The 144,179-nt window shown below is 44.5% G+C and overlaps 6 protein-coding genes and 2 long non-coding RNA genes across 14 annotated transcripts; 5 read left to right on the top strand and 3 right to left on the bottom strand.

Moving 5' to 3' along the window:
• Positions 1-45,948: 45,948 nt before the first annotated feature.
• On the bottom strand, positions 45,949-49,036 carry LOC123081509 (uncharacterized oxidoreductase At4g09670). Its single transcript, XM_044504080.1, has 2 exons — positions 48,377-49,036; positions 45,949-46,805 (listed from the first exon to the last, which is right to left on the bottom strand). The coding sequence occupies exons 1-2, from the start codon at positions 49,034-49,036 to the stop codon at positions 46,185-46,187; spliced, it is 1,281 nt and encodes a 426-aa protein (XP_044360015.1). The 3' UTR covers positions 45,949-46,184.
• Positions 49,037-55,791: 6,755 nt separating this feature from the next.
• On the top strand, positions 55,792-59,572 carry LOC123145286 (uncharacterized). Of its 2 annotated transcripts, none has more exons than XM_044564669.1 (9): positions 55,792-56,168; positions 56,825-56,950; positions 57,273-57,507; positions 57,638-57,757; positions 57,870-57,998; positions 58,106-58,155; positions 58,239-58,336; positions 58,544-58,828; positions 58,916-59,572. In XM_044564669.1, exons 2-9 carry the CDS (start codon positions 56,881-56,883, stop codon positions 59,444-59,446), a joined length of 1,518 nt encoding a protein of 505 aa, XP_044420604.1. In that variant the 5' UTR covers positions 55,792-56,168; positions 56,825-56,880; the 3' UTR covers positions 59,447-59,572. The 2 variants fall into 2 exon arrangements, with proteins under 2 accessions (XP_044420604.1, XP_044420596.1); XM_044564661.1 differs by lacking the exon at positions 55,792-56,168 and adding an exon at positions 56,177-56,385.
• A 4,088-nt stretch (positions 59,573-63,660) lies between these two features.
• On the bottom strand, positions 63,661-70,220 carry LOC123145267 (serine carboxypeptidase-like 18). Of its 4 annotated transcripts, XM_044564641.1 has the most exons (14): positions 70,014-70,220; positions 69,776-69,921; positions 69,147-69,223; positions 68,913-69,035; positions 68,723-68,825; positions 66,121-66,158; positions 65,898-66,002; positions 65,735-65,815; positions 65,499-65,654; positions 65,303-65,374; positions 64,920-65,038; positions 64,682-64,795; positions 64,171-64,216; positions 63,661-64,044 (listed from the first exon to the last, which is right to left on the bottom strand). In XM_044564641.1, exons 1-12 carry the CDS (start codon positions 70,145-70,147, stop codon positions 64,792-64,794), a joined length of 1,158 nt encoding a protein of 385 aa, XP_044420576.1. In that variant the 5' UTR covers positions 70,148-70,220; the 3' UTR covers positions 63,661-64,044; positions 64,171-64,216; positions 64,682-64,791. The 4 variants fall into 4 exon arrangements, with proteins under 4 accessions (XP_044420576.1, XP_044420587.1, XP_044420579.1 ...); XM_044564652.1 differs by lacking the exon at positions 64,920-65,038; XM_044564644.1 differs by lacking the exon at positions 64,920-65,038 and having other exon boundaries at positions 64,171-64,795.
• Positions 70,221-75,032: 4,812 nt separating this feature from the next.
• On the top strand, positions 75,033-75,750 carry LOC123145258 (histone H2B.2-like). Its single transcript, XM_044564631.1, has one exon. It carries the CDS (start codon positions 75,103-75,105, stop codon positions 75,556-75,558), a length of 456 nt encoding a protein of 151 aa, XP_044420566.1. The 5' UTR covers positions 75,033-75,102; the 3' UTR covers positions 75,559-75,750.
• A 3,445-nt stretch (positions 75,751-79,195) lies between these two features.
• On the bottom strand, positions 79,196-81,845 carry LOC123098506 (uncharacterized). The gene is made up of 4 exons (XM_044520535.1): positions 81,536-81,845; positions 80,825-81,279; positions 80,632-80,724; positions 79,196-79,328 (listed from the first exon to the last, which is right to left on the bottom strand). The coding sequence occupies exons 2-4, from the start codon at positions 81,091-81,093 to the stop codon at positions 79,220-79,222; spliced, it is 471 nt and encodes a 156-aa protein (XP_044376470.1). The 5' UTR covers positions 81,094-81,279; positions 81,536-81,845; the 3' UTR covers positions 79,196-79,219.
• A 270-nt stretch (positions 81,846-82,115) lies between these two features.
• On the top strand, positions 82,116-102,252 carry LOC123145248 (uncharacterized). Of its 2 annotated transcripts, XR_006472205.1 has the most exons (5): positions 82,116-82,409; positions 82,475-82,559; positions 88,080-88,137; positions 88,427-88,508; positions 89,073-102,252. It is a non-coding gene; the product is annotated as an uncharacterized lncRNA (long non-coding RNA). The 2 variants fall into 2 exon arrangements; XR_006472207.1 differs by lacking the exon at positions 88,080-88,137.
• LOC123145233 (uncharacterized) lies at positions 82,974-84,900 on the top strand. The gene is made up of 2 exons (XM_044564609.1): positions 82,974-84,356; positions 84,683-84,900. The coding sequence occupies exons 1-2, from the start codon at positions 83,276-83,278 to the stop codon at positions 84,724-84,726; spliced, it is 1,125 nt and encodes a 374-aa protein (XP_044420544.1). The 5' UTR covers positions 82,974-83,275; the 3' UTR covers positions 84,727-84,900.
• A 1,094-nt stretch (positions 102,253-103,346) lies between the features above and the next one.
• LOC123145241 (uncharacterized) lies at positions 103,347-107,755 on the top strand. 2 transcript variants are annotated; one of them, XR_006472197.1, is made up of 5 exons: positions 103,347-103,416; positions 103,527-103,579; positions 103,719-104,243; positions 104,608-104,870; positions 105,332-107,755. It is a non-coding gene; the product is annotated as an uncharacterized lncRNA (long non-coding RNA). The 2 variants fall into 2 exon arrangements; XR_006472188.1 differs by having other exon boundaries at positions 104,335-104,870.
• The last annotated feature ends 36,424 nt before the right edge of the window (positions 107,756-144,179 follow it).

Genomic DNA, 144,179 nt, shown 5'->3' with positions numbered 1-144,179 from the left:
CTTGATCTGAAGTTTCATGATCATCATCATTAGCTTCCTCACTAATTTGTGTAGGAATCACTAGAACTGATTTCTGTGATGAACTACTTTCCAATTCGGGAGAAGGTACAAATTACCTTATCAAGCTCTACTTTCCTCCCACTCACTTCTTTCGAGAGAAACTCCTTCTCTAGAAAGGATCCATATTAGGCAACAAAGATCTTGCCTTCGGGTCTGTGGTAGAAGGTGTACCCAAAAGTCTCTTTTGGGTATTCTATGAAGACGCACTTCTCCGATTTGGGTTTGAGCTTATCATGTTGAAACTTTTTAACATAAGCATTGCGACCCCAAACTTTAAGAAACGACAGCTTAGGTTTATTGCACTAGTAGAAAAAGGACCTAATATGAGACACATTAGTGCCGGTTCGATTTTGAGCCGGCACTAATGTGTCCATTAGTGCCGGTTCGATTTTGAGCCGGCACTAATGTGTCCATTAGTGCCGGTTCCAACGGCTAGCCGGCCATTCTCATTAGTACTGGTTCGTGGCGAACCTTTAGTACCGGTTCGTGGCACGAACCGGTACTAAAGAGGGTGGTGGCAGGGTGTTGTCAGTCTGGGGCCCGTCCAGCACCTTTAGTACCGGTTCGTGGCACGAACCGGTACTAAAGGTCGACCTACATAAACCCTTCGTCCACCCGAGCTCGCTCTATTCTTCCCCTTTCCCCTCTCCTCCTCTGTTCTTCCCCTCTTCCTCTCGAGCTCGTCACACATTTTGCCCAAAATTTGTCAAGATTTGAAGGCTCCCATCCATTCAAATGATCACAAAGGTTAGCAACTTTGTCCTTTCAACTCTCATTGCTAGATTAGCTCTTGCAATGCTTTGTATAGTTATTAATTTTGGAGGAATTATATTTGCTAGTATTTGATTTATATGCAATTTGAGGTCAAAAATAATACTTAGTTTGCATATGTAGGTGTGGTTTACTTAGTGTCTTCTAAATCTCCGTCGTAACCACCGTCGATCGCCCGCACCGTCCCGTCGCCGGCACCACCTTGTGGTGAGGCTCTTATTTATGAATGTTTTACATTACCAAATTGATGTTTGTCTGATTTGGATATATAGTTAATCGTATGATTATCTTACGCGTACGTTGTTTGTTATACATAGTGCCATGGTTTTGATATCCGTCCCCGTCGGCCCTCGTCCTTGTTATGATTCGGATGTGGTATATTCTCTTTTAAAACTAGTTGTTACATTTCATGTTTATGACAAATTATGCCCATCAAGTTGACATAGATATTTTTATCTAGGAGGTATGTGACCGGAAATTCCAACCGACCCTATTGTCGAGAGGTTAAATTTAGTTGAAAGAGAAAACGAGTATTTGAAAGAAAAATTGAAAAGAATTGAGGGGGAGAAGATGGAATTGGAGTTGCATGTTGCCGATGTCGTCGATGATCACAAGATAAAGATGGATAAAATGAGGTTGAAGATTAGAAAGATTAGAAAATATGCCATTGATAGTGTGGCTTGGTATCATTATGCTGTCGGATCAATTGTTACCTTAGTTTGATCTTCATCACATTTGTTGTTGCATTTAAATTCTTTAGCTAGAGAGTTATTTGTATGTTGCATTTAATTAAGTGTTGTATATGAACTTTATGTATGAACTTGTATTAATTTAGTCTATTCGGTGTTGTGTAATGAAGATGAGCCGACAATGGATGTATGATGACCGATGCTCTCCCGAGTTCATTAATGGCGTGCATACTTTCTGCTTGCCGCTGAGGCAAACAAGCGGGCGGATGGTTTTATGCCTTGTCCATGTGCTGACTGTAAGAATGGTCACAGTTACTCTATGTCAAGAACCATTCACGTCCATCTATTTGAGTCTGGTTTCATGCCCCACTATAATGTTTGGACCAAGCACGGAGAAATAGGGGTTATGATGGAAGACAATGAAGAAGAAGAGGACAACGACGGCTATCCTGGCCATGGGTTCCCTGAATACGATGATACAACAATGGGGGAAGAAGCTAAGCCGGCAATGTGGGAAGAAGCTGAAGAAGAGGCATCAGATGAGCCCGCTGATGATCTAGGTCGGGCCATTGCCGATGCAAAGAGAAACTGCGCAATTGATCTGGAGAGGACGAAGTTGCAGCGCATGTTAGAGGATCACAAGAAATTGTTGTACCTGAATTGCGAAGCTGACAAAAAAAAGTTGGACACCACACCTGAATTGCTGCAATGGAAGGCAGAGAATGGTGTATCTGATAAGGGATTTGGAAAGTTGCTGGTAATGATAAAGAATATGCTTCCAAAGGACAACGAATTGTCCGAGAGTACGTATGAAGCAAAGAAGGTTGTCTGCCCTCTAGGGTTAGAGGTGCAAAAGATACATGCATGCCCTAATGACTGCATCCTCTACCGCGGTGAGTACGAGGATTTGAACGCTTGCCCGGTATGCGGTGCATTGCATTATAAGATCAGTCGCCATGACCCTGGTGATATCGAGGGCGAGCGCCCCAGGAAGAAGATTCTTGCCAAGGTGATGTGGCATGCTCATATAATACCACGGTTGAAACGTTTGTTCCAAAACAAAGAGCATGCGAAGGCGATGCGGTGGCACGCAGAAGACCATAAGAAAGACGGAAAGTTGAGAGTACCCGCTGACGGTTCGCAGTGGAGAAAAATCGAGAGAAAGTACTGGGAGGAGTTTGCGGGTGACCCAAGGAACGTATGGTTTGGTCTAAGCGCAGATGGCATTAATCCTTTTGGGGAGCAGAGCAGCAACCATAGCACGTGGCATGTGACTCTATGTTTGTATAACCTTCCTCCTTGGTTGTGCATGAAGCGGAAGTTCATTATGATGCCAGTGCTCATCCAAGGCCCTAAGCAACCCGGCAACGACATTGATGTGTACCTAAGGCCATTAGTTGAAGAACTATTACAGTTGTGGAATGGAACAGGTGTACGTGCGTGGGATGAGCACGGACAGGAAGAATTTGACCTAAAGGCGTTGCTGTTCGTGACCATCAATGATTGGCCTGCTCTCAGTAACCTTTTAGGACAGACAAACAAGGGATACCGCGGATGCACGCACTGTTTGGATGATACCGACAGTATATATTTGGATAGTTGTAGGAAGAATGTGTACCTGGGACATCGTCGATTTCTTCCGACAAGGCATCCCGTAAGAAAGAAAGGCAAGCATTTCAAAGGTGAGGCGGATCACCGGACGAAGCCTCGCCACCGTACTGGTGCTGATGTACATGATATGGTCAAGGATTTGGAGGTAATCTTTGGAAAGGGTCCTGGCGGAAAACCTGTTCCGAAGGACGCTGACGGACGTGCACCCATGTGGAAGAAGAAATCTATATTTTGGGAGCTGCCATATTGGAAAGACCTAGAGGTCCGCTCCGCAATCGACGTGATGCACGTGACCAAGAATCTTTGCGTGACTCTGCTTGGCTTTTTGGGCGTGTATGGGAAGAAAAAAGATACACCAGAGGCATGGGAGGACCAGCAACGTATGCATGGAAAAGACGGCATACATCAGGGTCAGGCCAGCTACGCTCTTACCAAAGAAGAGAAGGAAATCTTCTTCGAATGCCTGCTCAGCATGAAGGTACCGTCTGGCTTCTCGTCGAATATAAAGGGAATAATAAATATGGCAGAGAAAAAGTTCCAGAACCTAAAGTCTCATGACTGCCACGTGATTATGACGCAACTCCTTCCGGTTGCATTGAGGGGGCTTCTACCAGAAAACGTTCGATTAGCCATTGTGAAGCTATGTACATTCCTCAATGCAATCTCTCAGAAGGTAATCGATCCAGAAATCATACCAAGGTTATGAAAAGTTTCACACCCAAAGCATCTGGGATGTGATCGGCTTCACTATCATCACTTTCTTCTGTGTTTCACACCCAACAGGGAATGTCTGTAATAGTTAGGGTAGTTATGTGTTTTGGCATTTGAAACGCGAAGAAATTTTATGTGCAAACAAATTCTTCTCATGCATTTACTGATTTTTTCCAGCTAAATGACCCTGAAATTGAAAAGCATTTCAAATGAACTCAAAAGGTTGAAAGTTGGCATGGTATCATAATTTCATACAAATAGCATGTGCGAAAAAGTAGAGAGGGTTACGGCAAAAACTGGATACACTTCGTGCACAAAATGGACAATCTCTTTCGAAGTATCAGGGTTTCCGACGAAAACTGAACTGTTACAAAGGCATTTCATTTTTTAAATAACCTAAGCATTACCAAATTGAATATAATAATAAAACACATTAATATTAAACATAAGAAAAAAGAATCACTGGAAAAACTTTTTTCAAAGTTAAGTTATTCACAAACTAGTGATTCATACAAATTTCAAATAATTCAAAATTTAAACTATTCAAATTTGAAAACTACCGGCACTAACAGAAAGTTTGTAATTTTTTGTACCCATAGCAAAAATATTCACAAAGAAACTCTAAATACAGGAAAAAACAACTCAAAAATGAATAAAACAAAAATAAATAAAGCAAAAAAAATAAGAAATTAAAAAAGCCCGCCTACTGGGCCAAAGCGGCCTGCATACGACTAGGAACACAACCTTTAGTTGGGCCAGGATGCAGGCCCGCAAAGGCCCCGTAGGCCCACTGGGCAGAGGAGGACATGTAGGCCCAGTAGGCCTGCTTAGGAGAGGAGCTCGAGAGAGCTATCACACTAGGGATTATAAACCAGTGCGGTAGCCCCTCGGCTAGCGAGGTGGGACTAAATTTGCGCACCGCCTGCAGCCAGCGCACCCCCTTTAGTACCGGGTCGTGGCTCCAACTGGTACTAAAGACCCCCCCCCTTTAGTACCGGTTGGAGCCACAACCCGGTACTAAAGGGGGTGCGCTTTCCGCCGCTTGGCCTGGCCAAAACAGACATTTAGTACTGGTTGGAGCCACCAACCGGTACTAAAGGTCCATCATATATATACAACACTTGAAACAAAATTCAGTTTCCCTCTGTTTCTTCCCTCTGTTTCCTCCCTTCGTCGCACCGCCCTGCCCCGATCGACGCCGTCGCCGTCGATGTCGCCGCCCCCGCCCCTCGTCACCGACCCCGGCCGTCCCCGCCCCTCGTCGCCGCCCCCGTCGACGTTGCCGCCCCGACTGTCCCCGTCCCTGTCGTCCCCGTTGTCCCCGTCGTCCCCGTTGTCCCCGTCGCCGCGCCCCGGCCGCCCCGTCGCCGCGCCCGCCCCGCCCCGTCGTCGCCGCCCCGTCCTGTCGCCCCGGCCGCCCCGCCCCGTACCATCGCCCCGTCGTCGCCTCGCCGGTGAACTCGCCCCGGCCGCCATGTCCACACACACACACACTACACACACACACACACACACTACACACACACACACACACTACACACACACATTAGTTTGTTTGTTATAATTTTTTCTGTTTTTTAGTTATAGAAATGTTAGAAATTATTCTGTTTTTTAGTTATATAAATATTATAAATGTTAGTTATATAGAATTGTTATAAATGTTTTCTGTTTTTTAGTTATAGAAATATTTATAGAAATGTTAGCAATTTTCCTGTTTTTTAGTTATGTAAATATTAGAATTATTATGGAAATGTTAGTTATATAATCAAGAAATTTTAGAATTAGTTTTAGTTAGATGAATTAGATTAATGTCAAATTGTTAGAATTTGCATATATATAGAATTTTAGTTATCACAATCCAATCATTTAAAAAATGTTACTTTTTGCGGGCATATAGTATTTATTCTCGATGATATGCCCGGCCCGCATCCTTGCCGTCGACCCGTTCGCGATGACCTCCTGCTTCAGGGGACCCATGTCCGGGACTGGGCTCCGCCGGGCTGGCACTGGGAGGTGCTACCTGGAGGGGCGCGCCGCTTGGTGAGGAACCCGACCTCGGGTCCCGTCGTCGACCCTGATCTTCTTTGGTGGCGTTCGCATGGGCCACATTCGGTGCAGAGGCAGCCGGCCCCGCCGGAGGTGGTGCGTCACCGTGTCAGGGAGGAAGATGAGCACATCCATCGCTACATGGCTGCTATGGACAACGTCAGGTTCTCCACTACTTGGCGGGTTCTTTGGGCAGATGACAGGAGATATGATCCTGTGATGGTTCCTTCTCTTTGGGTGTGCACCGCCCGCGCCCCAGGAACCGCGAGTGGCGCCCTAGATTCTTCTGTAGTACTCGATCTTTATTAGGTACCTAGCCAGTGATGTATTCGATATATAATATTCGACACGATGTATTCGAGACTATATATATTAAGACGATGATGTATTCGAGATTATATATTCGAGACGATGTATTCGAGATTCAGTTTTTCCTTATTGATTAATTGCATCCATGCATTGTAATTTGAATACTAAATTGTTTTATATTTCTTCTGTATTAGTAAAGTAAAAGCTATGGCGGACAATACCGATAGAGAGAGAGAAGAGGAATTGTTCGACATCATACGCAGCCCTCATAGGCTAGATGATCTGAATGAAGCAGATGATGGCTCCCAATATCTGAACAATACCGGAGAGGGTGATGAAAAGATATTCGATCTCGATGACCGAGCTGATGAAGTCATGAACTATGATTATGATTATGATGACACAGACAATGTTTGTGATGACACAGACAATGTTTGTGATGACACAAACAATGCTGATCTTCAAATAACAGAGACTACCGGCGAGGTATATTTATATAAGCATGCATCATGGTGATCATCACATGTTTTTTTATTGAAGATATATTAACGAATCGATCTTTCTTCTTTCAGCCCTCCGGATCGAGCAAATCTGCTTCTACAGACAGCAAGACAAAGCGAGGCCCGGGCAGAATGTTGAAGGATGGTGTAAAGTACCACATCGAATCCATCAAACTTAGTGGCGAACCCCTCACGCCTAAGAACGTTGCGGACAAGTGGACTCGTCAGTGCGGAGTTCTTGTGAAGGACAAACTCCCGATCTCCATTCAAGAATGGAAAGAGCCAAAGACTAAACGTCCAGGTGTTACTTGGGTCGACCGCAGAGCCAAAGAAGACCTTTTGAAATCTCTGATGGAACATTTCACCCTACCAGATCATTTCACTGAAGCAGATGTGAAGAAAGTCAAGGCCGCTGCTCTTAAGAAGATGGCAATTGCATTCAACACCCACAAGAAAACTGTATGGGCCAACTACCTCGCTAATGAAAGGAAGACTCCAGATTTCAAGGGAACACTGGAGAAGCAAATAGAGCACTGGGACGATTTCGTGACCTTCAAGGATTCAGAATTATCTAAGGAACGGTCGATGAAAAACAAGGCAAATGCCGCAAGAAAGACGCAGTTCCATAGGCTGGGTCCAGGTGGCTACGCGGTGGGATTGCCTAAGTGGGATAAGTCTGAGCGAGAGATGGAGGATGCAGGGGTCACTCCGGTTACTAGGAACTGGCCCCCCAGGTGCAGAACTTGGTTCTATGCGCATGGGGGAGCGTTGGACCAGAAGACAGGCGAAGTTTCACGAAAGGCAAGTCTAAAAGGAGCCGAACAAAAGATAATTGACGCAATAGCAGAAGCTCGAAGGGGGGAGTTCACGCCCAACAGAGAGAACGACGAGCTTACGCGTGCCCTGGGAAATCCTGAACACCCGGGAAGAACACGAGGCAAGGGCGTTATTCCCTGGTATGAGGGCTTTTCGGACTGGAATGACGACTACAGGTCCCGTGCAAGAAAGAAGATGGAGGAGGAGAAGAAGAGGAAGTTGGAGGAGGAGCAGAGGAAGCAGGACGCAGAACGCCTTCAAGGCCTAGAAGCAAGGCACGCGGACCTGGCACTCAAATTCCAGCAGCAGCAGCAGCAGATCGACTCACTTAGCCAGGAAAGGGGGTCTCAGCAGCGGCAGCAGCAAGCGGATGATCGTCCAGCATTGGATAGCACCGTCCCATCCATGCCGAGAAGCAGCGTTGGTTCTGCCCCGGGCGACACACTGCTGGATGCATACCCTGTGGATGACATCATAGAGAACACTAACTGTGAGCTACACTCCAAAATAAAGAACATATCCATGAAGGTGGCGGACGGCGTTGCTTTTCCAGTTACCCCCAAAGCAACCTACCATTGCATCCCGATTCCAGAGGGCTATGCTCGTGTCATGGTTGATGAAGTGGTGGACCCATATTCGGGGCTAACGCTTGACATTCCTGGAGGTGAAGACGAGCGCACACTGGGAGAGGCCATACATCATATCATCCTATGGAGAAAGGATTACATCATCTTTCGAAGTCAACCGACACCGCATCGTCTGCCGACTCCTCCTCGAAGTCCTCCACCGAGTAAGCAGACTCCCACTCCTCCAAGTCCACAAACGCGTGAGACGACTCCTCCTCGAAGTCCGCCACCTCCTCCAAGTCCCCGAATGCGTGAGCTGACTCCTCCGGTTTCAAGTCCGGCACAGCATCATGCCACTTCTCCGGTTTCAAGTCCGGCACCGTGTCAGGCCACACCTCCTGCTTCAAGTCCGGCACATCGTCAGGCCACTTCTCCTGGTCCAACTCCACGTCAGCCGTCTCTTCCGTCTCAGCAATCGCAAAAGAGACATGCCGCAGCTTTGGTGCGTAGCAGTACGAGTCGAGGTAGTTCAGGAAGTACAGGCGGAGACAAGTGATATAAATATGGTCAAAGCCTCGCTCCTCTTCCTCAGAGGCCTTACGACATGACTAAGGAGCAAAACACAGCCATAGTGCAAGCCCAAGTGGACACTCATTTTGGACCGAAACCGGCATCGCCGCCAAAGGAAAAAGTGCCTGGGAAAGTAATTGACCACTTCATTCGTATGGCTAGAGAACCAGCTCCCAAGCCTGTTGACTCGGACTATGAGCGCCAAATCAGGAAGGCACATCGAGCACGAGTATAGAAGGAAGCGAGCTCAAGCTCAAGCCAACAAGCAGCTGGCAAAAAATGCGGTAGAACCGTTCCCCAGTTGGGAGAACAGGCGGCGCAAGCGATCCCCCCGCTTGTTGTGCCAACAACACATGAGAGGAGTAGTACGCGCGCCAAATATTATTGTGGGCAAACCGTTAGCGTTCCCCAGCATGGCGATGTGGTAATAACAGAGGATCATATAATGCAGGCTCAAATGCTCAATATCTCTGTTGGACAACTCCTCGAAATCGAGCCCATGCCTACGCTTAAAGAATCGGAAATAGCATGGCAATATGTCCGGGGCAAACCTTTGGTCCATCCAGACAAGGTCAAGGACCTCCCAACGAGAATGTATCAATTGCATCAATGGTACATGAACATTACCAAGATTTCCAATCGAGAGTCCCTCATGGTGAATGTCAAGCATGAGCATTATTACCATGAGAAAGCTCTGACCATTGAGTATCCAGAACTATTTCAGTTATACAATCAAGACGCACTCGACAAGTCTATCGTCAGTTGCTATTGTCTGTAAGTGATTTCTTTCTGTAATTTAAGTCTCAAGCTAGTTATGTAGTGATAATTTTGATCAATCATTACATGTAATTATCCTCACTATATTCTTTTTCTGTGGTATTATATGCAGGATGAAGATGTATGAAATGAAAAAAGCTGGACGCTATGGCGTTGGGTTCATTGACCCAAATACCATTAATCAGGACATATGGCAGATTGAACATTGTCAAGATGCTGTAGAGGAAAGCATGCTAGAGTTCTTGAAGCGCCTCAATAGCAATGAAGATATACTACTTCCTTACAACTTCCCGTGAGTCACACTGTCTTGTACTACAAATTCTGTTTTTGCTTACTAGCTAGCTAGATGTTAATAATTAAGTGTATACGGTTTACGGTAGTTGATTAATTTTATGCACATGCCCGCTTAATTAAGACATGCAAACGTGTGCGTATGCAGTTGGCACTGGGTCTTGTTAGACATTAAAGTTAAGGAAGGAAAAGTTGAATTACTGGACTCACTAACTAAAGAAGATAAAGACTACACCATGGTGAAGGGGATAGTCAACAGGTAATTTCAATCATTATTAACTATATCTCGGCCTATTAATTATTAGTTCATCATTTCCTGATATGAACTATTTAATAACCCCTTTATTATTTTTCTTTGCTGGCGGGCTGGGCATGGGCAAAGTTCATCAAGGTGACTCCAGGCACGTGGCCAAAAAAGTTGTTTTGGCATCGACCCAAGGTAAGTAATTAAGTACTACTAGCTAGCTACCATCTCTTTAATTCGTGTTTCAATATCATTAATTAATTATCATGCTTGATTAATTGTTATCTAATTCAATTCCATTCTCGTAAAGGCCCTGAGGCAGGCGTTGGGGAATAATCTGTGTGCATACTACGTTTGCGAGAACATTCGCATGATGACGTGCGAAAGGAGCAGATCTGATAGACAGGACTGGGTACGTTTGTCAGAACACTATTCACACCATTATCGATATCTAGTCACACAACTAACACACATGCATATATTGATCTCCTTCTTAACAGTTCAGATCGGTATGGGATAAGCTCCTACCATCGGACCGCATACTAGCACTTCAAGAGGAAATAGCCGGATTTTTGCTCGACCAGGTCATAGATCCCAAAGGAGAATACTATTACCCGCTACCGCCCCCATGAACCACTTGTCATCGTGCTCCGGAGGCACCAAAGGCAACATATATATGTAGGAGAAATTGTGTATATGTATATAGATGTGTATGTGTGAATAATTAATGGTGTTGGTTTGTGATGATATATATATATATATATATATATATATATATATATATATATACGGTTCTACGTACGAGAAAATATATTTATATATATGCATAACGTGTACAATTTGTAGTATCGTGAAATACCAGCAAACAAAAAAATTGAATGGAAAATAAATCAAAAACCACCCCAAATATTTAGTACCGGTTGGTCTCGTGACGAACCGGTACTAAAGGGGGGGGGGGCTTTAGTCCCCACTCTTTAGTGCCGGTTGGCAAACCGGCACTAAAGGCCGTTACGAATCGGTACTAAAGCCCGGTTCTGCACTAGTGTTGCTAAACCATAGTTCATACGGTGTCGTCTCAACGAATTTAGATGGTGCCCTATTTAACGTGAATGCAGCTGTCTCTAATGCATAACCCCAAAACGATAGTGGTAAACCGATAAGAGACATCATAGATCGCACCATATCCAATAAAGTGCGGTTACGACATTCGGACATACCATAATGTTGTGGTGTTCCAGGTGGCATGAGTTTGTGAAACTATTCCACATTGTTTTAATTGAAGACCAAACTCGTAACTCAAACATGATCAGATCGCAGAAACTTTATTTTCTTGTTATGATGATTTTCCACTTCACTCTAAAATTCTTTGAACTTTTCAAATGTTTCAGACTTGTGTTTCATTAAGTAGATATACCCATATCTGCTCAAATCATCTATGAAGGTCAGAAAATAACGATACTTGCCACTAGCATCAACACTCATTAGATCGCATACATCGGTATGTATTATTTCCAATAAGTCAGTAGCTCGTTCCATTGTTCCGGAGAATGGAGTTTTAGTCATCTTGCCGAAAAGGCACGGTTCGCAAGCATCAAATGATTCATAACCAAGTGATTCCGAAAATCCATCTTTATGGATTTTCTTCATGCGCTTTACACCGATATGACTCAAACGGCAGTGTCACATATAAGTTTGCACTATCATTATTAACTTTGCATCTTTTGGCATCAATATTATGAATATGTGTATCACTACGATTGATATCCAACAAACTATTTTCATTGGGTGTATGACCATTGAAGGTTTTATTCATGTAAACAGAACAACAATTATTCTCTGACTTTAAATGAATAACCGTATTGCAATAAACATGATCAAATCATATTTATGCTCAACGCAAACACCAAATAACAATTATTCAGGTTCAACACTAATGTAGAAAATATAGGGAGTGTACGATGATGATCATATCAATCTTGGAACCACTTCCAATACACATTGTCACTTCACCCTCAACTAGTCTCTGTTTATTCTGTAACTCCTGTTTCAAGTCACTAATTTTTAGCAACCGAACAAGTATCAAATAACCAGGGGCTACTATAAACACTAGTAAGGTACACATCAATAACCTGTATATCAAATATACCCTTTTTCACTCTGCCATCCTTCTTATCCACCAAATATTCAAGGTATTTCCGTTTCCAGTGATCATTTACTTTGCAGTGTAAGCACTCAGTTTCAGGCTTTTGTTAAGCTTTGGGATTCTTCGTGGGAGTGACAACTTGCTTGTCATTCTACTTGAAGTTCCCTTTCTTTCCATTTGCCCTTTTTCTTGAAACTAGTGATCTTGTCAACCATCAACACTTGATGCTCTTTCTTGATTTCTACTTCGTCGATTTCAACATCACGAAGAGCTCGGGAATCGTTTTCGTCATTCCTTGCATGCTATAGTTCATCACAAAGTTCTACTAACTTGGTGATGGTGACTAGAGAACTCTGTCAATCACTATCTTATCTGGAAGATTAACTCCCACTTGATTCAAGCGATTGTAGTACCCAGACAATCTGAGCACATGCTCACTAGTTGAGCGATTCTCCTCCATCTTTAGCCATAGAACTTGTTGGAGACTTCATATCTCTCAACTCGGGTATTTGCTTGAAATATTAACTTCAACTCCTGGAACATCTCATATGGTCCATGACGTTCAAAACGTCTTTGAAGTCCCGATTCTAAGCCGTTAAGCATGGTGCACTAAACTATCAAGCAGTCATCATATTAAGCTAGCCAAATGTTCATAACGTCTGCATCTGCTCCTGCAATAGGTCTGTCACCTAGCGGTGCATTAAGGACATAATTCTTCTGTGCAGCAATGAGGATAAACCTCAGATCACGGGTCCAATCCGCATCATTGCTACTAACATCTTTCAACACAATTTTCTCTAGGAACATATCAAAATAAACATATGAAAGCAACAAAGCAAGCTATTGATCTACAACATAATTTGCAAAATACTACCAGGACTAAGTTCATGATAAATTTAAGTTCAATTAATCATATTACTAAAGAACTCCCACTTAGACAGACATCTCCCTAGTCATCTAAGTGATCACGTGATCCAAGTCAACTAAACCATGTCCGATCATCACGTGAGATGGAGTAGTTTTCAATGGTGAACGTCACTATGTTGATCATATCTACTATATGATTCACGCTCGACCTTTCGGTCTCTGTGTTTCGAGGCCATATCCGTATATGCTAGGCTTGTCAAGTTTAACCTGAGTATTCCGCGTGTGCAACTGTTTTGCACCCGTTGTATTTGAACGTAGAGCCTATCACACTCGATCATCACGTGGTGTCTCGGCATGAAGAACTTTCGTAACGGTGCATACTCAGGGAGAACACTTCTTGATAATTAGTGACAGATCATCTTAAAATGCTACCATCAATCAAAGCAAGATAAGATGCATAAAGGATAAACATCACATGCAATCAATATAAGTGATATGATATGGCCATCATCATCTTGTGCTTGTGATCTCCATCTCCGAAGCACCGTCGTGATCACCATCATCACCGGCGCGACACCTTGATCTCCATTGTAGCATCGTTGTCGTTACGCCATCTATTGCTTCTACGACTATCGCTACCGCTTAGTGATAAAGTAAAGAAATTACCAGGCGTTTGCATTTCATACAATAAAGCGACAACCATATGGCTCCTGCCAGTTGCCGATAACTTCGGTTACAAAACATGATCATCTCATACAATAAAATATAGCATCACGTCTTGACCATATCACATCACAACATGCCCTGCAAAAACAAGTTAGACGTCCTCTACTTTGTTGTTGCAAATTTTACGTGGCTGCTACGGGCTTAGCAAGAACCGTTCTTACCTACGCATCAAAACCACAATGATAGTTTGTCAAGTTGGTGCTATTTTAACCTTCGCAATGACCGGGCGTAGCCACACTCGGTTCAACAAAAGTGAGAGAGACAGACACCCGTCGGTCACCTTTAAGCAACGAGTGCTCGTAGCGGTGAAACCAGTCTCGCGTAAGCGTACGCGTAATGTCGGTCCGGGCCGCTTCATCTCACAATGCCGCTGAACCAAAGTATGACATGCTGGTAAGCAGTATGACTTATATCGCCCACAACTCACTTGTGTTCTACTCGTGCATATAACATCTACGCATAAAACCTGGCTCTGATACCACTGTTGGGGAACGTAGTAATTCCAAAAAAATTCCAACGCACACGCAAGGATCATGGTGATGCATAGCAACGAGAGGGGAGAGTGTTGTCCACGTACCCTCGTAGACCGAAAGCGGAAGTGTTAGAACAACGCGGTTGATGTAGTCGTACGTCTTCATGATCCGACCGATCCAAGTACCGAACGTACGGGACCTCCGAGTTCAGCACACGTTCAGCTCGATGACGATCCCCGGACTCCGGTCCAGCAGGGTGTCGGGGAAGAGTTTCGTCAGCACGACGGAGTGGTGACAATGATGATGTTCTACCGATGCAGGGCTTCACCTAAGAACCGCTACGATATGACCGAGGTGGAATATGGTGGAGGGGGGCACCGCACACGGCTAAGGAACGATCACGAAGATCAACTTGTGTGTCATGGGGTGCCCCCTGCCCCCGTATATAAAGGAGGGAGGGGGAGGTGCGGCCGGCCTCTAGGGGTGCGCCTGGAGGAGTCCTACTCCCACCGGGAGTAGGACTCCCCCCTCTTGCCTTGTTGGAGAAGGAAGGGGGAAGGGGGAAAGAGGAAAGGGGGGCGCCGCCCCCCCCCTTCCTTGTCCTATTCGGACTAGGGGGGAGGAGGCGTGCGGCCTGCCCTGCCTGGCCCTCCTCTTCTCGCTTAGGGCCCATGTAGGCCCATTAACCTCCAACGGGGGGGGGGGTCCGGTAACCCCCCGGTACTCCGGTAAAATCCCGATTTCACCCGGAACAATTCCGATATCCAAATATAGGCTTCCAATATATCAATCTTTATGTCTCAACCATTTCGAGACTCCTCGTCATGTCCCTGGTCTCATCCGGGACTCCGAACTCCTTCGGTACATCAAAACTCATAAACTCATAATATAACTGTCATCGAAACCTTAAGCGTGCGGACCCTACGGGTTCGAGAACTATGTAGACATGACCGAGACACGTTTCTGGTCAATAACCAATAGCAAAACCTGGATGCTCATATTGGCTCCTACATATTCTACGAAGATCTTTATCGGTCAAACCGCATAACAACATACGTTGTTCCTTTTGTCATCGGTATGTTACTTGCCCGAGATTCGATCGTCGGTATCTCAATACCTAGTTCAATCTCGTTACCGGCAAGTCTCTTTACTCGTTACGTAATGCATCATCCCGCAACTAACTCATTAGTCACATTGCTTGCAAGGCTTATAGTGATTTGCATTACCGAGAGGGCCCAGAGATACCTCTCCGACAATCGGAGTGACAAATCCTAATCTCGAAATACGCCAACCCAACATGTACCTTCGGAGACACCTATAGAGCTCCTTTATAATCACCCAGTTGCGTTGTGACGTTTGGTAGCACAAAAAGTGTTCCTCCGGTAAACGGGAGCTGCATAATCTCATAGTCATAGGAACATCTATAAGTCATGAAGAAAGCAATAGCAACATACTAAATGATCAAGTGCTAAGATAACGGAATGGGTCGAGTCAATCACATCATTCTCCTAATGATGTGATCCTGTTAATCAAATGACAACTCATGTCTATGGTTAGGAAACTTAACCATCTTTGATTAATGAGCTAGTCAAGTAGAGGCATACTAGTGACACTATGTTTGTCTATGTATTCACACATGTATTATGTTTGCGGTTAATACAATTCTAGCATGAATAATAAACATTTATCATGAAATAAGGAAATAAATAATAACTTTATTATTGCCTCTAGGGCATATTTCCTTCACTTAGATAGACATCCCTCTAGTCATCTAAGTGATCACGTGATCCAAATCAACTAAACCATAACCGATCATCACGTGAGATGGAGTAGTTTTCAATGGTGAACATCACTATGTTGATCATATCTACTATATGATTCATGCTCGACCTTTCGTCTCTAGTGTTCCGAGGCCTTATCTGCATATGCTAGGCTCGTCAAGTTTAACCTGAGTATTCTGCGTGTGCAAAGCTGGCTTGCACCCGTTGTAGATGGACGTAGAGCTTATCACACCCGATCATCACATGGTGTCTAGGCACGACGAACTTTGGCAATTGTGCATACTCAGAGAGAACACTTTTATCTTGAAATTTAGTGAGAGATCATCTTATAATGCTACTGTCAAACAAAGCAAGATAAGATGCATAAAAGATAAACATCACATGCAATCAATATAAGTGATATGATATGGCTATCATCATCTTGTGCTTGTGATCTCCATCTCTGAAGCACCGTCATGATCACCATCGTCACCGGCGTGACACCTTGATCTCCATCGTAGCATCGTTGTCGTCTCGCCAACTATTGCTTCTACGACTATCGCTACCGCTTAGTGATAAAGTAAAGCAATTACAGGGCGATTGCATTTCATACAATAAAGCGACAACCATATGGCTCCTGCCAGTTGCCGATAATTCGGTTACAAAACATGATCATCTCATACAATAAAATATAGCATCACGTCTTGACCATATCACATCACAACATGCCCTGCAAAAACAAGTTAGAAGTCCTCTACTTTGTTGTTGCAAGTTTTACGTGGATGCTATGGGCTGAGCAAGAACCGTTTCTTACCTACGCATCAAAAACACAAGGATAGTTCGTCAAGTTAGTGTTGTTTTAACCTTCTCAAGGGTCGGGTGTAGCCACACTCGGTTCAACTAAAGTTGGAGAAACTGACACCCGCTAGCCACCTGTGTGCAAAACACGTCGGTAGAACCAGTCTTGCATAAGCGTACGCATAATGTCGGTCTGGGCCGCTTCATCCAACAATACCGCCAAACCAAAGTATGACATGCTGGTAAGCAGTATGACTTGTATCGCCCACAACTCACTTGTGTTCTACTCGTGCATATAGCATCAACGCATAAAACCTAGGCTCGGATGCCACTGTTGGGGAACGTAGTAATTTCAAAAAAAATCCTACGCACACACAATATCATGGTGATGCATAGCAATGAGAGGGGAGAGTGTGTCCATGTACCCTTGTAGACTGAAAGCGGAAGCGTTAGCACAACGCGGTTGATGTAGTCGTATATATTCACGGCCCGACCGATCAAGCACCGAAACTACGACACCTCCGAGTTCTTGCACACGTTGAGCTCGATGACATCCCTCGTACTCCGATCCAGCCGAGTGTCGAGGGAGAGTTACGTCAGCACAACGGCGTGGTGACGATGATGATGTTCTACCGTCGCAGGGCTTCGCCTAAGCACCGCTATAATATTATCGAGGAGGAATATGGTGGAGGAGGCACCGCACACAGCTAAGAGATCAATGATCAATTGTTGTGTCTCCGAGGGGTGCCCCCCTCCCCGTATATAAAGGAGTGGAGGAGGGGAGGGCCGGCCCTCTCTATGGCGCGCCCTAGGGGAGTCCTACTCCCACCGGGAGTAGGATTCCCCCTTTCCTAGTAGAACTAGGAGCCCTTCCAAGTAGTAGGAGTAGGAGATAAGGAAAGGGAAGGGAGAAGGAGAAGGAAGGAAGGGGGCGCCCCACTCCCAAGTCCAATTCGGACTAGTCCATGGGGAGGGGTGCGGCCACCCTTTGGGGCCTTTTTCTCCTTTCCCGTATGGCCCATTAAGGCCCAATACGAATTCCCGTAACTCTCCGGTACTCCGAAAAATACCTGAATCACTCGGAACATTTCCGATGTCCAAATATAGTCGTCCAATATATCGATCTTTACTTCTCGACCATTTCGAGACTCGTCATGTCCCCGATCTCATCCGGGACTCCGAACTCCTTCGGTACATCAAAACACATAAACTCATAATATAACCGTCATCGAACTTTAAGCGTGCGGACCCTACAAGTTCGAGAACTATGTAGACATGACCGAGACACGTCTCCGGTCAATAACCAGTAGCGAAACCTGGATGCTCATATTGGCTCCCACATATTTTACGAAGATCTTTATCGATCAAACCGCATAACAACATACGTTGTTCCCTTTGTCAGTGGTATGTTACTTGCCCAAGATTCGATCGTCGGTATCTCAATACCTAGTTCAATCTCGTTACCGGCAAGTCTATTTACTCGTTATGTAATGCATCATCCTGTAACTAACTCATTAGCTACATTGCTTGCAAGGCTTATAGTGATGTGCATTACCGAGAGGGCCTAGAGATACCTCTCCGACAATCGGAGTGACAAATCCTAATCTCGAAATACGTCAACTCAACAAGTACCTTCGGAGACACCTGTAGAGCACCTTTATAATCACCCAGTTACGTTGTGACTTTTGGTAGCACACAAAGTGTTCCTCCGGTAAACGGGAGTTACATAATCTCATAGTCATAGGAACATGTATAAGTCATGAAGAAAGCAATAGTAACATAGTAAACGATCAAGTGCTAAGCTAACGGAATGGGTCAAGTCAATCACATCATTCTCCTAATGATGTGATCCCGTTAATCAAATGACAACTCATGTCTATGGTTAGGAAACTTAACCATCTTTGATTCACGAGCTAGTCAAGTAGAGGCATACTAGTGACACTCTGTTTGTCTATGTATTCACACATGTATTATGTTTTCGGTTAATACAATTCTAGCATGAATAATAAACATTTATCATGATATAAGGAAATAAATAATAACTTTATTATTGCCTCTAGGGCATATTTCCTTCAGTTTTGCCAAGACAGATCGTATCGAGATCGAGGGGACGTGATTTGAGTGGGATTAGTTTTCGGGGGAAGAACGTGCGTGGTGCGTGCGTGCATTGGATTAGTGGCTATTTAGCGGGAGGCAGTGGTTTTGTTTTTTGTGTTTTCCTTTAAAAGAGGCAGTAGAGGATAGCGGCCACGCTAATGGCATGGTGGATAATTAAAGCATAAAATATGTTTAGTATGTTGGAGCAATGTAGACCGTCAGATCACACGATTTGATGGATATGATGAATTGGTTCTCCGTCCTTTCGTGCTTTTATAGGGGTAGTAGATGGCACAATCGAAGTCGCTCATCTGAAGAAAAAAAAGACATCTTGATTTATTTTATTTAAGACAAAATGTCATCAATAATTCATATTCTTCAGTACAAGTCATGTGTATGCGAGGGGGAAGGGTCAACACGGCAGCATCGATCTTCTGATGGGCCCAACTTCGTGTGCAATTTAAATCATAGAAATGCATTTACATACTTCTGGAACCACACTTTGTGTAGCCACCAATGTTTTTGCTGAAGAAAGAATCAGTGCTCATCATCACTGGCTAATAAATAAAAAATTATTAATAGATCCACATATAAATATAGTGTCTTCTGGTATAGAAAAAGAGATTTGCTAGCCCTACAACGATCCATATACAGTAGTTCCAAATTGCATGTCATCGTGTCTACGGTGGTACGCGATAATCATATACACTAGCTAAGTAAATATTTTTCATGGCTTTTAATGGAGATGGCATGTCCACCTCCAAGAGGACGGAGCAGGTATCCAGTGTTGCTTGCACATCTCCCTTGTTGCCAGTCAAGGACGACGAGCAGAGTACGAAGACCTGCCTTGATATGTAGACCACACCAGTAAGTTATAGAGCACTAGTAGAAGGCCCGTGCGTTGCTACGGGCTATAATGCATATAAATTGATCAAACAAATAATTAAAGTCGTCTTCAAGGTAGAAACTCATTTCCCCCTCATACGTTCAATTGTGTTTTGGACATCAAACGGGATCAAACAAATAATTAAGATCGTCTGCAACGAAGAAGCTTATTTCTCCCTCATACGTCCAAGCGTGTTTGGATGGGCGCCTAATAGGCTCCTCAAAATTTAACCGTCCAAATGGTCCGGGCACCCCCAAATCCAGACCATATGGGGGATGGGAATGTGGTTGTCCGAACTATCCTTCAAGTTATCAACAACACGGGGGCCAAACACCAAAATGCGGATTTGTTCAGATTTGTTTTTCATTGTGTGAGAAGTAAAGCAAAAAAAACAGCGGAAGAGGATGATGTGAAAAAATCCAGACGAAATAGATGGTGGTGGGAGTATGACGGAAAAAAACCAGACAAAGGTGGGAGGTGGGGCGAAAAAAATCAGAACGGAGACTACCAACTACTCCATTAGGAGTAGAGCAATGTCGTGCATTACCACATAACAAAAATATGATGTCCGTTGTTGGGCATGCAACTCATAGGCACTGTGTTCGTTATTAACTCTTGAAGCAACTAACCAATGCATTTACCATTCTATCATAACCAAAAAATTGTACAAGTTGATTTAAAAATATATATGAACCGCTCTCTTATACAATTTGTTGCAAAACCATCTCAAATGAAATGCAATTAGCCATATTTTCTAAAGTATGAAAATTATTTTGCTCACACAACCATAACTGAATTGGAAGAGAGCAACTCCAACCCCCATCCACATCCACATATGTTGCTTAATATAATTGGGAGGCCCACATGTGTTCACATAATTTTTAACGAAACAAGTGGACATCCCACATCTATGATAGGCTCAGCTCCGAGAAAGTGCAAATTAAGGAAGTCGAGTTTTAGAGATACCAAGAGAGTCCTTGAGTAACCGAGTAAGCTTTAAATTCCGGTAAGGAACGTGCACATTTTTTGACCAATTCGTTATATATTCTAATAGTTCAACCCCAATTTTTTAATTTTTTTCAGAGGCAACCGTTCCCTAGGCCAAGCTAGATGGTTTATATATTAAGCGGTCCATTATGTTTCTAACAGAATTTTAGATTTAACCAAAGCAGGTACATGACATATAGCTGCATTTCATCCAATTATCAATTCAGTTGTATCGTCGTACATATAAAGGATAAGCCCTCTGTTAGACACAACCGTTGCGTCCACGTCATCCGTGAACAATTCGAGAGAGAAAGCGGCACCGAGAGAAAAAATGACCACGGGATTGGGTGGACTGCAGCGACCCTGTGAAAATATTCCCCCTCTCCGTCCTCTTCTCTGTCCCGCGCCCCCTGCTTCCCGCTCCCACTCGGTCGCCTCGTCTCCTCCGCCTTCTCCCCTGCCTCTCCTCCCCCTGCCTCCCCACCCGGGTAGCACACGGCCACATCACGACCGCACCCTCGCCTTGCCGCATCCTCTGTGCCGCCATGCCGTCACACCACCTCAACTACCGCCCTTGGTTCCCGATGCAGCCTCCTGCCGGGCGTCCTGTTCTACGACGCTGGACAACGGCAGGCCCGCGCGCTCGAGAGGCGTCGGCGTCATTGCTGGCGGCGACTTCAGCCCTATCTCTCTCCCCAGCCCTATCTCTCTTCCCTGACCCTCTCGATGGTCAGAGGGGTGACAGGGTGGATCGGGTGGCGGAGATGGCGGAGCTCGGGCTGGAGCGCTCACAGGATGGAGGTCTCATCTCGCGCTACCTCGGCACCACCATGGGCTGCACCGATGACCGGCCCCAAGTGAGCACATCACCCCACCCAACCTCTTCACTACTCCCGATCAGTTGATTTAGCTTGCATATGTGTGGATCGTGCGACTTTCAGTTAGATTCGTCCCAACATTGTAGTCTCACAGCAAACTACATGTCATGCTGGTTTCTTCGTGTGATCCTGCTGCTTATGATGGTCACGAGTTTTGTTCGTTAGTGTCCCGCTTGGGCCATGATTTTAGCACACTTTTTCTCACATTTAGATGTTTGGTTTCTTCATGTGTGCAATCCTGATTATGGTGGTAATGAGTCACTATTGTTGTTAGTTTTCTGGTTGGGCAGTGGTTTTAGCATACCTTTCTCCGCGCCTCCAAGTGTTTGGTCAAATGCAATGCTATAACTTTACCATCAGTTACTATGGGCTTGTGGCATAGTATGGTCACCCGACTTTCTGTTAATTTTATTTCCACTTGTCACTTTTAGATCTGCCTGCTATTATACTTATTGTAGTTCTGTCTGTGGAATCCTCCAAATGAGAGATAGGGAGAGGGCTCTCACCGCCTCCACCTCCAGCTCAGGTGATAGGGTTAAAAGGTATCCAGGGTTTGACAAAGATACACCTGTATGTTGTTAATGCATTACAGGACTGTAGGGTGTTCAGATTTTAAATGTCGGCATTGGTCGAGGTGTTAACTGGGTTTTATTTCTGATTAGATGTGTATCAGGTTTTAGTACCGATGAGATGCAGAAACTATTGAGAGAGGGCATGAATGGTATATTTAGCCGTGCTTTTATTCCCTTTTGCTCTTTCCAAAGGGACTACTCTACTCTTGTGTTAGCCATTAGTATATATTTTTTCAAAACCAAATCCATTTATTTAATGAGGAGAGGTGCATCAGACAAATTAAAATGTATTGAACTATTGTTCATGACAAGTGGGCAAGTTATTTTACTGGGGCTAATAAACACATACCACAATTTGCAGACTACTTTGCTTTTCTGGTTATTTTGCTATGAGATTGTTAATGATAAATCAGATGTTTTCCTTTCTTTCGTATGCTTAACAATAATATTTTACGTTGGCTATTAAATTATACTTCTTTCTGGTTACATGATTCCTCTTAGAATTACAGATCTTCGTTTATTTACAATATTCTAAGGCTACTAAGGTTACATATTGTTCTACAGTTCGCAGTTAGATCAAGCTATTTCGGATGGCTTTGTCCTATTATTATCCCATGTTTGCTTCAGATATTTTGAGTGCTCATAACAAAAAAAACTATTGATTCTTGGCTATTGTGTCCGTCAGCAGGTGCACATGAACAGCAAGGTGTGTCTATCGTCGTACTTGACCGTGGTGCAGAACATCTTGTGGTTCTACCCAAGGGTTGACACCGAGCACCGGGGCGAACTGTAGAGGTAGCGTCCCGCGTCCTTTGTCAACGTCCATAGCATCAAGGACCTCCTCACTCCCCTGTGCAGATGACGCTCGCTCGTGATCACAGGAAACCGGATGACGCATGTGCCCATTGTCTATCATCGACGACAAGGTTGGTTCTGTGTTAAGGCCCTGCATCCTCAGGTAAGAGGCCATGATTCATAAGGCAGGTACTAATTGCATCTTCATCTCTATTTTTATTTGGTCTTGATTTCTTTCACTTGGTGCTGCACAAGATCAGGTCAGTTTGGAACCTCTGCCTCCCAAATTCCTACGACAGAAAAGATGCCCTTTCCAAGTACTACTTCAGATTTTCTATTGGATGGATAACAATAAAACCACAACAAATATCTATCAGGTAATTGGCCCCAAGCTTTCAATTTAAACTCTTGCTTTTAAATAACAGGGAAAATGTTATTTCCTGAAATTTTGCATTATAGGCCAGAATATTCATAGATCGTGATTGATAGCTTATCTGGTGTTCTTCCTTACAATATCCTAATTTAATTTTATGTGATGTAAGCTTGCTCTGTTAACCGTTCTCCGTGTTTATGAAGAAAATTTTGCGTTAAGTGCTACTTTCGGCATGAATTTTTTTTCTTTTTGATTTCTGATGTTCATGTCAAGTAGGTCATACTCTCCTTCTAGATATCTTAGGGTTCACACTTAAAATGAATAAATGTGACCATATCAAATGTGCAAAGTAGAGGAAGTCGTAGTGAACATTCATAAGCTTGATCTTGTGCTGGATAAGAAAGATTCAGAAAACTATTATGCAATGGTCGCTGGAGCTTTACTCTGCAAGAATTATTGTGCAAGGGTAGCCAGCTGCGCATTTGTTGTTTTCCCAATCATTTAATAATATTAGTTATAGTGGATGGTGAAGGAAATATGCCCTAGAGGCAATAATAAAGTTATTGTTTATTTCCTTATATCATGATAAATGTTTATTATTCATGCTAGAATTGTATTAACCGGAAACATAATACATGTGTGAATACATAGACAAACATAGTGTCACTAGTATGCCTCTACTTGACTAGCTCGTTTATCAAAGATGGTTATGTTTCCTAGCCATGGACAAAAGAGTTGTCATTTGATTAACGGGATTACATCATTAGGGGAATGATGTGATTGACTTGACCCATTCCGTTAGCCTAGCACTTGATCGTTTAGTATGTTGCTATTGCTTTCTTCATGACTTATACATGTTCCTGTAACTATGAGATTATGCAACTCCCGTTTACCGGAGGAACACTTTGGGTGCTACCAAACGTCACAACGTAACTGGGTGATTATAAAGGAGTACTACAGGTGTCTCCAAAGGTACATGTTGGGTTGGCGTATTTCGAGATTAGGTTTTGTCACTCCGATTGTCGGAGAGGTATCTCTGGGCCCTCTCGGTAATGCACATCACTATAAGCCTTGCAAGCAATGTAGCTAATGAGTTAGTTACGGAATGATGCATTACGTAACGAGTAAAGAGACTTGCCAGTAACGAGATTGAACTAGGTATTGGATACCGACGATCGAATCTCGGGCAAGTAACATACCGATGACAAAGGGAACAACGTATGTTGTTATGCGGTTTGACCGATAAAGATCTTCGTAGAATATGTAGGAGCCAATATGAGCATCCAGGTTCCGCTATTGGTTATTGACCGAGAATTGTTCTAGGTCATGTCTACATAGTTCTCGAACCCGTAGGGTCCGCACGCTTAAGGTTTCGATGACAGTTTTATTATGAGTTTATAAGTTTTGATGTACCGAAGGAGTTCGGAGTCCCGGATGAGATTGGGGACATGATGAGGAGTCTCGAAATGGTTGAGACGTAAAGATCGATATATTGGACGACTATATTCGGAGTTCGGAAAGGTTCCGAGTGATTCGGGTATTTTTCGGAGTACCGGAGAGTTACGAGAATTCGCCGGGGAGTATATGGGCCTTATTGGGCCATACGGGAATAGAGGAGAGAGGCCAAAAGGAAGGAGGCCTGCGCCCCCCCTCTGGTCCGAATTGGACAAGGGGCGCAGCCCCCTTTTCCTTCTTCCTCTCCCCCTCTTTCCCCTTCTCCTACTCCAACAAGGAAGGAGGGAGTCCTACTCCCGGTGGGAGTAGGACTCCCCTTGGCGCGCCTCCTCCTAGGCCGGCCGCCCCCTCCCCCCTTGCTCCTTTATATACGGGGGCAGGGGGCACCCCATAACACACAAGTTGATCTACGGATCGTTCCTTAGCCGTGTGCGGTGCCCCCCTCCACCATATTCCACCTCGGTCATATCGTCGCAGAGTTTAGGCGAAGCCCTGCGCTGGTAGAGCATCATCATCGTCACCACGCCGTCGTGCTGACGGAACTCATCCCCGAAGCTTTGCTGGATCGGAGCTCGGGGATCGTCATCGAGCTGAACGTGTGCTGAACTCGGAGGTGCCGTACGCTCGGTACTTGGATCGGTCGGATCGTGAAGACGTACGACTACATCAACCGCGTTGTCATAACGCTTCCGCTTACGGTCTACGAGGGTACGTGGACAACACTCTCCCCTCTCGTTGCTATGCCATCACCATGATCTTGCGTGTACGTAGGAATTTTTTTAAATTACTACGTTCCCCAACTGTGGCATCCGAGCCAGGTTTTATGCATAGATGTCAAATGCACGAGTAGAACACAAGTGAGTTGTGGGCGATACAAGTCATACTGCTTACCAGCATGTCATACTTTGGTTCGGCGGTATTGTAAGATGAAGCGGCCCGGACCGACATTACGCGTACGCTTACGCGAGACTGGTTTCACCGTTACGAGCACTCATGCTTAAAGATGGCTGGCGGGTGTCTGTCTCTCTCACTTTAGCTGAATCGAGTGTGGCTACGCCCGGTCCTTGTAAAGGTTAAAACAGCACTAACTTGACGAACTATCGTTGTGGTTTTGATGCGTAGATAAGAACGATTCTTGCTAAGCCCGTAGCAGCCACGTAAAATTTGCAACAACAAAGTAGAGGACGTCTAACTTGTTTTTGCAGGACATGTTGTGACGTGATATGGTCAAGACGTGATGCTATATTTTATTGTATGAGATGATCATGTTTTGTAACCGAAGTTATCGGCAACTGGCAGGAGCCATATGGTTGTCGCTTTATTCTATGAAATGCAAACGCCCTGTAATTGCTTTACTTTATCACTAAGCGGTAGCGATAGTCGTAGGAGCAATAGATGGCGTAACGACAACGATGCTACGATGGAGATCAAGGTGTCGCGCCGGTGACGATGGTGATCACGACGGTGCTTCGAAGATGGAGATCACAAGCACAAGATGATGATGGCCATATCATATCACTTATATTGATTGCATGTGATGTTTATCCTTTATGCATCTTATCTTGCTTTGATTGACGGTAGCATTTTAAGATGATCTCTCACTAATTATCAAGAAGTGTTCTCCCTGAGTATGCACCGTTGCGAAAGTTCTTCGTGCTGAGACACCACGTGATGATCGGGTGTGATAGGCTCTACGTTCAAATACAACGGGTGCAAAACAGTTGCACACGCGGAATACTCAGGTTAAACTTGACGAGCCTAGCATATACAGATATGGCCTCGGAACACGGAGACCGAAAGGTCGAGCGTGAATCATATAGTAGATATGATCAACATATTGATGTTCACCGTTGAAACTACTCCATCTCACGTGATGATCGGACATGGTTTAGTTGATATGGATCACGTGATCACTTAGAGGATTAGAGGGATGTCTATCTAAGTGGGAGTTCTTAAGTAATATGATTAATTGAACTTTAATTTATCATGAACTTAGTCCTGGTAGTATTTTGCAAATTATGTTATAGATCAATAGCTCGCGTTGTTGCTTTCATATGTTTATTTTGATATGTTCCTAGAGAAAACTATGTTGAAAGATGTTAGTAGCAATGATGCGGATTGGATCTGTGATCTGAGGTTTATCCTCATTGCTGCACAGAAGAATTATGTCCTTGATGCACCGCTAGGTGACAAACCTATTGCAGGAGCAGATGCAGATGTTATGAACGTTTGGCTAGCTCAATATGATGACTACTTGATAGTTTAGTGCACCATGCTTAACGGCTTAGAATCGGGACTTCAAAAGACGTTTTGAACGTCATGGGCCATATGAGATGTTCCACGAGTTGAAGTTAATATTTCAAGCAAATACCCGAGTTGAGAGATATGAAGTCTCCAACAAGTTCTATAGCTAAAAGATGGAGGAGAATCGCTCAACTAGTGAGCATGTGCTCAGATTGTCTGGGTACTTCGATCGCTTGAATCAAGTGGGAGTTAATCTTCCAGATAAGATAGTGATTGACAAAATTCTCTAGTCACCATCACTAAGTTACTAGAACTTCGTGATGAATTATAGTATGCAAGGGATGACAAAAACGATTCCCGAGCTCTTCGTGATGTTGAAATTGATGAAGGTAGAAATCAAGAGAGAGCATCAAGTGTTGATGATTGACAAGACCGCTAGTTTCAAGAGATGGGCAAAGGGAAAGAAAGGGAACTTCAAGTGGAAAGACAAGCAAGTTTTCACTCTTGCGAAGAAGCCCAAAGCTGGACCATAGCCTGAAACTGAGTGCTTACACTGCAAAGGAAATAGTCACTGGAAGCGGAAATGCCCTAAATATTTGGTGGATAAGAAGGATGGCAAAGTGAACAAGGGTATATTTGATATACAGGTTATTGATATGTGCCTTACTAGTGTTTATAGTAACCCCTGAGTATTTGATACTTGTTCGGTTGCTAAGATTAGTAACTCGAAACAGGAGTTACATAATAAACAGAGACTAGTTGAGGGGAAGTGACGATGAATGTTGGAAATAGTTCCAAGATTGATATGATCATCATCACACACTCCCTATATTTTCGAGATTAGTGTTAAACCTAAATAAATGTTATTTAGCATTTGCGTTGAGCATGACTATGATTTGATCATGTTTATTGCGATACAGTTATTCATTTGAAGTTAAAGAATAATTGTTATTCTGTTTACATGAATAAGACCTTCGATGGTTATACACCCAATGAAAATAGTTTGTTGGATCTCGATCGTAGTGATACACATATTCATAATATTGATGCCAAAAGATGCAAAGTTAATAATGATAGTGCAAATTATTTGTGGCACTGCCGTTTGGGTCATATCGGTGTAAAGCGCATGAAGAAACTCCATAAAGATGGATTTTTGGAATCACTTGGTTATGAATCATTTGATGCTTGCGAACCGTGCCTTTTGGGCAAGATGACTAAAACTCCGTTCTCCGGAACAATGGAACAAGCTATTGACTTATTGGAAATAATACATACCGATGTATGCGATCCAATGAGTGTTGATGCTCGTGGCAAGTATCGTTATTTTCTGACCTTCACAAGATGATTTGAGCAGATATGGGTATATCTACTTGATGAAACATAAGTCTGAAATAGTTGAAAGGTTCAAAGAATTTTAGAGTGAAGTGAAAAAGTCATCGGAACAAGAAAATAAAGTTTCTGCGATCTAATCGCGAAGACGAATATTTAAGTTATGAGTTTGGTCTTCAACTAAAACAATGTGGAATAGTTTCACAGCTCACGCCACCTGGAACACCACAATGGAATGGTGTGTTCGAACATCGTAATCGTACTTTACTTGATATGGTGCGATCTATGATGTCTCTTATCGGTTTACCACTATCGTTTTGGGGTTATGCATTAGAGGCAGCTACATTCACATTTAATAGGGCACCATCTAAATCCGTTGAGACGACACCGTATGAACTATGGTCTAGCAGTAAACCTAAGCTGTCGTTTCTTAAAGTTTGGGGCTGCGATGCTTATGTGAAGAAACTTCAACCTAATAAGCTCGAACCCAAATCGGAGAAATGTGTCTTCATAGGATACCCAAACGAGACTGTTGGGTAAACCTTCTATCACAGATCCGAAGGCAAGATTTTCGTTGCTAAAAATGGATCCTTTCTAGAGAAGGAGTTTCTCTCGAAAGAAGTGAGTGGGAGGAAAGTAGAACTTAATGAGGTAACTGTACCTTCTCCCGAATTGGAAAATAGTTCATCACTGAAATCAGTTCCAGTGATTCCTACACCAATTAGTGAGGAAGCTAATGATGATGATCATGAAACTTCATATCAAGTTACTACAGAACCTCGTAGGTCTTCCAGAGTACGGTCCGCACCAGAGTGGTATGGTAATCCTGTTCTGAAAGTCATGTTACTAGACCATGATAAACCTACAAACTATGAGGAAGCAATGATGAGCCCAGATTCCGCAAAGTGGCTGGAGGCCATGAAATCTGAGATAGGATCCATGTATGAGAACAAAGTGTGGACTTTGGTGGACTTGCCCGATGATCGGCAAACCATAAGAAATAAATGGATCTTCAAGAGGAAGATGGACGTTGATAGTAGTGTTACTATCTACAAAGCTCGACTTGTCGCAAAAAGGTTTTTTGACAAGTTCAAGATGTTGAATACAATGAGATTTTCTCACTCGTATTGTTGCTTAAGTTTGTTCGAATCATGTTACCAATTGCCGCATTTTATGAAATCTGGCAAATGGATGTCAAAACTGCATTTTTTAATGGATTTATTAAAGAAGAGTTGTATATGATACAACTAGAAGGTTTTGTCAATCCTAAAGATGCTAACAAAATGTGCAAGCTCCAGCAATCCATCAATGGACTGGTGCAAGCATCTCGGAGTTGGAATATACGCTTTGATGAGTTAATCAAAGCATATGGTTTTATACAGACTTTTGGAAAGGCCTGTATTTACAAGAAAGTGAGTGGGAGCACTACAACATTTCTGATAAGTATATGTGAATGACATATTGTTGATCAGAAATAATGTAAAATTATTCTGCAAAGCATAAAGGAGTGTTTGACAGGAATTTTTCAAAGAAAGACCTCGGTGAAGCTGCTTACACATTGAGCATCAAGATCTATATAGATAGATCAAGACGCTTGATAAGATTTTTCAATGAGTACATACCTTGATAAATTTTTGAAATAGTTCAAAATGGAACAGTCAAAGAAGGAGTTCTTGCCTGTGTTGCAAGGTGTGAAGTTGAGTAAGACTCAAGTACCGACCATGGCAGAAAATAGAAAGAGAATGAAAAGTCATTCCCTATGCCTCAGTCATAGGTTCTATAAAGTATGCTATGCTCTGAACTAGACATATTGTATACCTTGCTCTGAGTTTGGCAAAGGAATACAATTTTGATCTAATAGTAGAGCACTGGACAGCGGTCAAGAATATCCTTAGTGAGGACTAAGGAGATGTTTCTCGATTATGGAGGTGATAAAAGAGTTCGTTGGAAAAGTTACATCGGTGTAACTTTTACACTGATCCAGATGACTCTAAGTCTCAATCTGGATACATATTGAAAGTGGGAGCAATTAGCTAGAGTAGCTCCATGCAGAGCATTGAAGACATAGAATATTTGCAAAATACATACGACTTTGTATGTGACAGACCCGTTGACTAAATTTCTCTCACGAACAAAACATGATCATACCTTTGTACTCTTTGGGTGTTAATCACATAACGATGTTAGCTAGATTATTAACTCTAGTAAACCCTTTGGGTGTTGATGACATGATGATGTGAACTATGGGTATTAATCACATACAGATGTGAATTATTAGTGTTAAATCACATAGCAATGTGAACTAGATTATTGACTCTAGTGCAAGTGGGAGACTGAAGGAAATATGCCCTAGAGGCAATAATAAAGTTATTATTTATTTCCTTATATCATGATAAATGTTTATTATTCATGCTAGAATTGTATTAACCGGAAACATAATACATGTGTGAATACATAGACAAACATAGTGTCACTAGTATGCCTCTACTTGACTAGCTCGTTTATCAAAGATGGTTATGTTTCCTAGCCATGGACAAAAGAGTTGTCATTTGATTAACGGGATTACATCATTAGGAGAATGATGTGATTGACTTGACCCATTCCGTTAGCCTAGCACTTGATCGTTTAGTATGTTGCTATTGCTTTCTTCATGACTTATACATGTTCCTGTAACTATGAGATTATGCAACTCCCGTTTACCGGAGGAACACTTTGGGTGCTACCAAACGTCACAACGTAACTGGGTGATTATAAAGGAGTACTACAGGTGTCTCCAAAGGTACATGTTGGGTTGGCGTATTTCGAGATTAGGTTTTGTCACTCCGATTGTCGGAGAGGTATCTCTGGGCCCTCTCGGTAATGCACATCACTATAAGCCTTGCAAGCAATGTAGCTAATGAGTTAGTTACGGAATGATGCATTACGTAACGAGTAAAGAGACTTGCCAGTAACGAGATTGAACTAGGTATTGGATACCGACGATCGAATCTCGGGCAAGTAACATACCGATGACAAAGGGAACAACGTATGTTGTTATGCGGTTTGACCGATAAAGATCTTCGTAGAATATGTAGGAGCCAATATGAGCATCCAGGTTCCGCTATTGGTTATTGACCGAGAATAGTTCTAGGTCATGTCTACATAGTTCTCGAACCCGTAGGGTCCGCACGCTTAAGTTTCGATGACAGTTTTATTATGAGTTTATAAGTTTTGATGTACCGAAGGAGTTCGGAGTCCCGGATGAGATTGGGGACATGACGAGGAGTCTCGAAATGGTCGAGACGTAAAGATCGATATATTGGACGACTATATTCGGAGTTCGGAAAGGTTCCGAGTGATTCGGGTATTTTTCGGAGTACCGGAGAGTTACGGGAATTCGCCGGGGAGTATATGGGCCTTATTGGGCCATACGGGAATAGAGGAGAGAGGCCAAAAGGAAGGAGGCCTGCGCCCCCCCCTCTGGTCCGAATTGGACAAGGGGCGCAGCCCCCTTTTCCTTCTTCCTCTCCCCCTCTTTCCCTTTCTCCTACTCCAACAAGGAAGGAGGGAGTCCTACTCCCGGTGGGAGTAGGACTCCCCTTGGCGCGCCTCCTCCTAGGCCGGCCGCCCCCTCCCCCCTTGCTCCTTTATATACGGGGGCAGGGGGCACCCCATAACACACAAGTTGATCTACGGATCGTTCCTTAGCCGTGTGCGGTGCCCCCCTCCACCATATTCCACCTCGGTCATATCGTCGCAGAGTTTAGGCGAAGCCCAGCGCCGGTAGAGCATCATCATCGTCACCACGCCGTCGTGCTGACGGAACTCATCCCCGAAGCTTTGCTGGATCGGAGCCCGGGGATCGTCATCGAGCTGAACGTGTGCTGAACTCGGAGGTGCCGTACGTTCGGTACTTGGATCGGTCAGATCGTGAAGACGTACGACTACATCAACCGCGTTGTCATAACGCTTCCGCTTACGGTCTACGAGGGTACGTGGACAACACTCTCCCCTCTCGTTGCTATGCCATCACCATGATCTTGCGTGTACGTAGGAATTTTTTTGAAATTACTACGTTCCCCAACAGATGGTGATACGATGTTTATACAATTTGAGGTACCTATTCTTTTACAAAGCATCTGAAAATACTTAAGGTTCTTATAAAGAAGAGAGATATGGAGGGAGGGAGGAAAATTCAATTTGTGTCCTACTTTTGTATAATTCATCCAACTACATTTTCACTCCCTTAATAGAGCTTGGATAACTTCCAGACTGTTTATTAACTTAGCCACGCTTTCCGCTATTTTTTTGTGAAGCCACTGTTCTATTTATTGCTTGCTGTAATTGATTTGATTTCTTTGTAGAATTGATTATAATCAGGGATGGAAGCAACTCTGTTTCAGCATAGAAGCAACTGCCTTCACTCGAGAATAATCAGGTATAGACAATTGATACTTCCCACCTGTGCAAGTGTTCTGATGTACTGTGTGTTATGCCATCGGGAAGTAATATATGTTCCTTCCATCATTGCTTCCGCAGGGTAGGGCATTATAGTCTGGCATCTCCGTCCTCCCAGGTCACTAATAATAGCTATAGCTGATGCTAGGCCCATAAAAAGTTCATGTTATTACTTTATATGTATTATCGACCAATACATGTCTAGCATTACTCGGATAATAGATCAATAATAGGAAGTTGTTTAATGTGGATTTCCCTTTTTTGGCCTATAAACTTACTGGAACAGTCTCTAAATATTCCTATTTTCATGGTTTGAATGCTTGGTTCCCTATGGCCATTTGCGCCATTGGCGCAACGAGTCATCTAGTGTCCTAAAATATGAAGTGGCTGGTGATGACTTGAAAAAGTGTGAGCCCTTGAGGCAGCTGATAAATTATAGTATTGGTAGTCAACATTATGTTTCACAGTATCTACAGACTTTGTGGACTGGAACCATACATGTCACCTCCCGCATGTTCATCAGCTCAACGCGCAGGGGACGCTTGATGTACCTAAACCAGCTCTTCCCATTGAACTTCTCGCCACTGTCAATCGCCTGTCAGGCCTCCAGGAAAAGCAAGACATGCACGGACCATAGTTGGCTGGATCAAAATCATAAATCAGCAAGAATGATTAGTCTGAACCGAAATTTCAATTTTCAGAGTTTTACCAATTATAACCGGAGCTCGGATCTTGGCGGCACCCTTGCAGTTCATCGTGGCCGCCGCCGCCACTACCCGGACCTCCGGAAAGGATTGCACCAACGGAAGTTCGCCATGGCTGCAGGCGCCGCTAGCCACTTCCAGGTGCCACTAACTGAATTCCTTCACAATGAAGGGTACTAAAACACCCAATACACAAAGAAATAGAGAAGAACCAAGCGATGGAAGCCCACACCTCTCGACATGTAGGATCTGGACGAACGATGCATGCATGAAGCAGCTCGTGCGTGAAGCCGTGGACGTCCATCTTGGTAGAGGCCGCCTGCAGGGATGGAATCACGGTGATATTGCTGTGGACATGATTGAGGCAGATGACGCCTGAGTTGGCATCGTGCTGCCCGAGAGGTCGTCACTAGTAGAAAAAGAGGCTTCCGTCCAGCCTCATTAGTCGCGAAACTGTAGGAACCGCGACTAATGAAGTCTTCAGTCGCGGTTCGGCAGATGAACCGCGACCAAATGCCTGGGCCCAGGGCGCTCGCGGGCTTTAGTCGCGGTTGGCCAGGCCAACCGCGACTAAAGGTGCCCAAAGGCCTTTAGTCGCGGTTGGCCTGGCCAACCGCGACTAAAGCTCGCGGGCTTTAGTCGCGGTTTGCCAGGCCAACCGCGACTAAAGGTGCGCAAAGGCCTGTAGTCGCGGTTGGCCAGGCCAACCGCGACTAAAGCTCCTCCCCTATATATACCAGTTCAGCACGCTCACTTAGCCATTTGGTGCCACTTCTCTTCACAAGCTTCACAAGGGGGTGTAGGTTTGCTTTTGGTTCCTCTTATGCACACAAGGTGTTTGATGAAATGCCCTAAGAGGGTGAAACAAACATGATATGAAGTGTTGGAGCCACACTTGAGGTTCCTCATTTATTTTTTCCTCCTCGATCGCGGTTAGCAACTTGAACCTTTCATGCATGTGTGTCATTGATAAAATATGCATGTGTGCAGTTCATTGTTTAATTTATATTATTTGTAGCTAGTTAGTTTAACAAATGCATGATGGTTAATTATATATTTTATATTATAATAATGCAGATGAATCGGCAATGGATGTACGGTAACCGACTCTCCGGCGAGTTCACTACGGGTTTGAAAGATTTCCTCGTAGTGGCTAATGCGAACAAGCAGGGGGGTTTTGTTATCTGTCCATGTGTTATCTGTAAGAATCAGAAGGGTTACTCTTCCTCAAGAGATGTTCACATGCATCTGCTTCGGCACGGTTTCATGCCAAGCTATAATTGTTGGACCAAGCATGGAGAAAGAGGGGTTATAATGGAAGAAGATGAAGAAGGGGATGATTTCATCGATGAAAGCTATCTTGCTCATTTCGGTGATACTTTCATGGAGGATGCTGAAGGTGAAGGGGAAGGTGAAGAAGAGGCACGTGATGATCCCGTTGATGATCTTGGTCGGACCATTGCTGATGCACGGAGACGCTGCGAAACTGAAAAGGAGAGGGAGAATTTGGATCGCATGTTAGAGGATCACAGAAAGGCGCTGTACCCCGGATGCGATGATGGTCTGAAAAAGCTGGGCTGCACACTGGATTTGCTGAAATGGAAGGCAGAGGCAGGTGTAGCTGACTCGGCATTTGAAAACTTGCTGAAAATGTTGAAGAATATGTTTCCAAAGGATAACGAGTTGCCCGCCAGTACGTACGAAGCAAAGAAGGTTGTCTGCCCTCTAGGTTTAGAGGTTCTGAAGATACATGCATGCATCAACGACTGCATCCTCTACCGCGGTGAATACGAGAATTTGAATGAATGCCCGGTATGCACTGCATTGCGTTATAAGATCAGAGGCGATGACCCTGGTGACGATGTTGAGGGCCAGAAACCCAGGAAGAGGGTTCCCGCCAAGGTGATGTGGTATGCTCCTATAATACCACGGTTGAAACGTCTGTTCAGGAACAAAGAGCATGCCAAGTTGTTGCGATGGCACAAAGAGGACCGTAAGTCGGACGGGGAGTTGAGACACACCGCAGATGGAACGCAATGGAGAAAGATCGACAGATGGTTCAAAGATTTTGCAGCTGACGCAAGGAACATAAGATTTGCTCTAAGTACGGATGGCATGAATCCTTTTGGCGAGCAGAGCTCCAGCCATAGCACCTGGCCCGTGACTCTATGCATCTACAACCTTCCTCCTTGGTTGTGCATGAAGCGGAAGTTCATTATGATGCCAGTGCTCATCGAAGGTCCGAAGCAACCCGGCAACGACATCGATGTGTACCTAAGGCCATTAGTTGATGAACTTTTACAGCTGTGGGGTGGTGTCCGTGTGTGGGATGAGCACAAACAAGAGGAATTTGACCTACGAGCGTTGCTTTTCGTAACCATCAACGATTGGCCTGCTCTTAGTAACCTTTCGGGACTGTCAAATAAGGGATACAATGCATGCACGCACTGCTTACATGAGACTGAAAGTGTACATTTGCCAAATTGTAAGAAGAACGTGTACCTTGGGCATCGTCGATTTCTTCCGAAAATTCATCCAGTAAGAAAGAAAGGCAAGCATTACAACGGCAAGGCAGATCACCGGCCGAAGCCTGCGGAACGCACTGGTGCTGAGGTATTTGATATGGTCAAGGATTTGAAAGTCATCTTTGGAAAGGGTCCTGGCGGACAATCAGTTCCGAAGGGAGCTGACGGGCACGCAGCCATGTGGAAGAAGAAATCTATATTCTGGGAGCTAGAATATTGGAAAGTCCTAGATGTCCGCTCTGCAATCGACGTGATGCACGTTACGAAGAATATTTGCGTGAACCTCCTAAGCTTCTTGGGCGTGTATGGGAAGACAAATGATACAAAGGAAGCACGGCAGGACCAGCAACGTTTGAAAGACCCTGATGACCGGCATCCGGAATGGTTTCAAGGTCGTGCCAGCTACGCTCTGACCAAAGAAGAGAAGGTCATCTTTTTTGAATGCCTGAGCAGTATGAAGGTCCCGTCTGGATTCTCGTCCAATATAAAGGGAATAATAAACATGGCGGAGAAAAAGTTCCAAAACCTGAAGTCTCACGACTGCCACGTGATTATGACGCAATTGCTTCCGATTGCTTTGAGGGGGCTCCTGCCGGAAAATGTTCGAGTAGCCATTGTGAAGCTATGTGCATTCCTCAATGCAATCTCTCAGAAGGTAATCAATCCAGAAGTTCTACCACGGTTACAGAACGATGTGATCCAATGTCTTGTCAGTTTCGAGTTGGTGTTCCCGCCATCCTTCTTCAATATTATGACGCACCTCCTGGTTCACCTAGTCGAAGAGATTTTCGTTCTCGGTCCTGTATTTCTACACAATATGTTCCCCTTCGAGAGGTTCATGGGAGTATTAAAGAAATATGTTCGTAACCGTGCTAGGCCAGAAGGAAGCATCGCCAAGGGCTATGGAAATGAGGAGGTAATTGAGTTTTGTGTTGACTTTGTTCCTGACCTTAAGCCGATTGGTCTTCCTCGATCGCGGCACGAGGGGAGACTAAGTGGAAAAGGCACGATCGGAAGGAAATCAACGATATGTATGGACGGCCATTCTCTGACTGAAGCACACCACACTGTACTGACCAATTCCAGCTTGGTGGCTCCGTACTTTGAGAAACACAAGAATATTTTACGCTCGGACAACCCGGGGAAGCCTGAATCCTGGATTAGGAAGGCCCACATGGAGACTTTCGGCAGTTGGTTGAGAAAACATTTAATGAATAACAATGATGTTGTAGATCAGCTGTACATGTTGGCCAAGACACCATCTTCGACTATAACGACTTTCCAAGGGTACGAGATAAATGGGAATACATTTTACACGATCGCCCAAGATAAAAAGAGCACCAACCAAAACAGTGGTGTCCGCTTTGATGCAGCAACCGAGAATGGGCAAAAGGTCACATATTATGGTTACATAGAGGAGATATGGGAACTTGACTATGGACCCTCCTTTAAGGTCCCTTTGTTCCGGTGCAAATGGTTCAAGCTAACAGGAGGTGGGGTAAAGGTGGACCAGCAATACGGAATGACAATGGTGGATTTCAACAATCTTGGTTACCTTGACGAACCATTCGTCCTAGCGAAAGATGTCGCTCAGGTTTTCTATGTGAAGGACATGAGTAGCAAACCGAGGAAACGGAAAGATAAGAAAACGATCAGTGCATCATGCGATGATCCAAAGCGCCACATTGTTCTTTCAGGGAAAAGAAACATCGTGGGAGTGGAGGACAAGACAGACATGTCAGAAGATTATAATATGTTTGCTGAAATTCCGCCCTTCAAAGTGAACACCGACCCAAGCATTAAGTTAAATGATGAGGATGCTCCATGGATACGGCACAATCGTAAGCAAGCAGGGACACAAGGGAAGAAATGATGTGTAATAATTTATTGTATCAAACCTTTTGTCAAACCTTCAAGGGGTTTTAAAATGAATTAGTTTTATTTTTCTGATTTTTTTGATATATAATTGTATTTTTAAGATTTGAAAATGAAGAAAAAAACAGAAGAAAAAACAGAAGAAAAAAGGAAAAAGGAAAAGGAAGAAAAAACAGAAGAAAAAAAACAGAAGAAAAAGGAAGAAAAAAACAGAAGAAAAAGGAAAAACAGAAGAAAAAACAAACAGAAGAAAAACATAAGAAAAAACAGAAGAAAAAAGGAAAAAGGAAAAAGGAAGAAAAAAACAGAAGAAAAGGAAGAAAAAAACAGAAGAAAAAGAAAAAAAGAAAAGGAAAGAAAAAAACAGAAGAAAAAAAACAGAAGAAAAAAGGAAAAAGGAAAAAAGGAAGAAAAAAATAAAATATGCCACCTACTGGGCCACCACGGCCTGAATACGACTAGAAACCCATTAAAGGGCCAGGATTCAGGCCCGCAGAAGGCCCAGTAGGCCCACAGGCACACAGTGACAGAATAGGCCCGTAAGCCTGCATTTGAGAGGAGCTCGAAGTGGTAAGCGCAGCCGCGCTTATAAACCACTGTCGAGGCCTCTCGGCTAGCGAGGTGGGACTAAACATCCCACCGCACCGCGCCAGTTCTAGCACAGCCCTTTAGTCGCGGTTGGGGAGGCGGACCGCGACTAAAGGGTACCTTTAGTCGCGGTTGGGGTGGCGGGCCGCGACTAAAGGGTGCCTTTAGTCGCGGTCCGCCTCTCCAACCGCGACTAAAGGGTCTTTCTGCGCGGGAACGGAGGCGGCGCCAAAACCCTTTAGTCGCGGTTGGAGAGGCGGACCGCGACTAAAGGGCACCCTTTAGTCGCGGCTGGGGTGCGGGCCGCGACTAAAGGGTACCTTTAGTCGCGGTCCGCCTCGCCAACCGCGACTAAAGGGGGGGGCTATAAATACGTGCGCCCGACCCGTCGCCTCCATTTCTCCGCTCATTCTCTGCCGCGCCGAAGGCCTGCCGCGCCCTCGCCCTCGACGCCGCCCGCCGTCGACGCCGCCCGCCGTCGCCCGCGCCCTCGACGCCGCCCGCCGTCGCCCGCCGCCCCCTCTCGCCCACGTACGGCGTCCGCCGCCCCCTTTTGCCCTAGTACGCCGCCCGACGGCCTCCCTCGCCCACCACCGCGCCGCCTCGCTGCCCTCAACGCCGGCGGCCGGCCTCGCCGCCCTCGCCGGCGGCCGGCCTCGCCGCCCTCGCGAGAGAGAGAGAGAGCAGAGAGAGAGAGAGCAGAGAGAGAGAGAGAGAGAAAAAGAAAAAGAAAAAGAAAAAGAACAATAAACAAAAAAAAGAAAAGAAAAACGAAACAGAAAAGAAATGAAAAGAAATGAAAATAAACAAAAGAAAAAGAAAAAGAAAATAAACAAAGGAGAACATTTTTTAAAAAAGAAAAAGAAAAAGAAAAAGAACAATAAACAAAAAAAGAAAAGAAAAACGAAACAGAAAAAGAAATGAAAAGAAATGAAAATAAACAAAAGAAAAAGAAAAAGAAAATAAACAAAGGAGAACATTTTTTAAAAAGAAAAAGAAAAAGAAAAAGAACAATAAACAAAAAAAAGAAAAGAAAAACGAAACAGAAAAAGAAATAAAAAGAAATGAAAATAAACAAAAGAAAAAGAAAAAGAAAATAAACAAAGGAGAACATTTTTTAAAAAGAAAAAGAAAAGAAAAAGAACAATAAACAAAAAAAGAAAAGAAAAACGAAACAGAAAAAGAAAGGAAAAGAAATGAAAATAAAAAAAAGAAAAAGAAAAAGAAAATAAACAAAGGAGAACATTTTTTAAAAAGAAAAAGAAAAAGAAAAAGAACAATAAACAGGGGAAGATCCTCCCTCTCCGTGACGCCGTCGTCTGCCGCCCCGTCTCGCGCTCTACCGCGACACCCTCTCCCACCCCTTCCTCGCCCCCTCCTTTTGCCACCGCCCTTTCGCCACCGCCACCGCCACCGCCCCCCTTCTTCACTTAATTAATTTGTTTTTACTACATGTTTTCAGGACTGACATAATGGCGGACGATAGAGCTGACCCGATTATGGACAACTATGATCCGGACGGTGAAGCACATATGTTCGGCATCATAAACGGCGATATTCTATATGTGCCGACCGGAGAAGAAGAAGATGATATCTCTTCTTATCTGAACCTTGACGGTGAAGATGAAGGGCGCCGTCAGCAAGATGATGCCGAACAAACGTCGATAAACGACGATCTTCAAATGGAAGTAGCAACCACCTCCGGCGCCGAGGTATATATATACATTGAGCCTCTGGTGATACAAACTAACTGATTTGAATAAATATGTGTGTACTAACGCGCGCGACTCTTTGTTATTTTAGCCCTCGGCCGGATCGTCGAAACAATCGAGTACGTCGTTAAAGCGTGGCGCAACCAAGACGATGAAACAAGGAGAAACATGCACCATCGAGGTTGTCGACAGTGCAACCGGCAGGCCGCTGGAGCCCTGCAAGAACGCCACCAAGTTTGTCAGCCAATGCCGGAGCCATTGTTAGAGACAACGTCTCGATCACCGTCCAGGAGTGGAATGAGCCAAAGAAGGCACGAATTGATGGTTTCACTTTTGTCGATAAGAGAACAAAAAAAGATTGCTTCAAGAAGCTTATGGAACATTTCGTTCTACCTCCGGAATACAACAAATTCAATGAGGAGGGTAACAAGATTGAGGAAAACAAGGAGAGGAGGAGGCTAGTCAAACAGTTCGCTCTTCATAAGATGGCCGACGCATTCCGGAAATTCAAGCAAAATCTAGCCCATGACTTTGTCAAGCAGAACAAGACTCCGGATTTCAAAGGACAATATGAGAAACTGAAAGATGATTGGCCAGAATTTGTGAAGCAAAAGAAATCGGAGCAGTTCATTCAAATATCGAAAAAAAATAAGGAAAATGCGGCTAAGAAGGAGTACAATCATGTTATGGGGCCAGGAGGGTATCGCCTTTGGGAGCCTAGGTGGGAGAAGATGGAGAACGAGCTGAGGGCGCGAGGAATCCGTCCAGGTACGGAGGGATGGGACCCAAGGGCCAAAAGCTGGTGGTACGGGCATGGGGGAACGCTGAACCCGGAGACAGGGGAGTGTGTTTACCGGGGCAAATTAATTAAACCCACCCAAGCCCTTATTAACGCAATGAGGGATGCTCAACAGGGAAAGATCAAGTTCAACAGAGAGAACGACGCGCTGACAAAAGCCCTCGGGAATCCTGAACACGGAGGACGTGTACGAGGCATGGGGCACATTCCGTGGAAAATAGGGTTCCCCAGAACGATGACCCGTACGGTTACAGAAGCCGTAAGAGAAAGATGGATCAGGAAGCAGATGTTGTGGCGCGGTTGGCATCGGAAATGGAGGTGATGAAGAAAACCATGAGTGTACTAGTAGCCGAAAGAGATGCAGCTCGGGTGCAGCATGAAGATCATCCAGCGGATCTCGGAAGCCAGCAGCGGAAAAGCAGCGTGGCTTCCACGGAGGCCCCACCGGAGCCTCTGGTGGTCCAAATTACTGCACCGGAGCCTCTGGTGGTCGAAATTACTTCATCGGAGCCTCCTCGCTACCCCGTGGACGATATAAAGGAGATGAAAGAATGTCATCTGTATTATCCTATCGGGAACATGTCCATGAAGGTAGCCATCGGCAGTGCTTTACCATGTTTACCTGGAGCACTCCACCACAACAACCCCATTCAAGATGGCTATGCTCGTGTCACGGTGGAGGACATAGTCCAAGGGTTTGAGGACCTGGAGATTGACATTGCTACACCTGAAGGGGAGAAAAGACTTGGAGATGTCAAGCGCCATTTCATTCTATGGCAAAAGAAGTTTATCAAGTTTCCAGGCGAGGCGCCAAGGACAACAAGTCCACCCCCTACGGTGGTGGTGGTGGCGGTGGCGGCGGTGGTGGTGGTGGTGGTGGTGGCGGTTCACCTACACCTCCGTCACGTCAGCCGACGTCGCCCCCCAGTCCACAACGTCCGGCGGGTGATCAGCCGCCGCCCCCCAGTCCTCGTCCGGCGGGTGATCAGACGCCGCCCCCCCAATCCACCTCCGGCAAAGAAGCAGAAGCAGTCCTGGATTATTAACCCGGACCCTTATGTACCTAAGACCACAAAGGTACCGGAGCCATCACTGAAGCCTCTCCCCACAAGGCCTTGGGAACGTAGTGCCGAGGAAGTCGACGCGGCCGCGGCTGCTGATTTGGAGAAATGGAAGGCGGACTGCAAGAAGAAAACAGAGCCCGAGCCCAAGCCAGTATTTTCTGATGAGCAAAAGAAGTGGGCTAAGTCATTTTTGAGCACACCGTCCCAAGCCGCGAAGAATCTGCCTAACGACTATGCACGTGAACTTCGCAGGCAGGCACTCATGTTCAAGGAGAACAAAGAGCGGGAGAAGGCCGAAAGTAAAAAAAGCGGGAAACAAGTTGCCCAGCTCGGGGAACAAAGTAAACAATCGATTGCCCCGCTTATAGTGGAAGCCTTCTGTCCGGATGACCCCGAGATCATACAAGCTGCGGCAGCACAGGGATTGACTGTAACGAGTGCCAGAGAACAAGCGGCCAACTTAGGTATTACTCTTCGTGAACTGTTAGGCCTTGATGAGGCGCCAGTGAAGGAGGTAGTAATTACATATGTCAAGAATGGGCCTCTCGTCGAGCCTGCGGAGGAAAAGGATCTACCTCCACAAATGAAAGGTCTGCTGAAATGGTACAAGGGTTACATAAAAAATAAAAACGCCAAAGATTATATTTATGCGGAAGTTAGACATGAGCATCACTTCAAACATTACTATGTACAAATTGAACTGAGTGAATTGTTCCAGCTTTTCAATCTGCGCGAGCTCGATAAATCTATCATCAGTTGCTACGTTCTGTAAGTGATTTATTAATTTCTACCCCATCTCGTTCATATTGCCTGCACTATATATATGTCCTAACTATATTGTTGTGTCCGCTATTATACATGCAGAATGAAGATTAAGGAATGCAGAGTAAGGAACATCCATGATGTTGGGTTCATTGACCCACACATCGTTAATGGACATGTGTTGGAGCGTTACCCCGCCGACGTGGAGGCAGACCTGTGGCAGTTTCTTACAAAGCAGGAACTCAAAAGTGATATTCTATTTCCTTACCATTTTGAGTGAGTGTTTCTGTCTTGAGCACATTCTCTTTTGTTTACTCCATGCATGGTATGTGGCCGGCTAATCGATGAGTTATGCATGACGTACTGTGCATGTATCGTGTCCGCAGGTTCCACTGGATTCTGCTAGTAATTAAAGTTAACACCTCAGAATGTCTCGTCCACGACTCTGTGAATATGGATCCAAAGCTTTGGGGCGGCATGAGAAGAATGCTGCAGAAGTAATTATTTTCATTCATTTGCGCTCTATATCGATCGGCCTATTTCGTTCATTTCCTAATATCAAGTAACTAATTAATAACTCTCTTGTTCATTTAATTTTCTTTGCCTCGTAGGGTTTGGAGACGGTTCGTAGATACAAAGGTCGGTGAATTCAAAAAAGAGCTAGAATTCAAAATGTTAAAGGCTAAGAATGCTGGGGATATTCAGCCACCGGAGACCAATCTATGTGGATACTATGTCTGTGAGATGATCCGGAGATACACCTCTGAGCGGGTTCCGAGTGATACCAATGCTAAGAGGAATAACCTCCGGTGGATGCTTAGTCCAGAAGCTCGCTTCCGACCACTTCAAGAGGAACTAGCTGGATGGTTCAGCAGGGAAGTCCTCCATCCTAAAGGAGAACACTATTACGAGGACGTAGAACTTTATATGCATTAAATCATGTATGGAAACTTGTTCAAAATTGTATATGGTCATCCGATGATATTGAATATATATTGTATATTCCTCTTGAATTCTTTTCGGTTCTAATTTCAAATTTATTTGAAATTGTACATTCATATGCATGTATGTAGTACCGTAGAATATATGAAACTCCTTCAAAATTAAAATAAAGCACAAAAGAAATAAAACAATACAAATTAAACAGAAAACAGGTTTAAGGGGGGAGGTTTAGGGGGGGGGGGGCTAAAACCCTAAACCTGCGGCGGCCTTTAGTCGCGGTTGGCCAGAAGAACCGCGACTAAAGGTCCTCCGCCCCGACGGCCACCTGGCGCCCACGTGGACGGGCCTTTAGTCGCGGTTCTTAAGCAACCGCGACTAAAGGGGGGGGGCCTTTAGTCGCGCCCGGTCGGTCGCGGTTGCGCAACCGCGACTAATGGCAGTTGCGAACCGCGACCAAAGGCCTTTTTTCCACCAGTGCGTCCATGCTATCAACGACGACGGATATGCAGAGGCGGCGCAGCTAGGACGGTTTGAGGGAGAGGTGGCTGGCGGCAGGGGAGAAGCGGCAACGGCGGCGGCGGCATGCACAGACCAAAAATAAACTGGAGGAGATATGGTAGGAGAAGGGAACGGGGAGGGAATGCTTAGGTAAAGGAAACTTTTGATTTGATGGAGATTTGTGGATCGGCTGACGATTGAGGCGCCGTGGAAAAAATCGTGGAGAGGAAGCCTCTAGGAAGATTGAGCAACGTATGGAATGTTAATTAATTTAATTTTGATGACGTATGGAAAGATTAATTAATGTGACTAAGCGACTTATGGTAAGATTTTATTTAATTGATAATGTGCTATCGGTTTCTCCCTGTTTGTAACGCGTCTAGCTAGGAAAATTTGAAAAGGTTAGGAAAGTTTTTATTGTCAGGTGGTGGGATGTGAGACGAAAATAAACCGGACGGAAAAAACCCAGCGAAAGTGGTGGGACGAAATAAAACCAGCGAAAAATAACCGGCGGACTATTCACCAACTGCTCTATTAGGAGTAGAGATAATTGGTTTGCTACCAACATTTGGTATTTGGTAAGCCAACAATTGGCAAAAACAAAAGTTGCCAACATTTGGCAACTTTTTGTGAGATTGGTAACAAGAATTGGCAAGCAATCAATCTCTAGCCAATATTTGGCAGTTGCCAAAATTTGGCAATGCCAACTTTTGGCATCAAACCATTTATGCTCATACTCCCTCCGTTCCTAAATATTTGTCTTTCTAGAGATTTCAACAAGTGACTACATACAAAGCAAAATGAATGAATCTACACTCTAAAATATGTCTACATACGGATGTATGTGGTAGTCCATTTGAAATATCTAAAAAACAAATATTTAGGAACGGAGAGAGTATATAACAACACCATGTTAGGTTTAACTCATTAGGATTTACGTGATTGGATCTTAAGCCTATTCATTGGATCACCTAATTGCATGGATCAGAGAGATGGGTTAGGATATTACCACCAAAGGAAGCAGTCGACGCGAAGTCCCATGCATGCTTGATGCAGGCTTGGTGTAGACGGCCGCAACGGGTAGCAGCGCCCCTTCGGGCGCCACCGATACTGCCAATCATGCAGCGCTCCCCCAGATCGGTCATGGTTTTAGGGATATGGGGTGCAGGAGTAAACCGTATGTGAACTCGTCAGAAGGTAGGTGTCGGCTGCTCCCCCATCTAATATATGTGTGCGTGCGATAGGGGACCAATACCACTTGTTGGTTAGGGTGCCCCCGATCATGGGGTGTTAGTTGGGGTAAGGGTAACGTACATTGGTCATGACCACTCCCCTTAACGAAGGTTCGTTGAAGAGAAGGTTCACCTTCATACAAGCAGACGACGAACACAGTGGGACAGGTGTGGTACCTCGACACGGGAGTAAGCAACCACACGACCGATGACAAGGACTAGTATTCTGAGTTAAATCTCTCGGGTGGAGGCATGGTTCAGTTTGGTGAGGGCGAACCATTGACATCAGAGGGCGAGGCACGATCCTCTTTGGCCTGGAGTACTGCGGTCACAAGGTGCTCACGGATGTGTCCATTGTCAAATCAAAGAGGAACCCAAAATCCATTGTCAAATCCTGAGTTTAAGATGAACGGAAACATTTGTACGTGGACCTCGCAAGCATCCATATTGCCAAAATACCACACAATAAATCCGTAGCAATATATCATTGAACTTGATAACTGCAATGTTGTCCTTGGTATGGCAATAATAATTCGAGTTATTATTCCAATATATATAAGTAGTTTTGCGCTTGCGCACAAGTACGATTTGAGCAAACGCACAATCCATACGCCATGGCCTTGAAGATCACCGGAATGGCCAGGTATGCACCATGGCTTGGAAGACATATCACCAGAATGACCAGCTACGTGTTGCATTTTCTTAGCTCACAACATCGACAGACTCAAATCCCTTGTCAATGGAAGCCTTCACCGCGTCCATCACAACCTGCGTCTTCCTGGTGATGGCCGGCCACTTGCCCTCAGGCTTGGCGCCGGCGTCTCTGATGCCCTGCACCAGCCTGCAGAACTCCTGGACCATCAGGGCCTCCTGCGGCAGGTCAGTCGTGACGACGTGCCTGCTGGGCTGCGGAACCCACCCGGTGTGGAGCTCGGCGAAGTTCGACCTGGACGCCACGCTGAACGGGCCGGACTTCTCCTCGTACGGGATGATGAAGTCGGTGACGTGGAGCGTGCCGTCGGTGCCGACGACGGTCAGGTCCATGGTGAGGTTGGCGAGGAACGAGCAGTGGAAGGTGGCCGTCTTTCCGTCGGCCCAGTAGAGCGTCGCGCCGCAGGCGATGAGCACGCCGGCTTGGTTCTTGACAGGGTCGGGGAGCGCGATCACGTTCTTCGGGAGCTCGTAGTTGACGGCCCACAGGATCGCGCGGATGCAGTACCACCCGGCATCGCCGAGTACGCCCAGCGCGTCGAGGTCTGGCTTCACCCTGATGTCATTCTGGAGGAAATCTTCGTTTGCTCGGAAGCTGAACAGACTGTTTATCTGAAGCAACAAAAGAAAAGCCATGGATGTATCTTTAAACAGATAAACTATGAAAATGTAGAAATGTCCAGATTAAGTGAACGAAAACAATTCTGATGTTATATCAAGAAAGGAAACATCACAATGGTAATAGATCATTTCATAAGCATTTTAGAATCCATTATGTGCTATAGGGTCCTGTGACCTTACCAAAACTTCTCCCTGCCATAAACCAGGAATCACTTTGATGGTTTTGCTATATGTTTTGCCAGAGTTATAAAGTTACATCAACAAAGATAACATCACACTGCTACTGAATGCAAACAGTCATCTTGGAACCTGGTCACCGTAATACTTGTACTGGCCAATCGTAAAGCGATGATCATGATAAAGACTTCCAAGGAGTTCTAGAGGACAACACAGAATGAACAAAATCTGCAGCTCAATCAAGAGAGAAGTCCAAGAAACAGGAAACAAGACATCATTGTCCCTTCAAGTAAACTAAGCAAGGATAGATAGATGTCATATTAATTTTTTAATAATGCCTTCACCAAATTGGTTTGAGGTGCACAAAGACAGGCTAGTTCCAATTGCTAGCAACAAAATGACACTCGTCTTCACTGTGCTCAATAATTAGGCGCAACTGACGTATCGAAATCTAATGACGTGCCTTGCTTAATAACATCTTTATCAATTGTTTGATACATAGGATTCGGCGAGAAAAGAACCTACGCATAGTTTTGGGGGAAGGAGCAAATCAAACAGAGAATATATCTCAAGTAAGATTATGGTATCAAGTGCTAGAAACACAATATGATTCACTGCACGTCCACCATGGTCAATTTGGCAACTAGATGTAATCATGTAAAGGTAGCTGTTGTATCTTGCCTAATACTAATATTTTCATCTTCTTCTTTTGTAGTTCGTCTTTGGTTTCAGCGCACTGTCATTTTGTCCTTTTCCTTTTGTTATGTGAGCATCCTTCCAATTTTTTATCATGTGTTATATGTTGTCAGTGAAATGTTGATCCTTGTCAATAAACATTTGCTCCAGTAGTGAACAATGAATTGGCTCTCCGTACCAGACCACATATTTATATGGTTTTTAGTAAGAGTTGTTGCAGGGAAGCGTAAGAAAACATAATGTAGCTACAGACAAACGAGATTAGTGCTTTGCAATGTAATTTTGCTCACCAAGTGATAGTCCTTCGCACAGAGATTATGAAACTAAATCATTTTATCTTCCACCACTATGTCTGACAAAATTTCACATTGTTCAAAAGGCAAAATCATCTCATAAACCAAATTCAGTCTTTGTTACCAAGAGGCAATTAACTAGCCCTTGTTGGCTGGATACAACGACAAACTGCACTTAGTTCAGAGTTCACTAGAGAATCTTTTGAAGCTTAAGCAGATGCACTAGAATACTAAGGCAACCTGACAAGATCCACAAATTATTGGTAATGTATCTCCATCCAGGCCGGCTCGAACACAAATGCAATGGACCACATCAACAATCGGATAGTAGTATATTTCTCTAGATAATTGGACAGCAAAATTATTATAGCAAGAGATTCAGTTTGAAGAACTCACAACTCTGACGTCGCCGACGTCGGCGGGGAGGAGGTCGCGCATCTTGGCGGTGCGGGGGTGGTGCATCCACATGGTGGAGTCCATGAACTGGACGCCGCTGGCGTCGCAGGCGGCGAGGATGGCGTCGAGGTCGGCGGCGCAGAGCGCGGTGGGCTTCTCGAGGAGCACGTGCTTGCCCCGCGCGGCGGCGGCGGTGGCCCACTGCACGTGGAGGCTGGTGGGGAGCGGCAGGTAGACGGCGTCGACGGCCGGGTCGTCGAGGAGCGCCTCGTAGGAGCCGTGCAGGCGCGCGCCCGCGGGGAGGCCGTTGTCGGCGGCGAAGAGGCGCGCCTTGGCCTCGGAGCGGCTGCCGACGGCGGCCACGGCGGCCGCGGGCGCGGCCAGCAGCATCGCCCGCGCGAGCTTGCGCGCGATGGACGCGCAGCCCATGATGCCGAAGCGCACCGGGCGCGGCCGCTGCTCCTCCGGCGCCGGCGCCGGCGCGGCGGACGACATGGCGGGCGGGCGGGCGGCGGGTGCTGGTTGGGTGGTAGGGCGCTGGGTGGGCTTGTGTCCGGTGTGTGTGTGTGGAGTAGGAGCTAGCGCGAGTGGGCTAGCCGAGTGCTCACCACCAGTAGCAACGTGCGACCTGAATCCAGACTTGCAGAGTACCGACCACATTTTTTGTTTTATATTATTGTTTAGATTGCTTACCACATGTGTCACATAGTATAGGGTTAATTATCCTTTTGTTCTCAGTGATGTCCATCTGCTCAGTTTTGTCCTCAAATGCGAATTGCGTTCAGTTTTGCCCCTAGTCCGTGCGCACCGACTCGTTCCGTGAACTCTGGTGTCTCCGTCAGGTCAACGTTTTGACTCGGCCCTTACAGGTGGGACCAGGCGGCAGAGACGACCAATTTTATTCAGACAGTTGCACGCGTGGCTTGCGGGACCCAGCAGAGAGCCGTTGAGCATAGAGTCGTTGCGGGTGTGCTATATAAGCGGGCGACCGCAGCGGTGACCACGGCGACAGAGAGCACGGCGCTGACCACAGCGAGAGAGCCGGAGCACGGCGGTGGGAAGCTAGCTGTGGAGGGCGCGGCGGCGTTGAGATCTCGTTTGGCTCCGAGCTCCATGTCTTCCGCAAGCTCCCGCGCCACCTCGCAGATGCAAAGCCGGGCACGTGTGGAGATGCCTGTCTTCGTCTGTCTGCGGTGCCGAGCGAGCGTTGATCGGAGGGTTTCTCACCCACCGAGGAACCAGAATCGTCTGTTCTACGTGTGCAGCGAGAATGGGGTAAGAATCAGGGCAATTGCACCATTTTCGTGGTCGGGATCTTTGAGCAATGGGTTGATCTGTTTCGTGTTCATGCAGGTGACATGCTTCTTTCTTTGGGTCGATGCTCTGGCCAAGACTCTGATAAATGAACTGCAAGAAGAGCATGAAGAATGGTTGCGCATGCTGCCCCGAACCGCAGTGGCCGCAGCACGAGCTCCGGAAGAAGAGATGAAGGGCGAAGCACACACTGACAGAGAGCTAGCTGTTGAGCTTAGGGTGTTGAAGAAGAAGGTTAGGAAGCTTGAAGATCCAGCACTACCAATACCCATTTGCAAATACTTTTGGGCATTTGTAGGTATGGTAATCGCACTGGTTGTAATATTGAAAATGTATGGAAAGGCATGAATTATGGAGGAATTTGTAATCTTGAAATTGTATGAGAAATTCACCTAGTTTAAATGTTGGTCAAAGTTGTTTAAATGTTGAAAAAAAAGAAGAAGTGACCAGCATTTAAATATGTTGAAAAAAGAGAAGAAATGAGGAATTCAGAAACTTTTGATCAATGAAATGCAGCTCTCTGCTCTGCCTTTCTGTCAAAAAAGTTTGCTCTTGGGCCAAATTCAGAGCGTAGAGCCAAGTGCAGGCTAGACTAATGGGCCAACTGCATCCAATTCGACCCATTCGGGGGTTCGCTTGCATGTTTTTCTATTTTCTGTTCTGATTTAATTTAGACAGTAAATCATAACGCTGAAACTTTTTGTGGAAGCTAATTAATTATTCCAGAGCCAAACAATTAAGGTTAGAAATTTTTTGGAGCTGTTAAATATTTAATAACAATTTAAGTAATCCAATTTAAATACACCTTGATTTAAATCAAAGACCAAAATGACATGAAAAATGTGCCTCAGCTCTGGTAGAGGTTTACACCTGGTGCCAAAATAAATGAACATTTTTTAAGGGCATTACATTGAGAAAAAACTAATTTGTCTAAAAAATGAAGGGTGGAATGCACAAAAAATTGGTGCGTCTGGGGACTCAAACCCAGGACCGCGCGGGTTTGTGGTGTTTAGGGCTGCGCTGGTAACCGCTAGGACAGATGGCAAGACTCTGACATGGGTAGGGAAGGAAGGTATACATAGTGAGACTGTGAAATTTGTCAAAAAAATAGTGAGACCTTGAATGTTTGCACACGCGTGAGAGTGGTTTTTCTTTGTTTTGCACTGAAATTTTGGAGGGTTGGAAGGTTGGAAACGTATGTTTGCACTGCCACGTAATTTTGGTTAGAGTGACACTTGGTTTAGGGTTAGAGTGGCACTTGGTTTAGGATTTAAAGGGAATAAATTTGCATGTTAGTTCATGACTTAATTTTTTGAATGAAACGGAGGGCTTTTCACCCCCTCCGATTTTCATTAATGAAAACCACAACTTCTCGAACTTCATGACTTGGTTTAGGGAAGAAATTATATGTTTGGGCACGAACATTATTTAACACACATAATAAACCCTAATAAATAACTTAGATAAGATGCAACACAAGTACCATTACAATAATAAGTTCATGGACAGTTCACGGACACATGACGAAACATGACACGACACGACATAGAAAAGCAACAAATAAAAAATGAAACAGTCTTCATCTTGACCTCCTTCTTCCACTTTGGCCGCGCACGCCCCTTCAACATCATCTTCATCTTCACACCTCCTCCTCCTCGTCGTAGGGAAGGGAGTGCATCCCGGATAGAGTGGGGAAGATGCTCTCGTAGTTGGTGTAGATGTTGTAGACGGTGAAGAAGATGGCCTCGCAGCCGCACCAAAAGACTTGGCCGAGGAGCTCGCGCGTGTCAAACGGGTTGGTGGAGGTGACCGTGAGCAGTAGGAGGATGCTGCCACGGAACCTCGTTGAGGGTGAACATCCTCGACGAGCCCCGTGGGAGGTGGGCATAGCCGGCTCTGAGGAAGGCACGGGTGAGTTCGACGGAACCCCTCCACCTTGAAATAGCCCACACACGGAGCTCCCTCTCCACGAGCACGCATGGTGGGTAGCGCAGCTCCGACACGACAGGCGGACGGCTGAAGGTCCGCCCGTTGAACTGCATGGTCTCGCTTGGGGAGGGCTCGATCGATTGGGTGTTTGAAGTTGGAGAGAATGGATCGGATCTGGCTTATGGGTGGGAGAGGAAGATAGGCACCCCATTTATAGGCATGTGGGTGGGAGAGGAAGAGAGAAAGAATGAGAATGGTGCGTGTGTGAATCCGAACGCGTGTGTGTATCCGGACGCGTGTGTGTATCCGTTACATTTTGCACTCTTAAATTTTTGCACAAAAACGATGCATGGGGCGCGTGCGTGCATCTGAATCACTGCATAGCTCTTTGACCGGAAGGTGCATCTGACTCGCTGCCCTGAACCACCTAGCTGGCCTCGCTAGCCTAGCGCGCCTAGCGCGCCTCGCTTGCCTCGCTCGCATGCATGCATATTGCAGCCTCCCGTGCATGCAAACCCACGTCGCCGCCTCCCATACATGCACGGCTTGGAAAGGCTGAGACGGGCTATTTACTGCGGTCTCAGGCCCAGACAACGAGACGGCCCAACGGTCCATCCAGCGCGCCCGATATTTGTTTAAGAAAAAGAATCTCCCAGCCAATCAGATTGCATCTCGCGGATTGCCCCCCTCCTCCCCACAAATTCCTTCTAGAAGGGTTAGATCGACGACCCTTGATTGCCGGTAGGGTTAGATGAACGGTCCTTGTTCAGCGCTAGGGTTAACGGGGTTTGGGAGGGGTTTGGAGCAGTCAAAGCTATGTTTGACCAAATTTCAAATGAGCATAATAAATTAAATAAAAATCATAAAAATAAAAAACCTGCGCACATAGTCTTCTTATGTCATATACTAACGATTTAAGTTGATAAACAAGGTTTACATACATTTAAACGATAAGTTCATGTGTATTGTGTGATATCTCGAGTATCTCAAACTCTCTTGTATGAAGTGAAGAGAAGTGTTTTGGGGAAATGAACATGAAAAACTCAAAAAACTCACCACAACTTCATTTTAGAGTGACTAAGAAGGATCCAGGCTTAGTTTTTCATTTTGATGTTTTACACTTGTTTAAATCTTGGTCAAAGTTAAGTTTGACCAGAATTCAAATGAGCAAAACAAATTAAAAAAATCAAAAAATGGACATAGTATGTATATATAGAATATATGTTTAGGAAAGTTATTTGGCTGATTTAGACAAGGCCGAAAAAACCTTGCTTAGAAATGAGGCCGTTTACCCTACCTTTGGACCCCTCATTTTAGCACATTTTTAATGAAAATTTCAAAAACGTCACCACAACTTCATTTTGGATTGACTAAGAAGGATCCAGGCTTAGTTCTTCATTTTGATGTTTTAGACTTGTTTAAATCTTGGTCAAAGTTAGGTTTGACCAGAATTCAAATGAGCAAAACAAAATTCAAAAAAATCAAAAAAAAGAAAAACCATGTGCTCATTCAAACATCATCCAACAGATTTAAACATCATGTCAAACATAGTTCTAACATAGGTCCAACATCATCCAACAGAAATACAACATTATTCATAATGTTTCATAATTATTCATATATAGCGTTCGGGCTTTTGTCTGTTCCTTGAGCTTCTTGCCATCACTTTGCTCCTCGTGCACCTTGTGCTCATTGCTTCTTCTCTTCTTCTCTTGGTTGTCGGTTGTTGGAGATCGTTGCAGAAAATAAAAAAATTCTACGCATCACCAAGATCAATCTATGGAGTAACTAGCAACAAGAGAGAGAGGAGTGCATCTTCATACCCTTGAAGACCGCGAGACGGAAGCGTTACAAGAACGCGGATGAGGGAGTCGTACTCGACTCAGATCTTAACGCCGAACAACGACACCCCCGCGTTCAACACACGTGCAACCCGGTGACGTCTCCCGCGCCTTGATCCAGCAAGGAGGAGGGAGAGGTTGAGGAAGAGAGCTCCAACAGCAGCACGACGACGTGGTGGTGATGGAGAGGCAGTACTCCGGCAGGGCTTCGCCAAGCTCTTACGGAGGAGGAGAGGTGTTGGGGAGGGGAGGGCTGCGCCTTGGATGTGGTGTTGCAGCCCTCCCCTCGCCCCTCTATTTATAGGAGGAGGGGGAAGGGGGCCGACCCCCTTTAGATGAGATCTAGAGGGGGGGCGCCGGTCAAGGGGATGGGGCTTGCCCCCCAAGCAAGGAGGCGCCCCCTTTAGGGTCCCCCCCCCCAACCCTAGGCGCATGGGCCCAAGGGGGGAATGCGCCCAACCCTCCAAGGGCTGGTTCCCTTCTCACTACGGCCCATGAGGCCCTCCGAGAGAGGTGGCCCCTTCCGGTGGACCCCGGAATCCCTCCGGTGGCCCCGGTATAATACCGGTATGCCCCCGAACTTTTCCGGTGACCGTATTACAACTTCCCATATATAAATCTTCACCTCCGGACCATTCCGAAACTCCTCGTGACATCCGGGATCTCATCCGGGACTCCAAACAACATTCGGTAATCACATACAAGTCTTCCTAATAATCCTAGCACCATCGAACCTTAAGTGTGTAGACCCTACGGGTTCGGGAATCACGCAGACATGACCGAGACAGCTCTCCGGCCAATAACCAACAGCGGGATCTGGATACCCATGTTGGCTCCCACATGTTCCACGATAATCTCATCAGATGAACGACGATGTCGAGGATTCAAGTAATCTCGTATACAATTCCCTTTGTCAATCGGTACGTTACTTGCCCGAGATCCGATCGTCGGTATCCCAATCAAGGTTGGAAAAAGCGGTAGGCGTAAGTGAGGCGGTTGGCCTTCGCCTAGTGCCTAGGCAGTGCCTAAGCGCCCTAGGCGCGGCCTAGGCGGTAATACAGATTTGACTCGTAGTGTATTTGTGATTATTATATGGGTGTTGATATTAGTTTATGGCATATAAATAAGTTAATTGCCGTCTATTGCCACTGGAATATAACCAATTTCGCATATCAGTGCAGTATGTGACATGATTTCTTGCTTGGGTAGGCAATTCCTTGCTTGCCCTGCCTAGACCTCCATTTATGCCCTAGGCAAGGCGTTTGGCCATTGCTTAGCGCCTAGGCGTGCCTAAGCGCCTCCTAGGCACTGCCTTTTCCAACAGAGATCCCAATACCTCGTTCAATCTCGTTATCGGCAAGTCACTTTACTCGTTACATAATGCATGATCCCTTGACTAACCACTTAGTCACATTGAGCTCATTATGATGATGCATTACCGAGTGGGCCCAGAGATACCTTTCCGTTATACGAAGTGACAAATTCCAATCTCGATTCGTGCCAACCCAACAGACACTTTCGGAGATACCTGTAGTGTACCTTTATAGTCACCCAGTTACGTTATGACGTTTGACACACCCAAAGCACTCCTACGGTATCCGGAAGTTACACAATCTCATGGTCTAAGGAACCGATACTTGAAATTAGAAAAGCTTTAGTAAACGAATTACACAATTTTGTGCTATGCTTAGGATTGGATCTTATCCATCACATCATTCTCCTAATGATGTGATCTCGTCATCAATGACATCTAATGCCCATAGTCAGGAAACCATGACCATCTGTTGATCAACGAGCTAGTCAACTAGAGGCTCACTAGGGACATGTTGTGGTCTATGTATTCACACATGTATCACTGTTTCCGGTTAATACAATTATAGCATGAATAATAGACAATTATCATGAACAAGAAAATATAACAATAATTATTTTATTATTGCCTTTAGGGCATATTTCTAACAGCGGACAGACCCAAGGATCCTCCTCCCTCCCGCCGCCGGAGCGGCCTGCAGAGAGAGAGGGAACCGGCGGCGCGCAAGGGCACCGGCCTCGTCACCTCCTTTGATCGCCTGTGTGATCCTACTTTTTCGGGAGCGGTTGGGTTTTTTTATTGCATGGTATAAACATGAGCTAAATTAGAAAGTTCTACAAAATGATTAACCATGAGCTAAATATACAAAATCTACACCAATTCAAACGGGAGTAAGACAAAAAAAACTCCTTTCTGTACCTATAATCCTTTGGAAGGAAACACGCAGGGCCTGCCTAAAGTCTTCGAGAGCGGTGAACGGGATGGGCTGAGTGGATAGGGACTTGCCTTTGCGTGCGACCGGCCGGCCGGCCTCGGTGACCGCGCTCCAGAAATATTGGCGCGCCGCCCGCGCGCGTCCCCAGCCCATGCCGCCATGCGTGGCGCGCCGCGGCTGGCGAAGGCGCGAGTCCGCTGCCCACGCGGCGGCCATGCGCGCCCGCCCCGTCCGCCCGCCCCGCGTCACCGGATAAGGGAGCCCGGCCCACCCCTCCCCCGCTCCCGGATCGCCGCGAGTTCCCTTTTGACTTTGCCTCCCGCCCGCCCGCGCGCCCATCCCTCCGGCGCCAGCAAAAATGTGGACGAGGGCGTCGTGATCCGATCGCCCTGAACTCAACGGAAGGAGGGCGTCGTGATCCGCGCGGCCTTGCTAGCCTGACAAGAGCCTCTCCGCGGCAAGGTACGTGTTCTCGGTGCGCGGGCTATGGGGTGCACTCCATGTGCTCGACGAAATGGCCCCGAGAGAGACAGAGATCGTACTTCTGCCGTTGCCGTCTCCTCAGTTCAGAGTCTGTTGGTCCTGGGCAGTGGGCACAGTCCTGCTGAAATGGCGACGTTTTTCTTGCATAAAGAAAAACGCAAGGAATTCAGCTTCACTTGCATCAAGCTGTTTTGTGGTCTGGAATCTGATCCCTGACTTGTTTGCGCCTTCTTCGCGTAGGCGGTAGCTAGGTTCCGTACGTGTCAATAAACATCCAGCCCTCTTGGATTGAGTGTACCGATATTTATGTGATGTGCTCTCCGGCATATTACCTCGAGTATAAGCAGGGCCTAATGGTGTTGGGCTGCTGGCTCTAGTCCGTTTATCTCGTGCAGTTGTAAGTAGGCTTTTCGTATTCTTGCTTGTGTGCTACAAAACTGAGAGAGGTTTACATAGACAACACGCACTGGTGTTGGCACTGTAGTCAAGATTAGTTAGAATTCTTGTTGTTACAGTTGGGGATGCCTTGACTGATACCATGACCTTGATAAGGAGCAATGATATCTTGTTCGTGTCAATGACATGCCCCCTCCTCTGCTGGTCCGCTGACTTGCTGATATGATCCTGTTTTCTAGGCCTAAAACGAATCAGCAAGAGTGATGCTCGCCATTATTTACCATCTGGAACTCAAATGGAGGACTATTTTGAGCGCATCGTAAACCTTGCTTGGCAGTTACGACAACACTTGACACAATTCATAGGTACCAAGCTGAGCATACAATGTTTTGATCGATTTAAATCATCAGGGGGAAACAGACTTGCTGATAGTCCAGTACACATTGCTGCCTTGTTTCTTTGTTGATTCTGAATCACCGTTTTGTCAGTTATCTTTTCCTTCTCTGGAGCAAACTTATTCTGGCATATGATTTTGTTTCTTAGATACTTAGATACTAGATACTAGCAAGAATGTGTTTCATCCACTCTAGAAGAAATCTGATCAAGATGGGAGTTTTCTGTACATTGTTGTTTCTGTTGAGTTTTTTTCCTTTATTTTTATGTGCTGGTATTTTTTTTTCTTCATAGAAAATGTGTTTGGGTGCATTGATTGGATTCCTCAATGTCATGAAGTCCAATTCTCTGCTTACTATGGAGGATCATTGCCTGACACTGAAAGATATGTTCATGGACAGAGTTCTGCGTTGTCCATTAGCAATACTACAGAAGAGTTATCCATTAGTAGTACTACAGAAGAACAGACTGCACATAGGATATCTGAGATCACAATTTTCAGAAATGGCGTATCCGAAATTTGTCAAAGGTTAGTATTCCTGTGCCTTCTTTAATCAGATAAAGTTAATGCTTGCAGATAGTAATATTTCTTATCACACTAGCTAACCATGTGTTTTGATGTTGTTTCTCGCGTCCACTTTGTAACTTCGTGCTATCAGATCATATGCTAGCTGGTCATCCTATATTTTGCGTGGCTACAGATTGGGACAAAGATTGGCACTCCATTTGCGAGGGCTGTGCAGTCTTTTTGTAAATGAGATTAATACCAACCTAACCAGGTTGGTTACCGTCTTCTGACTTCCAACTTCTTTGTGTTGATCCAAGTGCTCAAGTCCATTCAGTGAAACTTCTGTTCGCAGATGGTTGCTAAGATCTGCTGCATGCTCACAGGTCCTTGCATCGTTTCTGGACAACATTACAGGGCTCTTCTGAAGATATAGGGTGGTTGCAAAGAACTCAAACGTCGCTTTATACAGTTGATGGCACATCTCGCTTTCAGGAGCTTTTGCATGATGTCAGGTGAACTGTTTTCCCTGCCTAGTGAAGTGTCAGTTAATAAGGAAATGGCATAGTATTTAGTAGGAGTATTACTCAGTTATTCTTTTGCATTGTGTTTATTTTTTCAGAAATGGCATGCATTCCCTGCCTGATACACTGGTTTACTTGCTCATCCCTGGTGAGTCATCTTTCTCAGTTTTCACAGATAACCTTATTATGTCGTCGTAGCTTGATGGTGACTCACAGCGTTCCTCTATGCAGGCCTTTTTAGCAACCACAGTCCACTTTACTTTCTCAACACTAAAAGATTCTTTTCAAAGATGGGGCTTACTTGCCATATTGCAAAGATTCATAGTGAGGTAATTCAGCTCAATAGGGTGGCATACAAGATCTTTCTAGTTTGTCGACCTATATTTGTTTCGTGTTGTGCATGTGCCGTAAACCAAGGAATGTCCGTCTCTTTGTTTCTCGTATCTTCCTCGTATTTTCTGCAGTGTATGCTTTACAAGTTCGTGTTTCTTTCTGCCGCCCCCTGTAGGTCTGTACTTACCTTCCATTTTGTTCAGGCATCAGTGGAGAAAAATGCACGGGAACTGAAACTATACATCGAGGAGCTCTACTGGGGATCTGGCAAACAGGTTTTGCTCCTGGGACATAGCAAGGGCGGAGTCGATGCGGCTGCCGCACTCTCATTGTACTGGTCCGAGCTTAAGGGCAAGGTCGCTGGTCTGGCACTGGTTCAGAGCCCGTATGGCGGCACCCCAGTGGCTTCCGACATCCTTCGAGAAGGCCAGATCGCTGACAGGGAGACGCGGAGGATCATGGAACTGATAGTGTGCAAACTAATCAAGGTCGTTCACTGTCTTTGTTCATACCTCAACTAAAAAACGGAGTTGCTTTCATATCATGCATGTTCTCTAACAAGTGGACTGCCGCAGGGCGACATGAGAGCTTTGGAGGACCTCACATACGACAGGAGGAAGGACTTCATTTCCAGGCACAGGCTCCCAGTGGACGAGCTGCCGATCGTCTCCTTCCACACCGAGGCCAGCACCGCCCCAACGGTGCTCGCGACGCTGACCCGCATCGCCCAGGCTGAGCTCCTCCCGCTACTCGCGGTGGCACCCCTGCCGCGATTCCTGTCCGAGTATGCAGAGTCATTGCTCGCTTCTCTGAAGCTGCCCGTGGTGATGCCGGTGTCGGCCGCAATGGCGGCCACCGCGCTCCACCTGCGGCTGCGGTATGGGGAGAGCAGCGACGGCCTGGTGACGCGGCGCGATGCCGAGGTGCCGGGGTCCGTGGTGGTCAGGCCTGAGCGGAGGCTGGACCACGCGTGGCTGGTGTTCTCGACGCTGAGCAGGCGCCGCGCCGAGGCCGACGCCACCCAGGTGTGCGAGGCCCTGCTGGCCATGCTCGTCGAGATCGGCGGCAAGAGACGTCGCTGCCTCATCGAGGAGATCGTTACATGAATTATCTTCTCTCTCTGCTTGTTTGTTGAGCTAGAACTTTCTATATGGAGTACAATTACAGTTTCTTTTTACAGCAATAAGACTTTATTTCTCAAATGATAGTGTCAGGAGCTGTGCAACTGTCTTCATCTTCAGTTAGCTGTAGCAGCACACCTTCAGTTAGGCAACGCCTGAGATGATCCGATACCGCTTCGCTAGGCACCTACGGCTGAGATGGCCCCGGTTCTTAATTTGATGGTAAACAGTCTTGCACTCTGTCGTGGCTCCTAGCTAGCTTGCAAAAACGTCTTATATTGTGAGACAAAGGGAGTAGTATATAAGCTGGAGAGTGGGTGGATGGGCGGCACGGCATCAGAAATAAACCCTAGTTCTATCTCTTCCTCCTTGCGCTGCCAGTCTAGCTTTACTCTTTTGCTCATGTTCTTCCTTCCAACTTGGCTACATTTTATCATTTCTTCCCCCTGTTTTTGCCAGAGTTGAGCTCGGTGATCACTGAATCTCTTCCGTGCCGGAGCCATCGATTAGCTACGTTTCTGATCATCTTGATTGGTTATAAAATCCCTGCGGCGACGAATTGGCGCTGCACGAGTTCATCTTCTCCAATTCTGGAGAGTTTGCAAGGTGATATCTCAAAACTTACCACCATGGTTGCTCAAATTGGGTTGGCTCTGAACAGAACAGATCGGCAGGGGGAGCAGCAGATCCATCTGGATCTAATCAATCGGATCGGGGCTAAGCTTTAACACTCCTCCGCACAATCATGTGCCTTTGAGTCTGATTATGGAGGTGCCACACCTGTATCTGTTCCTTTGGCAAATTCAGTGCCAAGGTCCATGCCTTTGCCTGCAAATCAGAGAGAGCAAATGGCAGTGAGTCGAGGAACATACCAACCAACACCCCTTGCAGTTTCCCACCCACCCCCTACACTACCCTTGACACAAATTCCACCAGTTCCTAGTCCACCACCCCAATATCAGGAACATATCAGGAACAACCTGAATAAGAGCCCTGAGGATGGTGCAACTATATATGTGACTGATCAGACTGAGGCCAGTCCCCTGTAAGTCAGTAGCTAGCACCATCCTGAGTAAGCTAAACATCAGTATCACCCATCAGGCTGCTAGGATCAGCATTATATTATACGAGTTCCATCGGACTGTCCAGCTCTTCTCCAATTTTAGTTATAACTAGAGAGTTACGAGGGCCGACCACTGCGGAGCTCAGAGTCACGGCTCAGGTGTCAAATCCTATTGGGGCGAAGCCAAAACCATGACTCTAGCGTCCATATCTCGGCGAGATGGCCAAGCACATACTGTATGACACTTGATTGGCAACATTTAGCCGTAAAGATGTTTCCTTGGACAGAAAAAGTTGCATGAATACCAGTGTTGACAAAACTAACAGTTACAGTCCTCGCTTTATTGAGAATCTCATGAGCTGCAGGGTTGGAAGCAATTGATGCATCAGCCCGTTGAGGAGCTAGCGAAGAAAGACGAGGGAGAACCAGGATTGTTGAAAATTCGCTCACAGGATTGATCACATAAAATCACGACGAACACACGCGCACAAAAAACTGATAGCCAAGGGGCCCTTGTCGTGTCCTCTTTTCTCTTTATTTCTTTTTTTCCTTTTTCTCTGTGATACAATCAACTCACGCGACTCCCTGCGTATATATATACACACCCAACCGGCACCAAAGGTTCCAAACCTACTCGTGCCAATCGTCGACACCTAAACCAAGCTAGACTCAAACTAGTACTGCCCGGGCAACACAATCCTAGCCGGACTCTTCCTACTCCAAATACTAGTACGTACTAAGTACTTTTCTAATCTAATTACCGGCAACGCTGACTAGTCCTAACCGGACATAACTAGCACACTTCTAGCCAAATTCAAATTTGTTTGGATTAACCTAACATTCACCCCTAATCCAAACATGGAACTCTTTACTCGATAAGACACACAGACGATCACCCGTTCATCTTGTCCTGGCTGCCTTCGATGGACCACAACTTCTCTCTTCTTCAACGATGGCCACCACTTCATCAAAATCTTTTTCATGCCGACTTGTAGACTAAAACCAACGATTACTCGGACTACCAGCCACGCTGACACATCTTAGCGTGCTACATGCCGACTAAACGCATAGCCTCATACAGGAACTCGACTTAACTGGTGTGCATCCTCTTCACGTTGATCTTCATCTTCTGGTCGACTACTTGCACATGGGGAGACACATCTATTCACCCGCCACATCTTCATTTTTCCATCATCGTTGGTGACACAACTTATCAAATGATGCTTCACGTCCGACGGCATCACAAGTCGCCATATATGCGCAACTCAACTTCACCGTATATGAACTCGCCGGAACTCCTTGATCACGAACGGAAACGCAAGGCACAAATTCCTTTTTTCGCCCGCTCTCGCTCGCAATTCTCCTCCGACAGTGACGCGTCTCAACTGTAGCAGAAGACCCACACACCTGAGCTTTTGGACGCACCTTACAAGAACTCATGTGCACACCTTGATGACAGCTCGCAACTTTGTCGCCTCTTCCTCGCTCCCACCAACGATGATCTCGATGATTTCCTTGGTGTCGCAACTTCGGCACCTCCATAACCATCAATGATCACCAACGCCTTGCCGCCGACAGCCCTGTCGCCCTCCTCCAGGTCGTTCCGCCAAACGACAATCACCCGTCGCCTCGCTTGCGACAACGCCCTCGTCGCCTTCTCGTTGCCGCTCCGCCGAACGACAACCGCCCGATCCTCCACGTCGTTGCACGCCCAACGACTAAATCGCCTGCTCTTCCTCTTCGTCGCTACACCAGCGACTCAATTGCCCGCTCCTCCTTGTCGTTGTACCACCCAACTACTAAATGGCCCGCCCCAAGGCGCTAGCAGGTCGCCACCCCGGGCAAGGCGCAGCTTCACCTCGACCTTGCTCTAATACCAATTGTTAGAAATTCGCCCACATGATCGATCACATAAAATCACGACGAACACACGCGCACAAAAATTGATAGCCAAAGGGCCCTTGTCGTGCCCTCTTTTCTCTTTATTTCTTTTTCTCCCTTTTCTCTATGATACGATCAACTCACGCGACTCCCTGTATATATATATATACACACCCAACCGGCACCAAAGGTTCCAAACCTACTCGTGCCAACCCTCGACACCTAAACCAAGCTAGACTCAAACTAGTACTGCCCGGGCAACACAATCCTAGCCGGACTCTTCCTACCCCAAATACTAGTACATACTAGGTACTTTCCTAATCTAATTACCGGCAACGCTGACTAGTCCTAACCGTACATAACTAGCACACTTCTAGCCAAATTCAAATTTGTTTGGATTAACCTAACAAGGATCACCTATTTCGGAGACAGCGAAGGAGCAGTCTGTTCGATGAGGAGAAGAGTGGCGGCAAGAAGAAGAAGAAGAAGAAGAGCAAGGAAGGCGGTGATGAAAGGAGTGAGAAGAACAAGGCGAAGGAAAGGAAGAAAAAAGATGCAGAGGCGCACAATAGGTAGAGATAGTAGTTTACATTAGCTTGTCCTGTTATTTGGTTGCAGTTATGTGGGAGTTTGAACTGGCTTTTCTATTTGCTCTGTGCCCCTTGCAACAAACCGGCCGGCTATGGTTTCGTAGGCCTAATATACTATCTTTGGGTTACTGCAATTCAACTGAAATGGAGTAAATTGCAAAAAACATCGACACTTCAGGCTAGGTTTGCAGGAACCACACATTTACGGAATTGTGCCAAAACGCATTATTTTTTTCATAATTTTTTGCAAAAAACACTAGTCGCCGGCTTGGGCCGTTTTGAGCATGATTATGACAGGTGGATCCCGCCAGAAGGGGTGACGTGGCAAAAAAAAAGTCAATTACATCCCGCTACAATCAGTTAGTAATTATTGGGTTGAGCAATTGATTCTTCCCTTTGCATGCTTGTGCTTCATGCAATGTTTTTAGATCCATTTGTGGCGACTTCATCAATCTCAAGATATGTTGGCTCAGTGTTTCATAGGTGCTCATATGGATAGGTTTGCATGCATGTGTTCATAGGAATGAGTGTGCCTGCGTGTTGTGAGCGTCTGCGTCTGTAATATGTTTCTAAAAAAAGAGTATATTAAGGAAACAAATTGTTCGTTGCAAGAGCATTTCTCGTGCACTTTACCTGTTTTACTAACTCTCACAGCAAAACAAACATACTCACCAACTGAATGGAATTAGAGAACAGAAGATCAAAATGATTATTACATAAGCTGTTGCATGCTCAACCCTAAATGACTAGTACGCCATAAGAGAAAAACACATGTAACAAAGTTATGGAAGCAAGCAGGATCAACTCAACTTACAAAAGTAAACTAGAGGACCCAACCCCCATTGGCCTAAATGAGTTGCAAGAACATACTTGTTCTATCGGGCCACAGAAGCGTAACTGTAAGAAGAAAGGAGAACTTGCAAGGACTGTAAGCACAAGAAAACAGTACAACCAAAGCAGGCACATCACAGCGGCTCATTGTCCAGCCACCGCTGACCCATGGCAAATCCTTGTTTAGGCCGGAAGCTGATTGCTGTATGACCACCACCCTACGTACGTAAGAAGCAAATTCATGGTTTTATACTGTCACATCTGCATCCTCTATACATTATAAGTAACATATGTAACGGGGTTTGTATTATGCATAAATATATGTAGAAAGGAGAACGATATACCTTTATTGTCGCAAATGTCATGTGATTGGCATAACCAATTGTAAATCTGCATAGAAAGAATGTATTCCTAATCAAATAACACAAAACTAACATAACTAAAATGTGAAAGCATGTACAATTCTTTTGCTGGCGGGGTGTTGTAATCCCTTGGCAGCATAACATACTGTTGCTAACATATTAATTGTAGACAGAAGGCGCCGACGCGCCTGGCTTTATAGAATAATAGAGCCCTAAACAAAACAACCTTTGTTAAATTATATGCAACATAACCTGTCTTTTGCAAAGTTCTATACGAGTACGAGTTATTCTACAGAAGACATGCCGCCCATCATTGGTGTAGCATTGAGACCTTTATATGCTTTGATGTAACTCCTGGTTTACTGAGTGAGGAGGTTCAGTCAGATTGTAATCACTGGAAAGGGTTAACAATTTTTATGCTTGGTCTAAGAACAAGAAAAGAAAGAGAGAGGAGGATGGCACAATTTAAAGGATAAGAGTCAGATGACTTGACCCTGCAGACTGGCCATCAACATGCCATGCTCTCCAGTCATCAACAATGGAGAAGTTGAAGGATCTTATCCAAGCCTGTGTTCCCAAATGTGGTACCACCATATCATGGTCTCAGCTGCACTCACAGGTCATGATTTTAAGTGGTGGAAAAAATATATATAAAAACACAAATAGGTCCTCTCGCAAGAGAAAAGATAGTTGTATGTTACAACTCGAGAATTCTCCTTTGGTCTTTTCACCTGAACACAAGCGCACGGTAACCCCTGGTGGTGAGGTTGAACTGATACTCTATGCTACTTGGAACGTCGTACGCATAGGGGAATCCTTTGATGCATCTTACCCACGTGCCAATGGTTCCCTATATGCCATACTTTTGTAGTCAATAATCATCACAACATCATTCCAAATAATTTGTAAGCGTATGATGGCAGCCAGTTTAACTTCAGAGCAACAGAAGCATGCATAACCTTACTATGTAGGCATTCTTTGAGGAAGATATTTTTTCCCTTTTTGATGAAATGGAGTTGAATGTCGATTTCATTGAGGAAATCAAGCGTTAAAAATAAAAAATCATAAAGGCCGCTAGCCATTTAGACAAACAGAAAAGATATCAATTGGTTACCTTCTTGATCCTAAGAGCATCTCTAGTCCTGTGATCATTTGCCCAAATGTTAGACAGGTAGTACCGGTAATTCTGCATTTCAGAAAGCAATGTAGACAAATTCACATTAGAGGAACGAGGAATTCATATAATTCAAAAATTCACACTCTATCAAATCTTCTAATGAAGTAACACTCCAGGGATAAGACTAACTTACGAAACAATTGATAGTAGGATGAGGAGATGATTTGCTTAGCTGAAATTGTTCTTCTGACAGAAACCTATTTCTTGAAGTATCATTCTTCACAGGTTTTGGTGCATCATGTACACATCTATCACCCAAGATATATTCTTCGTACAGTTCAGAAATGAGCTGAGAGACCAGTGCATTAATCAAATGGTAGCTACTATACGTGATTTCGGAGAAATAATTTTTCAGTAAAATAAACTTACATTTTCAATGGTATTTATAACCACAGCGCACATTTTATTCATTGGGCTTACATAGTTACCTTCACAATTCTCCATTGCAGCCTTTGAAAAGGAAAAGGAAAAGGAAAACAAGATCCATGATTTTGTCACTGCTCTTTGTTAAAACATATGAATATGGAATTACCTCATATAGTTGATCAGAAATGATTCCAACACCATGACCATATGGTATTCTGGAATTGAAATCATCAAACCTTAAGCCTGTAATAGGGTTGCCAACTAAATAGCCCTGTAAAAAATTGAATTGATAAAACAAAAAGGAAAACATATGATTTCACATTACTTGTGTATCTCTTTTGTTGTTACCATTAAATATATACTATCTAATACTAACGATCATTTGACACCTTGAGATTAATCTCATCTTGCCTTCTTTGTTCGTTTCCTGGAGTAAAGTAAGAACGAAAAGAATGTCATCACATTATGAAGGGATTACTAGGATAAGAGGATCAATGAGAAAAACTTGAAACATGAATTGGCCCATGTCGAAGCTAAATGGTGGAGACATTAGAAATCTAGCTAAGCCAAATAAAGGGAAAGAACAACATTTAACTTTAAGAAATTGTAATTTTTTTATTCCATCAAATTGTTGTCAAGTCTACATTTGGTCCATGAACTTAAAAACGAGGAAAACCTAGCCCCTCGCCGCTTTTAACCAAGACATGACACTGTGACAATGTTTGATTTATAGAAATTTTCTTGTAAAGGTACCACTTGTGTGGTACGCTACGTATAAGTCATAATTAAGTTACTACTCTCACGGTTAAAGAGAATGCGTCATTTTGAATCAGGGTCTAGTCCAAATATTTACTTGGCTACTATATTTATAAATTATCTTATATTGGACATTTGCATTTGCCTTGAAAAATATTTTGACAATATTACAATTTTCTATTTTACAAGGCTATACGGATAAGCAATTGATAGACAAAGTATTCAGATCCTATATATCTAATTAGTTGGTCCCTACAACTTCTATTTATTATTTCAACACGCGCACACCTCATGCATGCCACCTCATCAACCCTACTACATTTATTTCTCTCAACATGCATGCACACATCCCACCTCTCCATGCATGACACCTCATCAAATTCACTATTCTATTTCCCAACATTTCCCACCTCACCATGTATGTCACCTCATTATTCTAACTACTTCTATTTCTCTCAACATACACGCAAAATTCTAATTATATTGTATAAATATTTTATAACTATACAATAATCATATTTCAACCACTACTACTTCTAATTCTCATAACATGCACCCACATCACCGCATACCACCTCATCAACCCCACTACTTATATTTGTCTCAACATGCACGGAAATTGGTAATTATATTCTACAAATATTTTAAAATTATATACTAATCAGCTACAATAGATCATATGTGTTTTTAGTTTCCATTCTCATATTCAAATTCCATCTAGTCTCACCAAAATACATAGCAACTCATTCCCGCAGCAACACATGGGGTATCGTCTAGTTTTTTCAAATTTTGAACCAACACGGATAATTTAAGATACTCTATCATATTGTTGCCTTAAATATGGTTATGCTGTGGTAATCTCACCATAGTTTGCTTAAATGCAAAGAAAAGAGAAAAAATGTCGGGTGGTGAAACGGGAAAGTCTCTAGATCCCAATTTTCATGGAGGGATGATTCCTTCCCAAGAGAGGCTTTACGGATCCATTTCTCATTCGCTCCAGAGGGACGATGAGGCAAACGTTTGCGTCATTCGCTCTGGGAGGCTCAAATGAGCGAACGGAACACCCATGGGGATTGCCACGTGTCACTGTGTTGAGATTCACGCACGGGACAGGACACAACACCAAGCATTCGCAAAAAAACCTTCCCAAAGCATGTCGCTCTATAACATTTCCTATTCTTTTAAAAGAAAAATCGTGGGAGAAATTAAAGTATGGACGAGTCTAGAACAAACGAGAAGTGATTGTGATGTGAGATTTGTGCATATTGTGCACTTTTAAAATCAAAGGTAAAATTTCAATGGTAATTCATTTAGAAGAAAAAAATTGGATGATGAAAATCTGAAAGATTTTAGAACAAAATATAAGTGCTTGTGTTTTGAGGTTTGTGATTATTGTGCATTCTAAATCATAAAGTAAAATGGCAAGAGAAATTCATTTACAAGAACAAACTTTAGATAATTAAAGTAAGGAAGATCCTAGAACAAAGGAGAAGTGCTTGTTTTGAGATTTGTTACTTATGCTTAATCTCAATCATGAAATCTTCTAGATAGTGCATGTGGCAGAACTCAGTGACCAATTGTGCTCGAATTTGCCACCTTTGTATCATCGGGTTGACTTCATCCAATGGTCAACATTCAAAATTATTTGTACACTGTATAATGGTATAAATACAGATAGATTGTCCTGGAGTGTTGCGAGTGTGCAATGCTAACTGGACTGGCCTACTAGGCCTTTTCTTCATTTTCCTGATATATATACGTTGGGGGTTTGGCCAATTTCGTAGGGTGTGGCCCGCCCCTCCCTTACACCATGTTGGATCCGTCTCTGCATGGTAAGAACGGCGTGAGGGCGTATATCCCTTGTTTAAGGCGTTGTTGCGAAAAAGTCAAATTAGTCATAGGTGTTATGTTCATGTTTTGTAATGAGATATTTGGTTGTCTATGCTATGTACTCTAATTGTTGATATGTTTTGCGCCGTTGCATTGCATCAACTTTAATAAAGTAAAACTTTAATAAAGATGTTCTGCCAAAAAAACTTCCATAAAGATGGTGGCGAATGTCGCAATGATGCATGGGCCAGGGGTTCTAATATCATTTATTTATAAAAAGTAGGGAAAATGTTTTGCTTAAATGTGTCTGTGTGGACATGTGGTGATTATCAAAAGGGATCTTGTTTAAGACATGATTTATGTATATTTACATGAAAATGCATCGTGTTATCTAGAGTTACATACCTTGTGAAATGTATTGTGCAATAAGTGGAACAACCTTTCCAGCATATGAAGTTCCTCCAATGTAAAAAGGATTTGAAGCATAGCGTGGGTGATCGCTGAACCACTGCAAATATAGGCATATGACGTAATAAGAAGAGATAAATATTTCAATTATGAAGGGAGACCACAACATGTGTAGCCTTCTTTTCACCTTGTCCAGAAATGTGACAACTTGCCAAGAAGACGATATGTCTCCAACATCGTAACCTTTGGGATCATGAGCATACGAGAATCCAGCGCCAACGGGAGTATCCAAAAAGATGATGCTTGCAATCTGCACACTTGCAGACTAATTAATAACTACTCCCACCGTCCAGAAATAATTGTTGCTCAAACGGATGGATAATTGAAGGAACTGAAACATCTTGTGTGCCAGAGACCTCACCTTGGACCATGAATAGGGGTTATAGACAAGCTGCGGCAAGCTACCGTTATACGGTGCCACCACAAAGTTTATAGGACCTGTGAGAGGAGAAAGCATCAAACAGACAAATTAATTTAAACCGATGGTAAGAAAGACCATATGGAGGGCAACATCTATGCATAGTTAAAAAAACCAAACCGGTGATCGAACCGGCGAGGCCGTCGGTTCAGGTTTTTACTAGTCGGACCACTGTTAATTTGTTTTGTGTATTCGTGTCATAGAAAATAGAGTAAAATACAATCATTTACTTAAATCTAACAAAGAAAGTTGGCTAACCAGGGTGGTTATAGGGCCAAAGCTGCAACATACGCAGCTATATCCAGCATCCATCCTGGGTTTTAATCCCTTTGACCCAGGTTATTTTTTATTTTTGTGAGTGGCACTGGTTCAACTGCCGGTGTTTTGCCTCCGGTTCATGGAAAAAATACGGCCGATTTACACGGGTTTTTACCAGTCCAATTGCAGGTTGGTCTTTTTAGCTTAAAAGCCGGTAAGGTCGCCGGTTTCGATTTTTATCGATCCAGTTTTTTAAACTATGCGTCCATGTCGCCGGAGCTGACAAACTGTTTGACCGAGGGAGTGAGACGTACCGACTTGGAAGACCATGCCGCAGAAGCCCGAGCAGCGGGGGCCGCCGGTGAGCCACAGGATGACGGGGTCGGTGCCGGGGCTCCTCTCCGACTCCACGAAGTAGTAGAAGAGCTCCGTCCCGGTCTCCTCCTCCACGCCCACGTACCTGGATCATCACACCGGCCATGAGATTTCAAGGTCGGAGTCGGACCAGGAATTCACCAAGCTTAGCTGTGGCCTTTGGGGTAGCTAGCTTACCCTGTTTCGAGGTGGAAGGGCAGAGGGCCATCGAATCCTGGCAGGTGGGTAACCACCGCCGGCGCCGGCGTCGACGCCGGGAGACGGGCAACTAGATGCAGCAGCAGTAGCAACGGCAGGACGTGGAAGGACATTTTCTTCCTAGCTTTCTCACTTGTTCGTTTGTTAAAGGTACTGATTGCCTGATTTGGAGCAGATCTGGATCGATCTATGAACTAGCAAGGTAGGTAGTATAGTACGTACAGGTCCCGCTATAATGAAGTGAGAGGAGGGTCTGCTAGTGCCGTACGTTGGTTAGGGGGTCCGGCTCAGGTGCAGTGCATGCAGGGGTCACAGCACAGATGCCATTAGTCAAGCCACATGTGTCTTGGTGGGGCCAGCTAAATGGGTTTTCTATTTATTTATTTACTTTCTCCTACCAATTTTCCCCCATTCTCAATCTTCTCCTTTCTTCCTTCTAGACTAGGGGGCTTCAGATTGGGACAAAGATTGGCACTCCATGTGCAGTCTCTCTGTAAATGAGATTAATAGTAGTACCAAACTAACCATGTTGGTTACCGTCTTCTGGCTTCCAACTTGTATGTGTTGATCCAAGTGCTCAAGTCCATTCAGTAACAAGTTTGTGTTTCTTTCTGTCGACCCTTGTAGTCCAGGCATCGGTTGAAAAAACCGCACGCACGGGAACTGAAACTATACATCGAGGAGCTCTACTGGGGATCTGGCAAACAGGTGTTGCTCCTGGGGCATAGCAAGGGCGGAGTCGATGCGGCTGCTGCGCTCTCGTTGTACTGGTCCGAGCTCAAGGGCAAGGTCGCTGACCTGGCATTGGTTCAGAGTCCATACGGTGGCACCTTCCGACATCCTTCGAGAAGGCCAGATTGCTGACAGGGAGACGAGGAGGATCATGGAACTGATAGTGTGCAATGCAAACTAATCAAGGTCATTCACTGTCTTTGTTCATACCTTAACTAAACTTGAGTTGCTTTCATATCATGCATGTTCTCTGAACCAGTGACCCGCATCGCGCAGGCCGAGCTCCGATCCTCCCGCTACTACCGGTGGCACCCCTGCCGCGCTTCCTGGGACTCCGAGTACGCAGTGTCATTGCTCGCTTCTCTGAAGCTGCCCGTGGTTATATCGCCTTTCTCTTTTTTTTTTAAGACTAGGGTAACTACCAGAGGCATTGTCCTGAGTCTCTACGCTAAACGATAGGGGGCAGTGCTATATGTGGGTCATCTGAAAAGTTATATTGGGTAAGTCGATTTTTGGGCCATTAGATTATGATCCAACGACAGTCCTTCTTTCTTCTTTCTCCAGCTTTGTTTCTCCTCCAACTGTTCACTCTCACGCAAAATCGTTGTAAATTCTCACTTAGCACTGCCCCTACCATTTAGCCAAGATACTGGGGATGATGCCTCTGGTAATGTGTCACCCTAGTCTTAAAAAAGAGCAACACATTGTCATAGCAAACCGGGAAATGTAAAGAAGGCACTAGCAATAGTAGAAGTTACATGGACCCTTCCCTAAAGTCGAAGAGGCATGGGAGTCGCGGTATTAAACACAAATGGGGGCTGATGAGGGAAGGGATCCTGAGTGTGAAACACATGATGCCCAGAAAACATCTATCAATCATAAATTTACAAGTCACTCAATTGTTTTACTTGTATTGCAAAAAAAAATTTGATAGCTTACCAAGTTGACTGCTTGGTACTCCATTGTTTTCCTACTTTGAAAGGTTTGAGTTTGTCGTGAGTTCACTAACCTTTTTTACTCTCACATGTGGAATATTTTTTGCCAAAAAAGGAAAATAAAATAAAATACTAAGGCAACAACGATCAAAACTCAACACAGTATCAAAATGTATTTTTCCATTGAAATGTGAAGGATTGGTTCCTATCCTACATAAGAATAGAAATCCAATCCTACAAACCAAAGGGCTCCATAGAAATTTTTTTCCTTTGAAAATCCTATCCTATGAAATTCCTACAAACCAAAGGAGGCCTAAGGGTGTGTGTCCTTGGTTGAGGGTTCTTGTTTGTTTTATGCTTTATGTTTTTGTTATTCTATTTTCTTCTCTTTTTGATTTTAATTTACTTTTTATATATTTAAATTCATGAACATTTATTAAAAGTGCGAACATTTAAAAAAACCAGAACATGTTTTGAGATTCATCAATATTTTTCAATTTTTTTTAATATTCTTAAAGTTCATGAAAAAATTTAATTGTGATCTCTATTTCAATTTTGTGAATAGTTTTTGAAATCCATGATTTAAAAAAAAATTGTGGAATACTTTTTAAAATATAAGGTTTCTAAAGTTGCAGCAGTTTTACAAATCCAAGAGTTTCAAAATCCATCTACATCTTTTGGTTTAACAAACTTTTGCCAAATAAAATGATAGCCACCTTCTTATAAGATATCAGTGGAGCATGCCGGGAAAATATGCTAAGCGAGTCAGTGGACCAGGGAGCAGAGTTGAGTGAGCTCCCAAGGAGCTCCCATATGAGTATTATAGTAGATATTTATGCTTTTGGTGTGGAATAGGAGCTCCCAAGGAGCTCGCACAACAACCGATGTTTGACATCGAAGCCGAAATGTGAACATTTTCATATTTTAAATCATGAACTTCTTAAAAAGTTTTGAATATTTTTTAAATCCCATAACATATTTTGAAATCCATGAACATTTTTAAAATTTTGAATATTCTTAAAGCTCATGGATTAAAAAAGTTGAACTTTATTTCAAATTTGTGATTATTTTTAAAAATCCATGAATATTTATGAAATTTGAAACATTTTTAAAAATTGTGATCATTTTAAAAATCCAAGAGTTTTTTAAATCCATTAACATCTTTTGGTTTAACAAACTTTTCAAAATAAAATGATAGCTGCATTTTTATAAGATATCAATGGAGCATGTCAGAAAAAAAATGCTAAGCAAGTGAGTGGACCAGGGAGCCGAGCTGAGTCTTGAGCCACCCCATGCGAGTGTTATAGTAGCAATTCCATGGTTTCGGTGTGGAATAGGAGCACGCAAGAGGCTCACACAATGACCAGCGATTGACATCGACCTGAAATGTGAACATTTTCATTTCATTTATGAACATTTTAAAAAATTGTGATCATTTTTTAAAATCCCAGAACATATTTTGAACTTTTATGAACAATTTTTGAAAATCATGAATATTCTTTAAGTTCATGAAAATTATTAAAGTTTGTAAAATTAAATTAAACTTGTGAACTTTATTTCAATTTTGTGAATATTTTTTTGATCCCTGAATATTTTAAAAATATTTAAACTTTTAAAATTTTATTTTTTTTAATTTGCCATAGTTTTATAAATCGAATAGTTTTTAAAGTCCGTGAACATCTTTTGATCTAACAAAAAAGTTCAAAAGAAACGGTAGCCACCTTTCTATAAGATAGCAATGGAGTTGCCGGAAGAATAATGTTAAGCAAGCGAGTGGATCATGGAACCGAGCTGAGTTAGTGGGAGCTTCGTGGGCTGATCCATGTGAGCGTTCATGCCGCGATTTAATGGTTTTGGGTGTGGTATAGGAGCCCCGAAGGGGCCCACACAACGACCAGTGGTTGAAATTGAGGCTGAAATGTGGGACACCATGGCCAAAGGTTGACCATGCCACACATCGAGCAACTCGATTCTCCTCCCATAACATATAATATCTCTAGCAGCAGCCCAACACGATATACGAACGGAAAACACACCACTAGAACGTAATTAAAGGCCAAGCTAACGCAGATAATGAAACCAAAACGAGACAACCGACCATAGTAACCTGCTAGGGAAAAAAAGACAATTCCACAAGTAAAGACCAGTGGGGCCAAGTGCACTTAACCTCTAGTATGTACTAATGAATTGGTGTGTGGATCAAAAAAGACACACATAAACTTTGTAAAACATGTCTGAGTCTGAATTGAAAGCAGATACTTATCCAATTCGATGGCCAAAGAACACTTGTCCGTCACCCATGTGAAAACTTTTCTGCATAAATGGATGAACGACAAATACCATAAGCGTGGAAACAAAATTGCCGTGAGAAGCATACAATTACCAAATTCATTCTTACTAAACATGACTTGCAGAAGGCGCAGAACGACGTACAGAGTCAGTGGCGGTTCCAGGACCCAGGTGGTGGGGGGGGGGGGGGGGGGCTGGGCCTGGGGCGGGAAGATGAATTGCTTCGTTACTGTAGCATTTTTGCACACTGGAGTGGCACTGCAGCAGCCTGGGGCCCTGGGCTTGGCCCAATCATAGGTCCGCCCTTGTATAGAGTGTGCAGACACCATTGACCTTGTCAGTTGTGGAACTCCTTATGCTCACGAAACCCTAATCGTATCCTCCAATTGCACAAACTCCACCCCCACTAGGTGATTGATGTCCTAGTTGATGTCGGCGTTGGCACGTGCGAGTTTTCGGCTATGTTGGAATTGGACAAGTGGTTGCTCGAAGGCATATTCGAGGCCATTCTCCGACCAGTCTGACTTGATGCGTCGGATTTGGGAAGCATGAGGAAAATCCCCCGCAGACTCATCACAAAGACGAGGGCTATGTTGCTCATGCCGGCCCTGTTCACCGGCTCAGAAAAGCCCTATGCGACGGTGCATTCCAGATTCGATGGATCTTCGGTGCACGCCTTGGCGTTGCTGGTTTTCTGATGGTAAGCGGTTTCATCGGCATCTACAAGGGCCTCCATAGACCAAGCACTTTTTCCTTTACCCGGAGTGTCTTCTGCAAAATCTCAGCACATTTGTATTCTCTCGGGCTCTCTTACTGTATCAACATGGATCAATCGTAGCATTGTTGATTATGAATCAATTTAGTCGCTGCCAAACCGGACGGTGGTGCGGTACCCCGCGGAAAAATTCCAAAACTCCCGCCAGCCACGGCTGGTTTCCTGGTGCCTACCATTCCGCCCACGTCATCGATCCGCGGCAACGGCCTCTCCACCAATCAGCGCGCACCTCCTCCCCGCTATATACCCTCCCCACCCCCGCCTCTGTTCCCATCTGCAATTCCCCACCTCCCAGCGAAACACCTCTCCCTCTCCCACCTCCGAAGCAGCAGCAGCCATGGCCCCCAAGGCAGACAAGAAGCCGGCGGCGGAGAACAAGGTCGAGAAGGCGGCGGAGAAGGCCCCCGCGGGCAAGAAGCCCAAGGCCGAGAAGCGGCTGCCGGCGGGCAAGACGGCGGCCAAGGAGGGCGAGGCGAAGACGAGGGGCCGGAAGAAGGGCAGCAAGGCCAAGAAGAGCGTGGAGACGTACAAGATCTACATCTTCAAGGTGCTGAAGCAGGTGCACCCGGACATCGGCATCTCCTCCAAGGCCATGTCCATCATGAACTCCTTCATCAACGACATCTTCGAGAAGCTCGCCGGGGAGTCGGCCAAGCTCGCCCGCTACAACAAGAAGCCGACCATTACCTCCCGCGAGATCCAGACCTCCGTCCGCCTCGTCCTCCCCGGCGAGCTCGCCAAGCACGCCGTCTCCGAGGGCACCAAGGCCGTCACCAAGTTCACCTCCTCCTAGACTGATGCGTCCGTCGCCTCTAGTTGGTATCTGTATCTGTAGTGTCGACTCTGCTTGTCACTCTGCAAGTAGTGCTGGTAGTCTGTGTGCTGGGTGCTCGCCAACGCTTCGTTGGCTGATTGGCTGTAGGAACTGAAGTTGTTGCATTTGGCAGACTGATATCTATCTAGAACTGAACTTGTGGTGGTACTATATCTGTATCCGTGATGGTCTGACTGATGCTTGCTTGTCTACTCTTCTGAAATGTTTGGCCATTTGTATTTTAGTTGTTCAAACCGTGTTGCTATCTGTGAGCAGTACTGCATCACTGTTAATTTATGGGGCGGTGATCTGCGCTGGCGCACCGGCCCAACTGTTGGGCCGGTCGAACGCCAACCGTCCGATGTAGCGAGCCGGAACCGTCCGATCTGGCAACTCAACCCCCGACTCGTTCTTCCTTCGGTCAAAGCTTTCAGAAAAAAATCTCCCACCCATCCTCCTTCCACCGTTGTGTGTGCGCTCCCGGCGAGCTCGCCGCTCCCCCCCCCCCCCTCCCGCCCCCGCGATTGCAGCGTCTGGTCCCCGTCGTCGAGCTCGGCGCAGGCGTCGCCATCTCTGCTAGCCTCCATCGACATGCATCGTACCTACAGAACTCCGGTGGTCGGTTGAAGCAAAACGAACAACGCTTCCAGCAAAATCTAACAACGCTTCCAGCAAAATCGAACAACGGTTCCAACAAAACCAAACTTAGGCCCCAGCAAAAACAACATGAAACATTTGAGAGCTCTGCAGCCGATGAAGCAAAAAATTATATCTATTCCAGCAAAGAAATTCATCGGTTCCAGCAAAAAACAAAAATTTGGTTCACCAAAAAAAGACGCATCAGCAAAAACGGCCACTCCCTCTTGCAACACCCCCGGTCACCGGTTGTAGCTCCGGCGTACATGGTTGCAACTCCCGGCGTTTGAACGACATTGGATGCAGCCCTCCTCGCCGCTGGATGCAGCTTCCTCCTGTGAGCTGTCAACCTTGCAGCACGTCCACCAACTGCTTCCAGCAAATCGGGACACCGGTTCCAGCAAAAAACGAAAAGAGTTCATCAAATCGAATGGGGATGGTAGCAAAAAAGAAAGGGGTTGTAGCAAAAAAAGTGGGTGGATCCAGCAAAAAAATAACCTGGTTCCAGCAATCCCCGGCTCCAGCACAAACTCGTCGCCCCCGCGGCTGATTGCAGGTTGGTCATGGCGACTAGCGAAGCTCTGGCTGCGGTTGCCATGGAGAGGGCGTGCGTCCAGTTACCGCGGACAAGGCGACGAGCAAGCCCCTGGCCGTGGACGGCCATGGAGAGGGATGCATCCGGTGCGGGTGATCTGCACACGATTCAAAATGAGGCGCATCCAGTGGCCGGCAGTCATGGCGACGACCGCGCCCCCGGCTGTTGGTGGATGGGGAAGGAGATGCGAGTGGATATGGAAGCGAAGGGATAAGGTCGCGGGCGGTGCATGGGCCCCAACAGCCACGCGTTTGATCCCCTGTGTGGAAGACGTGGCTAAACAGCGGTTCGATCGCTAATCATCCAACGACCCGCGCGTGACCGGCCGAAGCTTCGGCCGGTCCGCCGGCTACAACCGTTTCCCTAATTTATGGGAGTTGCTGAACGCCCGTTGACGCTTCGGTTGGCTCGGAAGAACTGAATTCTGTGATGCAAACCAAGATTTGGAAATGATGGCGCATTTCTGTGTCAGCGATTTAATTTCTACGGAGGGAGTACTTGAACTAAAAGGCAAATGCAAGTTGTTTTTGAGGAAATTGAAATGTGAGTTGCTGCTGTCCAATTGTAACTAAACAAGATGTGGCTCTAGAGCGATGCTTCTTCGTGTTATCGCTTTGCTGTCAACTGAAGAATTACATGCTGACTTGTTGTAACCATGTTATCCCACTGTAAGAACTGTGCTGGAATTGGAGTGTTGATGTCAGAGAGATTTTGATTTCAGATTCCTTAGATACTACGTACCAAATTCTTGGGCAGTTGCAATTAGTGTGTTCTTGGATTCAAATCTAACCTTTTGCAGCACGAATCAAGCAAACGCCGCTGCGCCCATTCCCTCGTACATAAAACTTACCTATGCACATGAAAAAGAGGCTATTACAGTAGAAAATATTTTGCATTGAGTGGCAGACATCACATTGCACGGGAAGAACTCGTACAGATTAATAAAATTATCCGACGACAGGATTTGATAAAATCGACCACAACAACTCGAATGTGTGGCAGAGAGTTTCAGGGGTAGAAGCGGCGCATACACCTGTTATCAATACAACCGCCGAATAATATCCAGATCATATATATACAACCCAAAATCCATCAAATAGTGTGGTCTGCACCTCACTTATAAGCTACTCCAAACAGCTACTGTCCACTCTGCTACCTCTGTAAGCAGGACATGCTCATGTAGATCCTGCATTCTTCAACCTGTGTCAGATTGCCATGCTGGCCGAGATAGTTGTGGTGGTACTGTGTCTGTATCCGTGATGGTCTGGCTGATGTTTGCTTGTCTACTCTTCTGAAACGTTTGGCCATTTGAATTTTAGTTGTTCAACTCTGGTTATCTGGTTATTACTGAATTTATGGGAATAGCTGAATGCCTGCTTAAGCATCGGCATGCTCGCTGGCGCATAAGAACTGAATTCTGTGACGCAAACAGATATTCAGAAATAATGATTCATTTCTGTGCCACTCATTTGATTTTTACTAGGTAATTGAACTAAATAGTTTGGTTTCACAGGAATTCAGTTTGCTGCAGCATGCAAACAAGTCAGGTGCATCTATTGACGTAAAAACCTGAACTGAAATGCATGCTACCTGTTTTCTTTTTCAGAAAGGAAATGCATGATGCCTGTGGCTTCACCTGAATAAAATAGCAGAAGAAGCATTAGTAAGCCCCAGCCCAGGGACATTGCTTACCTTGTAACAAATCTGGGTGAGGAAATAAACATCTTCAGGTCGATCGATTTCACCGCTAAAATTTTGCAAGCCAAGATATATGTTAATTTACCGACCCAACATCGGCCACAGATACAAATTGCTACTATCGATGCCATAAGCATTAGTGAACCCCAGCCATTGGACAAGGCAGGCAAACAACAAAGACGTCAGGATGACCCGGCAAAAACAGCAGCAAAAATTATATGCAAAAACACATGAAGCTGCATTCTATGCCATCACAGATGTTCCTTATTCTGCCTTTGCTGGCATCTCCATGGGTTCTCCCTATCTTAATGAAACTGGACTAACGACGAAAGGACAATCGAGGCCCCTAATACAGGTCGCCCTCCTTGTGGGTGTGCATGACGCAGTCCGACTTGGGGTACGACACGCAGGTCGGCATGTAGCCTTCCTCCTGCTGCGCGTCGTCCAGGAACGAACCGTCCGACTGGTCCACCGTGCCGCAATCGATCTTGCCGGCGCAGGTGGAGCATGCCCCCAGGTGGCACGAGTTGGGCAGCTCCACGCTGGCGTCTCCGCGGCATCCAAGATGCAGGTGTCGTCCAGTGTCGAAATCGTGCTCCTGCCCTTCCAGGGTCACCAGCTTCACCTCGTAGACGGCCATAGCAGAGATATCCAGCTTCCTGGAGGAGGACTTCAGGCTCAGAACCTGCAGCACGCCTCGGCTGAAGATGCTTAGAGACCAAGGGCGGCTCTTGGCCGCTTTCTAGGAGGCATCGGTTTTCCGAACATTGCTGAAGAGTCCGCAGGGAGGTTGCAAACCTGCTGGTTGACATCTTGAAACCTACAGTTATAAGACCCAAAGAAGCAAGTCAGTGATCTGAATCAACACGTACCAACTTAAGCAAAGGTAAGGTAAAAATATATAACTGGAGTCCTCATTATCTAATGCAACTCCCAGCACAAGAAGGTATACATTCAGTCTGATGCTATTCTACCAATAGCAACGGAAAAGCACCCGTCGTTTTCGACATGAGTGTATCCTATACCCTATTACCCTATCTCTACTTTACTGCTCCTAGTAGGGAATCACTTGCAAAGAAGGTTTTAACTGGTCAAATGAGCACTCTCAGTACATCATAAATGGAGCACACACAAAAGAAGCATAGCCTAAACAGTAGGCCTGAATGTTTTATGGAGGTTATTTAGCTCTAGAATACACCTACGAGGAGAGGCTATTTCATAAACATGTCAGTTAATTTGATGGGATACACATGTAACACATTCACCACTATGAAAATCAATATTGTTGTAGGAACAGCCACATGCAAAAGCAAAACCGAGGAGATCAGGAAACCAATTCTTTTCGCAGGTCGGAAACAGTTAAAACATAATCATGGACAGAGAGTTAACTGTTGTGCTCCTCATGGTTTAACACTCAAAACAACGCTTGTTCTTGTGAAGATTTATAACCGGCTTTATCGCAAACCAGCCACATCATACCAACCAGTAAAAATGTTAAACTGAATATTCTCAGTTTGAGGGTTAATCAACAGATGGCGGCCTGACTCAATGCGGTGGGTATATGACTTAAAGACTCTTCGTTGGCAATACTCCCCACAAACTAGGCATGCATACACAATCAAATTTGTTAAAGAGATTGAGCAGAACTTCTCAAAGTCAAAATCGAGGACCACGAAGTTTTCGGAATCTCGGATGGATGCGTGAGTGCTCACTTGCTGCTCCAAAACGGGCAAGCTGAGTAGTGTGCGTCATTTGGAATGGTCGAGATACCACTACAACAACTACGCAGGAGATGGCGACGGGGCATGAGGCTGTCACCATTTCACCGTATGCGCAGTCCGTCCACCCTGTGTAGAATGGACGAAAAGACAAAATGATTGTCTCACGTATATGAATACCTAAATTAGTCGAAACCTATTCTTATTAATTGACGAACCATTATGACTTGCATAATGGAAGGGATAATAAAGTGTAATCCTTGGTTGTACATGATTTGTTCTAACCATGCATTGCATGGAATGGAGGGAATCATATTCCTATGTAGTCTTGCGTACTGAAATAAACATAAGGCACATGTCATGCGTTCATTCAATTTAAATAAATTTCAGAGATGCAATATTTACCTACAAACGTGACCAACAAGTGACCTATGCAGGAAGAAAGCACAAATAGCAATTGCAATCTGCCGCAAATCGTCAAGTAGCTTGCGGCCGAATCTGACAAAATGAGAAACCAATATACTTAAATTTCACCCAGTACAATAACTTAGCAGAAACAGGTTAATTTGCGAGATATAATCAGGGATGACATAGTTACCTGCTACTCATCACTGTCGAAGGAAACAAAGCAGGGGGGGACTTGTTCTTGATCCAGCGGGCATCGGCCAGAGATGGCACCGCAGCTTTGGCCGCAGCCCGCACAGCGCGTACACGACCTGGAGGCACAACGTCGTGTAGTGTTTCATCGGCGCTCGGGGAAGCTTCGGGTCGATGCTTCATCCGCATTTCATCGCCCTGTCCAAAACGATGGTGGTAATGACATGGGGCCGGTACGACGTGTGTCGACGGCAGGTGCTTCAAATTCATCCCTCCAGCAAACTGATTTTCCGAGGGCACCTAGAGCAGGGGCGCTGGTTACGGTGAAGACTACAGGAATGGAGCAGATCCGTTCCTTAAAAGGAAGATTAACTCCATCTTTTATTCTAGTGTTTGCTTAGTGGAGAAGATGAAGAGGATCTGGTGCAGAATAATAGCCAAGTCGTGAAAAGACCCCTGTTTCAAAAGAAAATAAAATCCCTTAGTATTTCCAATCTGCATTTCAAATTTCAATATAACTTACTTTTTTTTTTCTCTGAGAGGCATAGCTCCCCTCTCTGCCCTCGCCCCTGAACCCTAACCCTATCCTATACCTTATACTAAACCGTACACTCATTCTCTACTCTACTGCTACTCGCTGATGGCTGTCCCGAGGGAAATGCTTATAAATCGGACGGTGCGGGACAAAAAAGATAGGCGCATCTCATCTCACCCGTAGCAGCAGCAGCCGGTCGGCCGGCGTCCCTCCCGCTCGACCGCGCCCGCCGTCAATGCACTCGCCGCCGGCGTGGGGGTCTACGTAGACGCGCCGATGAGAAAGCCCAACGCTCCTCCTCCTCCCACGGTGGCCGGCCGTCGGCAGTCGCCTCCTCCCCATGCTCACTAACCTTGACCTGAACCTACGGTCCGCACGGGATGACGCGACGAGGTTGGACGGGAGGAGGAGAGAATATGCCTCGTCTTCATGGAGAGCCACGGCGGCGGAGGCGGCGGCACTCCGGCCGGCGACGGATTTGGGGAGGAGACGCAGGTCGATGCAAGAGAGGAGTACAGTGGCGCGTCTCCTATACATACAGCCGCGGACGTGGGCCCAAAGAGATGCCGGCCCATCAGGCCCTCTCGAATGCCGGCCCAGATTATAGATAGCGCAAACCAGAAGGCGGAAAGCCAATTTGCCCCACTTTACAAGGGGTTGAATGATTTGCCCTTTGATTGTCAGTGGCCCGGGCCCCACCTGGTAGCCTCTTAGAGGGGGCAAATTATCCAATAAAGAAGTAAAGTGGGGCAAAAGATCCAATTTCTCCCAACGGTCCAAAGCGGCACACGGCGGCCGCCGAGATCCGCGAGGCCGCGGCCGGAGAGGGTCTGGGCATGTCCCGGCTACAGGCTAGCGGCGCGTGGGGGTATCGGGTGGCGGGGCGGACGCGCACCTCGACGACGACGACCGCAGGCGCCCCTCCCTCGACGACGACGACGACCGCAGGCGCCCCTCCCTCGACGACGACGACGACCGCATGCGCTCCTCGACTCGGCGCCGACAGAATCGACGGGGTCAAGCGCTTCCATACAGCCCTCGTCGAGCGCAGGTTCGCTTCGGTTCCTCCCGTCCTCTCGCGCCGTGGAAACTCGAACTGATTCGCGTGCGGCGCAGGTGGTCAAGAAAGAACATTGCGGCACGGTCGCCGGAGGTGAAGAAGCTCGTCTGCCTACCTCCGCCTCCTCCACTACGCCGAGATGTAAGATGAAATAAGCCCTCCTCGTCTGCACCCTGCTGCTGCCTGTGTGCCCATCGGATGCTATTTCTTTCCGTGATTGGTATGTGCCATTGGAAGTGTTGCTGTTGCTGCAGGCACAAAATGAAGCTCTCCTTTCTATTTTGACATATTACAGAAGGATTTATCAGAGTTTGATGATTATGTTAAGAATTCTCTCATTAAAATGAGCAGCTAACTAGGATGCATAGTAAGAAAATACTCATTGAGGCTCTTCTGTAGTTAGTTATGGTTTATCCACTCCTAGTCAATCTGATGGAAATATATAATTGTTGGGCTGTGTCTTATCTGTATTTCAGTGTGTGTGTGCGCGCGCGCTTATGGCCCATGTGGCCCATGTGGCCCATGTGGCCCATGTAACCTTGCAGCCTATATATGTGCTGCCCCCTTGTACAGGAAACCCTAACTCCAATAGAATACAATACCAGGCCATCTTTCTATCCCAGCCGCCACCCCTCTCTCCCCTGATTCTACATGGTGTCAGAGCTTGGGTTCCCAATCCCAGCAGTGGTGATGGTGGTTGGCTGGTTGTGCTTGCTGGCGATTGTCTGAGAGGAGAAGGCTTGTGTGGAAGAAGGAGAGGTGGAATCCCAGATCTGAGGGGAGGAGGTAGTAGAGAGGTGAAAGTGGGGAGCAGTGGTTGCTGGAGGTTGCTAGTGGTGTGATTCAAGATTGGAAAGATGGGGGACAACCAGGGGTTGGTAAAGGCGTTGGAGAAGCTAGCTGAGCTCATCACTGTCAAGGCAGAGGGTGTGGCTTCCCCAGGTGCGCTTGTTCCTCAGCCTGAGGTGATACAGAAAATAGAACTGATGCCAAATGAAATCAAGATGGAAGGGGTCACAAACTACCTAAGCTGGTCCAGAAGGGCATTGCTAATATTGAGGACAAAGGGGCTGGAAGGCTATGTCAGAGGGGAAGTAGATGAACCGGCGAACAGGGCAAGTGAAGAGTGGAAGAAGTGGAGTGTCATTGACTCTCTGGTGGTGGCATGGCTGCTGAACTCCTTGACCCCATCCATTGCAGCAGCCGTGGAGACTCTTCCCCATGCAGCAGAGGTATGGAAAACCCTGGAAACATTGTACTCCGGGAAAGGGAACATAATGCTTATGGCGCAGATTGAGGATAGAGTAAATGAGCTAAAACAAGGGGATAAGTCGGTGATGGAGTATGTAGCAGAATTGCAGCATTTGTGGGCTGACTTAGACCACTATGATCCACTGGAGTTACCACATTCAGAATGTATAGTTGCTACTAAGAAGTGGGTAGAGCGTAGGAGAGTGATGAAATTCTTGAAGGGACTTAGCTCAGAATTTGAAGGAAGGCGTGCTGGGTTGTTTCATCAGCCAAAGCTCCCCTCGCTTGAGGAGGCAGTTGCAGCAATGGCACAGGAGGAGGTCAGGTTGAAGTTGACCAGGACTGGAGAAGCGAATGCATCTCGCTCAGCATTTACTGTGTCTGAATGGAAGGAGACAAGAGAGTGCTTCAACTGTGGAGAGAAAGGTCACATAAGCATCAATTGCACAGCACAACGCAGAGAAATACGTGGTAGGGGAAGAGGTTACAGCCGAGGTGGATACCGGGGAGTTAGAGGCAGAGGTAACTCGAGGGGTTCGAATTATTCCAGTGGCTTCAAAGCAAACTTGGCTAACTTGGCAACGCAAGAAGAAGGGACGTCAACAACCTCTCAAGGGGAGTCGAAGAGTAGAAGCCAGGAGGACAACACCTTCGGGAACTTTGCCCACTTTGTCTACACAGGGGAAGGTAACTTTGCAAATGCATCTATATCCACACATGATTTCCTTCCAGATTGGATATTAGATTCTGGAGCATCCAAGCATGTTGCGGGTACCTCAACTGAGTTTGAATCATATACTCAGTACCCAATTACACATTGTGAAACAATACAAACTGCTGATGGCACCTCACAACCGATTAAAGGAGTTGGATCAGTTCAATGTACACCCACTATTAAATTATCTGATGTATTACATGTTCCAGCTTTTCCTGTGAACTTGCTTTCTCTAAGTGCTTTGATTGATCAGATAGATTGCCGAATAACTCTTGATAAGAAAATATGTTTGATTCAGGAGAGGATGACTGGAAGGAAACTTGGGACAGGAACCAGGCGTAGTGGATTGTGGTATATGGATCGTGATGTGTCTAGGTCTGGTGCTAGTCCTATTTTGGCTGTACTAGTTGGAGTAAGTGAGACAATGGCGATGATCCATCACTGTCGCATGGGGCATATGGCTTTTGATAAGATGAGTAAGATGTTTCCTGATGTAATGCGTGGAGTAGACAAGAGTAAGCTTGTGTGTGATGCATGTGAATATGCAAAGCACACAAGAATCTCATATTTGAGTAAGGGGCTAAGGAGTATATCCCCGTTTATGCTGATTCACTCTGATGTGTGGACATGTCCTGTTGTTTCTGTTAGTGGAATGAAATATTTTGTGACATTTATAGACTGCCACACTCGCATGACTTGGGTGTACCTCATGCGACATAAAGATGAGGTATTCCAATGTTTTCAGGAGTTTTATGCCTATGTGCGAAACCAATTCAATGTGCAGGTGCAGGTGATCAGATCTGACAATGGAACTGAATATGTAAACAAGCAATTTGGAGGTTTCCTGTCAGCACAAGGCATAATGCACCAAACATCATGTCCAGATACCCCTGCTCAGAATGGTGTTGCAGAAAGGAAAAACCGACACATTTTAGAAGTGGCTCGATCACTTATGTTCACCATGAATGTGCCAAAATTCTTGTGGAGTGAAGCTGTCATGACTGCAACGTTCCTGATCAACCGGATGCCTTCAAAAATGCTTGGTATGAAGTCCCCATGTGAGATGCTATTTGGGAAGAATAAATTCTCAGTTCCTCCAAAGTTATTTGGGTGCACCTGCTTCGTTAGAGATCACAGATCAGCAGTGGGAAAGCTGGATCCACGAGCTGTAAAATGCATATTTGTTGGATATCCTGCAGGGCAGCGAGGCTATAAGTGTTGGAGTCCTGCTGAAAGGCACACATTTGTAAGTATGGATGTCACCTTTCGAGAATCTGAGCCTTTCTATGGTGAGAAGACAGATCTCAGCACTTTATTCGAAGAACTTGACCACTCACAATCTATGCAGGGTGGTCAAGAGGGGGAGTGCAACTTGAGTGGTGAGTGCAGCACCAATGGCGACAAGGAGCAGCCAATACCAACCCCGAAAATAGTGGGATCCTTCATTCCAATTGTAGTTGATGGGGCGGAACAGCAGAGGTGGCAGAGACCAAATGAGGAAAGGAATCCTCAGGTGTATACAAGAAGGAAGAGAGGTGTGGAGGAACAAGTGCATGAGGAGCAGTCAAAAGAAACTATGGAACAGGGGGAGCAGTCAGAAGAAACTCAAGCGACAGGAAGCTCATCTGAAGTGGAGTCATATGAAAATTCAAGTACTGAAGAAGCATCACCTAACCTGCCAATTGCTCTCAAGAAGGAAGTAGCAAGGAAAACTTTGAGCAAGGGCAATCTTGAGCATGACATCAGTAATTATGTCACCTATGAAGCCCTATCACCTTCATTTAGAGCATTTGTCGCATCACTTCAAGCCGTGATTGTTCCTAAAGACTGGAAAGAAGCAAGACAAGATCCAAAGTGGTGTGAAGCCATGAGGGAAGAGTTGGAGGCCCTGAGAAAGAACAAAACATGGGAGCTAGCAAATCTTCCATATGGGAAGAAGGCAGTCAGTTGTAAGTGGATCTTCACAGTGAAGCAGAATCCTGAGGGTAAGGTTGAGCGTTACAAGGCAAGACTGGTAGCCAGAGGGTACAGCCAAACGTATGGTATTGATTATGACGAAACATTCGCCCCAGTTGCAAAGATGAATACAGTGAGGATTCTAATCTCATGTGCAGCTAACTTTGGATGGCCACTACACCAACTTGATGTAAAAAATGCCTTTTTACATGGAGATCTACAAGAGGAAGTCTACATGGAAATTCCTCCTGGACTTTCTACACCTGGGACTGTTGGGAAGGTTTGTAGATTGAGAAAATCTCTCTATGGTTTGAAGCAATCGCCAAGGGCTTGGTTTGACCGGTTCAGGCAAGCAGTTTGCAGTATGGAGTATAAACAATGCAATGGAGATCACACTGTTTTCTATAAACATTCCAAGCAACAGATTACTATTCTTGCAGTATATGTGGATGACATCATAATAACGGGAGACAATGAAGAGGAGATTGGAAGACTAAAGAAATGCCTAGGCAAAGCATTTGAAGTTAAGGATCTTGGTCAGCTAAAATATTTCCTGGGTATCGAAGTTGCAAGATCAAAGAGGGGAATAGCCCTGTCTCAGCGGAAGTATACCTTAGAGCTCCTAAGTGATATGGGAATGCTTGGATGTAGAGCAGCCCCAACTCCCATTGAACAAAATCACAAATTGACAGCACAGATGGGTGAACAAGTTAACAAAGCAAAATATCAACAATTGGTTGGCAAACTTCTGTACTTGTGTCACACTAGACCAGATATTACATATGCAGTAAGTGTAGTAAGTAGATATATGCATGACCCCAGAAGTGGACACCTTGATGCAGTCTATAGAATCATGAGGTATCTAAAGGGCAGCCCTGGTATGGGACTCTGGTTCAAGAGTAATGGCCATTTGAATGTTGACGGTTATAGCGATGCTGATTGGGCTAGCTGTCTTGATGATAGACGATCAACCTCTGGCTATTGTGTGTTTGTTGGTGGAAATTTGGTATCATGGAGAAGCAAAAAACAACCGGTGGTGTCAAAATCAACTGCAGAAGCTGAGTATAGGGCAATGTCTCAAGGGCTGAGTGAGATGTTATGGGTAAGAGGCCTTCTGCTTGAGCTGAAAGTGCTCAGACAAGATCCTCTGAATGTGTGGTGTGACAACAAATCTGCAATCAGCATTGCTAATAATCCAGTGCAACATGACAGAACAAAACATGTGGAGATAGACAGATTCTTTATCAAAGAGAAACTGGATGCAGGAATCATCAAGATAACTCATGTGAGCTCTGGACAACAAGTCGCCGATTGTTTGACAAAAGGTTTGGGAACCAGGGAGAACAATCTTGCTTGTGACAAGATGGGCATGATAGATATCTATCATCCCTCTTGAGGGGGAGTGTTGGGCTGTGTCTTATCTGTATTTCAGTGTGTGTGTGTGCGCGCGCGCTTATGGCCCATGTGGCCCATGTGGCCCATGTGGCCCATGTGGCCCATGTAACCCTGCAGCCTATATATGTGCTGCCCCCTTGTACAGGAAACCCTAACTCCAATAGAATACAGTACCAGGCCATCTTTCTATCCCAGCCGCCACCCCTCTCTCCCCTGATTCTACAATAATGCATATGGAGATGTGCTGTTTCACATGGTGCATGCTTGTTTTATTTATTCATGCTTTTATGTGATCAGTTCTCTCAGATTAAACAAGCACAACTGACCATGTGCTTTTATTGCAGGTAATGAATCTGATTGGAGATGTTAGAATATAAGTGGTTGATATGATTGATACAGCAGGTAAGTTATCCCTTTCAAGTTGTAGGAAACATAATTCTAAGATTGACCATATCACAGAGGGGCAGTTGCGCCATGATTTAGTGCAGTGATTAAACGCAGAAATTAAATATTATATAGTTAGTTAAATTTATTTAATAAGGCGTGGAAACATGCTGAAGTGCTCCACATTCATGTTTGACAACCGAGAAAGTAAATTATAACATCTTGTTGCATACCAAAAGTAGCTACCATTTGACAGTCTTTGCTTCTAAATATGAATATACTAATAAGACTATCACAATTAAATTAGGAACTATTGCCAAAGGAGCTGAGCTGCTGCTGCATCAAGGAGCAAGAGAAGTCTATGCATGCTGTACACATGCTGTTTTTAGGTACGTTTTTTATGCCCATTCCATAATTTGTCTAGTAGGAAGTATGCTAGATGAACTATTGGACTTGCTTTGCTATGGGGAAGGCCCATCACCGCACTAAATGCGTAGTTACAGACTTGTTCCATGGAGCTGAGAGTTTGATGGAACCAAGAGTCTGCACCAATTTGTGCAAGCAATTCAGAAAGTGCGCACTGTGCTGTTATAATCAAACATTGTATGTCGGATCTAAACTACAAATCTGGATAGATACAATAACTTAGCAAAACAGCAGGGAAAAAGAATTCAGTGGTGACAATTACCAAATATTTGATGCTATGCGAAATTTGGTTTAAACTTATTTGTGGCGTTAGATTCATGTCATGGAAATGTGAACCCAAAGTGCAAACCTTCAATAAAGCTTGGAATAATTATGTTGTCTTGTTGCAATTTTTGTTCATTAGAAAAGGCTGAGATGCAATCATTGAACTTGGATTTGAGCAATATGTTTTATTGTGTTATTCCGTGGTAACATGCTTAGCGCTGATTTCTTACAAGTTACAAATATGTTTCACATCCTCTTTTCAGTCCACCAGCCATCGAGAGATTATAAGTTAGTTTGTTTCAAGAAATAATCATCACGAACACTATCCCCTCGAAGACGCATTGAAGACTTTGCTAAGCGAGGCAAGCAACCTACTTTGATCATGTTGAACCCATATTTGCATTACACACTTAGAATTATTTTGCATGAATAAAGTATTGTATACTAGTATTGCTATGCTAAGTTAATTAGCTAGGGTTTAGCTATGCCCTATGTGCTTGATATTGACACCCCCTTGACATTCTTAATACCCGTCATTTCTAAATGTAGGACTACATACCCACTGGTCACAAATAAATGTGGGTCATAGGTGCAAGTTTAATAGTATTGCTTAGCCATGCAAGTCACATAAATCCTAGGACTTGGGAAGAATCTTTGTTACTCATAAATGTATTACAAAAACCCAAGGGTGCCACTAATGCCTGTGGAATGAATCTAAAAAAATAAGGTCTTACAAAATGGAGATGAAGTGGAGATGTTTTCAAAAAGGTATAGTGTACAGTCACCAACCTTACATGTGCAAGCACATTACCACAATATGAGATGGGGCTAGATTTAGTACCTTGGTTGGTCTAGTGTAGAGCCCTCGCTGGATGGATACCCCATACACGTGACAAGAGTGGACAATATGAATCACGGGAACTCTACCGACATCATTCTTGAGATTAAAATGGTTTGATTGTTCAAATCGCATACACCTAGCGCCAAGAGACATTCAAGATGCAAAGGCCTGAAAGCATGGACTTGTATCGATGTGCATAACTTATGGAATTGCAAGAGCACCACTTAAGAACCAACAACTTTTGATTGGAATAAACCCCAACAAGAGAATGTTATTTTAGAGCTACTAGGTGAGCACGACAATTATTATATTGATGGATAATATGTCTTTAATTAATCTTGAAACAATTTTAGGGTGTTGTATGATCAACCTTGGATATATCAGATTTATATAGGTTAGATGAGAGTTTGCAGCACCAATCATGATTCTGATAATTGGTGGATTATTGGAGTATCTGGGATTGGATTAGTAGTAAGAAAAGAAGCATTTTGAAGTAACAAAACTTGTGTTTCCTTTAGGCTAGATGAGACTTAGCAACATCAATCATGATTATGAAAATGGTGGATTATTGGAGCATCTGGGATTGGATTAATAGTAAGGAAAAAAGAATCTTGGAATAGCACAACTTGTGTTTTCTTTAGGTTAAATGATATAGCTACTTGGATTCTAGGATGGAGATAATTTTGGCACTCGGATTTGTGATGTTTTTGATCTAAGCTTAGTAGCTTGCATGTGCCCCATATGGATATAATCATGAATGTGATACATGTGGATCAGAGTTATTAGACGTAGGTGATTTTGGTGTCCCTCCCCAAGAATGTTATGAGTACAAGATCATCATTTTGGTTTAATTTGAAGAGATGGCAATTTTGATGGTATGTGATAACCTTGTGGGAGTTGGGTCATGTGAGCCTCATAACAGTTGGCATTAGAGAAACGGTATTTAAGTATGTTATGGTGAACTTTCACCCTCACACCCAATCCTACCAACACCAAGCCATGACTTGGTCGAGCCGCGACAATAAAGTTGGATATTAAGCCTAAGGATGTGGCCGTTGGACTAACCCTTATACTCCACCATTTGATGAACATCATAACAACATGTTCATGAGTTCTTGGACATGTTTGTGGTTATCAAAATTGATGATCTCTTGGTCTATCCTCCCCCCGAAGATGATCGTAAGCAACACTTGAGAATGGTTTTGGACAAACTCCAAGAACCCCAATTATATGCCAAGTTCAAGAAGTATAGAATTTGACTAAAAAAAGTTGGGTTATGTGGACATGTTTTGTCCATAGAAAGTTTGCTAATAGACCTGTCAAGGATAGAATCCGTAACCAAGTGGAAGGCTAAACCAATGTGAAGTTAGAAGTTTCCTCGGACTTACCGGTTATTATCGCAAATTTGTGGAAGACTTTCGAGCACCATTGATGAATTAACTCCTGAAGAAAGATAATACATTTGAATGAACTCCCAAGTGTGAAGAGAGCTTTCGAGAGTTTAGAAAGGTCAACCAAGCCACCCCAGACATTTATAGGAGTTTTAAAAATTATTGTGATGCATCTAAGCGTGGACTTTGTTCTATATTTGATGCAAGAAGGAAGACTCGTAGCCTATCTATCAAGGCAACTACGTCCTCATGAAGAGAACTACCCTACCCATGATTTGGATCTAGCAGTAGTAGTGCATGCTTTAAGTATGTCTTTTTTCAGATGAACTTAAACATGAGAAAAAGAAGATTGGTATATTTAATCAACCACTATGACTTTGATATCCATTACCACCCAGATAAGTGTCACAGTGGATACTCTCAGCAGGAAGTCGTGTACCTGTCCTGCCTTGACCAAGCAGAGCAATTAGTGCTACCTAAAGGCTTCGATAAGTTTGGCGTAGAGCTAGTCAATAGTGGCTATCTCGCTAACTTCAATATTAGCCCCACTCCTAGGTTGAATCAAGAAGAATAGAAGAAATCAATGAAATGATCAAGCATGGAAAAGCCCTGCATTATCAAAAGACAAGCAATGTGTTCTTTGGTTTGGAGGTCGCATCTACATACCTAACCAAGAAGGTTTGAAGAAGTGGAATCTACAAGCAGCTCGTTGCACCCCTTTATTCCATCCACCTAGGGAGTACCAAGTTATACCAGGACAAAAGGAGTTCTTAGTGGAATGGAATGGATTTAGTTAGGTGATTGTGATCTTGAGGAGATAGTCAAATATGTTTGGTTGGTTATGAGATTTTAGATCTAGTTTGAGCATGATGATTATTATATTAGTGGATAAATCAAAATTTTAATTAATATTGGAACAATTTGGATTTTAGTTAGGTGATTTTGATCTTCAAAAGATGGTCAAATATGTTCGGTGGATTAAGGGATTTAAGTCTATTAGGCGAGTATGATGATTATTATATTAGTGGATAGACATATCCTTAATTAATCTCAAAACTATTTGTATTTAGTTAGGTATAATTGTGACCTTGAACCAAATTTTACGGTGGATTGTGAGACTTTAGGTGGATTTAGTTAGGTGATTATGATCTTGAGGAGATAGTCAAAGGTGTTCGGTTGATTATCAGATTTTAGGGCTAGTAAGTGAGCATGATGATTATTATATTGGTAGATAAATAGATCTTTAGTTAATCTTGAAAGTATTTGGATTTAGTTATGTGATTGTTATCTTGAACGAAATATCGTGGGGGATTATGATTAGGTGGATTTAGTTTTAGGTGATTGTGATCTTTAGGAGATAGTTAAAGATAGTTGATAAGAGATTTTAGGTCTAGTATGAGCATGTCTACTTTATATTGGTGGATAATATATTCTCAATTAGTCTTACAACAATTTGGATTTAGTTAGGTGGTTGTTATCATGAAGCAAATTTGACGATGGTCATGAGTTTTTGGTAGATTTAGTCAGGTGATTGTGATCTTGAGGGAATAGTCAAAGATGTTTGGTGGATTATGAGACATCTTTAATTAATCTTGGAACAAATTGGATTTAGTTAGGTGATTGTTATCTTGAAGCAAAGTTGACGATGGATTATGATTTTTGGGTGGATTTAGTTAGGTGATTGTGATCTTCAACTAAATTTTACAGTGGATTATAAGATTTTAGGTGGATTTAATTAGGTGATTGTGCTCTTGAGAAAATAGTTAGTGAGCATGATGATTATTCTACATGAGTGACCAAGACGATGATGCCACAAAGAGTCAGTAGGCGAGGAGAGGCGGAGAGACTGATGGCGGAGTCATCAGAGGGAAGGTGAAGCCATTCATGCTTCGAGAGGGCCTAAGAGTTATAGCTTCAAGGGCCAGCAACTAGTAGAGCATCCGTTTGAGGATTGTAATCAGAATAAGAGTTAAAGTCAAGAATGACCCTACAACTAGAGTTTACAATCTAACCACCTGAAATGAGTTGCATGGGTTGAGGAATGTGAGCAAAACTAGGATCATGAAAAGACGAAGTGCTAAGAGTGCCTTGACTATCCATTGGGAGGGAAATTCCTAAAAACATGAACATGAGAATTTGGAGGTCGAATGGCAGACAAATTGGAGGAATCAGACGAAGAAGCACCCGTCGGTGAAACTAGAGGAGGTGGGTGTTGAAGTCGTGCAATTTTTGTTCCTCGTCAATCTGGCTTGGTGTCCTTCCCTTGTATGCGGGTTATGTGTCACGGACTTGATGTCGCATCCTACGTTCCCTTGTTGGGGGCTCTTGGCCCCGGCGACAGGTAGCGTAGTGCACACATCCTGTGGGTTAGACATTGCGGTGCCGACTGCCCTTGCTCCTGCTTCGCCGATAGGTGGTGCTCGAGCGTTTGGTTATGGCGGCACCCAACAGGGGAACACGGGTTGTAGGATTGAGGCAGCACACAAACTAACCCGTAGCCAAGCAAAGGGTGCCCGAGCGGACTGGCATGGAGCGGAGAGAGCACGAGGGGTGTGAGGGAAGGGGTGTAAATGTCGTCGGGAGAGGATTGCCGCCCTCGTCTGATTTTGAACTTGAAGTCGAGCGATGAGGATGACGATAGGGGAAGCGAGGAAGGCAGGAAGAGGGCACTTAAAGGAGAAAGGCATCATCCACCCTATGCATGTGCGTCAGCCGTGATGGTGGTTGGTTGTGGGCAGATCTGATGTTTGCATGTGGATCTACTACTTGGGATGGCATGACATGATTGTTGTGGAGTGAGGTGCCGCACTATTATGTTGTGTGGGTGAGTTTGGAGAGATAGAAGTCGCGTTGCACTCTAGGGCTTCAATTGTACCAAGTTCCAACATGAGATTGTGATTGTGTTAGTTAATCATTTTACATCCTTAAGCCCTAACATGCGGAAAGTTGGGTGGTGCCATCCAGAAGTTGTTTGGATGAGTTATGATTGGAGTCTGATGGTGATGTAGAAGTGATATTCATGAGATAGTCAAAGAGTTTGGGTAGATTATGAGATTTTATGTCTAGTTGATCACGGTGATTATTATATTGGTGGATAAACAAATCTATTAATCTTGGAACAATTTGGATTTAGTTAGGTGATTGTGAACTTGAATCAAATTTCATGATGGATAAATAAATTTAATTGTACATATGAAGATCCATAGTCCGTTAATAGAACTTGTGGTTTATATTGGTTTTAGATAACCATGAATTTGGAGTTTATTTAAATCATGGTTACATGTTGGTGGATTGCTTTGTGTTAAATTCACACTTTTGGAGATTCAAGTTGGAGAACTTTTGGGTGTAGTATGATCAACCTACAGTGAGGAAGCATACCACTCAAAGCAAGACGTGAGAACCTTCTTCGTATCCAAAAGCCCCTTTTAGTCTGTCTGCCCTTAGTATTTATGATACATAATCGCATCTTCTCCCGTTTTCTTGTATCTCCACGAAAGTAAGTATTGGTATGATCGGAAGTAGTATTTAGATATATGTGACCCTCTAGCAGTTTGACTCCGTTGATAGTTTGACTCCGTTGATGGTATACGAAACTTCCTTCCTGCGAAAGGTTGAGTTCGTAAATCAAGCTTGTGGAAAAAGCGAGTGCCGGTATTTGATGGTGAGGATGACTAACCTCGCTCTTGCAACCATGAATATTTTCTAGATACTACGGGCATATACCTTCTTTCGAAGGCTTAGATTTGTATAGGTTAGATGAGAGTTTGCAGCACCAATCATGATTTTGATAATTGGTGGATTATTGGAGCATCTGGGATTGTATTAGTAGTAAGGAAAGATGAATTTTGAAGTAACAGAACTTGTGTTTCCATTAGGCTAGATGACACTTAGCAACATCAATGATGATTATGAAAATGGTGGATTATTGGAGCATCTGGGATTGGATTAATAGTAAGGAAAAAAGGATTTTGGAGTAACACAACTTGTGTTTTCTTTAGGTTAAATGATATAGCTACTTGGATTCTAGGATGGAGATAATTTTGGCACTCGGATTTGTGATGTTTTGATCTAAGCTTAGTAGCTTGCATGTGCCCCATATGGATATAATCATGAATATGATACATGTGGATCAGAGTTATTAGACGTAGGTGATTTTGGTGTCCCTCCCCAAGAATGTTATGAGTACAAGATCATCATTTTGGTTTAATTTGAAGAGATGGCAATTTTAATGGTATGTGATAACCTTGTGGGAGTTGGGCCATGTGAGCCTCATAACAGTTGGCATTAGAGAAACGATATTTAAGTATGTTATGGTGAACTTTCACCCTCACACCCAATCCTACCAACCCTTACGTCTCACCAAGCCATGGCCTAGTCGAGGCGTGACAATAAAGCTGGATATTAAGCCTAAGGATGTGGCCGTTGGACTAACCCTTATACTCCACCTATTTGATGAACGTCATAAGAACATGTTCATGAGTTCTTGGACATGTTTGTGGTTATCATCATTGATGACCTCTTGGTCTATCCTCCCCTCGAAGATGATCATAAGCAACTCTTGAGAATGGTTTCTGACAAATTCCAAGAACCCCAATTATATGCCAAGTTCAAGAAGTATAAAATTTGACTAAAAGAAGTTGGGTTATGTGGACATGTTTTGTCCATAGAAAGTTTGCTAATAGCCCCGTCAAGGATAGAATCCGTAACCAAGTGGAAGGCTAAACCAATGTGAAGTCAGAAGTTTCCTCGGACTTACCGGTTATTATCGCAAATTTGTGGAAGACTTTCGAGCACCATTGATGAATTAACTCCTGAAGAAAGATAATACGCTTGAATGAACTCCTAAGTGTGAAGAGAGCTTCCGAGAGTTTAGAAAAGGTTAACCACTGATCCGTCCTTAGCCACCCAGGACATTTATAAGAGTTTTAAAAATTATTGTGATGCATCTAAGCGTGTACTTTGTTCTATATTTGATGTAAGAAGGAAGACTCGTAGACTATCTATCAAGGCAACTACGTCCTCATGAAGAGAACTACCCTACCCATGATTTGGATCTAGTAGTAGTATTGCATGCTTTATGTATGTCTTCTTTCAAATGAACTTAAACATGAGAAAAATAAGATTGGTAGATTTAATCAACCACTATGACTTTGATATCCATTACCACCCAGATAAGTGTCACAGTGGATACTCTCAACAGGAAGTTGTGTACCTGTCATGCCTTGACCAAGCAGAGCAATTAGTGCTACCTGAAGGCTTCGATAAGTTTGGCGTAGAGCTAGTCAGTAGTGGCTATCTCGCTAACTTCAATATTAGGCCCACTCCTAGGTTGAATCAAGAAGAACAAAAGAAATCAATGAAATGATCAAGCATGGAAAAGCCCTGCATTATCAAAAGACGAGCAATGTGGTCTTTGGTTTGGAGGTCGCATCTACATACCTAACCAAGAAGGTTTGAAGAAGTGGAATCTACAAGCAGCTCGTTGCACCCCTTTATTCCATCCACCTAGGGAGTACCAAGTTATACCAGGACCACAGGAGTTCTTAGTGGAATAGAATGGACTCAGTTAGGTGATTGTGATCTCGAGGAGATAGTCAAATATGTTTGGCTGGTTATGAGATTTTAGGTCTAGTACGAGCATGATGATTACTGTATTAGTGGCTAAATCAAAATTTTAATTAATAATGGAATAATTTGGATTTTAGTTAGGTGATTTTGATCTTCAAAAGATGGTCAAATATGTTCGGTGGATTAAGGGATTTAAGTCTATTAGGTGAGTATGGTGATTATTTTATTGGTGGATAAACAGATCCTTAATTAATCTCGAAACTATTTGTATTTAGTTAGGTATAATTGTGACCTTGAAACAATTTTACGGTGGATTGTGAGATTTTAGGTGGATTTAGTTAGGTGATTATGATCTTGAGGAGATAGTCAAAGGTGTTTGGTTGATTATCAGATTTTAGGGCTAGTAAGTGAGCATGATGGTTATTATATTGGTAGATAAATAGATCTTTAGTTAATCTTGAAAGTATTTGGATTTAGTTACGTGATTGTTATCTTGAACCAAATATCGTGGGGGATTATGATTAGGTGGATTTGGTTTTAGGTGATTGTGATCTTCATGAGATAGTTAAAGATAGTTGATAAGAGATTTTAGGTCTAGTATGAGCATGTCTACTTTATATTGGTGGATAATATATTCTCAATTAGTCTTACAAGAATTTGGATTTAGTTAGGTGGTTGTTATCATGAAGCAAATTTGACGATGGTCATGAGTTTTTAGTGGATTTAGTCAGGTGATTGTGATCTTGAGGGAATAGTCAAAGATGTTTGGTGGATTATGAGACATCTTTAATTAATCTTGGAACAAATTGGATTTAGTTAGGTGATTGTTATCTTGAAGCAAAGTTGACGATGGATTATGATTTTTGGGTGGATTTAGTTAGGTGATTGTGATCTTCAACTAAATTTTACAGTGGATTATAAGATTTTAGGTGGATTTGGTTAGGTGATTGTGTTCTTGAGAAAATAGTTAGTGAGCATGATGATTATTCTACATGAGTGACCAAGACGATGATGCCACAAAGAGTCAGTAGACGAGGAGAGGCGGAGAGACTGGCGGCGGAGTCATCAGAGGGAAGGTGAAGCCATTCATGCTCCGAGAGGGCCTGAGAGTTATAGCTTCGAGGGCCAGCAACAAGTAGAGCATCCGTGTGAGGATTGTAATCAGAATAAGAGTTAGTCAAGAATGACCCTACAACTAGAGTTTACAATCTAACCACCTAAAATGAGTTGCATGGGTCGAGGAATATGAGCAAAAGTAGGATCATGAAAAGACGAAGTGCTAAGAGTGCCTTGACTATCGACTAGAGGAAGTGGGTGTCAAAGTCGTGCAATTTTTGTTCCTCGTCAATCTGGCTTGGTGTCCTTCCCTTGTATGCGGGTTATGTGTCACGGACTTGATGTCGCATCCTACGTTCCCTTGTTGGGGGCTCTTGGCCCCGGCGACAGGTAGCGTAGTGCACACATCCTGTGAGTTAGACATTGCGGTGCCGACTGCCCTTGCTCCTGCTTCGCCGATAGGTGGTGCTCGAGCGTTCGGCTATGGCGGCGTCCAGTAGGGGAACACGGGTTGTAGGATCGAGGCAGCACACAAACCTACCCGTAGCCAAGCAAAGGGTGCCCAAGCGAACTGGCGTGGAGCGGAGAGTGCACGAGGAGTGGGAAGGAAGGGGTGTAAATGTCATCGGGAGAGGATTGCCATCATCGTCTGATTTTGAACTTGAAGTCGAGCGGTGAGGGGATGACGATAGGGGAAGCGAGGAAGGCAGGAAGATGACACTTAAAGGGGAAAGGCATCATCCACCCTATGCATGTGTGCCACCCGTGATGGTGGATGGTTGTGGGCGGATCCGATGTTTGCACGTGGATCTACTACTTGGGATGGCATGACATGATTGTTGTGGAGTGAGGTGCCGCAACTATTGTGTTGTGTGGGTGAGTTTGGAGAGATAGAAGTCGTCTTGCACTCTAGTCTAGGGCTTCAATTGTACCAAGTTCAACTTATTCAGATTTTGTGCTCTCTCAAGCTCAAGCCTTTCTCTGAACCAAATCTAGCCCAAGAAACCGCCTAGCTATAAAAGTTCTGATAGCATGGACTTATATTGATGTGCTTAACTTATGGATTTGTAAGAGCACCGGTTAAGCATCAACAACTTTTGCCTGGAATAATTTTCAACATGAGATTGTGATTGTGTTAGTTAGTCATTTTACATCCTTAAGCCCTAACATGCGGAAAATTGGGTGGTGCCATCCAAAAGTTGTATGGGTGAGTTATGATTGGAGTCTGATGGTGATGTGGAAGTGATATTCAGGAGATAATCAAAGAGTTCAGTAGATTATGAGATTTTATGTCTAGTTGAGCATGGTGATTACTATATTGGTGGATAAACAAACCTATTAATCTTGGAGCAATTTGGATTTAGTTAGGTGATTGTGAACTTGAATCAAATTTCATGATGGATAAATAACTTTAATTGTACATATGAAGATGCATAGTTCGTTAATAGAACTTGTGGTTTATATTGGATTTAGATAACCATGAATTTGGAGTTTATTTAAATCATGGTTAGATGTTGGTGGATTGCTTTGTGTTAAATTCACACTTTTGGAGATTCAAGTTGGAGAACTTTAGGGTGTAGTATGATCAACCTACAGTGAGGAAGCATACCTATAGATCCTTAATTAATCTCAAAACTATTTGTATTTAGTTAGGTATAATTGTGATCTTGAACCAAATTTTATGGTGGATTGTGTGACTTTAGTTAGGTGATTGTGATCTTGAGGAGATGGTCAAAGGTGTTCAGTGGATTATCAGATTTTAGTGCTAGTAAGTTAACATGATGATTATTATATTTGTAGATAAATAGATCTTTAATTAATCTTGGAAATATTTGGATTTAGTTATGTGATTGTTATCTTGAACCAAATATCGCGGGCGACAATGATTAGGTGGATTTGGTTAGATAGTTAAAGATATGAGATTTTAGGTCTAGTATGATCATCTCTACTTTATATTAGTGGATAAATATGTTTTCAATTAATCTTGCAATTATTTGAATTTAGTTAGGTGATTGTTATCTTGAAGCAAATTTGTGGATCATGAGTTTTTGGTGGTTTCAGTGAGGTGATTGTGAGCTTGAGGGAATAGTCAAAGATGTTTGGTAGATTATAAGACATATCTTTAATTAATCTTGGAACAAATTGAATTTAGTTAGGTGATTCTTGAAGCAAATTTGACTATGGATTATGATTTTTTGTGTGGATTTAGTTAAGTGATTGTGGTCTTCAACTAAAGTTTACGATGGATTGTAAGATTTTTGGTGCATTTAGTTAGGTGATTGTGATCTTGAGAAAATAGTTAGTGAGTATGATGATTATTCTATTCATGGATAAATAGATCTTTAATTAAATTTGGAGTAATTTGAATTTAGTTAGGTGATATCTTGAACAAAGTTTTACGGTGGATTTTGAGTTTTTGTTGGATTTTGCTAGGTCATTGTGATCTTGAGGAGATTGTCAAAGATGTTTGGTGAATTTTGAGATTTTAGGTCTAGGATGAGCATGACTATTATTATATTGGTGGATAAACATATCTTTAGTTAATCTTGGAACACTTTGGATTTAGTTAGGTACTTAGGTGATTGTGATCTTGAAGCAAATTTGACCATGGATTATGAGTTTTTGGTGGATTTAGTTAGGTAATTATGATCTTCAGGAGATAGTCAAAGATGTTTGGTGGATTAAGAGATTTTAATTCTAGTACTTGGGCATGGTGATTATTACGTTGGTGGACAGACATATTTTAATCTTGGAACACTTTGAATTTAGTTAGGTGATTGTGATCTTTAAGCAAATTTGGATTATGAGATTTTAGGTGTTTGTGATCTTGAGGAGATGGTCAAAGATGTTCAGTGAATTATGAGATTTTAATCAAAGATGTTTGGTGGATTATGAGATTTTAGTTCTAGTACGTGAGCATGGTGATTATTATGTTGGTGGATAGTCATTTTTAATTAATCTTGCAACGCTTTGGATTTAGTTGGGTGATTGTAATCTTCAAGCAAATTTATTGATAGAGTATGAAATTTTAGGTGATTGTGATCTTGGGGAGATAGTCAAAGATATTCGGTGGATTGTGAGATTTTAGGTCTAGTATAAACGTGGCTACTATTATATTGGTAGATAAAGCCTTACATTAATCTTGAAATAATTTAAATTTAGTTAGGTGTTTGTGATCTTGAAGCAAATTTGACGATGGATTTTGAGTGGATTTAGTTAGATAATTGTGATCTTGAGGAAGTATGAATTTTTGGTGGATTTAGTTTGGTAATTGTGATCTTGAGGAAATAGTCAAAGATGTTTGGTGGATTATGACATTTTAGTTCTAGTAAGTGAGTATGGTGATTATTATGTTGGTGGGTGAACCGATTTTCAATTAATCTTCGAACACTTTAGATTTAATTAGGTCATTGTTAGCTTCAATCAAATTTACGGATGGATTATATGATTTCAGGTGGATATAGTTAGGTGATTGTGATCTTGAGGAGATAGTCCTATATTAAGTGGATTATGAGATTTTAGGTCTAGCCTATGCACGTCTACTATTATATTAACGGATAAACATGTCTTCAATTAATCTTGGAATAATTTGGATTTAGTTAGGTGATTATATTGTTAAAGCAAATTTGACAATCAATTATGAGATTTTGGTGGATTATGAGATTTTAGGTCTAGTATGAGTATGTTTACTATGTATTGGTGGATAAATATATTTTTAATTAATGGAACAATTTGGATTTAGTTGGGTAATTGTGATCTTGAAGCAACTTTGATGATGGGTTATGAGTTTTTGCGTGGATTTTCTTAGATGATTATGATCTTGAGGAGATAGTAAAAATCTTCAATAAATTATGACATTTTAGATCTAGTACGTGAGCATAATGATGGATAAAGTGATCTTCAATTAATCTTGGAACACTTTTGATTTAGTTAGGTGATGGTAACTTGAAGCAAATTTGTCTGTGGATTGAGTTAGGTGATTGATGTTGAGGAGATACACAAAGACGTTCGATGGATTATGAGCTTTTAGGTCTACTATGAGCATGACTACTATTATATTGGTGGATAAACATATCTTCAATTAATCTTGCGACAATTTGGATTTAGTTAGGTGATTATAATCTTGAACCAAAATTCACGGTGCATGATAAAATTTAAGGTGGATTTAGTTAGGGGATTGTGATCTTGAGGAGATAGTCAAAATGTTAGGTGGATTATGAGATTTTAGGTCTAATATGAGCATTTGGTGGACAAGCAGATCTTCAATCAATCTTGCAACAATATGGATTTAATTAGGTGATTATGATCTTGAATCGGTGGATTATGAGATTTTGGGTCTAGTATGAGCATGGCTACATATTGGTGGATAAATATATCTTTAGTCAATCTTGCAACCATTTGCATTTAGTTAGGTGATTATGATGTTGAACCAAAATTCATGCTGGATTATGAAATTTTAGGTGGATTTAGTTAGGTGATTGTGATCTTGAGGAGGTAGTAAAAACTGTTCGGTTGATTATGAGATTTTAGGTCTTGTTAGAGTACGTAATGGGCCTAATGGGCCCATTAGTCTTAGGGTTAATTAGAGATAAGGGTCGTTTGCTTAGGGGTCAAGTAAGTCTTGCTTGAGAGTCAAGTAAACCTCTCTATATAAAGAGAGGAGATGTATCAATCTAATCAAGCAAGAATTAAGAAGGAAATCCCTTCCCTCTTGCCTGGCCGTGGGCAAAAAGGCCCCCGGCCGGCCTTCTCGCGCCCTCCTTCTAGCAGCGCCATAACAGGTCTAGTGTGAGCATGGCTCCTATTATATTGGTGAATAAACATATGTTCAATTAATTTTGAAAGAATTTGGATTTAATTAGGTGATTGTGATCTTGAAGCAAATTTAACGATGAATATGATTTTTTCTTTGATTTAGTTAGGTGATTGTGATCTTGATGAGATTGTCAAACATGTAAGATGAATTATGAGATTTTAGGTCTAGTAAGTGAGCATTATGATTACTCTATTGGTGGATAAGTAGATCTTTAGAGATTGGCGCGTGGACAACAGGAAACAACGGACTCGTGGAAGATGTCATCCAAGAGACACCGGCGACGATGTACATAGCACCCCACAACAGCCACCATCACCCAACACCACGCCACCCCAAGCCTCGCGAGACCGCCAAGGCAACCAACACCAGCTTCCAGTCCAGTAGACACCACGAGCACTCAGGCAACAATTCCAAGGAAGGGACGATGTCGTGCCGCCACTCCCAGGTCCGGCGAAGCGGGCCTAGGGGATGGTCAAGGTCTCCAGGGAGGAGACGACGCCAGCCACGCAGGAATTTTGTCGGAGCACCTTGTAACAACCGCACCGCCGCGAAGCAAAGCACGTCTTCTATCAGAAAGCATATGTCCAAGCCAAGCTTAGTTTCTGAGTCAAAGGATGTCTTCAATCAGAAAGCCAGTAACAAGTATTGGATTGATGTGCAACTAAGATGGGGAGACTACGATTCACACGGCATAAAACGTTACACAAGAACAAAATTTATGGACTACACGACAGATAATATGTCCATCTACCCTTCTCTGACTGGTATGACTGCCATTTTCTTGCCTTGTCTGAGTCTTCTGTGCTTAATGTTCATTAATTTTTCTTTTGGGGGTGATGATCACTGATCTAGCTTGTAATTTGCACTCTTCTATTGATAACTGCTTCCCCGGGTCAAAGCCCCTCCTCTAGCAAGCAATGAACAAGATCATGAAGGTAATAACCATGCTAACTGTAACAAATCTAGCTCTATGCCAATATCTCTGCTGCAGTAAAAAATGTCTTATTTAATAAATGACATGCTTGTTTATTTTCTCTTTTGACAGTCAAATCCTGCTATGTATGTGCTGAGGGAGAGAATAAGAAAGGGTCTTCAATTGTATTCATCTTAACCCACTGAGCCATATCTGTAGTTTTCCCTTTATTCTGCTTTTAGCTCTAGTTTTCTTGCAATTATGGCGTAACTACGCAGCATCATGACTTTGAAGACTTGAATGAAAATGGATTATAATCTGCAGGTCATCCACACAAGTGTATGGGCAGGACAAAAGCGTCTAGGGCAGCTGGCCAAGTGGAAAACAGCCGAGGAGGTTGCTGCACTAGTTCGATCGCTTCCCGTTGAAGAGCAGCCAAAGCAAATTATTGTGACAAGGAAGTGTATGTTGGAGTCCATCTGCCATTCCAAGCTTGCTTGAAGATTGACAGGTTTGGTCTCAAGGCTACGGAACCGCAGATGGTTCTTTATAACATATACGATGACTGGTTGAAAAGTATCTCGTCCTACACTGCATTCTCTCATCTTGTGCTTATACTACGAGCATTACATGTTAATAATGAGAAGGCCAAGATGTTGCTGAAGCCTGACAAGACAATGATTATGGAACTGCATCATATCTGGCCATCAATCTTTGACTGATGAGTAGTGTCTGAAGGTGGAATGTGCGCTCAGAGATATCATTCTTTCAGATTATGCAAAGAAAAACAATGTTAATACTGCTCCACCGTCACAGCAGAGGCAACAGATAGCGGAGATTGAGAAACAGGTAAAACTTTTTATAACAGCCTTTCTGTCTAGTTTCTATGCATAGTAATCGCTCCAGTTTTCCTTATTCTTGGATTTACTTGAATTTGCAGTCCCGACAGCTAGGCAGCAGTTAATTTGATGAAAGAAAATGAGAGTATAAACTCATAGCATCGTCTGTTGTAAAATTTCACATCCAACCCACAAAGTTAGTCTTGCGCCAGCGACTGATGCAATGTAGTGATGCATGGTTGGAGCTCCTGAGAAATACAAACATACCACTCAGTTTATTGCAAGTATTTCTTAGTTCACCTTATTACCAGATGTGGTTATTTGAAAAAATGCAATATTCTTGAGTCGTTCACAATTTGCATTCGTGGGTGCAGTTTATTTCACGGCAAAGAAGATTGATTATATGAACTTATATCAGAGAACTGCACCTACGTAGAATCTACAGACACGGGATGCAGGTTTCCTGTATGGGCCGGATAATCCCCAAGTGGAGATGAGATGCATATCTATTCCGCCACAGCATGGAACTCACCGGCCAGATGGTGACTTTGCCGGCGAATCTCCCAGATCATGAGTTCCTTGCTGACTTGGAGCTGTTGGGACCCAGACAAATGAAGCTCCTAAGCTATCACCTCAGGTTTGTCTCCTACCATTTGTATCTTCAAATCCAACCTTGTGATTCTTATCCAGAATCAAAAGATTTATGTCTGATCAAGCAGATTTATGTCTTTCCATGAGCGGCTAATTGTCTCTCCTGGGACATTTGAATTCTGAATGTGAATATTAAAATGCATGTTATGCAAAATTCAGTCTTTCCAACTCACACTGAACTGTACATACAAATTTATTGCTGTTGGTTCTTTTGTTTCTTGTGCATTTTACAAGTGATTTTTGTTGTTGCCTGGAATAGTTTCAGTGCTGAATTTTTGTTCTGTTGTTTTTGGCACATTCTGGTAGTATAGTTCTTTTTTACCTGTGAGCCAGTGTCGCTACTGAACTGTATTCTGTAGTTTCTTGCACATTCTGTTACGGAGTGCTTTTTTTTTGTATGATCCAGAGTCTCATATACTGAACTGTTCGTTCTGTTGTTCGTTGCAGGATTTGACATCACATGCTAAAATTTTGGAGAGAAGAACAAACAGTGGGATGGTGACAAGTGCATCATTTTGACTTGTCGGTGAACATCTTTGGTCAGTGGTTATGTTTGCGAGAACAAAAAAACCTATCGTGGCCAGTGGCCATCGCTTGTCAAACTGATTCGTTATCGTCAAGCGGATGTTTTGCTTGGTGTTATCATCCTTGCCTCGTTGATGCTTTGTGATTGTTGAAGCATCTGGTTGCTCTTGTTCTTAAGATTGGAGTAGTTGCAGATTTCTGTTGCTAGATTGGATTACTTGCAGATTTCTGAGAGCAAATCAGTTGGTCTGGGCCTGGTCAATCCGCTATTGCTTCAGCCAGTTCTGGGATCAGTGGGATGGTGACGCCTCGAAGAATGTGGTCACGTAATCACCACCCCCACGCCCATCCTTTGATCATCAATAGAACACTCCAGCATCAACATTACTTTTAACCATCTTGGCACTGACGATGATGCCTCACACCTAGAGATAGACACATGGAAATAAGACCGCTATTGGATATGAGCCTCCTTCCTGATCTTATGCACAATCCTTCATGGTACAGGACCGCCTTTGCTATTCCGTTCTTCGTTGCATGCGTGCGTCCCATAGAAACCAACACCTGACAGCAATAGCAGTGGGTGTTTCTTCTTCTTTTTGACTATTTTGACAGTAACTTGGATTATGAGGCAATGAATGGTTTCAACTCACTATATATCTTGCAGATACTTTGAGCGCCTCAAAGCACTGGTTTGTCGATATACTATTACTGTTAGGCATTCAAATGTACCAGATTAAGCAAGGGAAAGAAAGGCAACTTACCTCGAAATCTGTGTTGCCCCCAAGCAAAGCGTTGTACAAAAATGCAGCAGCAGTTGCGGGCATGTCAAACAAGTGATTTGATTTGATTTGCAGCCAAAGACTGAAAGGAATTGCCCCTTGAGAACTTGGAATAAGTGATCATAACTAAGAATTATATATCAGCAAGTGTAACTGTCTTGAAGATGATAAGCGTTGCACTGCCCCTCAGCTATTGTTTCTGTTTCCGTGGAGCATCAGTCATATAATATTTGGAGAGCTGACATTGCCGGCACATCTCATATGATCGGATATTCTCATGGCAGTACATTTCTAATGCTGTTTTGGCTTGAATCATCAATTCTGTTGTACGTGCTTATAGTATTTGTGTGGGATTATAATATCTGAAGCTCTGGACATGTACAGAAAAAGGAGGCACCTGCTTGGCGAGAAGCCAGCGCCTATGGCGAAAGTCTAAATTCAGAATATATGCCTGGACTACTTTAGCCTTTTGCATAGTTTTTTACTGGGCAGTAGTTCGACAATTCACAGTAGCGTTTTAAGTAAGAGTATTTGCATGTGTGCATCTTCAGCTGGTGCCTTTATTTTCAGCCCTATTTATTTCCGTTTCATGTCAATGCAAGACCTTATACAATTGACGCATGCTTTCCGATTTCCTTAAGGAGGTTGAGGTATGCAGTATTTGTCATGTCTGAGTTGTAACAATGCCTTTCAGTTAGTATGCTACATGCTCATTCAGATTTTTGCTCATCAAATAATCATTCAGATCAAATGCTGAATCTTGATAATGCCTTTCAGTTGTACGATTACTTGTTCCAGGATTTGTTCATTTACTTGTCCCAGCCAACAACTCTCTAATATAATGTATCATGATCCGTTGATTACTTGTTTCAGGATTTATGCGTTACTGTTTTTTTTATCAACTAGCTAGCTGTTGCCTGTAGTGCAAAATTTATTTGGTGTTGGTGACTTGGAACGTTTCATCCAGTGAGTTTCTCAACCGTCATGAGCTCAAGTATCCTGTAGGTGACTTGCAACTCTGGGTTGGCCTAGCAGTTGGTAAACTAAATTCTTTATGAGTAACATGTATGCCTGTAGTTTCTCTTCTCCCTGGTTTTAATTTTCAGGGTTTTGTTCTCCATGCTGTAAGATGCTACTGAGCTCAAATTGCAGGCCCTTGGATTCACTCTGACGACTATATGACTACAGGAAAATCACACTTGCGTCATACTGGACATGAAGCTTTAGGTCATTTGGTGGAAGACGCATCAACAAGCAGTTTCATGATATAAGTCTACATACCACAGGCTCGATGAAACTGCAGTTCTCCAGCTTGTGGCAGCGAATCATCACGTGTGATCTTGATGGCTGATCAGGCATGTTCTTGCTCATTACTTCAACTTCAAAGTGCACATTTCTGTAGTTATTTTAGGTGTGTGTAGCCTGCTATGGTGCTCATCAGGTTCTTACTTTCAAAGTGGAAACCTGTCTTTAGATATTTCAGTCAAGCTCATAGGTGCAATTTAGCTGTTCTTCTTGCAACATTTGTTACTGCTTGATTGCCCAGGAGTTATAATCTTTGTTATATCATGTACTCCCTACGTCCCAAAATTCTTGTCTTAGATTTGTTTATATACGGATGTAGATATACATCCGTATCTAGACAAATCTAAGACGAAGAATTTTGGGACGGAGGGAGTACTTGAGTTTGATTTGAAATGAAATTGGCGCCTTGTGCTCCTCCTCCTTTTTTTGATAAAGAAACACTTAATGTACAAAAAGTTGTCTTTTTCAAATTTTGTAGCAGGATGTCTGTAAGAAGCTGACACATGTGGCACGACCGCACGGTGTGGGACACCCGCAGGCTGTCCCACCTACAAGCTGAGTCTGTGTGTGCAGTAGCTGCCCATGGTCGGCTATACTCTTGTGATGGTGAGCTGAGCTGAGGCCCCTCTCTTTGCTTCGACCGGTTCCTGCTTCCATCGGTCGCTCTCAGGTGTCAGCATCTCGCTTCCTGGATCTGGGAACGTGGTCGCCGGCCGGCATTGCTGGCTCCTCTGCTTCTCAAGGACGCTCCCCGCCAGCCCGTACCATGCCGACGACGGCGGCCACATCGCTTTCCCTTGGCCTCCAGCTGCGCTCGGCCTCACGGCAACTCGGCCGGCCGGCTTCGATGCGATGCTTCTTCATCTTCATCTTCAACCGGAAAGAAGGGAGAGCATTCAACTCCGTACGGGCTACACGGCGAGGTTGACGAAACGGAAGGACGCAGTGGTGCTCGTCAAATCACGTCACGTCAGGCGCGCCGCCCGGCTTTGCCTTCAGCAACGTCCGCCATCATGCTGCCACTAGAGCACCACGCAGCCTCCTGCTCCATGAAACGTGGCCAGCTGGTGGTCAGTTGACTGAAGATAAAATTTGGGCCTGTCACTTTTCTTTCTGCACGCACCAGAGTGTGTTGGGCCATGCGCCGTTTGCGTGCGGGATCATATGCTAAAAAGGAAATGAAGTACTACCTCACAAAAAAAGAGTTAAAAAACGGATTAATTAGTCGCATTGGCATTACCCAAAGCTTGAACATAATTTACATAGAAATTATGCTTTTTATAACATGCAACTATAAATATATAAACTGCGCTATGATATAATAATGTGATTTTTGTAAAAAAAAAATCCTAAGTAGGAATGAATTAGTGGCATCCGAATTACCCACAAAGAAGAAATTAAATAAAAAAACAAAATCAAAATAACGGAGTTAAAAAAAGAATCAATTAATGGTATTGGTATTACCCTCTAAGAAGAAAAATGCAATAAATCTGAAAGAAATAATGATTTTTTTGCACATAACTTACACAAATATTGCGCTTTTTTACTACATGCAAGAATAATATAATAGTGAAATTTGACAAGAATTAACTTTCCTAACAAGGAATCAATTAGTGGCATTAGAATTACCCATAATGTAGAAGTAAAACAAAATCAAAATAATCAAGTTTTGTAAGTAAGAATAAATTAGTGGCTTTGTTATTAAACTTTAAAAGAAGGAAAGTGAAAATAAACAACAACAAAATTTGCACACAATTTAGACATAAATTGCGTTTTTATAATATGCAAGAATAAGCATATAATAGTGAAATTTTCGCAAAAAATGGAAGTTTCACAAGAAGGAATAAACTAGTGGCATTGGTATGCACATGAAGGAAGAAAGAAAATGATACAGAAACTAAAATAAAATCAAAATAATAAAGTTTTCTAAGAGAAAAAGGAATCATCGACTTAGGTATGATCCTTTCAAATACATAAAATGAAATAAAAACTAAAACAAAATCTAAATAATAAGGGTTTCCAATGAAAAATGAATTAGTTGCATTGATATTTCAATTTAAGAAAAAAAAAATAAAAAAATCTAAAACAAAATAAAGGCAAAATTGCACATATAATATACAAAAAAGTTAGAATTTTTTAAAAATATGCAAGAATAAGCATATGATAGTGGATTTTTCACAAAAAGTGCTAAGAATGAACAAATTAGTGGTATTGCTATTACCCTTAAAGAAAAAGAAGATATTAACTAAATCAAAATCAACAATATAAAAAAGTTAAGGAATAATGAATTGGCGGCTAGAAAATATTGTATGCATGCTAGTGTCCAGCCAGCTTGTACTCTCAGGGAACGTATCTGGTGCACCGGGGCAGTTGGTGCTACCGGTGCACCGGTCCCGTTGCACATTAATTTTTTTTGAAAAAATCCGAAAAACATTTAGTGCATTGCCACAACATCAATGTATGTTGTCACAAAAATTCAAATCAAAATGTGAAACATTGATCGAGATACAAAAATAAGAAATTTGATATCAATGCGCTAATGGGCCAAAACTGAAGCCCAACATGCATTATTGTTGTGTCAATGCAATAAAAGTATTCCAATTTTTTTCGAACATTTTTGCATGTGCAATGGGGGACCGGTGGCACCGGTAGCACCAATTGCCCAAGTGCACCGGATACATCCCTATACTCTCATGTGTTGATTTCGTCGATCCCTCGGGCCTGCATTGTGGACCGCGCGTGTGTCCCGCTTGCAAAATTGGGATTTTTTTTTCCTTTTTAGGGATGGATGGACTGTGTATAGCCAAGTCTTTTTTCGGAGTCTCTTGGAGCTGGCATCCCGGAGCCGCGGCAGCTATATGTACCCCGTACCAAGACGTAATATGTCTCGCCTGTAAGCCTGATCTATTGGGTCGGCCCAATAGAGTAGTTGCAGGCACATTTTATCCTATAGTTTTTTATCTGTTGTCCACTCAATTATCTGTTTTCACCATTTTGCATGATATTCTTTGAGTTTTCTTTTTTTTCTTTATTCAGATTATATGTTTCTTTCTTCGGTTTTATTTGATTTTGATTTCTTTCCTTTTTTATCACATACGTACTTTATTTCACACAGAATCTACATTTTCGTAAAGCTTAACAGTTTTATACAAGTTTAATAATTTTATATACATGATTAGATCTTTTTAAAATACAATTTTTAATGTCTACTTTTTCCATACACACTATAAATTTTGTATGCATTTTAAAGATCTTTTTTATACATGTTTATCATTTTTAAAATACATTATTAAGATTTTTTTTCAAATACTTGCTTCGATGTCTACTTTTTGTACACATGTCAAACATAGTTTTCATACACGTACAATATTTTTCAAAAAACATGCTTTAATATCATTTTTTCCATGCACAATATATATATTTTATACATATGAAACATAATTTTATAGTTATGCAATTTTTTTTGTTGAATTACTAAAAAAAATTACATTGTATAATTTTTTTAAATGTCACATACAGTTTTTGAATCACGTGAAGATTTTTGAAATGTCATGACCACTTTTTTAGAGCTATCAAATAAAATTACAGTTACACTCACAAAAGATTTAGACTGTTTTTTCAAATTCGTGGTGGACATTTTTCTGGGGTACATGTATTTTAATTTTCGAAATATAAATAAAAAATGAAATGAAAAAAACGAAAATGAAATTGAAAGAGAGGAAAGATAACATGCACAAGTTTGTTTTTTAGGCAAAAAATAACATGTAGAGGTGATTTGCCCGTGGGGAGGAGAGTGGCGTGACTCCCTCATGCAATGGGCCGCTTGGCCCACAATGGGCCACTCGCGCTTCCTCATCAATTTGCTGCACAGAGCAACAAACATGAGCTCGCATCTTGGACGTTTTTGGTTCCTTGCATCCCCATGCAGGTTGTGCAGGGGCCAAATTGGCCTGTTTGGGGTTAGCTGGGCTCCATCAAAATCTAGGTCTGCACAAATGTCAATGCACCGCTCAGCCAGTCCCTTGAGGAACTCCCGACTCAGCAGTTTCCAGTGAGTCAGGCTCGTCTCGTGCAAGGAGGAGGAACACGATGCCAAGCATGTGCGAGCAAGGAGATGGACGAGCTCGCGCGCGCCCCCGAGATGTCGGCAGGAGTAATGTCGTGGTATTTCCTTGACATATGACAAGGGATGGCTTATCATGTGTGGGGGCAGGAGTGCGTTGCCGGGCTCTAGAAGCGGGAGTAGGCAAGACCTCAAACGACGTCGTGTCTTACCTAGGTTCGGGGCTCTCCGTGGGGATAACATGTTGGGGAATGCAGTAATTTCAAAAAATTTCCTACGATCACGCAAGATCTATCTATGTGATGCATAGCAAGTTAGCAATGAGAGGGGAGAGTGTGCCCACGTACCCTCGTAGACCGAAAGCGGAAGTGTTAGACGCGGTTGATGTAGTCGAACGTCTTCGCGATCCAACCGATCCAAGTACCGAACGTACGGCACCTCCGCGTTCAGCACACGTTCAGCTCGATGACGTCCCTTGTACTCTTGATCCAGTTGAGGCCGAGGGAGAGTTTCTTCAGCACGACGCGTGGCGATGGTGATGATGAAGTTACCGGCGCAGGGCTTTGCCTAAGCATTACGACGATATGACCGAGGTGTGTAACTGTGGAGGGGGGGGGGGGGGCACCGCACACGGTTAAAAGATCAACTTGTGTGTCTATGGGGTGCCCCTTGGCCACGTATATAAAGGAGGGGGAGGAGGAGGCCGACCAAGAGGGGAGGCGCGCCATGGGGGGGGGGGAGTCCTACTAGGACTCCAAACCTAGTAGGATTCGCCCCCCTTTCCTATTCCAAGTTGGGAGAAGGGGGGAAGGAGGAGGAGGAGAGAAGGAAGGAGGGGGCGCCGCCCCCTCCCCTTGTCCAATTCGGATTGGGGCAAGGAGGGCGGGCGCCACCTCCTTGCCGGCCCTCTCTCTTCTCCACTAAGGCCCATGAGGCCCAATAACTCCCCGGAGGGGGTTCCGGTAACCCCCCAGTACTCCGAAACTTATTCGAAATGACCCGAACCATTCCGGTGTTCGAATGTAGCCTTCCAATATATCAATCTTTATGTCTCGACTATTTTGAGACTCCTCGTCACGCCCGTGATCTCATCCGGGACTCCGAACAAACTTTGGTCATCAAAACACATAACTCATAATACAAATCGCCGTCGAACGTTAAGCGTGCGGACCCTACGGGTTCGAGAACTATGTAGACATGACCGAGACACATCTCCCGTCAATAACCAATAGCGGAACCTGGATGCTCATATTGGCTCCTAAATATTCTACGAAGATCTCTATCAGTCAAACCGCATAACAACATAAGTTGTTCCCTTTGTCATCGGTATGTTACTTGCCTGAGATTCAATCGTCGGTATCATCATACCTAGTTCAATCTCATTACCGGCAACTCTCTTTACTCGTTCCGTAATACTTCATCCTGCAACTAACTCATTAGTCACAATGCTTGCAAGGCTTATAGTGATGAGCATTACCGAGAGGGCCCAGAGATACCTCTCCGAAACACGGAGTGACAAATCCTAATCTCGATCTATGCCAACCCAACAAACACCTTCGGAGACACCTGTAGAGCATCTTTATAATCATCCATTTACGTTGTGATGTTTGATAGCACATAAAGTGTTCCTCCGGTATTCGGGAGTTGCATAATCTCATAGTCTGAGGAACTTGTATAAGTTATGAAGAAAGCAGTAGCAATGAAACTGTAACGATCATAATGCTAAGCTAACGGATGGGTCATGTCCATCACATCATTCTCCTAATGATGTGACCCCGTTCATCCAATGACAACACATGTCTATGGTTGGGAAACATAACCATCTTTGATTAACGAGCTAGTCAAGTAGAGGCATACTAAGGACAATATGTTTTGTCTATGTATTCACACATGTACTAAGTTTCTGGTTAATACAATTCTAACATGAATAACAAACATTTATTATGAAACAGGAAAATAAATAATAACTTTATTATTGCCTCTAGGGCATATTTCCTTTAGTCTCCCACTTGCACTAGAGTCAATAATCTAGATTACAAAGTAATGATTCTAACACCCATGGAGCTTTGGTGCTGATCATGTTTTGCTCGTGGAGGAGGCTTAGTCAATGGTTCCGCAACATTCAAATCCGTATGTATGTTGCAAATCTCTATGTGCCCTTCGGACACTTGATGACAGATGGAATTGAAGCATCTCTTGATGTGCTTGGTTCTCTTGTGAAATCTGGATTCCTTTGCCAAGGCAATATCACCAGTATTGTCACAACAGATTTTCATTGGACCCGATGCACTAGGTATGACACCTAGATCGGACATGAACTCCTTCATCCAGACTCCTTCATTTGCTGGTTCCGAAGCAGCAATGTACTCTGCTTCACACGTAGATCCGACCACGACACTCTGCTTGGAACTGCACCAACTGACAGCTCCTCCATTCAATAAAAATACATATCCGGTTTGTGACTTAGAGTCATCCGGATCAGTGTCAAAGCTTGTATCGATGCAACAGTTTACGACGAGTTCTTTTTCACCCCCATAAACGAGAAACATATCCGTAGTCCTTTCCAGGTATTTCAGGATATTCTTGACTTCTGTCCAGTGCTCCACTCCGGGATTACTTTGGTACCTCCCTGCTATGCTTATAGCAAGGCACACATCAGGTCTGGTACACAACATTGCACACATGATAGAACCTATTGCTAAAGCATAGGGAATGACTGTCATTTTCTCTCTATCTTATGCAGTGGTCGGGCATTGAGTCTGACTCAATTTCACACCTTATAACACAGGCAAGAACCCTTTCTTTGACTGATCCATTTTGAACCTCTTCAAAACTTTATCAAGGTATGTGCTTTGTGAAAGTCCAATTAAGCGTCTTGATCTACCTCTATAGATCTTGATGCCCAATATGTAAGCAGCTTCACCGAGGTCTTTCATGGAAAAACTCTTATTCAGGTATCCCTTTATGCTAACCATAAATTCTATATCATTTCCAATCAACAATATGTCATCTACATATAATATTAGAAATGCTACAGAGCTCCCACTTACTTTCTTGTAAAAAGGCTTCTCCAAAAGTCTGTATAAAACCATATGCTTTGATCACACTATCAAAGCGTTTATTCTAACTCCGAGAGGTTTGCACCAGTCCATAATGGATCGCTGGAGCTTGCACACTTTGTTAGCACCCTTTGAATCAACAAAACCTTCTGATTGCATCATATACAACACTTCTTACAAAAATCCATTCAGGAATGCAATTTTGACATCCATCTGCCAAATTTCATAATCATAAAATGCGGCAATTGCTAACATGATTCAGACAGACTTAAGCATCGCTACGGGTGAGAAAGTCTCATCGTAGTCAACTCCTTGAACTTGTCGAAAACCTTTCGCAACAAGTCGAGCTTTGTAGACAGTAACATTACCGTCTGTCGTGGAATTGTCACGTCAGATGTCCTCGTGAAAGGACTTAGTTGTGGAGCCATCGCAACTAGGAAGCTTGAAGGGGTTAATCGGGACAAAGGACACGAGAGGGTTTATACTAGTTCGGCCCCTTACGGTGAAGGTAAGGCCTATGTCTAGTTGGGTTGGTATTGATGTTTCGATGACTAGGGAGCGAGATACGCTATGCCCGGTTCTCGATGAGTTATTTCTTGTCCTAAGCCGCCAGCAGGTCATCCCCTTATATACACGGGTTGACACCCTGTGGCCTATAGAGTCCCGGCCGGCTTATAACAGTGTCCGGCTCGGTGACTAGTAAAACTACCTTATGATACAAGTCATACCATTATGGCGGTTTACTACAACGGGCCTTAAGTCGCCTGTGGGCTTTTAAGCCCTCTATGAACCGCCATCTTCATGCTTTGGTCTTGGGCCTTCTCTCTGGTAGTCTTCTTCACGTAACCCGGCCCATCCTGGGCGGCTTACTCAAATAGTTATATCCCCAACATTAGGCCCCAGATTGATATGAACCTGTTCATGTCAATCTTAAAATACCTCATGGAACTATCCTTAGTCCTTTGTCTTGCATGAAGATTTTAACCCGCCGTGACGTCATCACTGGATCCGGGTTAAGTCTTCATGACGTCATCTTTAATAAAACTTATTTTTACTCTGTCATATCCTCCAACAGATCTTTGCCTTTACTGACCATCCCGAGAATCGAGGTGTCGGGGCCTCTGGATAATGATGTTTTGGTCTCCTCGTTTCTCGCGCCATCTCGGCCAGTCTTCCTTTATAAATAGAGCGACCTAGGTCTTTCACTCCTCCTTCTCTCAGTCGTCCTCTTTCTCTTCTTCCTCTTGAGCTCCGCCGCTGCTGCCGTTGAACCCCTCGTCTTCACCGACTCGGGCCGCTGCATCAACCTGACTCTGACCAGAGATCGACGGCGAACCTCCGCAGCTCATCCGCCTCCGTGAGTTCTTCTCCTTCCCTTTCTTAGATCTGCATTGAGACTTTGTCGAGTTCGTCGGCGTTCATCACCGCCCGATGCAAACCCTCACTAGTTCTTACCCCCAATGCCCTGTTTAGATCGTAAAAATCACGTAGAACTGCTGCGGTACTTGTTTGTGTTAATCTTGCATAGAAATAGATCTCATTTCCCTTGTTTGGAAACCCTCTTCGAGTGTATGAACTTCTCTGCTCTGCTTTTAGGTCTAGAAATTTTTCCTTTCAGAGCAATATTTTGATCCTGATGAATAACTGTCATCTGTGAAACTTGTTTTTATCACCCGGAAAACTTCTTTCTGGTAAATGCCCTTAAACACAACTGTCGAGGTGCCCGGTTTAAATAAATGACACAGAACCTTAGTTGCTCCTCATGACCAGAGGATGTGGTGGAGGCTACGACTCAGTCACTGCTGAAGGAGGGCACTGTGACGAGTAACACCTTCGGCTTACTTCCCTTTTGCAAGAAGAACCCAGCCCCTGCAGTAAGTTATCAATCTTAACAAATACTCTTCTATTTTTACCTTCTTTGGTACTCATAACTCCTTATCTTTTCCCACAGGCCGATGATAACTTCTGGAAGGCCAAATATGATCATGAAGCTGCAAAACAAGCCAGGGCAACCAAGAAAGCCGAAAGGAAAGCCGCCAAGATGGGAACCTCGAAGAAAAAGAGACCCAGCACCTCCGACTTACTCAGATTGGAGGATAGTTCTTCGGATGATGAAGAGGTAATCTTTAAATTCTCTTAATTCCCTTGTTATTACTTGTCTGACATTCTATCCCTTCAGGAGGATACGGGGAACAGTCAAGCAGCCAATGAAGAGGTAACTATAATCTCCTCCAACTCAGAGCCTTTGCCAAAGCAAAAGATCTGAAGGGTGACCCGGAAAGTAAGATTTTCACATGCTCTTGCTTATCAAGATCCTCAATTTCTTTTGAAGCAACAACAGCTTGAGAACCGGAGGCAGACCCGGAACAACAAGGATGCAGAACTCTCATCCAGCTTACCTGACGTAACCAGGAAGCGTCGGACTGAGGTTATCTCCGATTTATGTTCCGTTTTACCTTTAGCGGGCTTAATTCGTCATCCTCTTAATTCGTCTGACTCCAATTATCAGGATACCTCTCCTTCTTCCGGTGAATCCATGCAATCAAACATGCCGCCTTTCAAAACTGCTCCTGGGTAATGTAACCTTATGTACCTTGAATTTTACTTTACCCATGCTTCCGTATTCATCCTTCTGCCTTTGTTAACAGCATGCAAGTAAAACCCAGCAAGAGGGCGAAGAAGAATAAGCCGTCCCAAGACCCGATTATAACTGAACCGGTGATTAATGCATCTGCTCCAGATAGCTCTGCCCACCAGCCGCCACCTGATCCGGCTTCTGACATTCCAGTGCCAACTTCTGATCCGCCTGCTGAAGATACTCTCGACACAAATGACCCGAAGATTCCTAGCCCGGTCAAGACAAATGAACCGGAAGTGGAGATTGTGAGGTCTCAGTTTGTTGAACCAGGGCGGCCTACCGTCCTTGTCAAATGCTCCGCGAAGGAAGAACTTGCCGAACGCCGAAAAGCCAAGTAGGACATTACTGATTACACTCACTTAAGCATTGGTGATATAGTCTCGGGCTATCTGAATCGAGTGCATAATATCCGTGAACTGGAAATTGACATGGTAAAACAAATACAGCACAAATCTGAGGTATAACTTATACTTTTTTACCTGAGTATTACATACTGTACCAGCCCCCAAGTCTATCAGTTATTAATAAATATGCTATAGACTTAGAAATCTGCTTTACTTATTAATTAAACCGGTTCAAAGAGAACATATTTAACCCGGTTATAACATGATAGTTGTAAATTTGCAATATACATTAGTCCCCAAGTGTCAAGTATCTTTACTTGTAAAGTGCTTGAGACTTAATATGTGTGACCCGGTAGGATAGGTTTAAAATTCTTCAGCATACATTAGCCCCCAAGTGCCAAATATCTTTACTTGTAAGGTGCTTGGGACTTGAATGTTACCTTATTATAATCCTTACCATAACCTGGTGTCAATGCAGGCTGCCATAAGCCAGTTTGAATCGGAGATCGCTGTCCTAAAGAGTCGTCTGAAAACTCAAGAACTTGAGACGCAGAAGGCTAACTCCAAATTTGAATTCAGCGTCTCTGAAAATGAGAAGCTGAAGAAGAATTTTGAGTCGGAGAAGAAAACTTGGGCTGATGAGAAGGCTTCCCTGGTGACTCGGGCCGAAACAGCAGAAGCATCCCTTGCAGAAGCAACAACCGAGCTGTCCGACTTAAAACAGCAGATATCTCAAATGGTCTCGGCTATCTTCGGTAAGTTATCATGCAAAAACTTCCAACCTTGTAACCTTACAATGACTATGGCAATAATTACTTCCGTCTGACTGTTATACTTGTGCACATACAGGCCCCAGGAGTATCAACCTAAAGCAAAACATGCTGATCAAGCTTAAAGCAGTTTACACCTTAGTGGAACAGCTATACTCCGGGTCACAACATGCCTTGGCCGTTGTAGCTTTATCAACTCCACATCCCCGCCTTCTGCAAGACGTATTGAAGAGCCTCGCTTTTCTTCCCCAGCGGATCCAAGACTTAAGGCGGGCGTCCTCAAGAGCCGGAGCTGTAGCCGCATTGAGCCGGGCTAAAGCATGGCTCCCAGAACTAGACCCGGCTGACCTTGCCCTTGGATACCCAAGTCTGAAGGAGGACGGCACTGCATTTGACGACCATGACTTCACCGCCTGCATCAAAGCCATACGTCCCGTGGCAACCCTTATTGGAAATGATACTGACCTTAGCAAGTATGCGCCAGCTTACGACAGTGAGAACTGGAGAATTCCAAACACTCCATATGATCAAATCAGCCTGATCCCTCCGATTCGTAAGCATACTTTTGCCCCCGAAGTGGATCCAACTGGTTTAATAGATGATGAAGCTGATTTTGAAGCCTTGAGCGGCATTGACTGGGCCTCATCAACTTTCCAGGACAAAACAGCGGACGGAGAAGCGGTGAAGGATAACCCGGAGGCTTTAAGCCCGCAGAAGGAGTAAATCGCCAGATGCTTTGCAAAAAACAATGCTTCATTTATTCAGACTCGGGGAGTCCTGTAATAGGGTAGAAAAACCTCTCAACTTTGTCATGGCTTCGCGCATGTTTATGGTGCTTAATACTTTCATAAGCCGCCATTGCTATATACCTCTAGCTTATGTTGACCGTTTGCCTCCCTGATGTTAAATTTGCTTGTCTTATCCTGCACATAAAACAAACAAAACTCCCTTGGTGGTTTATCACACCGGGTGTCACATAAGGTATTTGTAACTCGGAAACGAACCAAAGGCACCCTACACAGGCTAGTTTACAACTATATTGTTGCTAAGCATAAACATAATAGCATGCCTGCAATCCCTTGATAAGCTTTCCTACTTATTTGATGCTCACCTGGTACTTAACAACCTGGTGTGACCAATATTAAACCAGAAAGACAAAAAACATCTCATAATGTTTTCCCAAAGTCTCAAGATAGTCAAAATAATTGTCAGGCTTCTGATTCGAATGCGATCAGTAAACCGTTCCAAAGGGGGTTAAGCTAAGATTTGGATACGATCATATAGCCCCCAGTGGCTTGGCGATGCCGATCAAGTGGGTATCGACAACTATGTTCTCTTTGGTTCGAATACGACCTATGTTTGAACAGGAAGCCCCCAAGTGACCATAAGATTTGTTTAATGACGCTGATTCGTATACGATCCATGTCAGACCCAAAGGGGTTAAGCTATGATTCAAATATGATCAAGAAGCCCCCAAGTGGGTTTGGCAGTATGCCGATCAAGCGGGTTTCGACAGCTATGTTCTCTTTGGTTCGAATACGACCTATGTTTGAACAGGAAGCCCCCAAGTGACCATGGCTAGATTCAGATATGATCATAAGCCGGACCTAAGGTAAATCCGGATTCAGATATGATCCGCTCCCTGTTGGTTGTTTCCACCATCTGACAAAAAGACATGAACTTTTGAGGGTGAAAAAAGGACAGAGGTCCTGCTTTATTACTTTATATAATATATACATTATCAAAAAATATATATCTCAAGAGCCGGTGGCTTAAATATAGCAAAGTCGAAGATGGGTTATACCCCATGGCTGGCGGGGCGAATCGTGCTGGATATCACTTAGCAAAGCTGCCTCTACTCCATAAACCATGAAGAAAGGTGTATAACCCGCTGGATCGAGGCCACTCACCCTTATGTCTCTGATTGTTACCCTGTGTAATAACGTTGGCCACAAGCTCCGGGTTGTCGTCCGCCTTATGCTTTTTGCCACTTTGATTCACCGGTGTTATGCTGTCGGTCCTTTCTACTGTCGTTTTGTTTTCCCTTCTCTGTCTTTTCATTGCCAGACTCGGGATCTTTGGTACTATCAGAATTGGCATACTTGACCAGAGCCGCCATTAATGTACCCATATCCTTGCAGCCACGTTTAAGGCGCCCCAGTTTCTGCCTCAGTGGCTTGAAGCTGCAATTCTTTTCCAATATAAGGATTGCAGATCCGGCATCCATCTTATCAGATGAATGAATTATCTCCTTGACCCGGCGTACCCAATGGGTGGTAGATTCAACTTCCCCCTGCTTACAATTCGTCAAGTCCACGATCGTCATAGGCTGCTTACAAGTGTCTTTGAAGTTCCGGATGAAACGGGCTTTTAGCTCTTCCCACGAACCAATGGAATCTGGTGGTAAGCCTTTAAACCAAGACCAGGCCGTTCCATCTAACATCATGGTAAAATATTTAGCCATTGCCGCGTCACTAACCTCCAACAGTTCCATGGCCATCTCATAACTCTCGATCCATGCTTCAGGCTGTAAGTCGGCCGTGTAATTCGGCACCTTTCGAGGTCCCTTGAAGTCCTTGGGCAGGCGCACGTTACGCAAAGTCGGTATCAAACAAGGAACACCACCGGTTCTGGTGGCTACTCCCATCTCAGTGGAAGTCGTTGGATACTCTGTAACATTCTATCGTGCCGCCTGTTGAGCCGCCAGCTGAGCCGCCAGCTGAGCCGCCCGCTCGTTCTCCTGACGTACTCGGTCCGGCACCGGGTTATAGCCACCATGTTGGTCGCGGCGCTGGGCGTTGCTTGATAAAGCTTCAGACTCCATGTGCCTGCTGTAACTCGGACTCCGGTTCTGACAAGGCGGTGCTAACCAAGGCGGAGGAGTTGAATGAATCCTATCCCGGCTGTAGGAATAGTTCTCTTGCTGAGCCAGGGCCGTCTGGAAAAGTTCCATGATTCTCCGCGTCTCCACCGCTGTTGGATCATCACCATTCACTGGGAGAGCCGCCAGACGTGCTGATGCTGCGATTAAGTTCTCCATGGGGTTGGAAAAGTGACCCGGCGGTATCAGTACATAACGTGGCGGCGCCATGCTCACATGAGGAGGTGGCATCTCTCGATGCTGAGCCGGTCCTCCTGCTCCGGATGTCATAAGCTGATTGGCATCTGGCGGGTTACTTGGGCCGGCTCCGGGTGTAGCGAACAGAACCCGAGGGTCATAATTCGGAGGCAATCGGGATTGGGTCTTCTGGTGTCTCCTCCTCATTACCTCATTGGATGCATTTAAGCTCATCGTGAGCTGGTAAGCCTCTGACTGCAACCGCTGTGCCCGGGCGTCGAGAGCCGCCCGCTCTGTAGCTAGTCTAGTATCCTCAGCTGCCAAGGCCTCCTTGGCTTGAGCTATCTCCTCACGTACCCGTGCCACCTCCGCGTCATGCTCATCTTTGTTCGCAGGGATAACCGTGGCAGTTAACAGGGTCATAAGTTTGTCCATGAGGTCTATCAGCACATGAGCCGGCGGGCGCACAGGGCCTCCTGCCCTGGCCGCTCCTATCCCGGACGTAACTGCAGTAGCGGCTGTAGAGTTTTGACAGGGTTGAGTCCCAGCCATGAAGACTCCTGCCCAATTCGGCGACTCACAGGGGTCCGGAATACTGAAGCCATCGGAATAGCCCCCGAGCACACCATCTTGAACTTGATACAGAGAATCTGTTGAACCGGCGAACGAATCACCGTCCGAGTGGACGGCCGTCTCACCACCATCTTCAGGACTTTCGGAAAGCTCTTCTCCATGGACACAACCCACAAAGACGCGCTTCATGCCGGGTTGAGCCCGGGCGGGTTTCACACGCTGAGCCATCTCGACGAGGTCGGTGTAGTTGTCCAGCTCAGGCCCCGGCTCGCCAATCCGGCCGATGAAGACGTGGATCCCTCCGAAGGGGACCCGGTACCCGTACTCAATTGAGCCGGCGTCGGGGCCCCAGCCTTCGTCGTTGATGTAGATCTTGCCGCGATGACTCTTGGTCATCCGGCCCACTACGTATCCCTTGAGCCCTTCGAAGTTACCCTTCAAGAACTCAAATCCACCATGCGCTGGCCCCACGGTGGGCGCCAACTGTCGTGGAATTGTCACGTCAGATGTCCTCGTGAAAGGACTTAGTTGTGGAGCCATCGCAACTAGGAAGCTTGAAGGGGTTAATCAGGACAAAGGACACGAGATGGTTTATACTAGTTCGGCCCCTTACGGTGAAGGTAAGGCCTACGTCTAGTTGGGTTGGTATTGATGTTTCGATGACCAGGGAGCAAGATACGCTATGCCCGATTCTCGATGAGTTGTTTCTTGCCCTAAGCCGCCAGCAAGTCGTCCCCTTATATACACGGGTTGACGCCCTGTGGCCTATAGAGTCCTGGCCGGCTTATAACAGTGTCCGGCTCGGTGACTAGTAAAACTACCTTATGATACAAGTCATACCATTATGGCGGTTTACTACAACATGCCTTAAGTCGCCTGTGGGCTTTTAAGCCCTCTATGAACCGCCATCTTCATGCTTTGGTCTTGGGCCTTCTCTCTGGTAGTCTTCTTCACGTAACCCGACCCATCCCGGGCGGCTTACTCAAATAGTTATATCCCCAACATCTGTGTCGGTCTTCTTCTTGAAGATCCATTTATTTTCTATGGCTTGCCGATCATAGGGCAAGTCCACCAAAGTCCAGACTCTGTTCTCATACATGGATCCCATCTCAGATTTCATGGCCTCAAGCCATTTCGTGGAATCTGGGCTCATCATCGCTTCCTCATAGTTCATAGGTTCACCATGGTCTAGTAACATGACTTCCAGAACAGGATTACCGTATCACTCTGGTGCGGATCTCACTCTGGAAAACCTATGAGGTTCGGTAATAACTTGATCTGAAGTTTCATGATCATTATCATTAACTTCCTCACTACACTACAAGAAATATGTCAACTTGCGTCCATCACTATTGGTCGCTGAAAGGTCATTGTTTTTCATTTGCGACCTTTCTGTGACCAAAAACAGATGGTCAAAATCTAACGGTCGTAAACTGAAATTAACGACCTTCTTCGGGATAAGGTCGTAGACATTTACGACCAAAACAAAAGGCCGTTGAACCCATGACCTTTTGTTTTGGTCACTGGCTTTCTGCCCAGGCCACGTCGGATCTGACGTGGCAAAATTGCGACCAATTGAAAAGGTCGTTGATAAGATTCAGCCAAGTCCAATTCAATGCTTTACATGGGCCGAGCCCATTAATTCAACCCATCTAATGTATTTTTTCCCCATGCTTTCATTAGTTACATGGGCCTAGCCCAACAATTCGGCCTTCTATTTTCCAGGTTACATCCTTTTACAATAAATTTTGTTTTTTTGTTTCGCAATCCATTTGTGGCCTCAGCCCTTTTACAGTCCAATTCTAGCCCAATTCTTTTTTGGGCCTCGGCCATTTTACAGTCCATTTACTTTTGGGGACTTGGACTTTTCATTAAGTTGGTCTAACTTGCCAACTTTCTACTTCTCACATTTCATAGAAGAAAATACAAATATTTCAAATGGAACAGAACTAAATTCTTCAAACGATAGGCAAAATTAGCCTATTACAGTCTTTACATAGTATTCATAGAAACATATATGCTGACTACTACCGATTACAATATAACTAGCTACGAAGTACAACAAGAGGCATGCTTCATCGTCTTCCTCTTGCAACTTCTGAAAATCAAATCACCTAGCATTGAAAGGATCAAGCATCAGAAGCATATAAAACATCAAACTAATAAATGAATGGTTGTAGTATGAAAATCACGATAGCACTAGTATGTTTTAACTTACTTTGCTTATAAGAAAACATATGGCCTGATACTTATGTGTGCCTAGATTACTAGACAAATTGCATACTATGCACTTATTTGACACTTGCAACAGTTTCAATGTAAACCAAAGTTAAATCTGAGAAGATGTGAAGCTGAAACGTAACTCATGGCTGTAGCAAGAGTGCTCCCAGCACAACATCACAGTTCTGCATTTCTAACCTCTACTTACAACATTCAATGCTGGAAAGAACATATGGAGGCAGATATAGTTCCCGGTGAAATTTACATGACCAATGTATTTCTTACTACAAAGGTACATACAGATCTAGTTGAGGATGAGGGCACACAGGAGTTTGAAACATTTCAAACTTAAGAAATGAGAACAGACAACAAATCATCAGGTTTGCAAGCTAAAGCAGGACATAAAGCAACTTCTGTGAGACACCGGAATTCTAGAATACCAAGATATACTAGATTCACTTTATTTTTTTCCTACTGAAAAAACAAACAGTTTACTGAGATAGGACAATGGCATTAATACTAATCAAGTTACTCAATCATAAGGCATGTGCGCAGGATTGATGAATATGGCATGAAACACCAGCAATGTGAAATTGGACATACATGAAGAACACAAAACAAAGTAAAATTGTTTAAGAAAGGGCAAATGGGCACCTTTGACACATCAGGATCAGTATATTTCCTTGGAAATATACTTGTTGGGGATATAACTACTGAGTGTAAACCACCCAGAAGGGGCCGGTTCACCTTCAACTATATTGAAGCCCACAAAGACTCAGAAGATGGCGCTTTACTAATGAAGCTTAGAGGCCCGGAGCCCAAAGGCGGATTAGGGCCCATAGTGGTAAACCGCCATGGTTATGTAACTTGTATTGTAAGATAGGAAAGGAGAGACTGAGCTGGACACTTGTATGAGCCGGCCTCGGGACTCTGTAAACCGGTCGGGCGTCAACCCGTGTATATAAGGGGACGACCTGGCGGCGGTTCACGGACAAGAAACAACAACTCGAGAGCCAGGCATAGCGTGTTTAGCTCCCTGGTTATCGAGACCCCAATAATCCCAACACAACTAGACGTAGACTTTCACCTTCATCGAAGGGGCCGAACTAGTATAAAATCCTCATGTCTGATATGTCTCCATCATATCTATAATTTTTGATTGTTCCATGCCAATATTCTTCAACTTTCATATACTTTTGGCAACTTTTTATACTATTTTTGGGACTAACATATTGATCCAGTGCCCAAGGCCAGTTCCTGTCTGTTGCATGTTTTATGTTTCGCAGAAAACCAATATCAAACGGAATCCAAACGGGATAAAAATGGACGGAGAATTATTTTGGAATATTTGGGATTTTCCGAAGGAAGAATCAACGTGAAACGGTGTCCGGGGTGGCCACGAGACAGGGGGCGCGCCCCCTACCCCTGGGCGCGCCTTGGGCTCTCGTGGGCCACCCGTAAGGCAGTTTATGCTCTTCTTTTGCCGCAAGAAAGCTAATTTTATGAGAAAAATCTGGGCAAAAGATTCACCCCAATCGGAGTTACGGATCTCCAGATATAAAGGAAACGGTGAAGGGGCAGAATCAGAGAACGCAGAAACAGAGAGATAGATCCATCTCGGAGGGGCTCTCGCCCCTCCCACGCCACAGGAGCCAAGGACCAGAGGGGAAACCCTTCTCCCATCTAGGTAGAAGGTCAAGGAAGAAGAAGAAGAAGGGATGCTCTCTCCCCCTTGCTTCCGGTGGCGCCGGAGCGCTGCCGGGGGCCATCATCATCACCGCGATCTTCACCAACACCGCCGTCATCTTCACCAACATCTCCATCACCTTCCCCCATCTATATCCAGCGGTCCACTCTCCCGCATCCCGCTGTACCCTCTACTTGAACATGGTGCTTTATGCTTCATATTATTATCCAATGATGTGTTGCCATCCTATGATGTCTGAGTAGATTTTCGTTGTCCTATTGGTGGTTGATGAATTGCTATGATTGATTTAATTTGCTTGTAGTTATGTTGCTGTCCTATTGTACCCTCCGTGTCGCACAAGCATGAGGGATTCCTGCCATAGGGTGTTTCAATACGTTCATGATTTGCTTATAGTGGGTTGCGTGAGTGACTGAAACACAACCTGAGTAAGGGGATTGTTGCGTATGGGGTAAAAGGGGACTTGATGCTTTAATTCTATGGTTGGGTTTTACCTTAATGAATCTTTAGTAGTTGCAGATGCTTGCTAGAGTTCCAATCATAAGTGCATATGATCCAAGAAGAGAAAGTATGTTAGCTTATGCCTCTCCCACATAAAACTTTCTATCGGTCTAGTAACGTAGTCAATTGTTTAGGGACACTTTCATAACTCCTACTACCACTTTTCCACACTCGCTTTATTTACTTTTTTGCATCTTTATCTAAACAGCCCCTAGCTTTTATTTACGTGCTCTTTATTATCTTGCAAAGCTATCCAACAACTCCTACAAAGTACTTCTAGTTTCATACTTGTTCTAGGTAAAGCGAACGTCAAGCGTGCGTAGAGTCGTATCAGTGGCCGATAGGACTTGAGAGAGTATTTGTTCTACCTTTAGCTCCTCGTTGGGTTCGACACTCTTACTTATTGAAAGAGGCTACAACTATCCCGTATACTTGCGGGTATTCAAGACCTTTTTCTGGCGCCGTTGCCGGGGAGCCAAAAGACCAAAAAAATTAGATGTACTTGCTACTCATGTAGATGGGGTAACTCCTAAAACCCCCGACTCTCATTATGCGATAGATATTATGTACTACTTTGATAATCCCGAGAAAACCCCATTCAACTTTATAATGGGAGACACGTTGGATCAACGTGAATACTTTAGGGATTATCGCTCGACACAAAAAGGGAAACTATTATGGAATCAATTTATTATGTTGTGTTGGTATGCCTGTAATCTATGCTTGAGATATGATATTACTTGTTGCTCTAGGATGGAGGCTCCACACCTTCCCTTTTCATGCAAATTTAATGATAATGAAACCTTAGCTTCTTGTGCTAATGGTATATATGATTACTATGATGTGGAACAAATAGAAGAATTTGTTGCTTTTAAGGCTGCTTATGAAATTGAAGCTTTGTTTGAAAAGTATGAAGCTTTTGATGATGATGGTTATAGGCCTGAAAATCTTGCTATGCTTAGATATTGCTATGAAAATTATGAATACAATTACTATATTAATGCTTTTATGAAGAAAGTCTCCGCTGTCCAAGAAGAGACTAATATTTTGCAGGAAGCTATGGAAGAAGAAATTGATGAAACTGTGAGCTCATTGGATGAAAAAGATGATGAGGAGAGCGAAGAACAAAAGGAGGAAGAGCGGATTAGCTACCCGTGCCCACCTTCTAATGATAGTAACCCTCCAACTCATACATTATTTAATTCCCCTTCGTGCTTACCGAAGGATGATTTCTATGATCCCTTGAATTTGTTTGAAATATCCCTTTTTGATGATGCTTGCTATGCTTGTGGCCAAGATGCCAATATGAATTATGCTTATGGAGATGAACTTGCTATAGTTCCTTATGTTAAACATGAAGTTGTTGCTATTTCACCCACACATAGTCCTATTATCTTTTTGAATTCTCCCTACTACACTATATCGGAGAAGTTTGTGCTTATTAAGGATTATATTAATGGGTTGCCTTTTACCATTGCACATGATGATTTTGATGAATGTAATATGCATGTGCTTGCTGCTCCTACTTGCAATTATTATGAGAGAGGAACTTTATCTCCACCTCTCTATGTTTCCAATACGATAGAATTGCAAGAAACTGTTTATACTATGCATTGGCCTTTACTTTGTGTGCATGAATTGTTCTTTTATGACATGCCGATGCATAGGAAGAGAGTTAGACTTTGTTGTTGCATGATATATGTTACTTTGTTCTCACTACTAAATCACAAATCATTGTTAATTAAAATTGGCTTTGATATACCTTGGGATCCGGGTGGATTCATTACTTGAGCACTAAATGCCTAGCTTAATGGCTTTAAAGAAAGCGCTGCCAGGGAGGCAACCCGGAAGTTTTAGAGAGTCATTTATTTCTGTTGAGTGCTTTCATGTAGTTTAAAAACCAAAAAAATGAAGAGAGGAACCTAAAAACTTTTCAAAAAGGAAAGTGAAAGTGAGAAAGACAAGCATTGTTTAAGTGGGAGCTAGCCTTGAACTTTGTTCATGCTCACGAAAACTTTGTGGATCTTGATTACAGAAACTTTTCATCAAAAATAATTATCCCCTTGTATAATTCCATTGTATTATAAAAATAATGTGCCAAGGTTTGCCTTTAGGATGTTTACAATGCTTGTTGGTTTGTACGGTGCAGGACAGAAACTTTGGCTGTAGTGCGCGATTTTACATTTTTAACTGGAACGTCAAATGGTTCGGACTCATTTTGCGCTGTATTTCTATTCAACTTTTTTTATTTTTCCTAATTTTGGTAGAATTGTTGGGGTACCATAAGTATGGTGGATGTTCAGATTTCTACAGACTGTTCTGTTTTTGACAGATTCTGTTTTTGATGCATAGTTTACTTGTTTTGATGAATCTATCAATTTATATCAGTGGATTAAGCCATGGAAAAGTTATATTACAGTAGACACAATGAAAAAACAAAATATGAATTGGTTTTCAATAGTACTTAGAGTGGTGATTTGCTTTATTATACTAACGGATCTTACCGAGTTTTCTGTTAAAGTTTTGTGTGGATGAAGTGTCTAAACGAGGAGGTCTCGATATGAGGAAAAGGAAGAGAGGCAAGAGCTCACGCTTGGGGATGCCCAAGGCACCCCAAGTAAATATTCAAGGAGACTCAATCATCTAAGCTTGGGGATGCCCCGGAAGGCATCCCCTCTTTCTTCAACAAGTATCGGTATGTTTTCGTATTCGTTTCGTTTATGCATTATGTGCAAGTCTTGGACCGTCTTTTGCATTTAGTTTTCATTTTTCTTTTATGCACCATGCTGGTATGAGATAGTCCTTGGTGGATTTATAGAATGCTCATTGCACTTCACTTAAATCTTTTGAGTATGGCTTTATAGAATGCTTCATGTGCTTCACTTATATCATTTGAAGTTGGATTGCCTGTTTCTCTTCATATAGACAATCGCCATTTGTAGAATGCTCTTTTGCTTCACTTATATTTATTAGAGCATGGGCGTATCTTTTGTAGAAAGAATTAAACTCTCTTGCTTCACTTATATCTATTTAGAGACATGACAGGAATTGGTCATTCACATGGTTAGTCATAAAATCCTACATAAACTTGTAGATCACTGAATATGATATGTTTGATTCCTTGCAATAGTTTTGCGATATAAAGGTGGTGATATTAGAGTTGTGCTAGTTGACTAACTGTGAAATTGAGAAATACTTGTGTTGAGGTTTGCAAGTCCCGTAACATGCATGTATGGTGAACCGTTATGTAACGAAGTTGGAGCATGAGGTGCTCTTTGATTGCTTTCCTTATGAATGGCAGTCGGGGACGAGCGATGGTCTTTTCCTACCAATCTATCCCTCTTGGGGCATGCGTAGTAGTACTTTGCTTCGAGGACTAAGTAGACTTTTGCAATAAGTATATGAGTTCTTTATGACTAACATGAGTCCATGGATATACGCACACTCATCCTTCCACTTTGCTAGTTTCTATTTTACCGCGCAACTTTTGCCGGTAGCATAAACCTATTATTTACCCTCCTCAAAACAGCCACCATACCTACCTATATGGCATTTCCATAGCCATTGTGAGATATATTGCCATGCAACTTTCCATCGTTCCGTTTATTATGACACGTTTCATCATTGTCATATTGCTCTTTGCATGATCATGTAGTTGACATCGTATTTGTGGCAAGGCCACCTTCATAATTTTCATACATGTCACTCTTGATTCATTGCATATCCCGGTACACAGCCGGAGGCATTCATATAGAGTCATATTTTGTTCTAGCTTTGAGTTGTAATATTGAGTTGTAAGTAAATAAAAGTGTGATGATCATCATTATTAGAGCATTGCCCCAGTGAGGAAAGGATGAAGGAGACTATGATTCCCCCACAAGTCGGGATGAGACTCCGGACTTTATGAAAAATAAAAGAGGCTAAAGAAGCCCAAATAAAAAAAGAGGCCAAAGAAGCCCACCAAAAAAATAAAAATAAAAAAAGAGAAAAAAAGAAAATAAAAAAATGAGAGAAAAAGAGAGAAGGGGCAATGTTACTATCCTTTTACCACACTTGTGCTTCAGAGTAGCACCATGTTCTTCATAGAGAGAGCCTCCTATGTTTTCACTTTCATATACTAGTGGGAATTTTCATTATAGAACTTGGCCTGTATATTCCGATGATGGGCTTCCTCAAACGCCCGAGGTCTTCATGAGCAAGCAAGTTGGATGCACATCCACTTAGCTTCCAGTTTGAGCTTTCATACACTTATAGCTCTTAGTGCATCCATTGCATGGTAGTCCCTACTCACTCACATTGATATCTATTGATGAGCATCTCCATAGCATGTTGATACGCCTAGTTGATGTGAGACTATCTTCTCCCTCCTTTTGTTCTCACAACCACCACCTTATACCACCATAGTGCTATGTCCATGGCTTGCGCTCATGTATTGCCTAAGAGTTAAAAAAGCTGAAGCGCGTTAAAAAGTATGAACCAATTGCTCGTCTCGTCATCGGGGTTGTGCATGATGGGAGTATTTTGTGTGACGAAGATGGAGCATAGCCAGACTATATGATTTTGTACGAATGAGCTTTCTTTGGCTATGTTATTTCGATAAGACATAATTGTTTGGTTGGTATGCTTGAAGTATTATTGTTTTTATGTCAAATGATAGACTATTGCTTTGAATCACTCGTGTCTTAATATTCATGCCATGATTAGACATATGACCAAGATTATGCTAGGTAGCATTCCACATCAAAAATTATCTTTTTTATCATTTACCTACTGGAGGACGAGCAGGAATTAAGCTTGGGGATGCTGATACGTCTCCGTCGTATCTATAATTTTTGATTGTTCCATGCTAATATTCTTCAACTTTCATATACTTTTGGCAACTTTTTATACTATTTTTGGGACTAACATATTGATCCAGTGCCCAGTGCCAGTTCCTGTCTGTTGCATGATTTATGTTTCGCAGAAAACCAATATCAAACGGAATCCAAACAGGATAAAAACGGACGGAGAATTATTTTGGAAATTGGGATTTTCTGGAGGAAGAATCAACATGAAACGGTGTCCGGGGTGGCCACGAGACAGGGGGGCGCGCCCCCTACCCCTGGGCGCGCCCTGGGCTCTCGTGGGCCACCCGTAAGGCGGTTGACGCTCGTCTTTTGCCGCAAGAAAGCTAATTTTATGAGAAAAATCTGAGCGAAAGATTCACCCCAATCGGAGTTATGGATCTCCAGATATAAAGGAAACAGTGAAGGGGAAGAATCAGAGAACGCAGAAACAGAGAGATAGATCCAATCTCGGAGGGGCTCTTGCCCCTCCCACGCCATGGGAGCCAAGGACCAGAGGGGAAACCCTTCTCCCATCTAGGGAGAAGGTCAAGGAAGAATAAGAAGAAGGGGGGCTCTCTCTCCCTTGCTTCCGATGGCGCCGGAGCGCTGCCGGGGGCCATCATCATCACCACGATCTTCACCAACACCGCCGTCATCTTCACCAACATCTCCATCATCTTCCCCCATCTATATCCAGCGGTCCACTCTCCCGCATCCCGCTGTACCCTCTACTTGAACTTGGTGCTTTATGCTTCATATTATTATCCAATGATGCGTTGCCATCCTATGATGTCTGAGTACATTTTCGTTGTCCTATTGGTGGTTGATGAATTGCTATGATTGATTTAATTTGCTTGTGGTTATGTTGCTGTCCTATTGTGCCCTCCGTGTCGCGCAAGCATGAGGGATTCCTGCTGTAGGGTGTTGCAATACGTTCATGATTCGCTTATAGTGGGTTGTGTGAGTGACTGAAACACAAACCTGAGTAAGGGGATTGTTGCGTATGGGGTAAAGGGGGCTTGATGCTTTAATGCTATGGTTGGGTTTTACTTTAATGAATCTTTAGTAGTTGCGGATGCTTGCTAGAGTTCCAATCATAAGTGCATATGATCCAAGAAGAGAAAGTATGTTAGCTTATGCCTCTCCCACATAAAACTTGCTATCGATCAAGTAACGTAGTCAATTGCTTAGGGACACTTTCAGAACTCCTACCACCACTTTTCCACACTCGCTTTATTTACCTTTTTTGCATCTTTATCTAAACAGCCCCTAGCTTTTATTTACGTGCTCTTTATTATCTTGCAAAGCTATCCAACAACTCCTACAAAGTACTTCTAGTTTCATACTTGTTCTAGGTAAAGCGAACGTCAAGCGTGCGTAGAGTCGTATCAATGGACGATGGGACTTGAGAGAGTATTTGTTCTACCTTTAGCTCCTCGTTGGGTTCGACACTCTTACTTATCAAAAGGGGCTACAACTATCCTGTATACTTGCGGGTTATTAGTGTCCTTTGTCCGGTTTAACCCCTTTAAGCTAACCCGTCGCGATGGCTCCACGACTAAGTCCTTTCACGAGGACATCTGACGTGATATTTCCATGACAGTTGGCGCCCACCATGGGGCTATCGCATGATGGTTTCGAGTTCTTAAAGGGAAACTTTGAAGGACTAAAAGGGTACGCGGTCGGCCGGATGACCAAGAGTCGTCGCGGCAAGCTCTACATCAACGATGAAGGATGGGCCCCCAAGGCCGACTCAATCAAGTATGGGTACCGGGTCCCCTTTGGCGGAATTCATGTCTTCATCGGCAAGATCGGCGAACCGGGCCCTGAGCCGGACATCTGCACCGACCTCGCCGAGATGGCTCAGCGTGCAAGCCCCGCTCGGATTCAGCCTGCCATGAAGCGTGCGTTCGTAGGATGTGTCCATGGGGTCGGATTTGAACCGGTGTCCGAAGGTGAGACGATCGCTTATTCCGACGGTGAATCATCCGCTAGTGAAACTGAGTCCTTATATCAAGTTCGTGACGGTGTGTATGAAGGGTATTCCGATGGCACCAGTATTCCGGAATTTCTTGAACCGCCGAACTGAGTTGGAATCTTTATGGCCGAAACACAGCCCACTTTGCAATCTTCATCTACAGCAGCAATGAATTCCGGATTAGCGGCCCCGGCAGGAGGCCTGGTGCGCCGACCGGCTCAAGTTCTCTTCGGTTTGATGGATGCCTGGGCGACCTTGTTGACCACGGCAGTTACCCCGGTGACGCAGGATCAGCACAATGCAGACGTTGCGAAGCTAAAGGATCAGATAATACAGGCTAAGGAGGACCTGGCAGCTGAGGACGCTAGGATGGCTGAAGAAAGGGCCGCTTTAGATGCCCAGGCGCAGAGGATTCAAGCCAAGAATTATCGACTTTTGATGGATCAGAAAGCTTCGAATCAAGTATTCAGGAGGAGACATCAATCTCGCTTGCCGGCGGATTACAATGCGATGAATCTCTTTGATACCCCAGGAGCAGGGACTAGCAATCCGGCAGCAGTGAACCGGACTATTGTGCCAAGGACCGGAGCGCCGGATCAACCTCAGGTGATGGGTCCACCTCGATGAATGGACAACCCGCCATGGTATACCACACCCCCGCCGGGTCACTTCTCTACCCCTTTGGACAATATGATAGCAGCATCATCCCGGCTGGCAGCTATTCCGATAGAGGGTGAATCGCCAGCGGCGGTTGAGACACGGCGGGACAAGGATCTTCTTCAAACGACTATGACACAGCAGCAAGCTTACTTGTATACCGAGATAGGATTCACATGACCCCACATCCGAGCAAAAGCTATAACAGGCATATAGATGAACCGGAGGTGTCCAGCAATGCGCGGTGCCGTATTGTCCCTCAAGGACCCAATCCGGCGCGTGGTGAGGTGAACGCTCAGGACGTGGTGGATAATGGCAGAGCATGAAGGGAGGCCGCTTTAGCAACACAATATGCAGGTCGTTATCAACCCGCCCCGGTTCAGCTAGCGGCATCGGTAAACCGAGGCACCGGGCTTGCTTTCAGTTCCTGGGGAGTGTCGTGTCTTATTCTGGCTCTCCGTAATGTGCAACTGCCTAAGGATTTCAAGGGACCATGTAAGGTACCTAATTACACCGCTGATCAGCCACCTGAGGCGTGGGTTGAAAGTTATGAGATGGCAATGGAGATGCTGGACGTGGATGAAGCGGCTTGTGCAAATTACTTCACGATGATGTTAGAGGGAACATCCCGTACATGGTTGAAGAACTTACCAGCTAACTCCGTCGAGTCATGGGACCAGTTGAAGGCCTGATTTATAGCCAATTTCAAGGACACATGTAAACAACCTATGTCCATTGTGGATCTAGATGCCCGTTTTCAAGGGGAGAACGAGTCAACAACTCATTGGGTGCGCGTTGCATTCATTAGACCGGATTAATGCTGGCCAAGCAATCATCACACTGGAACGTAATTGCCGGTTTAAGTCACTAAAGATGAAGTTGGGACGACTCAAGCGCCAGTGCAATGATATGGGCACCCTTATGGCCGCCTTGGTCAAATATGTCGATTCTGATAATACCAAGGATCCCGATTCTGATGAGGAGAAACCGGAGAAGGGAAAGAAGAACGGCGGTGCAAAGGGACAGCAGCACAACCAAGGAGGCCATGGGAATAATGGTAAGCGCAAAGCAGATAATTCAGATTTTGTGGCTAACGCTAATGTGCAGCGTCGTAAGGGTAAACCGCCCCATCGTGGTGGCGGAATGAATCTGGAGCGTTTGTTAAACCAGCCCTGCCCAAAGCATGGGACCAAGGAGGTTCCAGCAACACATCTTTGGAAAGATTGTCACATTATGAAGGAGTTCAAAAACTCTGATCTTTTCCGGTATGATCAAGGTCCATCGAGCGGTTCAGGTCCAGGTTTTCATGGCGGCGGTTCAAACTCTGGATTTCAGAATAATCAGGGCAACCAGAACAACCAAGGTGGTAATAGCCAACAAAATAATCAAGGAAATCAGCAGCAGTCAGGTTATCAGAGTCACCCAAAGCACTTGAATGGTGGGCAGTATCATGTATTCACCACTAGTTTGTGCAAGCGTGATCAGAAGCTTCACAAGAGGGCAGTTAATGCTGTTGAACCAGCAGTACCACATTACTTGCGGTGGTCCGAGCAACCCATTGTGTGGAGCAGAGAGGATCATCTGCCCCGGGTTGACAATCCGGGTCACCTGGCTTTAGTGGTGGCACCTTAGGTGGGAGGTTATAAGTTCACCAAAGTGCTTATGGATGGAGGGAGCAGTATCAATTTTCTGTATTATGAGACCTTCCGTCGCATGGGGTTGACAGACAAGAGTCTTAAACCATCAAACCCTGTTTTCCATGGTGTGGTACCAGGTAAATCGGCATATCCTGTTGGCAAGATCGCTTTGGAGGTTGTGTTTGGTGATGAGCATGACTCCCGGTTTGAAACATTGACCTTTGAAGTGGTGAGGATCCAGAGCCCGTACCACGCACTGTTTGGACGGCCGGCTTATGCAAAGTTCATGGCAAGGCCCTATTATATTTATTTACAGCTCAAGATGCCGAGTCACAAGGGGACCATCAGAGTTCACGGAAGTCGTAAGATTGCTTTGGATTGCGAGGAAGGTGATGCAGCCTATGCTAAATCGATTTGTGCTACAGAGGAGTTGAAGTTCTATAAAGACAATGTTGATCCGGTAGATATGACCCCTCTGAAGAAGCCCACAATTGAGCATGATCCGGACCTGAAATTCAAACCGGCTGATGAGACTAAACTTATTGACTTTGTTCCTGGCGATTCATCTAAACAGTTTAGCATCAGCACAAATCTAGACCTGAAATAGGAAAGTGCACTCATCGAGTTCATCCGTGAGAACCGGGACATTTTTGCATGGAAGCCTTCTGACATGCCAGGTGTACCGAGGGTACTCGCTGAGCGCACTCTCAATATTGATCCCAAGTTTAAACCGGTCAAGCAGTTTCTTCGCCGCTTTAACAAGGAGAGACACAAGGCAATTGGTGAGGAGGTAGCCCGGCTGTTGGCTGCTGGGTTTATCGTTGAAGTGTTTCACCCTGAGTGGTTGGCTAATCCGGTGCTTGTTCTTAAGAAAAACGACACTTGGTGCATGTGTGTGGACTACACAGATTTGAACAAAGCTTGTCCGGCCGATCCTTTTGCTCTCCCGCGTATTGATCAGATCATTGATGCGACGGCGGGTTGTGAGCGTTTGAGTTTCTTGGATGCTTATTCATGCTATCATCAGATCAAAATGGCAGTTAAGGACCAGGAGAAGACCGCCTTCATCACTCCCTTTGGAGCCTTCTACTATGTTTCTATGCCCTTTGGGCTCAAGAGTGCCCAGGCAACTTATCAGTGCTGTGTGCAAAACTGTCTTCACACTCAGATTGGGCGCAATGTTCATGCCTATGTTGATGACATTGTGGTAAAGTCCAGGAAGAAGGAGACATTGATAGATGATCTCAAGGAGACCTTTGACAATCTGCGTGTTTACAAGATGATGCTCAATCCGGACAAGTGTGTTTTCGGTGTTCCGCGGGCAAGCTTCTAGGTTTCCTGGTGTCCAACAGAGGCATTGAGGCTAATCCGGAGAAGATCAAAGCGATTACATCTTTGGCTAAACCGGCGTGCATTAATGATGTTCATCGTCTAGCAGGTCGAATTGCAACCCTAAGACGGTTTATTAGCCGCTTGGGAGAGAAGGCGATCCCTTTATATCAGATGTTGAAGAAAACAAACACCTTTGTCTGGAGTGATGCGGCTAATACGGTGTTTGAAGACTTGAAGCGGCAATTGGTTGAACCGCCGGTCCTTGCTGGTCCGGTTGACAAAGAGCCCTTGTTATTGTACGTGGCTGCTAATGCCCATGTTGTCAGTGTGGCAATCGTGGTGAGCGCAAGGAGGCTGGCAAGGAATATCCAGTTCAACGGCCGGTTTACTATATCAGTGAGGTGCTCATCGAGTCAAAGCAACGATATCTGCATTGGCAGAAGTTGGTCTATGGGGTTTTTATGGCAAGTCGGAAGCTCAAACAATACTTTCAAGGCCATCCCATTATAGTTGTCAGTTCAGCTCCTTTGGGTGATATAATTCAGAACAGGGAGGCAACTGGCCGGGTTGCAAAGTGGGCGATTGAGCTTGGTCCACATGGGTTGAAGTATATGCCTCGAACAACCATCAAATCTCAGGCGCTGGTTGACTTCATCAATGATTGGACTGAGTTACAAGCATGAGAGGACAAACCGGATAATACATACTGGACTATTCACTTTGATGGATCCAGGCAATTGGAGGGCTCGGGGGCTAGAGTGGTCCTTTCTTCCCCTCGAGGTGATAAAATTCGTTATGTTCTCCGTTTAATATTCCCCTGTACTAACAATGCAACTGAGTGCGAGGCTTTACTCCACGGGCTCTGTGTGGCCAAGGAAATGAATTTAAGCCGGGTACGATGCTTTGGAGATTCTGATCTGGTGGCCCAGTAAGTTTCTGGCACTTGGGATTCTAAGGATCCACTCATGGCGGCTTACAGATGCGAGGTGGATATTATGGCGGGTCACTTTAAAGGGTATCAGGTTGAGCATATTGATCGGCGTAAAAATGAAGCGGCAAACGCTTTAAGCTGGCTGGGATCTCAGCGTAAACCGGTACCTCCCAATACCTTTCTAGATATCTTGCATAACCCATCTGTTAAGTTGCCTACAAAGGAGGATTTAGCTGTTCCTGATCCGAAGGCCCAATTGGTGGCCGCTTTACATATTGTTCCGGATTGGATGATTCTATATTTGGTGTATATGAACCAGAGCGAGTTACCAGACGATGAAGCTCTGGCCCGGCAGATAGTCCGGCGATCCAAGTCCATGGTTATTCACAATGGCGAGTTACACCGCTGCAGCGTTTCAGGCGTATTCTAGCGTTGTGTTTCTCCTGAAGAAGGCCAAGAGATTCTACGAGAAATTCATGAAGGGGATTGTGGTCATCACACCGGTTCAAAGTCCATGGTTTCTAAAGCTTTTCGTCATGGGTTTTACTGGTTGACAGCCCATGCTGATGCTGAGGATCTGGTAAAGCGGTGTGACGCTTGTCAGAAGTTTTCATGATGAGCTCATGTTCCGGCTCAAGAATTAAGGATGATTCCCATCACTTGGCTGTTTGCCACTTGGGGGCTTGATATGGTGGGACCCTTTAAGCGCTCCAAGGATAAGAAGACCCACCTGTTGGTGGCGGTTGACAAGTTCACTAAATGGGTTGAAGCGGAGCCCGCCAGCAAGTGTGATGCAGCTACAGCGGTTCAATTTCTCAAAAATATTATCTTCCGCTTTGGCTTTCCACACAGCATCATCACAAATAATGGCACAAACCTTTCTAAAGGTGAGATGGAGGACTTCTGTGAGAGAGAGCACATCCGGCTTGACTTAGCATCCCTGGCGCACCCTCAGTCCAATGGTCAAGCTGAGAGAGCCAATCAAGAAATCTTGAAGGGTATCAAGCCCCGGCTAATGGTTCCTTTAAAGCGGACGTCGGGTTGTTGGGTGGAAGAATTACCCTCTGTGTTATGGAGCATCAACACCACTCACAACAGGTCAACGGGTTACACACCTTTCTTCATGGTATACGGGGCAGAGGCGGTCCTCCCAAGTGATATTCGTCATTGTCGGTGTCAAAACCGGCGGATCTCGGGTAGGGGGTCATGAACTATGCGTCTAGGCAGATGGTAACAGGAGACAAGGGACACGATGTTTTACCCAGGTTCGGGCCCTCTTGATGGAGGTAAAACCCTATGTCCTGCTTGATTGATATTGATGATGTGGGTATTACAAGAGTAGATCTACCACGAGATCAAGGAGGCTAAACCCTAGAAGCTAGCCTATGGTATGATTGTTATTCGTCCTACGGACTAAAGCCATCCGGTTTATATAGACACCGGAGAGGGCTAGGGTTACACAGAGTCGGTTACAATGGTAGGAGATCTACATATCCGTATCGCCAAGCTTGCCTTCCACGCCAAGGAAAGTCCCATCCGGACACGGGACGAAGTCTTCAATCTTGTATCTTCATAGTCTTGGAGTCCGGCCGATGATAATAGTCCGGCTATCCGGACACCCCCTAGTCCAGGACTCCCTCAGTAGCCCCTGAACCAGGCTTCAATGACGATGAGTCCGTCACGCATGTTGTCTTTGGCATTGCAAGGCGGGTTCCTTCTCCAAATAATTTATAGAAGATTGTGAACACCAGGATAGTGTCCGGCTCTGCAAAATAAGTTCCACATACCACCGTAGAGAGAATGATATTTACACAAGTTCAATCTGCCAACATATTTGGTGGCGTGATGTCACACCACTACCAAGCCTTTACTCGAATCATTTTTATTGTACCACCTTAGCGTGTTTAGCGAAGCGGTTTCCTTGGCACGTCTTGTCGAAGCGGAGATCGTGTTCCCCTTATTCCGGGATTCCCATCAATACGGACGTGGGTAACCCAACCGCGCCATTGATTGCGGTGCTTGGGGGGTAATCGAGTTTTATCAGGCCGGTGGGGACGCGTGTTTCCGTCCGCCCATATAAGGGGATAAAGATCCAACCCTTTTACCTGCACCTTCTTCCTCCTTGGCTTATCCATCTCCGCGAACTCAAGCTCCAGCGCCCAAGTCCGCACATCTCACCTCAACCTTCTCCAACTATGTCCGGAGCGGGAGGCAAGTGGATGGCCTCCTCCGTTACGGAAGGGCACATCCAGAAGCTGCGCAGCACCGGATATCTGTCCAGCGACATCGCGCACCGGCTCCCTGACGAGGGAGAGCTCATCCCCACCCCCAAGCCCCACGAGAGGGTAGTATTTCTTCCCCATTTCCTCCGCGGACTGGGCTTCCCACTCCATCCCTTTGTCCGGGGGCTCATGTTCTACTACGGCCTGGATTTCCATGATCTGGCCCCAAATTTTATCCTCAATATCTCGGCGTTTATCATCGTGTGTGAGGCCTTCCTCTGCATCCAGCCCCACTTCGGCTTGTGGCTCAAGACCTTCAGTATCACGCCGAAGGTGGTAAAGGGCAGCCAAGCGGAGTGCGGAGGTGCCATGGTGGGCAAGATGCTCAACGTTACTTGGCTTGAGGGCACTTTCGTGGAAACCATTAAGGGGTGGCAATCGGGGTGGTTCTACATCACCGAGCCGCGTGACCCTGAATGGGCAGCGGCCCCCGAATTCAGATCTGGCATCCCCATACGACTCACCTCCTGGAAAGAGAGTGGCCGGACATGGGGTTATTCGGAGGAGCTGACCGGGCTCCAAGCCTGCATCAAAAAGCTGGTGAACAAGAAGCTCAAGCTTGTCAACGTAGTCCAGGTCATGCTTGTCCGCCGGATTCTCCCGTGCCAACGACGGGGCTTCAATATGTGGGAGTTCGATTCGGCGCAGCACCAGACTTTGAGCGGGCTCTTCGACACCACGTACGAAGATGTCTGGAAGGTGCTGAGGCCCCCGCATCCGCTACCGAAGATCGCGGATTCAGCTCGCAGCGTCCGGCTAGCGAGGTAAGTGATTTTGCCCTTTACAGGACACTTGTTTTCCATAGTTTGACTCTGTGCGGGATCTAAACTCCCTCTCCTTTGACAGGACTGGCTGAGGAAGGCTGAACAGACTATCTGTCCGGCCCCCTTGCCAGAGGACCCAGCAGACGCCCGCTTAACGGGGCTGCTGGCTCCGGCACCCCACGTGGTGCCGGAGAAGAAGGCCAAGAAGAAGGCCACGGGCACTCGGAAGAGTTCCTGTTTTCAGGTGCCATCGGACGATGACTCCGAGGCAGACTCCTCCCACAAAGGCGAGGAGGAGAAGAAGAAGGCCTCTCCCCCAGCAGGGGGAGGGAAGAAAAGGAAGGGTTCCCCAACGAGGGAGGCCGAAGGGTCCAAGAAGGGAAAGACTATTCCCCCGGACTGCTCCGCCAATGCCAGTGATGACGACGAGGATTGGCCTCCAAGGGCCAAGCCCCTGGCGAGATTGTAAGTATCCGGACTCCCGAATAACTTCATGGTTTTTCTTTTCGCCACATAGTGTCTTTCTAATGCCACATACAACCCTGCAGTCCGCCCAAGGATGATTTTCCCGCTTCATTGAGCGGGTCCTTGGGAGCGTCGGATATGGATTCCCTGCCGACCGCCTCCACCCCCCGTGATGCGGATGATGCCGAGGTGGGATCCCGGGAAGGGACCCGCCAGGAGGGGGAGGCCCCGGAGGTGCCGCAGGGCAACCTCCCGAACTTTGCGCCGGACTCCGCACCGGAACCTGAAGTGGCTCCGGAGTCCGACAGGCGGCCCCTTCGTAAGAAGGGCAAGACCGCAACGCCAGCAGCCTCCGTCCAACCGGAGGTGCCGGATAGCTTGCTGGAGGCGCTCAACGGCACCTCCATCGAAGAGGAACACCGCACCTTCATGAGTGCGGTGATTCAGAAGGTTCAGCTCGCCAAGAGCGGGCTGACCGAAGCCTGCAGCAGCCTTCTAACATGCTTTGAGGTAAGAATTTTGATATATGTAGAATAGTACCGCATAGACAGTAGCCCCTGATGCTCGGTTTGGTATTCGGAAAGAAAAGCCGGACTGAGGATCTAAAAAGATATACGCAGGAGTCATGAAATATGTTAATATGGGGTTGCAGGCTGTGCTGCTGACCTCTGCCACACTGACTGCAGAGGTCAATACTTTGAAGCAAAGCCTCGATCGGTCCGAGAACGAGCTCGGCCGTGCCAAGAAGCAGCTCGAGGACAAGGAAGGTGAATAACACCATATTAAGATTGTACCTTACAGAAAAGGATTTGGTTGCAAGAAAATTGACAAGGATAACATGGGTATTGCAGGTGCCACGACCGAGGTGGCGACCCTGAAGGAGGCGGTGTCCGCGACCGAACGTAATGCGGCCGCGGAGCGCACCGAGCGAGAGAAGCAGGAGGCGCGGGTGGCGGAGGTACATCAAGAGCTCCAGGATCTCGTGGAAAAACATGAGAGCCTGGAGCATGACTCGAAGACTCGAGAGTCTGAGCTTGCATCGACTCTTGAGAGTGCCAAAGCTGCTAAGGCCGAAGCCTACAAGGCCCTCCAAGAAATCGAGGCATTGAAGAAAATAGCAGCGAGTAAGGCATTTTTCATGCAAAGTAAGCATGTGAGTGTGAATTACCTGTTACTTGCCCGAATTCGAAGTTCTCCAGGAGCGTTCACAGATCTTCCTCGCAGCATGTCTGATGCTGCCGCTTTCTACTGGGCCGAGGAGGGGAGCTCGACGGAGAAGGTCTTCTGGTCTCAGTATGCTGAGGCCGGACATCCGGTGCCCCTTAGCGACCAGCTGAAGCAGCTGGTCGAGCTCCACAAGGTGGCCGAACAGGCCATGAGGGGCCTCATAGATCGGCTGTGGCCTAAGGAGGCTGTGCCTGGGAGTTACTTCGGCCTGGTGCGGCGGCTGGTGGATGCGTGTCCATGGGTTGAAGTCATCAAGCACTCTGCCTGCACTGAAGGTGCCCGTCGGGCCCTTGCCCGCGCAAAGGTGCACTGGGGCAAGATGGATGCTGAGAAGCTTGTGACGGACGCACCACCGCTGGGCAAGGAGTATCGTACTCCCGAGATGTATTATAAGACTGTTCTGAAGGGTGCCCGCACTATTGCGGGTGAGTGCTCCAAAGATGTAATATTTGAGTAGACTCGCATTTTGTTATCCTGTGCGCTGAAAACTTTGTTCATATGCACTAAGCAACGCTTGTTAATTTAAAATATTACCTTCTGTGCGGCCGTTTATCAAATCTGAGAGATGGCAAGTCGTCGGCTTCGGCCCCCATGCCACGAGTGCTGGGGTGTTCGGGATAAATTTGAGCGCTCTTGTTCCCAGTTTTGGGTCCATCTAGGGAGGCGCTCAACACAACGAACAAGGCAACCGGACTTATAATGCTTGAACACTCTCACTTAGCCATAGAATTCTATAATTTTAAATTTCGGCAAAGCCCCTAGTGTTCAGAAGGCCGATTTTGGGGCGCTATCCACGCCTGGGCCGGACAAAGCCGGTTCCTCGCTCTAAGCGGCATATGTCTTTAGGGACTCAAAAAAACCTCTCGAACAGCGACCGGCTCTCGCCTCATCATGACGGTCAGTTTTAGCTTTCTCCACTGAGGCGCTCGCCCAGCTCAACTGGGGCGCAATCGCAGTGGTTCTCCCAGTGCTACCTTAGCCGATACAACGGAACATAAGGTACCAAAACATGGGAGCCGGGCAAACCCAACTATTGACCCAAGACATGATTCGGAGCCGATGCATATAATGCTATAAGTTCGGGGTGCCGCACTTGTGAAAGTGTTCGGACTTATCGCACCATAATGCGGGAAACATAAGCCCCTGGTGTATTTAACCGTACCAAAGTGTACGGATGCAACATGTCATAAATGAACATATGTATAAGAAAGGAATGCAATTGTAAGCAAAAAGGTGCATTGTTTATTCAGGAAATATTGCTGTGAATGCAGAACGATACAAATGGTGCGATAAGCAAGGGATGGGACTATTAAACATGTCCCCCTCCAGGGGTAGGCTGCGGAATGGTGTATAAAACAGATTTAATGCTCACAATGGAGACCACCTGGATATTCGTCGTAGCCTTTCTCCTTCCCTGGCTGTTGCATCATGAGTTCGGCAGGTCTACTGCCGGACAGGGCCTCTGATGAACGGGGTCCTGTGGGTAAACAAAAAAGAAAAGAAAAAAGAATGACACACTTGAGAGCCCCTAGTGTGGTTAAGCCGCATTCTGGGCCTATCGTGGTCGTGCCCCTCCCCCTATGCCCATGGTATCTTCAGAGCGTAATGATGTACGTGAAGGACCCGTCTTAAAATTTTGTAGGGGCTGGGATT

The sequence above is a fragment of the Triticum aestivum genome, chromosome 1B, assembly GCF_018294505.1.
Source record: "Triticum aestivum cultivar Chinese Spring chromosome 1B, IWGSC CS RefSeq v2.1, whole genome shotgun sequence".
Taxonomy (NCBI): Eukaryota; Viridiplantae; Streptophyta; class Magnoliopsida; order Poales; family Poaceae; genus Triticum; species Triticum aestivum.
Note: the sequence above shows the minus strand (reverse complement) of the source record. Positions and strands in the feature narration are given on the sequence as shown.

Excerpts from the sequence above, each read along its gene's own strand:
- LOC123098506 (XM_044520535.1), bottom strand. The coding sequence starts at position 81,093 with ATGAATTTGAAGCACCTGCCGTCGACACACGTCGTACCGGCCCCATGT. Across the intron at positions 80,725-80,824 it reads TCGACAGTGATGAGTAGCAG|ATTCGGCCGCAAGCTACTTG; the intron begins GTAACTATGTCA and ends TCATTTTGTCAG. Across the intron at positions 79,329-80,631 it reads CTTGTTGGTCACGTTTGTAG|GTTTCAAGATGTCAACCAGC; the intron begins GTAAATATTGCA and ends TTATAACTGTAG.
- LOC123081509 (XM_044504080.1), bottom strand. The coding sequence starts at position 49,036 with ATGTGGTCGGTACTCTGCAAGTCTGGATTCAGGTCGCACGTTGCTACT. Across the intron at positions 46,806-48,376 it reads ACGTCGGCGACGTCAGAGTT|ATAAACAGTCTGTTCAGCTT; the intron begins GTGAGTTCTTCA and ends TTGTTGCTTCAG.
- LOC123145286 (XM_044564661.1), top strand. The coding sequence starts at position 56,193 with ATGGGGTGCACTCCATGTGCTCGACGAAATGGCCCCGAGAGAGACAGA. Across the intron at positions 56,386-56,824 it reads TTGCATCAAGCTGTTTTGTG|GCCTAAAACGAATCAGCAAG; the intron begins GTCTGGAATCTG and ends CCTGTTTTCTAG. Across the intron at positions 57,758-57,869 it reads ATTAATACCAACCTAACCAG|GTCCTTGCATCGTTTCTGGA; the intron begins GTTGGTTACCGT and ends GCATGCTCACAG.
- LOC123145258 (XM_044564631.1), top strand. The coding sequence starts at position 75,103 with ATGGCCCCCAAGGCAGACAAGAAGCCGGCGGCGGAGAACAAGGTCGAG.
- LOC123145267 (XM_044564641.1), bottom strand. The coding sequence starts at position 70,147 with ATGTCCTTCCACGTCCTGCCGTTGCTACTGCTGCTGCATCTAGTTGCC. Across the intron at positions 66,003-66,120 it reads AAGATGAGATTAATCTCAAG|GGCTATTTAGTTGGCAACCC; the intron begins GTGTCAAATGAT and ends AATTTTTTACAG. Across the intron at positions 65,655-65,734 it reads TTATAAATACCATTGAAAAT|CTCATTTCTGAACTGTACGA; the intron begins GTAAGTTTATTT and ends CTGGTCTCTCAG.
- LOC123145233 (XM_044564609.1), top strand. The coding sequence starts at position 83,276 with ATGGGGGACAACCAGGGGTTGGTAAAGGCGTTGGAGAAGCTAGCTGAG. Across the intron at positions 84,357-84,682 it reads CTTTGTCTACACAGGGGAAG|GAGAGGATGACTGGAAGGAA; the intron begins GTAACTTTGCAA and ends TGTTTGATTCAG.